Genomic DNA, 143,004 nt, shown 5'->3' with positions numbered 1-143,004 from the left:
GTCGCCCTGAATTTGATCACGCTGCACCAAATTTCACACACTCATCGACATCAGTACTTTAAATGTGCCTGATTTATTTAATCAAGATCCATTAATTATTTTTCAAGAAAGAGGGCAAATTATGAAAAACTCACACATCTCACAATGTTAAAAAAAATCTAAAAAGAAATCCTGGAGCCGCCCTTTGACCCGGATCCTAGCCAAAATGTTTTGGGTTTTCCTGACCCATGCCACGTCCTCCCCAAATCAATCCAGTAGTTTTTGCATAATCTTGGTTACTTTCAATTAGGAAGTTATTAAGAAAAACTGTGAAACAAAATGGGAGCAACAGAGAATGAATGATTTCTCCGAGAGTAGACAGAAGTACCAGCAGTAGAATTCAAATATTACAATATTGAGTAAATAAGAGCTATTATTTAAAATAGATAATAAAGTATAATAAATTCAACCTCATTTAAGGCCAAGTGAAAAAGGTTTGCTGGGGTATATGTAGATAAACATGCTCTCAGGCATTATATTGAGCAATGCTTAATGAGATGCAAACACACCATGGGCTACATTACGTGACGTTTATCAAAACCTGAACTCAGTAATCCTAATCTGCATGGTAACCACAACACGACTTCTGGGGTGCACTTAGACACCTCTGACACTAAACAAATAACAGAACAAGCGCTGAGACAATACAGAAGATCACCTCTTCATCTTTCTCTCGGCTGCACCCACCTTCAATATCGGAAACATCTTCCAACGCCCAAGCAGTGACTAATTCACAGTCATCTCTCCTGCACGCACTGCCAAGTGTCTGATGAGTCAAAGCATGGACAACGTCCAGGCAAATGCAGTGAGAGTGAGTCTGTGAGCCATTACAGGGTTTGATGCATCACCTAAAGAAAACAGAAAATGTGTTGTTGGGATAAAAAGAAGGGGGGGGGGGGGGGGCGGGGGGTAAATGTTTCATCAGAGAATAGACACCTTTCCTATTTGATTTCAACAATTGAAAGTAAATATTAAGAAATAAAACATAGACAGTCTATCTATCTATCTATCTATCCATCTATCTATCTATCTATCTATCTATCTATCTATCTATCTATCTATCTATCTATCTATCTATCTATCTATCTATCTATCTATCTGCCTGACTACCTACCTTCCGACCTACTTACCTACCTGCCTATCTTTAGGTTTCATAACCGTATGACATAGATGTATGTTGATAATATTGACAGCAAGTCCTCCTGGGAAAAAGAAAAGCAGATGATAAACCTGTTTGCTAGTCAAAGTGAGACGTGTGTCTTTGCTCTGATCTCGTCTGAAACATGCTCTTACAGCTCCCTTTACTTCTCCAACATCCACAGATCAGCTGACAGTGACACTGTCAAGACAAGTCAAATACAATCCGTGTCACAGCTTTATGGATGTGAGTGATCAATGGCTAATAATATCTCATGTTCTTCTCTCATACAGGGTGATGGGTTAACAGCTATGGCAAACATCCCACAGTAGGTGTCACTATATAACATGAAATAAATTCATATGAAACACCTGAACTTGTAATTAAAGGTTCAGTGTGTTGAGATTTCATGTTGCAGCTGAACACCTCTCACCTCACCCTCTCCTTCCAAATACGAAAAAGAACAGTTGTCATAAAACCTTGGTGTTTAGTTTGTCCAGTCTGGACTACTGTCAAAAACATGGCGAACTCCGCAGAGAGGACCTGCTCAATGTAAATATAAAGTATTTAAATATAAAAGAGCCTTTTCTGAGGTAAAGAAAACTACAATTCATACAAGTTAGATGAAACAAACTCGTGAAAACATCATGACGATTATTCTACATTAAATTTTCCAGTAGTTCCCTTTCACCTAAATCTTACACACTGGACCTTTAATACATTGTGAAAATGATCACAGTTTTAGTGCTTAGTGCATGACATTGAGTTTCATTGTTCACATCATTAGTAGCATCATTATTCATATTCCAGTTAAATAGGTTGATGATTTGCTTTATTATCAGTATTGTTTTCAGTTTTTATTCCCTCAGTCTCTTTGCAACTTCAGATCTCAGTCAGTCCATCTTTAATGAGGCCAAAAAACAAAATCAAAGTTTCACTGAAAGTTCGATGCTTTTATTTCATCAGCTCTGCTCTGGTTTGGATCTCCATGCCCACTCCCACACACATAAACCCATGCACGCAAACGCACACAGAATGAGAAAGAGAAAAAGATTAGCAGACATGGCAATTACTGTGTGGCCACTGGTGATGTGCAGCAGGGCAGAGCTGCACAGCCACAACTGAGGTTTTGCTGCGTCTTTATCCATATAAGCCTCTGTCTTTATGCCTCGCTGGTCACTGCAGCACCAGACTGTGTCGTCCTCTTCTCATGCACAAGCATGTGTTCACTTATGACAACAGAAACAAAGGATCACAAATGAAACAACAGATGTAAGAAAGATGGCAGAGCTGCCTTTCAAGTGTTTCTCTGATTCGCATTATCTCCCTCAACAATGACTCATTGAGGGCAATGATTTAAAAAGAATTCAACAGAGAAAACAGAGAAGTATGAAGTGAAAAAAAATTAATGGGCCATTTTCTGCTGTTTACAATCTAAAATCGATTTTCAATGATTAAAACTTTGATTGTTTGTCCTGGAAGGGTCGTCACAACATGTTGCTATGGATTGATTATTACTGATGATAGAAACAGCAACCGGCTGTGCAGGGAAAATGACAAGAAAAGTCCTGATCAGCTACTTTCACATGTCTTTGACTGTTGTTCATCGATTCTCAGAAACAAAAAACAATAATTCTTCATCACCAAAATGATGTATGATGTTAGAACAGGTCTGAGAAAATGAGTCTTCCATAACGATCCATAGGAGCGCAGTTGACTGTGAGAAAAATGATATTGCTTTACTGGCACCGCTGCATGCCTGACCTAAAAAATCACTTATAAAGATCTATACAGACTACAGCGTCAGGGTCTTCTTTAGATACAACAGAATAATGTGAGGAAACTCAGTAAATGTATTTATTGATGCTGAGTCTTTGCAAGTGAAGTGTACGACAACAAAATAAACATTGAATTTTTAAAATCTTCCATCTGTGTTTAAGCACCTGAAACTGAGAAACATTGTGTTTTCGTATGATTGAGGCCTTTATATCTACTTTGGGGACAGACCAAACTGTCCATCACATAGTATCCAGTTAAGTTATGGTCACTTTTATCCATTCGCCCTCTTTCAATTTTCTAATCTGTATATTTGTCTCTTTCTTTCTTTTCTCTGTTCAAATTAAACACTGAAAGACTATAAATAATTCTAATAGTCTCACACAAACAATAAAGCACATATTTTTTATTTAATTGCATGTTGTCAAATCAATATTAAAACTAAAATCAACACGTTGAACCCTCTCCCTCATGTGATTTTAATGCTCGTTCAGACTAATGGCAGAATTGTAAGATTCAGTCTGAGGAAGAGGTGATGCTACATTGATAGTTGTGTGGAATCCATCACATCCTTTAAATGTGGCAGTGGGCTGCTGCCTGGCTGCTGCCTCACACTGAGCCTTGATATCACCAGCACAGACAGTAATGAGCCTGCTCGTGCTCCGTAGCTCGTGATAAATGACGCGGGGCCGTAACGACTCTGCTCCCAGGCATGTGACTGACGAGTGCAGGACTCGGCCCAATGATGCTCTGAACACCAAAACACGAAACTAAATGGTGTTCTGATGCAAATGATACTGATTTCAACCCCCCAATCAGTACATGGTGTTATTTGTGCCCTGTCATTCATCTTTCCATTTAATTGAACATTTTCCCTCTGTAAGCAATTTAAGCTTTGATTTAAAGTTTGACAAAACCATTTGATATGTCCTTGAGTAAAATCCTGCTGCTCTGTAGCTCAGTCACCCTGAAGATGATCCGCTCTAATAAAAAGTGTCTGATGATGTGATTCCTGTGTAATTTGTGCTTGTTTTGTTTGTTAATCACAGGTTAGGTTTCAGTGTCTGGTGATCCAATGACCACCCACTGAAACCGCTCTCTTTATGGCATGTCATCGAGATTCAGAGACTAAAAGCTCGTGGTTTTGCATCTGAGCCTGTGTTCCTGACCTCAATGTGGAAGAAGGAGTGAGTCTCTTAAGATCGGGCACGAATATGAGCATCAAACCATGACAACGAATAATGGAGAAAAATCATTCCCAGTGTCTGTGAGGGTTGGACGGTGTGGACGGTGATTCATAGGCAGTAAATGTAGCATCAGCCGGGACTCTGAGTGGGGGGGACTATAGAAATGTACAGAGAAGTGGTGGAGGAGAAACTTTGAGGCCATCTGGTTTCCCAAAGAAGAGGCGACAAATCCAGCACTGATGCTCAATGAGTGACGCTCAGAATGACTACTCTGAGTATTTATCATCAGGGGGGCCCAATATTTTTGGCGTGTGTGAAAGCAACTAGAAAGACATCATGTTTTTTACTGCACAAATACAATACTAACAAAGTGACACAAATGCATCACTTCCATGTTCAACACTGTCACACAGTCACTAGTCACAAAGAGGAGATTTTTATATTATATATTTATTTTTTGCAAAATGTACGTACAAAAACATATATGTAAACCTGCAGTTAAATTTAAATAGAAAAACAGGTCGAGCACCAAATCATTGTAAATAAAAATGTATAATCTCAGTAAAGGTTTTTGTGTTATGTTACTTTGCTGTAATTAACATACAACAATAGATCTGTGTAACACACTGCTAACAACCAAATTATCACTAATACACTGGAACCGAGTGATTGTGTGTCCAAATTTATGAGATTTCTTTCTAATAAGGACACCCTTTATTGTTATTAATGTGTAATGTATTAAGTTGTAACTTAATACATCAGCCGAACAGCCAAATACTCAACGATTCATAAACAAATGCATTTTCACATCTACTATAAGATCTGTTGAGATTTATTGGTGATTATAACTGGTACCACTTTAGAATAAAGTACACTTAAAGTATTTTAACTGTTAATAAATCATTCAGTATTTCTTTATAGATCTGTTTAATTTGAATCCCATGAGAACTGGCGAGTATGAGCGTATGAGCGTGTACAGCTGCATTCATGACGATGAAAAATCCAAACAATAATCAAAAAGCTGTCAATATGAATAATGAGTGTATACAATCTGATTTACCATGAGTCACTTCTAACATGGCCTTTCAATTTACAATGCGAAAAAACAAAAAAGGGGAAAAAAAGCATGCTGTGCGTCTCACGCTCACATGTGGGAGCTCTGAACAGTCCAGTGGTGTTGTGTTGTATAATTACTCTGCCACTAATTAGCAGTTGGGCAGCAGATGCATTCAGCCCACAGATGATGGGAAAGATCCTGCTGCACCTACACGCTGTGGGCAACCCACACACACACTGAGACAGAGAGAGAGAGAGAGGGGGAGAGAGGGAGGGAGGGAGTAATCTTTGTGTGCGTGAGCTCATTTTCGTTACCTCTTAGGAATCTTTTTTAGCATCAACACTCACCCTGTCAGGACCACTGGACCTCATAGGGACCAAAGCCTGGTCCTAATGAGGCATAACTTCATTTCTGAGGTGCTGGTGAAGGTCATGGAGACATGATGACATGATGACTGTCTAAACAATCACATCATAGGGACTTGTCTTCCTTATGGGGACTTAAAGTCCTCCATAACATTAATCATTACATCTCTGGTGAAGACATGTTATAAGGTTAGGTTTAGGTTGAGGTTTAAGTTTAGATTTAGATTTAGAGTTTCAGGTCAAGGGTTAAGACCCCAAAAGAGATTCAGGTTAGGGTTAGGGTTGAAATTTCAGCACGTTTTGAGCAAGCAGCGCAGAGTTATTCACCCTAAGGTGAATATGGGTTAGGTTTGCAATTAGGGTTAGGGTTGCAATGAGGGTTAGGGTTAGGGTTGTGATTAGGGTTAGGGTTAGGGTTGTGATTAGGGTTAGGGTTAGGGTTGTGATTAGGGTTAGGGTTAGGGTTAGGGTTGTGATTAGGGTTAGGGATGACTACCCATTAGAGATCAAGATATTCTTCAATAACTTTTTTTCTGAAGGTCATAGAGACTTGGAAGTTGGTTCCATCTCCACTAATGTGCCTATGCCCGATCCATTGGGACCACCCCCGAGCTTCTACGACCTTTGGAAATGGGGAAACCACCAAATCTAAAAAAAAAAGTACAAGATATTTTTGAATAACTTTTTTTCTGAAAGTCATAGAGACTTGGGCATTTCAGGAATAATGAAGGGTAGCCTGCCATGCAACCACACCAAATTTCAGCACGTTTCGAGCAAGCAGCGCAGAGTTATTCACCCTAAGGTGAATATGGGTTAGGGTTGCAATTAGGGTTAGGGTTAGGGTTAGGGTTGTGATTAGGGTTAGGGTTAGGGTTGTGATTAGGGTTAGGGTTAGGGTTAGGGTTGTGATTAGGGTTAGGGATGACTACCCATTAGAGATCAAGATATTCTTCAATAACTTTTTTTCTGAAGGTCATAGAGACTTGGAAGTTGGTTCCATCTCCACTAATGTGCCTATGCCCGATCCATTGGGACCATCCCCGAGCTTCTACGACCTTTGGAAATGGGGAAACCACCAAATCTAAAAAAAAAAGTACAAGATATTTTTGAATAACTTTTTTTCTGAAAGTCATAGAGACTTGGGCATTTCAGGAATAATGAAGAGTAGCCTGCCACGCAACCACACCAAATTTCAGCACGTTTCGAGCAAGCAGCGCAGAGTTATTCACCCTAAGGTGAATATGGGTTAGGGTTGCAATTAGGGTTAGGGTTAGGGTTAGGGTTGTGATTAGGGTTAGGGTTAGGGTTAGGGTTGTGATTAGGGTTAGGGTTAGGGTTGTGATTAGGGTTAGGGTTAGGGTTAGGGTTGTGATTAGGGTTAGGGATGACTACCCATTAGAGATCAAGATATTCTTCAATAACTTTTTTTCTGAAGGTCATAGAGACTTGGAAGTTGGTTCCATCTCCACTAATGTGCCTATGCCCGATCCATTGGGACCATCCCCGAGCTTCTACGACCTTTGGAAATGGGGAAACCACCAAATCTAAAAAAAAAAGTACAAGATATTTTTGAATAACTTTTTTTCTGAAAGTCATAGAGACTTGGGCATTTCAGGAATAATGAAGGGTAGCCTGCCACGCAACCACACCAAATTTCAGCACGTTTCGAGCAAGCAGCGCAGAGTTATTCACCCTAAGGTGAATATGGGTTAGGGTTGCAATTAGGGTTAGGGTTAGGGTTAGGGTTGTGATTAGGGTTAGGGTTAGGGTTGTGATTAGGGTTAGGGTTAGGGTTGTGATTAGGGTTAGGGTTAGGGTTAGGGTTGTGATTAGGGTTAGGGATGACTACCCATTAGAGATCAAGATATTCTTCAATAACTTTTTTTCTGAAGGTCATAGAGACTTGGAAGTTGGTTCCATCTCCACTAATGTGCCTATGCCCGATCCATTGGGACCATCCCCGAGCTTCTACGACCTTTGGAAATGGGGAAACCACCAAATCTAAAAAAAAAGTACAAGATATTTTTGAATAACTTTTTTTCTGAAAGTCATAGAGACTTGGGCATTTCAGGAATAATGAAGGGTAGCCTGCCACGCAACCACACCAAATTTCAGCACGTTTCGAGCAAGCAGCGCAGAGTTATTCACCCTAAGGTGAATATGGGTTAGGGTTGCAATTAGGGTTAGGGTTAGGGTTAGGGTTGTGATTAGGGTTAGGGTTAGGGTTGTGATTAGGGTTAGGGTTAGGGTTAGGGTTGTGATTAGGGTTAGGGATGACTACCCATTAGAGATCAAGATATTCTTCAATAACTTTTTTTCTGAAGGTCATAGAGACTTGGAAGTTGGTTCCATCTCCACTAATGTGCCTATGCCCGATCCATTGGGACCATCCCCGAGCTTCTACGACCTTTGGAAATGGGGAAACCACCAAATCTAAAAAAAAAAGTACAAGATATTTTTGAATAACTTTTTTTCTGAAAGTCATAGAGACTTGGGCATTTCAGGAATAATGAAGAGTAGCCTGCCACGCAACCACACCAAATTTCAGCACGTTTCGAGCAAGCAGCGCAGAGTTATTCACCCTAAGGTGAATATGGGTTAGGGTTGCAATTAGGGTTAGGGTTGCAATGAGGGTTAGGGTTAGGGTTAGGGTTGTGATTAGGGTTAGGGTTAGGGTTGTGATTAGGGTTAGGGATGACTACCCATTAGAGATCAAGATATTCTTCAATAACTTTTTTTCTGAAGGTCATAGAGACTTGGAAGTTGGTTCCATCTCCACTAATGTGCCTATGCCCGATCCATTGGGAACATCCCCGAGCTTCTACGACCTTTGGAAATGGGGAAACCACCAAATCTAAAAAAAAAAGTACAAGATATTTTTGAATAACTTTTTTTCTGAAAGTCATAGAGACTTGGGCATTTCAGGAATAATGAAGGGTAGCCTGCCACGCAACCACACCAAATTTCAGCACGTTTCGAGCAAGCAGCGCAGAGTTATTCACCCTAAGGTGAATATGGGTTAGGGTTGCAATTAGGGTTAGGGTTAGGGTTAGGGTTGTGATTAGGGTTAGGGTTAGGGTTGTGATTAGGGTTAGGGTTAGGGTTGTGATTAGGGTTAGGGTTAGGGTTAGGGTTGTGATTAGGGTTAGGGATGACTACCCATTAGAGATCAAGATATTCTTCAATAACTTTTTTTCTGAAGGTCATAGAGACTTGGAAGTTGGTTCCATCTCCACTAATGTGCCTATGCCCGATCCATTGGGACCATCCCCGAGCTTCTACGACCTTTGGAAATGGGGAAACCACCAAATCTAAAAAAAAAGTACAAGATATTTTTGAATAACTTTTTTTCTGAAAGTCATAGAGACTTGGGCATTTCAGGAATAATGAAGGGTAGCCTGCCACGCAACCACACCAAATTTCAGCACGTTTCGAGCAAGCAGCGCAGAGTTATTCACCCTAAGGTGAATATGGGTTAGGGTTGCAATTAGGGTTAGGGTTAGGGTTAGGGTTGTGATTAGGGTTAGGGTTAGGGTTGTGATTAGGGTTAGGGTTGTGATTAGGGTTAGGGTTAGGGTTGTGATTAGGGTTAGGGATGACTACCCATTAGAGATCAAGATATTCTTCAATAACTTTTTTTCTGAAGGTCATAGAGACTTGGAAGTTGGTTCCATCTCCACTAATGTGCCTATGCCCGATCCATTGGGACCATCCCCGAGCTTCTACGACCTTTGGAAATGGGGAAACCACCAAATCTAAAAAAAAAAGTACAAGATATTTTTGAATAACTTTTTTTCTGAAAGTCATAGAGACTTGGGCATTTCAGGAATAATGAAGAGTAGCCTGCCACGCAACCACACCAAATTTCAGCACGTTTTGAGCAAGCAGCGCAGAGTTATTCACCCTAAGGTGAATATGGGTTAGGGTTGCAATTAGGGTTAGGGTTGCAATGAGGGTTAGGGTTAGGGTTAGGGTTGTGATTAGGGTTAGGGTTAGGGTTGTGATTAGGGTTAGGGTTAGGGTTGTGATTAGGGTTAGGGATGACTACCCATTAGAGATCAAGATATTCTTCAATAACTTTTTTTCTGAAGGTCATAGAGACTTGGAAGTTGGTTCCATCTCCACTAATGTGCCTATGCCCGATCCATTGGGACCATCCCCGAGCTTCTACGACCTTTGGAAATGGGGAAACCACCAAATCTAAAAAAAAAAGTACAAGATATTTTTGAATAACTTTTTTTCTGAAAGTCATAGAGACTTGGGCATTTCAGGAATAATGAAGAGTAGCCTGCCACGCAACCACACCAAATTTCAGCACGTTTCGAGCAAGCAGCGCAGAGTTATTCACCCTAAGGTGAATATGGGTTAGGGTTGCAATTAGGGTTAGGGTTAGGGTTAGGGTTGTGATTAGGGTTAGGGTTAGGGTTAGGGTTGTGATTAGGGTTAGGGTTGTGATTAGGGTTAGGGTTAGGGTTAGGGTTGTGATTAGGGTTAGGGATGACTACCCATTAGAGATCAAGATATTCTTCAATAACTTTTTTTCTGAAGGTCATAGAGACTTGGAAGTTGGTTCCATCTCCACTAATGTGCCTATGCCCGATCCATTGGGACCATCCCCGAGCTTCTACGACCTTTGGAAATGGGGAAACCACCAAATCTAAAAAAAAAAGTACAAGATATTTTTGAATAACTTTTTTTCTGAAAGTCATAGAGACTTGGGCATTTCAGGAATAATGAAGGGTAGCCTGCCACGCAACCACACCAAATTTCAGCACGTTTCGAGCAAGCAGCGCAGAGTTATTCACCCTAAGGTGAATATGGGTTAGGGTTGCAATTAGGGTTAGGGTTAGGGTTAGGGTTGTGATTAGGGTTAGGGTTAGGGTTGTGATTAGGGTTAGGGTTAGGGTTAGGGTTGTGATTAGGGTTAGGGATGACTACCCATTAGAGATCAAGATATTCTTCAATAACTTTTTTTCTGAAGGTCATAGAGACTTGGAAGTTGGTTCCATCTCTACTAATGTGCCTATGCCCGATCCATTGGGACCATCCCCGAGCTTCTACGACCTTTGGAAATGGGGAAACCACCAAATCTAAAAAAAAAAGTACAAGATATTTTTGAATAACTTTTTTTCTGAAAGTCATAGAGACTTGGGCATTTCAGGAATAATGAAGGGTAGCCTGCCACGCAACCACACCAAATTTCAGCACGTTTCGAGTAAGCAGCGCAGAGTTATTCACCCTATGGTGAATATGGGTTAGGGTTGCAATTAGGGTTAGGGTTGCAATGAGGGTTAGGGTTAGGGTTGTGATTAGGGTTAGGGGTTAAATTTAGGGTTAGGGTTAAGGTTAAGATTAAAGTCAGGGTTAGGGTTTGGGTAAGGGGTTAAGGTTAGGGTTAAATTTAGGGTTAGGGTTAGGGTTAAAGTTAAGGTAGGGTTAGGGTTAAGGTTAAGGTTAAGGTTAAGGTGAGAGTAAGTCTCCAGGAAATCAATGCAAGTCAGTGTAATGTCCCCTGAAGTCATGGAGACACTTCTGTGTCTGTCTGTGAGTGTGCGTGCGTGTGCGCGGGCGCGTGTGATCGTGTTGCAGACACACACACACACACACACACAGCAGAGCATCTCTTCTTCTCTCGCATCAGCAGCATCACGGGGTATCATCGCTCCTTCTCCATCACAGATGCGTGGGAGGCGTCTGTCAAACCTGTGGAGCGTCTGTCTGTCTGTGTTTCTGTCTGTGTGTGTGTGTCTCCCTCTGTCTGTGCAAGCGTGTGTTTAGAGGACATCACACACACACTCACTCTGTAGTAGTTAGGAGACAATAAACCGGTTGTGCAGCTCTTCAGGGTGAGAATCTCCGCTGTCATCCCGGCGCACTCTCAGTCAGTGGGCTCAGAGGAAGTTGAAGCAAACAGGTGCGTGGTTCATTCTCATTCTTTCCATTTCAAACCATTTCTTCTGTCTACATCTCTTCACTTCACAGGATCAGCTGCTGTCGGGTTTTATTTCCCTCGTCGTGATAGGTCCGCTTCTTTTTTAACCTGGATTTCATAGTAATTCCGTTCATTGACCGTGAGCTGTAAGCGCACGGTTCCTACAGGTGGATCATCAGAGCAGGGCTTTTACAAACATGTCAGGGCGGTGCCATCCTTATTTCTGCCACCGCTTCTGATATCCAGACGGCATTTTCTATTTCTACTCAGTGCCACCGTGTGTGTTTGTGTCCGTGTGTGTGTGTCGAGCAGCCATGGACGTATTCATGAAGGGGATATCCAAAGCCAAGGATGGGGTCGTGGCGGCGGCGGGGAAGACCAAGCAGGGAGTGACCGGAGCGGCTGAGATGACGAAAGACGGGGTCATGTTCGTCGGTGAGTGCTGGATGTTTATTTTGCATGATCATTTTTATTTGAAGATGATACAGAAAGCTTTAAATGTGTTTTTGTAATAATATAATATAAAGCTATCTATCTATCTATCCACCTATGTATTCATCCATCCCTCCACCTATACTGTACATCCATTTGTCCAGCATCCAATCTATCCATCTATCCACCTATGTATTTACCCATCTATCCATCATCCATCCACTGTATATGTCTATCTATCTATCTATCTATATATTCTATCCACCTATGTAATTATCCATCCGTCCACCTACACATCCATCTGTCCACCCACCTATCCGTCCATCCATCCATCCATACCGACTATTATCAATACTTAATATTGACTTTGAGTCTGAATGTCCCTGGGCCTTTTGAGCAGCTACTGTTGTTCTTTGTAGCCCATTTATATTTTTGACTAATGAGCTTCGTCTACATTTTCTTTCAGGTACCAAAACAAAGGATGGCGTCACAACAGGTATCACCATACACACATTAATGCACACCAAGTGAATCTGTAACACTGGTTCCATTGAAAACTAGAGGGACACTTCATTGATTTATTTGGATCAGCATCTCATTGCAGAAAAATGGCCAATTTGCAATTTTAAAGTACTAACAAGTACGACTAACATTTTAGGGCAAGTAGTTTTTGCATCATCCTGCTAACTATGAAATAAATAAACACAGAGGAAAACATGACCTGCTCGGGGGGTAAAAATCAATCATGTATTTCCATATACAAGCTCATCTTGTTACCATCGAAGAAATACTTTTACAGTCATATAGATAAAAAGAGTATAATCCATGGTCTAACCTCACTGGGTCCTCTGGTGTTCAGTAAGAGAGATGTATGTGGTAACTCTGCAGGTGAGTAAGTGTCATATTTCACCGCTCAACTCAACACGACTGGTCTAATTCCCTGTGGGCTAGGCAGGGCTGCCATTCTTCATAACATAACAAGCAGAGAAGCCAAGGGACACACGCCTGCTATCGGCATCCAGGGACGCTGCTGTATCCTGGTATCCTATTCATCACTGAAAATGCAGTCAGTGTTTTGGAAACTGGAGTTATGAGACAAACACAGGATGTCTTATTAAAACCTCCAAATAATGTAGTAATAATATTAAAGAAAACTATAACAATACATGAACAAAAAAATAATATAAAACACAAATGTTAGGAATTGGCTTGGAAGACATGTGAGAAGAGATGCGTAAAAAGCAGAAGCATGATCCGCATCCACACATCATCAACAGCTGTAGGATCATTTTTTCCATAACTGATTATTAGAACTCCTAACACTTTCGACAAAAGATTAAGTTATCGCACAGTATGAGAATTATATAATTACATCATACAGATGGCAAACATTATTGTACAAATAATATCTACCAGTCATGAGCAGTTCAACAGCAGTTATGTATCTTGAAATTTCAAAACTCCAGATATTTATATTTTATCCAGGATTTTTTTGGGCCCTGACTTCGTGGTTAGGAATCACTGGTGGACAAAACACCATCACAAGACATCCCACTACAGTAGCTTTTACCAGAGTGTGACCATAAATAAAGTACTTGTAAATCAGAGGAATGCTAGGAATGTCAATGTTGATTGAATTTAAGAATCTTATTTACAACACAAAGAGTTTACAGTTAAAAATTCACAGGAAACAAATGTAAAACCTGAAATGCAGCAGTGCATTGTTCATCAGATAATGAAAGGCGGGGTGAAACTGTAGGAGGGCTCTGAAAGTAAAACGCCTCCAGGCTGTTACTGAGGTTTTTCAGGTAACTCGATGACATTAGAGGCGATGATTCTGTTTATCGACTCAAACAGGCAACACAACGACAAACAGTTTGAAGGCTCTTTATTATATTTTTATATTTCAGATGTATTTTTAAGTGAGGAACACTGACGTAGAATGTAAAAGAAACACATAGTATTGATACTTATTTCTATTTCCTGGTAAAACACATCGCTGACAGCCTTAGACAAGTCACACAAAGGGCAGCACCACTCAAATTACATTTTCTTCATTGTGGAAACCTGCTAGTCCTCATGGGTATTGAGACTGAATTACTCTCGCTCTCTCTCCATCACCTCCTCTCTTCTTCTGTACGTTCAGTCGCAGGTAAAACTGTGTCCGGGGTGTCTCATATGGGTGGAGCTGTGGTTACGGGGGTTACGGCTGTGGCCCAGATAACTGTGGAGGGGGCAGGCAACATTGTCGCTGCCACAGGATTGATCAAGAAGGACCCGGCCAAACAGGTAAGAAAGATACCTTTGATTCAAAGTCAAATATTATTCAGCTTAAATACATATGAGATGTTTGTTGTTGAAATTGTTGGTATCAATTAGGCAATTGTTCTATTGTGACAGCACCCCCTAGTGTTCTGTTGACAATAAACATTTTGATTGGTGCAACATTCTTTGCGGACAGAAACTAAAAGTAGTTCATAACTGGCAGGTGTGACAGGTACATTTTTCTGGTAAGTTTGGTTTTGATTAGTTGTTCCTGCTATAAAAACGGGGTGAAATGTCATGATTGACAGCTGAGACTGACTCGTAATTGGTTGAGCATGTGTATCAGCGGGACCTCAATACCGCGGCGCCACACCACAATCACTACTGCACTCCAAGTGCCATCAAAAGTGCACCTATGTCTGGGATGTTCTAGCTTCATTTTTGTACCATGGGAGGGAGTGGAGCGGCGACGTGTTCCATTCAGTAGCATCAACTGACAACGCCAACCCTCAACTGTTGCCATGGTAATGACCACCCAGAGGCTTGATGGCTCTCACCACAAATACATGGTGATAAACCTCTTTCATTCACATTTAGAAAATAGATATATGTTGGCATGTACACAAAAGCTGCTGCATCATTATACTTGATATTAGTTTCTTCCCATAAAGTGTCAAGAATTCAAATTTCAGTTTGACAACATGCACACATTCAAACACGTCTTTATAAAGGGTAGTTTACAGCACAGCACATCAATCCATTTCATGCCGCTGGCTGCTGGCTGTAACTCTTCACTGTATCAAAATGGCCTCCTGACCTTGAGTCATTTGTCATCACTTCTCTTTTCTGATGTGTGTCTTTCTTCTCCAAAATGAAAGCCATTATATATTGTTAGCTTTTCCTGCATTGTTCATCAGTCAGTCTCGCCTTTGTTTGTCCAAGAGAGGAACACATTTCATCGCAGCAAACAATTTACTGATGCAACCTACACACACACACACACGCGCACACACGTGCTTCTATTTTCATCAGGGTCTATTCACAGTCAGGGCCTTCAGTTTTTACTTTTCTGGAAATGTGGCAGTTACAGTCTACAATTTAAAAGCATCACAGTATCACAATAAAATTAATGTTTTCAACAAAACCACATATAGTATTGCACATATTAATTACATGTGGAGTGGGTTTTCACATTAAAACAATCAGCACACATGGTTTTTCCACATTTAATATCACATGTGCAATAATATTGAACATGTTATCAATTCACATGATAAAAAATGATTGTAAAACATTTTTAAATATAAGTGTTTTTTAATATGAATTCACAAAGTTTGCAGTGGGTAAGGGTACATTTTTAAAACTACTAGTTCAACTTATCTGTAAATATTCTCGGTCATCCACTCTTCATCATTCAAACAAGAGAAAAACGATCACTGTTTTTCTTTTGTCGAACCACAGCATTTACGCTTCTCCAAACTTCCACTGTCATATTCCCGGATTAATAAAGTGTAATTTGATTTCATGGAATCACCGTCGCCTCTCATATCGTCCCTGTGAGTCACAGGAAATAAGTCAATCAAACATTTCCTTTCAGCAGCGTGAACCTCGTTGTCTAATGTTTGTTGTGGTGCTCGATCTCCTGTCCCTTAATTAGCGGTGAAACACGACGGATCCATACCAGCTAATTCAGACATCAACCAGCCACAGCAGCAGCAGTCAAAAACACACACCAACACACACACACAGATCTTTTAATTATCTGTGATCAGTGAAAAAAAAAGACACCAACAAAATGATATTTCCCACAAACACCGACTCTCTCAGTTGTATTGTTCTCGACCTCTAACTGAGTCCCCCTGAGAGATTAAGCAGCGACGGAGCTCCACCTGTGGATGTGATCAGCCTCATCATGAGGAATCCTGACAGGCCAAACTGGCAAACAGAACAAACAGATGGACAAACAGACTGAATGACTGATAGGAAGATGATGGGCTGACTGATTGAGGAATGAACGCAGATTAAAAAAAATCCTGGTGTTCCCAGCGAGAGATTGACGTGCAGACAGCAGCAGATTGACCTCATTTAACCGTCGTCTCCAGGCGGCTCAGTCATTAAACGTCATTAATATTGATTTCATTTGAAAAATTGATGCCAGGTTGAGAGAGAGCCCATCAAAGATCGTCTCCTACGTCTGACGCACATAAACTGTGGATGGTCGGACGCTGAGCCTTGATTAATCTCCTCATCTGGTTGTTTCACTAATTCATCAGCTGCTGGTGACTCATATCCGCAGACACAAAGGCCAGAAAGGTAGAAGAAAAACGAAAACACAAAGTGGTCTCATACGAGCATGTCTTATTGCTCAGGTCTTTTCAGCGACATGCAATAAAAGAGGTTGTGTAACTCCCGTCCCCAGGAGGTGATTTCTGCTTGAAAATTGCTCTGGAACAACATAGTGGTTGTAGGAAGAGGCTCAATTTGATTTTACTTTGAGAGATTGTGGTTTACACAGATTTGTCATGTTGGATTTGTCTTCTAAAATGTCCGAACAAATCTTAAACCTTTGGCCAAAGTTTAACCGGACCACGGTAAATAGAAATGGCGGCGTGTTTGCGTCTCTCTGGCTCTGCTGAGAGAACAGATGGTGGCGTCAAATGCAACAGCAGGAAGAGAAGGTACAACAACTGGTTTCAGGTTATATCAGTCGCCACATGCACACGTCAGTGCTCTGTGACCGCTCCCCATTAAGGGAAGGTCATTCCAATGGCATGGTGTAATCAAGGCATCCTCTGAGCTAAGCACGAGAGACGTCACCTCGCCACCGCCCTTCATTAGTGCCTCGTTTCTTCCTCAGCAGCCCACTCACTCAAAATAACCAACAATCATAACGACCGCAAAGAAAATGAGTGCGAGAGCCGAGTGGACCCTGTGCATTGTTTAGATACGTCTTTTTCTCTTGCTCCGACATATGTTGTCCTTCTAGGTGCTTTTCTGAAAGTTTTCTATCAAGTGTGACAAAGGAAAGCATCCAAACCAGTTCCACTTTAAAGATAGTGTGCACACTTTTTGTCTTTTTCCAGAGCGATGACCCCTCAGCAGCACAGAACGTGGCAGAGTCACCAGTTGATACCAACCCTGCTGTTGCTGCAGAGGTAAGATGGTGGTCTCAAGCTGCAGGAACAGTTGATAGACTGAGCCGATGGTGAAATAATTAACATCAATTAGTTGGTTATTTATCAGACCACCTTAAATCCCCTTTAGCTTCTGTATTGTGACATATTTTCACATCAATACATGTTAGCTGTGGTTTTGGGGGTGGATGAATTCATGCAAGGATTTTTCAAGCAATATTTTAAACACATCTTATCACATTTGTGAGGTTTTATGATATTACTTCAATTCCATCAGACTTAATTTTTTATTGCATTTATTGAGTAAATTCCAATTGTGTTAAAATAAATTAATAAAATTAATCACTTATCACCATTAATAATTAGTAAATAAAACAGAATTGAAAAAAATTGTATAAAATAATGATACTGAACACCTTAATTTAATTGATTAAATGTATCAAAATAAATCAAAATGTATTAAGATATTACATTACTCATTGAAATGTTATCATCAATAATAAATAGATAATAAGCCATTATTAGTACATAATTAAGAATTAAAAATTTCTCTTGTCACATACTCAGCATGTACAGTAAATGAACAAAGGGATACAGGATTGAAAGTAAAACATTTATTTTTCATTTCACTTTCAGTTCAAACTCACAATTTTTGATATTTTTATATACAGCAACACAATAAAACATAAATGGCTTCATACTCATACCTGAACACCCTGGTTTTGTTCTTGTTGAACCTATATAAACGTTAAGGATTAAGGGGAATGGAGGAACATTAATATTTCAATTACTTCAAAATGTTTAAACGTTTTTAAAAGTTTTTTATATTTAATGGTAGTTAGTGGAGGTTTTAATCTTAGATTAAACCTGTTTAATTATCTTCCAAATCTGAAAAACAAATCAACATGTCTTAGGAGGAACTGTGCTACAGACAAAAACCAACACCATTCAGAGCAGTAACATCTTAATGGTTGTTTTAACAGTATCTATACTGGTTTAAACCTCATTACACCATCTGGTTGAATTGACTCACATCACAGGACGATGAATTCACAGCCCACCTCTTGTCCCTCTTCTCTCTCAGGAGGACTCTGATGACTAAACTGACTGACAGATTCACAATCAAAGACCGATCAATACATTCCATGTCGCTCTGCCAAGTCCCGTCGTGCCTCGTTTTGGTCCTTTATGGAGTCTGTGCCCAATGGCTGTGTGTGTGTTTTGTTACATATGTCTGTACAGCACTAAATGTGTAATTGTTGTAGAGAAAGTGAGATGTTGTGTGAGTATGTGTGTGTGCGTGTTTTGTTACGTGTGTCTGTACAGCACTACATGTGTAATTGTTGTAGAGAAAGTTGTTGTGTGAGTATGTGCATGTGTGTGTGTGTGTGTGTGTGTGCGTGTGTGTGCCTTTTGCACATCAGTCCTGAGACGGAGCTTGGGTGTGTGTCGTCTGTGACCAGCTGTCATTAACAGTGAATCCCTCCCACTGAAAAGGCCACCTGGTCAGTATGTGTGTGTGTGTGTGTGTGTGTGTGTGTGTGTGTGTGTGTGTGTGTGTGTGTGTGTGTGCGTGTGCGTGCGTGTGTGTGTTCGGCGTGCGTGTGTGTGTGTTTCCGTCAACTGTGTGGTCAATAACTCAAACATGGAAATATACCACTTCAAGCACCTAAGTGTCTCTATATGAATCAATGACTTGCAGTGATGTGGTTGAGATGAAAGCATAATGATATCCTCTATTTTTGTCTGTCACTGTTTTTTGCGGTGGACTTTAAAGTGCTGAGCTATTTGTGCATTCATATGTTTTAAGTTATTGCTGCTTTAACAGATATATAGTATCTCATAATGAATGGACTTTTGAAAACCAAGAGCATGTAAACTATTATTCAGCTTCATTGCTGTGATATGAATTTATTTGGGTTTAAATGTGGAATAAAATATGTGGAAAGTTTTTCGTTTTTGTGTCATGCGTGTTTTTTAATCCATCGCTTTGAGCAGCAATGACGACAAAATAATGTAGACTCACTCACATGGAGATATGCAATCAGGCTCAATGTCACCAGAGGCAATGGAAAGTGTTCTCAACCATCAAACCCAATGCCAATGTCGTGTTATAAAATAATGACATGTTTCTGACGAGTCGAGTGAGGAAAGAAGTCGTGAAATGTTGGAGACATTCTTTCAAGAAGCAAAATTACACATGGCAAAAAGCCAGAAAAGATAAATGAGATGATTTAAAGTACAGGCATGTGCATGAATCTCTCAAGAGCCATAATTATTGATTTAAAGATATAAAGGCCCCTGAGGACAAACTAATGGTTTAAGCACAAACATTGAAACGTAATGACCTTTTCACAAATGCTGCAAACTGGGAACATGCTGTATATGTACAGTGATGTACAGTATATGTGGATAAGTGTAGTGTATCTGCAGCCATTTCCTGTTTCCCTTCCCATCATCTGTGTTTTAGTGTTTGTTGCATTTCCCCCTAAATTTTGAGTTTTTAATATGTCTTGTGTTTTACAGTTTGCAGTACTTTTGCCTTCGCCAAGGAAATGATATTTCCACTCCTGGTTGTTTGTATGATTGTAAGTAAGATGATGCAAAACCTAAAAATTATTGGACAGATTTCCACAAAGTTTGAGGATATGGGTCAGAAAAGAACCCAATACATTTTGGTGTGGATCCAGATCCCAGAATCTGTTTTTCTTGCTTGCTCAGTGATAGAGATGTGATATGATGCAAAATGATGATTCTAGTTTTTCCTTTATACATCCATATGGAAAAAGTTACTTTGATAATTGTAACACTGGAGACAATAACCTCATTATTGTGCATCTCAGAAACCCATTCGGTTTAATTTGTCCTTTTTAGGGTGGTGTGTGATTGTGGTTTCCTTATTTAAAGTCTGTTAATCAGTATCATGACACTGTATATAAATATACAAAGCACATTTACATAATCTTCTCAGAGTAGTCTATAGAAAAGCAGATTTTTTCAACACATTCAACTCTTTCAATCTCTTCACACGGGACATTCAAATCTTTTCATTCTCTCTTGATATTTATAGAGAACCTTAACTATGATTTCATGGTAATTAAAAGAGGATATTGATGTCACGGAATGAGCATGTGTTAATATGTGTTTTCATTTCCATACACTGTGTCAAACACGGCGAGCAATTCCCCCTAGAATCAACACAAGTAAATGAAGTTGGTGTAAACACTGCGACGCCTGAACTGAACATCTGATCCTCCTCGTTATTATCTCATGAGACGGTGGAACAACAGAACCGCCAGTCAATCCCCTGACAACAGCAGCAATAACGTGTGTGTAAGTGTGTGTGTGGGTGGGTCAGTTGTGAAACAATCCTCTGGGACACAACAGAAGTGTTTGTGAACCAATCACAAGCTGCTGTTTTCAGGATTTCATTATGTTACAATGTTTCATCAGAGGAAATGTTTTTAGTATTTGTTGTAAAGGGGAATAATAATCCTGTCTGTAGCCACTAAACCAACCAGCGTTATATCATAATAAAGCATGTTGGCCTTGGCTGAGCGCTGCACCCAGCTTGCAGGCTCTACAGTGTGGATAAGAAGAGACAGAGACAGACATGCAAGGTCTGTCCTCGCAGGCAGCTTCGATTCTTTTCCTCCAGGAGACAGTTCTGCTCCATTAACACCACAACCACCGAATACGTCTTCCTTTTCCTTTAGTCCCACAGCGTCTCAGCACCTGTTCTGTGGTTTACTGACGTCACACAGTTATGTTTTACCTCCAGCAAGAAGATTTATTTTTTCTGTCCATATGTTCGTTAGTTTTTCAGCTAGAAAACTACAAAAACAGATTCTCGCAAAATGTAGACGATGGATTGGACATGGGTAAAAACAACAATAAATCAACAAGGAGGATATTTTTTTTAACTTTCTTTATCATGGTGAGATTTGGGTTAGGGGATGTTTTACTTTTTCACCAATTTCAAAAGAATGTATTGATGGATCTGTTTAGAGGACAATTTGGGGGGGTAGGGGTATTATTATTATTATGAATATTAGGTTTGCAGGATGCACAAAGAAAGTGGAGGCTCTTCAAGAGATTAGTTTGAGAACCTGCAGGCATCTGAAGAGGAGGAGCTAAAATTAAAGGTTACCTTGAGGAGGAGATTGGTAGACAATAAAGCAGGCAAGGTCACCCACAGAAAACCACTGGAGGGGAGATGAAACATGTGATTTGACTCAAAATAAAAATAGGGATTACTACAAAATAATAATTAGTAGTCATTTCTAGTCACATCCCATCTCCCAGTTTAGATTAATAAATAGCACCCGTTCAATCTTGGTTGTTTGGATCCTGAGCATGAGTCACATAGATCGTTCACCACTGAGGACCAGACCAACCAAACTTTAACCAGCTCTTCCTGTCAGACAAGTCAGACCAGAGATGTGACTGTTGTGAACCAGTCCACCTTTGAGCTAATGCTTCCTGTTTAAATTCTTTGCGTCACGTGAACAGCGGGTGTCATCGCGTGTTTCACACTGACATCATCCAGAAGATGAACAGCTAAAGATTGTTTGAGTCATCATCCACTTTAAACACAAAACACTTTCAGTGACACTTAAAACATGTTGTTCATCCATTTATTCGGTGTCTCTTATTCCTGTGAAATGACAAACAATATTTTAGCTTCTTATCAGACATCTTACTTTATTTCCTTAATCTTAAGCAGGTACAGAGCTGAGTGCCTTCGGTGTCTTTCGTTTTCTATTCTAGAATATTTACACCTGATTGAGTATTGTTTACTGAAAACTATTCTGCTCACCTCTTTCAGGAAATGACCAATATAAGAAATATACAGTACTGATGATGCATTTTGAGTAGAAACAAATGTACTTGTGGTTGTGAGGCACAAACAAGAATAACTCAAGATAACCTGCGACTCACAGGTTTTTTCCTTTAGAAGGTTTTTCATAGATTTTCTTCACTAGTTGAGATTGAAGGATGTTGCAGATTGTTGTAGTTATTGTCCTATGAGGGGCAATGATTGTGATTTGTGAAATCACAGATACAATTTTAATTAGCTTGGAGTGAGAGTAACCCTTACCTTCCTTTACTCAGCTTGAAGAGAAACCAAACATAAGACACCATTAAAGACAAAGTGGATTTTATTTTTCCTGTGTAGCAAACTCTGGTGATGGATTCTGGTGGAAATAAAGAGAATAAAAACAAAATAACTACTGCTTTGTTGACTTTTAACAACATCCAACGTCACCTGAAATGTCTACTGTGTGCAATCCTGATTTCTCAAACAGTATAAATGTGTGTGACAATCAGTTGAATTTGTCCTTATAATAAAAAAAAAGGATCTAAACAGTTCCCAGTTCCTGAAACTCCAACCTTGCACACAGGTTATTATGAATAGGGGACGTCCATGATATAAACAGGAGCAGACGGTGTGGACTGAAATTCTACACTTCACTTCCTCTTCCTCCTCTTCAGGGCCTTCCACTCTCCCTCCTGAGTGGCCAGGCTGCCAAATAGTTCCTTCACCTTCCTCTTTCTCTCTGCGTCCCTGGAAAAAACAATGTTGAAAATGTTAGAGGCCTTTACAAGAAACATTTATAGTTCACTTGCTCATGGAGGTTTCACTTTTATCCACACCTGTTCATGACTTCGCTGAGCTTCTCTTTGGCCAGGAAGCGCGAGTCCTTCCTGATCTCCCTCAAAGCTCCTTTAAACTCCTTCTTGTATTTGTGTTTCAGTCGCTCCTTCTCCCGCTCCTCTTTGGTGCCGCCACGTTTCTTTCCATAATCCAACCTGACAAATGTTTTAAATGCAAGTGAGATATATAAATCAGATGCACTACCAGAACGTTTGTGTTTAATTATGCTGCATTTCTGCTTACACTTCAACAATCTTCGGTGTGAGCAGCTTCAGAGGAATCGGTTTCTTCTTCTCAAACACCAGTCGACTGTTGGTCACAGGGGCACTGCTGATGGCCTCCAGGATCATACTGTGGAGCTCCTGCAACAAAAACAAATATCACAAACATCAAATCAAACTAGAATTATCTCCCCGCAGTTGTTTGCTTCCGCAACCAGGGCAGATTCAGTCTACACACTTCCCTAGACTCATAATGAGGTCACCATGACCTTTAACCACTGAAACCTTATCAGTTCGTCTTTGAGTCCAAGTGAAGACTGGTCATAATTTGAAGGAATCCCATAAAGGCAGACTTGAGATTTCATATTAAAAAGGCCAAAATCTAATCAGTTAATCCATGAGTCTAAGTGAACACTTGTGCCAAATTTGAAAGAATTCTCTCGAAGGCTTTCCTAAGATAAGTCCAAGTTGACACTTAACCACCTAATTCTAATTAGTTCATCTTTGAGTTTGAGGTATCATAATATTCCACATGCAATGAGAGAAACTGTCACACCAACCTGTAAGGGCTCTGGTAACTTCTGGGTTGAGAGATGTTTGGAAAGCAGCGTTCTGATTGGCTGGAAGATGTGTGGAAATGACGCGAGGTCTTTGTAGAGGAGGCAGCAGCGCTTCACCAAGTCCAGGCAGGTGGACAAACACATCAACCTGTGGAGAGACGCACAAACATGAACTGCTACTCACTGTTACTGCATGACTCCAAATACATGTATTCATCTTTACACATTTAGACAGCACACACTCTGTCCTCTCCTCCCCCAGTCCTGCTGCATCACCCGGCAGTAATTAACCACAGCTACTACACTCTTCACACACAGCTGCTGCTGGTGTGTGTGTGTGTGTGTGTGTGTGTGTGTGTGTGTGTGTGTGTGTGTGTGTGCGTGCGTGCGTGCGTGCGTGCGTGCGTCAGCGAGCGGCCTGAAGGAAAGCACAGAATTAGAAAATGACTGGGCACCAGGTGTACGGAGCCACATGCAGAGCTGTGTACGAAACAGTGTGGAAGAGACTGGACCACTTAAAGAGGATTTACTGAACAATAACAGTAAATATCTGTTACTAAAAAGTTACAGTAAAACACAGTCTGAATGATTATGAATTAAAATACTGTGTAATAAGTGCGTCTGTCAAATGACTGAATGATAATTTGGGCTTTTTAGTCGATGATTAAAGACAAAAATGTAAAATAATTCAAAAATCTTTTGTGACTCCTAATTTATTCATTTTTATTTAGAAAAATAGCAAATAAATTAAAAGAAAGACCTTTTTCTAGCATGTTGTTTTGTGTTTTATGGCATGTTATGGTATTAATAGTAGTTGAATACAAATAAAATGTACATTCTTCCAAACTGTGTAGAGCCATGCTCCGCTGAAGCCTGTTGGGAAGCTGAGCTTTGTGCCCACACACCAGCTGCTGTGTGAAACCAGGCTTGTGACTCATCACAACCACACGAATGATACGTTATCAGCTCCGAGCCACACAATCTGTCCAGGTACAGGTTGTATGAGACGCGTGTATGCATGAGTATTAGTGTGCTCCAGGTTTGTATTTATAGAAAAAGAAATGAACTTGTTTTTCTTAGGTATGTAACTTAATAAATCTGACTTCTTCTCTTCCTACTTGTCTTGCGGTTTCGTTCTTCATGGTCACTGAACACAAGAGGAATGCGTGAAGACAAATAATTTTAATAAATTAAATAGCTCTCAAAAGGTGTTGGGTAAAACTCCGATCAAGTTTTATTTTTAGGAATACTTCTAAGTTTGAGACATATTCTACCAAGCATTAGTCAAGATCTGTGTCATATTTATGGAGGATAAATGAACAGTTTCAATATTGTGGTTAAATATGGCCCCTTGCGGTTTTACAGGGGTTTATGTGTGGGACATTTTTCCTGGATCAAACAAAGCTCACACTCCTACCTGTGTTGGTCTCTGTCCTGGTCAGTTGTGAGCTCCAGGTGTTGGGCAGCAGACAGCGGCAGGTTCTTCTTGCTCCAGTTCTTGCAGGCCTCAGAGTCCGACAACACGAGCAGATCACTGCTCTTCCCCGAGGGTCTAAAAGGCGGCACCACTGTGTAACCTGCAACACAACGTCAGAGTCTGTCAGCAGTGCTTTACGTTGTTTCATGCTGGCATCGAAACACACATGACACATACATGTGGAAATGTGAGTCTACCTAGAGAGCTCTTGTCCTGCACGGCCAGGTGTAGGGTTCCAGCCAGGAAGTTGATGAGCTCAGGGAGGAAGCGCTTTGAGAAAGAGACGTACTCCACTGCCAGACAGCACAGCACCAAACCTGACGTCACGTCCTGTAACGACCTGACTGGACACTGAGGACAGAGACACACAGAGTTATGATGACGGCAAAGTAAAATACTGAACATCAAAAACCCATTCACCAACATAACTTTGTGTTATGATTCACGTCACTACCATGAAAACAAAGTGTGTGTTTCAGCTTCGGCTTTCAGAATTCAGGAAGTTTAAAATGAATAATTAATACTAAATATCTGATGCGTATATATGAAAACAAAAAACAAAATAATATATTGGATAGGATGATAATAATAATAGGATGAGGGCTGGACTCTAACAGAAAAAGACATGGTGAAATCCCATAAGAAATAACAATCACACACAAATAGGCCTGAACAATCCAAACAGAACCAAAACAACACAGACAATAACAATCGCACTGAAGGGGCTGCATACCTTGGTGAGAGCCTGGCTAATGTAAAGCAGAGCTGGAGTCGTAACTGGGTGTCTGAAGTCCGAGGTAGGGAACAGCAGAGCCGTCACCTTCAGGTAGATCAGCTTCAGACAAATAAGAAAAGAATCAGCAATTTCCATTGGGGTGAGCAGCCTAATTTGTAACCCTAACCCATTTACAGTGGATTTTCTCAAAAAAATAAAACAGCTATTCTTTGTAATAAGGGAGCAAACATAGATCTATTTATAGTTAAATATATATATGTGTGTGTGTGTGTGCTAAAACCAAACCAATCACATGATGAATGCTTGTTAACTGACGCACAGATCTAAGATATGAAATAGTATTATTAATTATTAAGCCTACAAAACATTCAAAAGCAGTGAATGCATAAGAACTTCTGAACCCCAGAGATATGTTGTTCAATATCATGAATTATAGAAAATTCATGATGATTCTCATATTTGAGAAACTGAAAAAAACAAATACTTAGCATATTTGTTGCGGCTCCGATTCAAATCCTTTTATCATCTCAATACGCTTTGGTGAACACTTATAGAGTTGATTGTATTCACAGTATCCATACCATGTCTAGGGCTGGGAAGGCAGCTTGCCCTTTGACCTCAAGCACCTCCTCCATGCTGTGAGCAGAATCTCCGAGGACGCTCTGCATCGCCTTACAGGCAGCGTCCGGGAACATCTGACACAGAGCGTACAACTCTCTGCAGATAATAAAATAACAACAGGGAAAGAGGTGAAGAAAAACTGTGGAATGAAACATTTCTATTCAGATGTGAGAAAGAAAAGACACTTTGTGGACTCACGGTATGAGTTTATCTACGGTGGTGAGTTCAGGTGGACTCCGAGACGCCAGTTCTCCGATGTGCTCCAGCAGAAAGCCTAACAGTTTCTTAGACAAAAACACAGATAACAATTTTAAGGCGATCGGCAGCAGAGTTACCACAATCATTTACAAAAAGCTCCTTTCATGTTGTACCTGCAGCTTGAGCTTGTTGCCTACAGCCAAGCCAGGGTGGTTGCACTTCTGAGTTCTGGCCACAATGAGGCGCTGGTTGTCAGGGGTGTGGCCATGGAGCAAATCTTTCAGATCACTGTAGCTCTCTGGAGCTGATAGAAAACATAGACATACAATGCTTGGTACAGGGAGAATGGTCAGAATAAAACTAATCATGATATTTATCTTGCTACAGTCTCTATTTCAGATTAAAAATCAGAAGTAAACTCCATAACAAAAGACGTATTAAGAAACCGTCTGCATTGTTTAAAATCATGTGTGTATTTACCTGTAAATGTGTATGGGAGCTCTGCTTTAGCCGCCTCCTGCTGGCCCTTCATCTCCTCTTTGCTCAGACTCTTCTTCGGTTCAGCACTAGTCTCTTCATCATCCTGTTCTCTCCCCTCATCCTCACTTTCTTGCTCAGAGTCCAGGTCCGAGTGGCCATCTTCTTCTTCGCTGCTGCCCTCCTCCTCCTCTCCCTCCTCTCCCTCCTCATCTTCACCTTCATCTTCATCTCCATCATCCTCCTGCTCCTCATCCTCCAAATCATCCTCCTCAGCGCTCTCTCCCTCTTCTTCAGCTTCTTCCCCATCTTCCCCAGACTGCTCTCCAATGTTCCATTTTCCATCCTAGGGATACAAAAGATCAATGAAATGACATACACTCTGTATTCAATAAGTACTCCAGTGAAAAACCCACAAACCCCACATGTTTTGTTGTCTCGTACCTGATAAGCCAGGGTCTTCTTGTCGTCTTTATCAAGGATGAAGCCGTCGTTGAGGTCATCAGCAGACAAGTGGCTCCGACTCTGCACACTGTCAACGACTTCTTCTCCCATCATCCTCCTCAGACGGTCAGCCTGAAGGAAGCAGAGCAAAAGAACTGTAGTATCACACACAGGATTAAAACTACTTATGTTTTATGAAATCATGTCAAGAAGATAAAATTCTCTGTCAATGTACCTCTAGCTTCTGCAGCTTGTCCCTCTGCTCCCTGGCGAGCTCCTCCGGCGTTTTCATCTTCTCTGAGGGCTGAGCCTTCATCTCGAAGCCGAGCTCTCTGACCATCATGTCGTACGGGTCCAGCTGGAACCCACAGAGGAAGCAGGAGGAGAAAAGACATATTAGGCTCCGCCACTGATGAAAACACAGCAACATTCTGCTAATAGATTGGTGCGTCCCTACCTTGGGCTTCTCCTCCAGTTTGTCAGCTTGTTCTGCTTTGGGGGTATTTTTCACCATCAGTGCCTGGATGCTCTTCCAGTCCTGATCCAGCTTCTCGGTGAGCTCCTGCGCCTCCTCTCGCTGCACCTGCCGCTCCCGCTGAGAATGAACCCAAAAGTTAATCACCTGGACACATCACTACAATCACAGTTAGTGTGGACCAAAATCCAGGAGATAAAAAAGCCTCCATCAACAGAATTACGTTACCAGCTCACCTTCTCCTGCTTGGACTTTTGGATGAGCTCTTCAATGAGTTCTTGTCTGGATTTTGCCCTATGGCTTCCCTCCTCCTCATGCTGCTCCCCTGATGTTTTCTTTCGAAGAAGACCCCCTCCTCCAAAGTGAGCCGCTGTCAGCTCAGCTAGATGAGGAACAGAAATACTGTCACTATAATGCAACAGATCTATAATATGACTTAGAAAATCTAGCTCAATTTTGGGAATAATTGTACACTCAACCACAATGCCACCAGGTTTGCAAAAATTAAGGTAAAAATATTGATATCTTTAAACCATGATAAGTGAATAAATCCAAAAGACATGAAAACAGAGGGCTTTACAAATGGAAGAAACAATCTGGAGTGGCCTCATCAACACACATCAAATTAAACATCTACATGCAAAAATGGATAATGCGACATTTAGATTTGAACAATTCTCACCTGACAGAAGCCCTTTCTCTTCTGTTTCATCATCGCTATTCACCATGTCATTGAATTTCTCCATTTCAGCCAATGACTGACCATAATGAGTCAGCTCTTCTTCTTCGTTCAGGTTGTACATATCCTTCTTATCATGGACACGCTGAGAGACAATGCAAAGTTTATAATACAAGCTGAGAACTGATCAAATATTTTAGTGACGGATCAAAATTAACAACCTAATCAGCTATAAACATTCCTATATGTTTGCTCTTATTTCATAATTTTTACCAAAGTTTGAGTATCAAATGATTCAAGGCTGAAGCCATAAAGTGAAGTCAATGCAGGGATAAACAGTGAATATTAAATCTGCTTTCATGTCAGGACTTGATGTCTGTTATGCATCATCGCACCACTGACCTGTCTTTCCATCGCAAACCTCTGCAGGATTTTGTCCTCTGGTGCAATCTTGTTGTCATACTCTCCAAGTCGTCTGTCAATGAATTTGCTGGACTTGTTCTTCAGTTTGTATTCCTTCAGGAGGGTCTCTTTTCTCTACAGATCAAACATTAACCACACTGCTTGTGATGCCTGTACAACCCGCCTGTCACACAAACCCACACTCACACAAAGATCCAACATGATGCAAACACATTGATTAATTATCAGTTACAATTATATTGAGTGTAACAAGAATAACGTCAATGCAACTGAGCTGATCAATCAAGACCTCAACACATCCCATATCTACATACAGTACATACGCAGCCATAAAATCACACGTTGAATTATAGAGGTATTTAGTCGTGTGTGCAGATTCTTCCTGTCTCCTCACATGAACCTGGTCATGGTTCTCTCTGTCCTTACAAAGCTGAGAGAAATCTCTCTCACAGCATGATTCTGTGAGCATGAGACTTCACAGCACAGATAGTGTTAATGAAGTGGTGAGCTGAGACCCATGGCTGCCAGATATAGTGCAACAGTAGAAGAGCTAATCTCTTGTTTTATTTTTCTCATTTCATCAGACTGTATGATCTTTTTTATCTATGTATATGTCTATGGCGTCTGTAAGCAACTGCAGTTCCCTGAGTGTTTGGTCAAAACTGCCTGAGTTAGAAGAAATTCATTAAAATAAGGGCCACGTCAGCCATAAGTTGAGGACAAACAAAGCATCTATTTACTAAAAGTAATACACACTCAACAATTCAGCCTTTAAAAAATACAATTGTTTGGCAGTTTTGTTCAATAGGACGCAATCAGCTCATAAACTAAGTATTAAGTACTTTAAATTCAATCACCAACCGCAGTCAATAAAGCTGATTCTATGGTCTTCACCTATTTAACTGGTGCAAAGTGCATAATTACCACATCAAATGATGAAGACTTGTTATGATTTAGATGTGTGAAACACTTTTTGTATGAAAATCAAAATAAGGATTTAAATTCAGTTATTTGTGTAAGCCTTGATTTTTATGAAGAGCTTTAAACACATTAACAATGTTTTCCATTTTTAGATCTTGGAAAAGTTAACTGACGGAAATGCTCTGGCTGTGAGATTGTTTGCAGAGGAGAGGCTGCGTCAAGTGGTGGAGGTTGGGAAGTACCAAGTATGACCTTTTCTCTTACCTTAGTAATGGCTTTGGATCGAGACACACCAGGCAGACCCACATCGTGCTTGGTTTTTCTCCCCAGAACATCAAATTTCTTCCTGTTAATCTTCACTTCAAACGGGTTGTTTTTTATCTCGGTGGAGGTTTTTGTCTTTCGAACCTTGTCAGCAAGGCTCCTCTTCTTAGGGACCTTCCCCATCTGTGGCAGAGCAGCGGACTGATGAGCCAACGTCACTAACATAACAATGTCATGGTACAATGTATAGTTTGTTGTTATTATGCAATGGCACATCTGTGTCAGGAGAGGGGACTCCTCTTCAGACAGATTGCTCAAGTGGGCTTTCATTCATCACGTCATCGACATTTTGGATTCAACTGTTGATAACCCTTAAAGCACTGCTTGTATATAATGTTTCTAGTATATACACTCAGTTGGGAGTTGAATAAAAACATCTAGATCAAACTAATACGGTCTAATAGTCAGTGGAAGTAAATAATGTTCAGCTTGTGATGACATTTTTCAGAGCTGCAGATTTTAGAGCTGCGTTACATAGATAAATGTTATTTTGATCACTCCAGAAACAAATCTCTGTAAAATACACATAGACTGAATACAAAGATGCTTCTTATTGGCTGATATATGAAAAGTAGAAGACAGATGTGAAGAAGTGCAACTAACCTACAGCTAACTTCCTTCACCACACAGACAACAGATTGTAAACAAGCTAACATTAGCTCACAGGCTGTGTTTACCTTCAGCAGCGATCGGGAGTCGACTTATTCAATCCAGAAATCAAACATGAGACTCTGAGGCTCTGTCTGAATTAACTTATTAGATTTTATATCGTTCACCATCCACGTTGAGTCTCTGAGTTACATTTCCAGCGTGCACAGCCTGAGGTCAAAGTTGAAAACCAAAAAAATCAGTCAACAACGACTTCCGGTGTGACGTTGCCTGCAGCGCCTCTAGCGGTCATCTTCGAAGATTACGCAGAAAATGATTTTTGACTCGTACCATAAATAAGATAAGATAAAAAATGTGTTTTATTAGCTACGTGTTGGACTGAAGCGATACAATTATTATTGTATAATCACCATTATTATTATTGTCATTAATTTGGTCTGTGCTGTGTATAATATGTATTTGTGTAATTATTTGTGTTTATTTGAAAAAAGGATTGAAATGTATTTAAAAGAAAGTACTTACATGCTGATTATACACCCTGATGATTCAGTATATAAGATAGGATAAGATAATCCTTTATTAGTCCCACAATGTGGAAATTTGCAACATTACAGCAAATTAAACTGAATGCTACCAAGTATTTCTAATCAATCTTGTTTCACTAATTTTAGAACGAGACTCAGACCAGGAAGTGGTTAAAGGGAATATTTTATTTTATTTTTTTCCATGTGCAGATATTAAACACAAAATGAAAAACAAAGTGCTTTACAACCATAATCAAAGTACAAGAACACAAATGTAGATACAAAAATAACTTGTACAATCTTAGAGATAAAATTTGTATAAAACCACACCAAGAGTGACTGAGATTTATTGACTGTCATCCAAGATCAAAATGTTAAAAATTGGAGTAAAAAAAAAAAAAAACTGACGAAGAGTCAGTGGAGCGGAGCACAGCTGCAGATAGGCTATGAGGGGAGGAGGCTCAATCTCTGTATGACGTGTCCCGTGGATTTCGCCATGAAGGAGCAAAGCGGGGACGACGGCCTTTTCCTGGACAGAAGTCAAAGTCAGTCTTTGGTCGAGCTCTCCTCGGGCTCCTCTTCCTCTGTTTTCCCTGTAAACAAAAAAGAAACACTTCAAACATTTTATCTGATGTCAGCTGATAAAACCTCAGTGTTGCATCATGTAGCGTAACCACGTGAACATGGATGAGTTTCATGTGAGCAGTGAACTTACATAGTTGTCCCTTGCCGACCAGTCAGGGTAGAGCTGGTTGTGGATCTGCCTCAGCCTCGCAGACTCCTCATAATATTTCTCCTGCTCCTTTTTCGACAGCGCCCTCCACTGTGGACACACAACATGTCAGTTAACAGTGCACACAGCAACACAAAACTACATGTAACTGCACAAACACAACATGAACAGATCCAGAGGTTTTAGAAGTGTTGTCTTAGACGCTGCTCGATGAGGTGAAGCTTGTGTGACACTGAGAGTCTCAAAGACACCTACCATCTGTCCAATGATGGTGTTGACGGCAGCACAGTCAGAGTTTCTGAGCCCAGCCAGAACTTTCAGCCTCTGCTCATTCCTGTACACCATGAAGGCGTTGGGCGGCTTCTTCACGTATGGGCGGTCATTCCCCCGCTGGTTCACACGCTTTCTCTTTCTGTGGGGAAACAGAAGAAAACAGATAGAGAGCATGAATTACCACTGTGTAAAACTGTGAGGAAACAAACATGTTAACTAGGACCTCGGTGCACAAGTCAATATAAATATATGAAATATAAGAACCAGACTTACTGTGGACTGCAGGCGTTCACTGGAGGAGGAACTGTGTCTCCCGGAGCCGCGTAAATCATCTTTCCCTCACTAAAGAAACACAATCAGACACATTAGAGAACATAAAACAGTGAGGTTGAAGATTAAAACAGAGGCTCATTGGTGTGTGTGTGATACTTACAATAATCCAATAGGATACAGCCTCACCTCAAGGTGTTTAGTGACAGTCTGTGGCTGATTGACAACCTGGAGATGTGAAAACAGAAAATACAGGAGGTCAGACAAACTGCATCCTCTGTGTCATCAGTCAAAAACACAACTTGCACATATTTATACCAGGCCCTTGTATAACCACTGTCCTGGTCTTAACATTGTCAATGTGACTCAGTTAAAACATAAAGTGTTCCTTTTGGTTAGCGCTATTTATTTGCAGACACTCATGTTGTGAGAATTAAGTCAAAAATATACAGAAACACAAAGTGACTCAGGTAGAATCGGAGCATCCTCCTAGAGAATGAAATCAAACATTTACCAAGTACTAACTTAACTCCACGTGTGGCACATAGAACAAATTCAAGTTATTAAAGTTAAAGATAATCAGCTTCTAAACAATAATTCAAACATAAATAAGTTTTCACCTTGATAATGTGTAAAGCCCGCTAGCATATTAGACAATTAGCATATTAGCTCACTAAAACGTTAGCATATTAGCACATTAGCCCGCGAGCATTAGTCTTTATTTTTTTTCAATTTACATTGAACTAAATTTCTTAAATGAACTTTTAACCTGCAGAAGTGACTCTGATGGCTGCGACTTACTGCAACTTAATGAAAGATGAGGTCTGTGTGCCTGTGAGAGGATGTTGGCGGGGTCAGGGAGTTTTCTACCAAAGTAAATGGAGCTCCACTCACAGTAATGCGCTCTTTTAGCAGATGTAGCTGCAGCGAGCTGTAATCTCTGTGTTAAAGTATATTTCTGATCCAGTTGTTGTGAATCTGTCTCTAACCTGCAGTTAGGACCTTACCTGTGTCTGGCTGTGCACGGGGCCCGGCTGCAGGAAGCTCTGCTGCGCGTCCATCATGGGGGCGAGCAGGTCAGAGCGAAGTTCCTCCATGAGCTGCTCCAAGGTCAGACTTGTGCCCTCCAGGGTGGTGTATTCAACACTTCTCCTCTCCGGGGGGAAAGAACCGCCATCAAACGTGACGGCCTGAGGTGTAAGGTCGCTCCACACCCCACACAGCATCTCTGCAAACGCCCAGGTCGCGTCCAGCACATCGTCGGTCTCCATATTCTCCAGAACACTGTCAATCTGAGCGTTTGGATCCATGATATTCTGCAAAGTTGCTGAGATTGAAGTGAAGAAATGGAGATTTTCTCTGCAGAAGTTTCTCCGTGTTTCTCCTCGAGCTTCACAGGTGAAATGACCCAACCGTAGCTAAATGTCCCACTAGCGTTTGGATAGACTTTAGGTCTTTGTTCCTCTTATAATTTAAAACAAAACAAAACAGCAACCATCTATATTTTTTCAAACAGGATCACATATTATATTTGTATTATAACACCTATCAGGGCCCCCATCTCTTCTCTGGCCCCTGAAATACTCCTTATTCACTTAGTCACGAAATGTACTTTTAGGTTAATACTGTCATAAATAGTCATATGAAGGATGGAAGTATACATATATATATATATATATATATATATATATTCCTCATGTATTTATGAGTAAAATGCCTTAAAAAAAATACTACAAGATATACAACAAATAATTTAAATGAACACACCCACACATATATATATAAGATTGCATATTAACCCAATACTAATGTTTTTCCATTTTTTTCACTAGATAAATCTCACAAATTCAATACATAAACTCAATACAACCACAACACAGTGATGATAATGAAGTGTTTTTATTCATGGTTGTAAAAGAGACAGAAGCATGAGAAAAGAGAGGTGGAAGTTTTAAGTCTGCAGATGTTTAATGAGACATTTAAATTGGAAGTAGCTGAAACAGAACACAAATCAGCATATCTGAGGGGTAAAATAAAATAAACTTGTGGTTTACTCAGATGAAAACTATGAATACAAGGACTTGAGTATAATCATCAGCACACTAGAGCTACATTTAAATAGAAATCAACTAAAAGGGGTCATTAGTCAGGACAGTTCACGCTCTAAACACTCTACACATGCAGTCCTTCAGGAGCTCTCAGCTTATATGTAGCTCTGTAGGTAAAACACCTGCAGTGAACTAACACTGATGTTTATAATCATCTCAGAGTAGGTGAAGTTTCCTGTTAGTGTTGTCGTTCACTTCACCAAGAGTTAGACTGACTGAGGACTAATCATTGGCTACCACAGGATGAATAAACAGAGTTAGGAAGCAACGCATGGAGCTGGCCTTGGTATTAATGCCCTGTAACCTCAAGCACAACTCAACTGCAGTCACACTAATGATTACACATCTGTGAGAAAATAAAAAGGGGAACTGCTCCCCCAGTGCATGTTTACTGCAACTGGAAACAAACAGGTATTCAGTGGCTGTTTGTTCTGAGCCGAGCTGCACACAGGAAAGTCCAGTTCTGAAGTACGATTAATCATGCAGCTTGGTGACTTTGTCATTTATATGCTCCCCCACATCTGCATCTACCTCTACGATGGACTGGGACCATCTGTGCGATAGTGGTTTATGAACGAGCAGGTTCACGGTGCTCTCTCACAGCAAGTCATTATGGCTCATCTATTTTGTGAGGAAAAAGCGCAAGAGGTTTTAAAGAAAGAAAAACAAAGGATGTACTCGAGAACAAAATAACATGTATTCTCACACAATAAAAAGCATATCTGTCTTTTTCTGCCTTTCACAGAAACAGAGAAATCAGAGGGTACATTTAGAACAAAGTCAAGAACCATTAATTGCAATCAATCCAAAAAAGACAACCAAAACCCATGAACTGAGATTGTTTTTACACATTCCTCCATACTAAAGACTTACGAGCCAGTAGCAAATACATCATCAACCCCTGTGAATAATGGGCAAGCACAACACTCTCTTACACTTACAGGGATCATTCACACTGCAGATGTGTGTTTTTAATCAAACCACATCATATTCAGACCTATATAACATGCCTTAGTTCTGTGCTAACTCATTTGGGAAAAAAGATTTTTACATATTCAACAAAACCTCTGATGTTTCTCAGGCTGAATGCAGATAAAGTATTGGATTATGAAGACATTAATATGGATTCTGTGTGATTACATTTTCAATGGCTAAATGATCCGCTGAAAGTATCTTAACTGAGTTTCCTGTCGACACGTGATTAAAATGAATGCACAGCTTCAGAGGTTAAATCAGCACAATGCAATTTGTAGTTCTTTCCATCAGCGTTAACCTCCAGTTACATGTGAGGGTACAAGCTTCTCTTTCAGTGTATTTTAAAGACACTTAGACATTTTGATACAATCCCAATACATTCTAGTGGTTACAACAGTTTAGTAATTCTCTCCTTTTCTTTAAAAAAATGAGGGTGATAAAACCCTGAAACCTCACATCAAGTCTGTGGGCCTGTAGTTAGAGACATGCGTGAAAGGCCAGACTGAAGACTGAATGCATCTCTCACAACTAAAAGCCTCTAGTAATTACAAACCTTTATGCAATCATTTTTACACTGTATACAAAATTGGCACGCGCTAACGAGGAAAAATAGGTTAATAAGCCAACGACAAATGATATCAAAACAACAAAAAGCATAAATGTGTGTAACTGTGGCTTGTTCGAAGGGTGATACGATAGTGGACAAAAAGCAGAAATGAAAAGAGGCAGACGTCAGCCTTCAGGACTGCACCGACGTTCCCAATCTACGACTCTGTCTTTTTTTTGTTTTTCTTTAGGAAGGAAGGAGTGCGGAACTTCTTTTTCTTTTTGGAGGGTGATTTGCTGGGAGACTCGTCACCTTCATGGTCGCCTGTGTCAGCGGCATCAGCAGCGTCAGCGGCATCAGCGGCGTCAGCGGCATCAGCGGCATCAGCAGCATCAGCAGCATCAGCAGCATCAGCAGCATCAGCAGCATCAGCAGCATCAGCAGCTTCCTCGCCCTCGGCTGCATCCACGTCTGCGATGGCAGGGGCGGAGGCGGGTTCTTCAGCAGGAAGCGCTGGGGCGTCGGAGGGGTCGTCGGGCGTTAAATCGGGAAGGGTCTGTCTCAGGGTGGCTGCATCACTCTCGTCCTTAAAGGTTTGTTCAGGCAAGGACTCTGGTGGAGGGGAAGATGGAAAGATATTGATCTCAGAGGACAAACGGATGGAACTGTGCTGCTGAGCGTACACATCGGCAAGGATAATACAGACTAACCACCGGATCAGCTGGAACATCCACATGATTTTCTACTGAACAAGCCTCCACAACCATGCTGTCTTAGTTCAGAGCATCTATGAGACTGATACACAGAAATCATTTAAAGACATCGTCTCTGAGCTACACAAAAATATAATTAAGAGCTCTTCAGTTTAAAAGAGCCTTAGAGAACAAGAGATGAACGTTTCCAGAGGCAACCCTTCTACTAAAAGGACATTTCTAAAAACAAGCTCAACTAAATTAATCCACCTGACATCTCAAAAGCCAAACCAAGTTTCATTATTTCTATTAAAAAGCAAACACTGCTTATCTTATCTTTACTCATCACATTTGTAATGCACGACAAGAAACATTAAAAAATATCTTCATAATCAGGGTTTTATTCTTTCACTGCATTTTGGTTTTACCTTCATTTCACCAGGGAAATCTTAATGAGTGCAGTTCCCTTGCTCATGTGCACCCTGTGTACAAACAAACAAAAGTGAAAGTCTTCAAAACAATATTCAAATACTTGAATATTTGTTTTGGTTGTAATTAAAAAAAGCCACACAAGTGAGTTTACAGCTCAGAGAGGTGATAAAAGGTAAATGAAGTCAAAGCTGGCAAAGCTCTAAAGGAGCAATAACTTAAATTAGTTTGGACTTGTCAAAACCAATATTAGGGATTGGTAATGATATGATAAAGAAATATAATGGCTTGATATTACATTATTACACTGATACAGCTTAAATATAAAGTTAATAATTTAGGTCACTAGGGGTCTCTCAATCATAATAAAATGGATCATGGGATTTGTTGTCTTTACCACCATTGCCAATGAAAACCTATGATGTGACTCAGGCACAAATCACGTTCACGGATGAGGACATGTATTTAAGTTGAATTTATTCAATTTGAATAACCACCTATTAAAACTAAATATATACAACTAATAAATTAGCAATTTATTTATGTAAAGTGTAAACATGAATGCAAATCTTTTCTGCATTGTTTATTCTGTACCTAAAATAAAAACACATCTCGAAAAATACACAGGTGCTAGTATGTTTGTGAAAGACAAAATTGGTTGGGCTCTGTTAAACAAAATTGTTTTTGTATATTTGAGTCAGACTTCAGAAATCAGCTAACAAAGTACCAGCTTTGATTTAATGAGGCTTTTCTAGTCTCTATCTACATCAAGTTATTAAAGTAATTGTCTCATCCTTTAAATCAAACTTCCAGCGCAAAAGCAGAGAGTTAAAGAAGCAACAGGTGCTGATCCAGAAGGTCTGGATCAGTTGAGCTCCAGGGATCAGTTGCTCACACAACATTCAAACCACTGCCTAAGGCTCACACCGTGCTGTCAGGTTCAACACAACTACAGCTCTGATTCCGCTTACATGCTACGGAGACTAGCGCGACAAAACAACCTTTGACCTGAGACAATGCCACACACCAGTCTTCGTTTTACATCTCATGTCTGTCAGAGCAGAGATGAGGCCAAAGAATGTACACAGATAAAATGAAGGCTGAACCTCACACAGCCAAGCTTCAGGCTTCAACCATCTATGAAGCTGAACACCAACAGTGAGTCTGAGCAAAGCCAATGAAAAGCCACACCGACAGAAAGCACCGATGTACCTGGTAAAGGACTCCTCTGAAATACAAACATTCAAAACACATTTTACAAAACGTTACCTGTAATTTTCCACGAGACAGACATATACATACAGTCATAGAACATTGATAGAATGTGCATATGTGCTAAACAGGTTGGTTAATCTGACAGTGAATAGTTGGCAGGAAGAAAAGAGAGGTTATCTAACTTACAAAGTTGGGTTGTGAGGTTTACTTCAGAAACATCCTCCAATTTTAGTTTTAGGAAGGCTTTCCATCCATAAAGTGCATATAAAGATGGCGACATGGATGCTAAGACACAAATTAAGCCAGGGTGCCCCCCACTGTATCACTTATTCTTGCAATTAATTGCTATTATCATTCAATTTGGAGGTATGAGAGACAGAGGAGCTCTGAAATAACCCCCATCAACACGAGACAGATTCAGAGCAGGTCAGAGAACTGAGATAAGACCGACTGAACAGTCACAAATCCCGGCATATGGGTTAGTTGAGACCAGAGAACAGCTCTGCTACTGAAGCCATGCAAAGATAAAAAGAAGGGTAAATTTTCAAACACAGGTGTGAGGGGTGACAGGTAGTTAGGAGGGTGGCGAGGAGGTGGAACTGTACGTACTTACTATGGCAAAAGGTACTCTTTTGTATTTCCATCTCCTGATTGTAATCGCAGCCACAAAGAAGAAAAAGCACAAGTAGAAACAAATGTCTATGCAGATCAAACCACAGGCACTGTGTTAAAATTAAAAAAAGGAAACAAATGAAATAAAAAAAAGAATGGTTGGGAACCATTCTTAGTAGACCCCAAAAGATGGAGAATGGAAGTGAAGGGGTAAAAAAGATACTGTACACAGAGAGACAGGTTATATAAAAACATTTTCCATATTAGATTACACCTGCGTTCAAAGCCACCCATCCCTTTCCTCCCTTTGACGATAACTTTGCTGTTTGCAGACTTTAGCTCATATAAGAAAACGTGATGTGTGATGATGTCAATTATTCTTTTGAGGCTAGTCTGAGTATTATCATGGAAGATACTGCTGACATAGGTGTAATCCAATAGTAATAAAGACCAAGAGGAAAAAAACAAAAAGTAAAAGAACAAAAATAGAAATGTCTGCACTGGGGTCCATTAAAGTATCAGAATATACTTGTTTTTCATATGTATGTTTATATATATATTTATATATATAATCTTTTTTTTCAGTGTCACTTGTAGCTTTTCTTAAATATTTCCTGAAATTGAGGCTGTAGCTTTGTTATGATTATGTTCCCCTGAAGTGATCCATCTGTTATAGCATAAGTCTGATTAAATACCCCAAACCTCTTGGCCTGTTATTACAGAAAACACAGCACAGCATCTGTAGTAGTATTATTAAAGACCACCACAACAACAGACCCCAAGACAGACAGGCAGGTGTATAGGCAGGAGCCTCTGCATTCCCCGTGTCGACGCTAGAAAGAATCAAACCACCCAGCCATGCTGAACCACACAGGACCAGGTCGGGTAAGTTGAATACATCAGATCAACGTACCTTCCTCTGCTCTGACTGGGGTGCTGGGGGGTGTGGAGGTGATTTTTTGGCCTTTTGGCTCCTCCACAGGTTCTGCTAGTTGCTCTGGGTCTGCTTCTGGAAGGAAATCAGCAGAAATAAAATAGTAAGAATCAATAAGCTCAAATTAATAGGGAATATGAAATCAAGACACAACCTGATCTGGGTTTTTGCCTCCGCCAAGTCACGTTTTCATCTGTTTTTGTCGTTTGCTAGTTAGAAGGCCCAAGGAAGAATTCATACATTTTTGGTGTGAATCCAGACCAGGGGACAATGTTTTTCACTTCAACCAACACTGTGTGATAGGGCCTTTTTCGAGTCATTTTTAGGTGACTGATATTTATGTGGGCAATATAGTGTTGATCCAAATAAAAATCTGGATCTAGTGAATTTAAATGTGGTTTCGTAAGGGGACTGTTGGGCCTTGGCGGAGGTATGCACCCTTCTGAATGTGTACTCTGGTTTAAAATTAATTTATAGTTTATTTCGATACAGTTGAATTTTACTGAAACTGGCTAAATGTATGATTCGTTTTTGACAACAGACAAAGAAAAGGGAAGACAGCACACAGGACCAAACCAAGAAGAAGCAATAATCCAGAGGACACTGCAAACCTTTTCAAACAAACCCCAGTAAAATGAACCATCAAATATCCCAAAAGCAAAACTATCATTAATTTCAATGGAAAACAGTGAGAGGCACAAGAAGGGGAGTAGACAACAAGAGAGATATTGTCAGGACAGGTTAGCAGGAAAATAAGGACGACACCATTATTCAAGTCCACACTTAAGATGCTCTGATTGGATGATTGAGCTCAGACACAGCTTTGTTAAATGGTAGCACAACACTCCATGGCAAACATGATTTTTTTTTTTACTTGAGATTTGAGCATCCTGAAAGAGAGGAGATGGGTTTCACATCTCAAAAATGAGCACCTCCTCTCTCTTCAGCTACTCCTCCAATCAAACTGCAGAAAGGTATCTGATCTGCCAGAGCTCTGATACCTTTGGACAAGACATCAAAAAGAGGGATCAGGGAGAAAAATAACCAAGCAGAGGCTTTAAGAGATTGAACTGTGGGTAGGGAGGGCGTTTGCACATGTAAAAAAAAAAAAAAAAAAAATGGCAGCAAACTCCAAACCCCACGAAAAAGTAAAGGACACAGCAGGCGGGGGGATGCCCAGATTCCCAGTATAGCAGCATGTTGTGAGGTGGACCAGGACTGAGCAGGGGAGGAGGGAAGCGGAAGGCCAGAGTTTAGGCAGGACTCCGCTTCATCTGGTGTACCTGGAGCCTGGTCCGCCTTAGCTGCCTCTACCACTGACGGCTCCTTGTTGAGGGCTCGCAGCACAGCGCAGTGGAACTCTTTATGTGGCGAATCTGGAGCTGAAAAAACATCATCTGCTAGGGTCCCTGCAGATGAAGTGCCATCCCGGGTCGCCTCTGCCCCACTGGAGAGGCCCACGGAAAAAGTAGTCTGCTCAGAGGCCGGAGTAGCAGCTACGGCTGCTGTAGGCGGGACTTTCTCTAAGATGAGTGAGTCAGTTTCCAACTGTAGAGATGTGGAGACGGAAGCTTGACCTCTTGGGGGTGTCTCAGCTTCAGGACAGGATTCGGCTGATCCCTCCCTACTAGCGTCTTGTCCCTGCACTGTGAATCCATGAGCTTGTGTGTTTGGAGAGATAAATATCACAGTTTGGCCAATTTCAAGTTTAATAGAGTTTTGCATGATTTTCAAGGATCTTTTCCCCCTTTATATCAAATGATGGCCCCTCAAGATACAGTGAAATTATCACAGCTCAATGACCCTTGTATCAATGCTTGCAGTGTAGATTTAGCACAGTGATATTGTTTTTCTCTGTGTAATTTACCCTCATCTGCCCCAATATAAATTACAATCAGACCGATATATTGATCCTCAGTAATATCAGCTAATGCAAGTTTTTCACAAACAAATTGTTCACGCCATTTATGTTTGCCTACAAAAAACTCAGATCCATGTCGTTACAAAGAGGAGGTTTAGAAAGAATGTTCCGTATTGAGTTTCCTTCATCCTCTGTCATGTTTACCTTCAGGCCCTTTTTGTTTCTGTTCCACTTCCCTGCGGTACTCCTCTAGCTCCTTGTCAGTGAGTTTGGTGAAGGGGTTGGGACCCTGCTTGCTGACGATGACCTTTGGCTGGTACTCCTTTTCAATGATGGCCTTGGACGCAGTCACGAGCTCCCCCTTTAGGACACACAGAAGAAAGTTGGGAAAAGATGAGACATCGACTTGGGATGCATTACAGTTACTCTAGGTCGCACATGGAAGAATTAAATATTATTACAAGATAGCCACAGTGTGAAATGCTTTCTCTCACAGTTAAAGTGTGAAAAACCTGATTATATACTACACAGCATGAGCAGACGTACCAACATTAGCAAAAAATTAGAGCAAAAAGGCCATTTCAAAATTCAAGAAGCACATGCTATGATAACACTGGTTAATTCTTATTTTATTATGGAACAGTAGGGTTATTCCCTTTTTTCATTCCTTACAATAACACTCTTAAATGAAAGTCAACTAAAGACAAATTTAAATAAGGTTTATTGTAAATTACCAGAATATTAGTTAAGGCACAACTGCATTAAACTAACGAAAAGCAATAATTGTGCTTTTCAAACCAAAATCGTTTATAAAATGCAATAAATTCAATCAGGTCTTTTTTAATTGTGTTTGATTTATGCAGTAAACCCCTAATTTCCTGGATCTAGCACCTGATCACCTGAACTTGTAACAATACATTTTTTTTTAAATCGTGAAAATCAAATACAGGTCGCAATAGATTCATAGCTGCCACAAAAGCATCAATTTAACAACCCAATGTATAAACAGTTTAGGTCACAACTGTATTATAACAAGCATAATGAACTGCCTCATCCTAGAACTATCAGCACTTCATCTGCACAGGCTCAGATATCAAGTGTCTGCTGGCTCAGCGAGGAATGCCTGACTGCAGGATGGTGTGAAGTACGGGTGAATGGTATTTGTGACTGGAGCATTAAGTACCTTTCTAATTGATTTAGCAGGACTATAGGACCCCTCGGACACATCAAGGCCATCAATAGTATCTGTACAGTCAGACAGAGGGGCGTCCTGCAATAGTAAACCCAGTAAGGTGGGGGGGGAAGGGGCACAACCCAGCTCTTAATCACCAGCACAGTCACATTAGCAGTCTGTCAGGCAGGCTTGAGTGTGAGCAGAAGTTCACAAACATACCACAGCTCACACACTCACAAAGGTGGAAAGACATCGCTCAATAATGAGAACTATGGGCCTACCTAAGTGTTACTTACGCTGATATTAGTTAAATATGATCTATGTCACATAAACAGCAACCAGAGCCTGGATGATATAGATTATTTAAATAATTATTATTATATCTGATAGGATATATTGGCCGATACATCTATCAACATTTTTTTTTTTTTTTTTTCAACCTTTCTGACAAAGAAATGTAATTGAGGTTTGATCTTTCACAATTTGACAATAAACGTATCGGCTCATTTTTAATCAGCCAAATGATATATCAGTCAGGCTCTGATAGCTACTTAGAGAAACATCTCTAATTATTGCAGAGAGCCGATTTGTCATATCCCTTATGTAATAAGAATACGCACAAAAACAAAATCACTAAAATTTTAAGGTTGAGGGGCTAAATTTTAAGAGGTCTCCTTTCGGTAACAAAACACAAGGTGAGTATTGTATAATCCTGGTAAAAAAAAAAAAACTGTTGATCTGATTTGTCAACCTGACTTTTCAAAAGTAGCAGCATCCTTTAAAAATCAACATGAAAAATACAGAACTTATCTTAATAATGTCAAAAAGAAGACATACTACTTTCCACCTCTGCATACACACATAACACACAGGTTTATATGTACATAAACACCGGATGGTACATGCAAAGAGAGATGGTTCTGGAAAAGCGATGGGGCTGTAAAAAGCATAGCAGTCTTGGAACAAACAGCCAGGAGCATGCATCATAAAGAAACTATTCACAAGAGGTGAGAAGGCTGTGCGGCATGTGGCTCATATAGTCTGATCCTTAGTGAAATATCAGATCATCAAGGTCTCCTTCGGTTTTGGCACTGACAAGCCAGGGAAGTTTAAAACTAAAACTAGATTAACACAATTGCCCTTTAAACCTGCCTGTTTGGACTGGGCCATTCTCTTGTCCTGTGTTAATACTCCAGAGTTACTTTTCCTCGTCATTAGTGAGTCCTCAGTTCTAGTTGGTCTATGGTGCGGAGTGAAGTTAGAAAACTGAGTTCATCCTATCTCATTTATCTGCAATGATATTAAAGTCAATGTTTTTCATAAAATGAAACTATATTACTATTCACTTGTGCAGTTTAAATGCAAGTTTGAATAATTTATTTGGTGTTTTTTTTGTTAAGCAATAGACACAACCTTTAGAACCAAGTTCACAACTTTTCGATGTAAAAGCTCTATGACTCCGCTTGGTATAAAACATTACAGCAACGAAACGTTGTGTTTTGACTTTGTGTACAAATTGCCATGACAGACCTGTGCCGTGTGTCTGTGTTTCAGTCCAATACGGTGAAATAAAAATTATTATCAAATTTTGACTCATGGTTAGACCCACTTGTGCTGCTTTAGTTATCAGCTGATGTAGACAATGTTCAACCCAGTCTGCAGACTGACCGTTCAGGCACACTTAATTTGCCCGTGTTCCGCTTCTCATGGTGTTTGTGTCCATCTTGCCAATTAGAAAAAATGTACTTCCCCCTCCAAGGAAGAGTAAATCATGCAAACCAAACCAAACCCAAAACAATATTTTAAGCATTCATTCTGTGTTTTCCATTGTACCTCTCAAAAAAAGATAAAGGATGCATGCACAGGAAAAAAACAGTGACAGGGGTTTTCTTGAAGATTTCAAGATACCAAATGCTGAGGATAAGTAACAGCCTAATCTCTGAACAACTGAACAGAACAAAACCCTGATGTATGAAAATGGAGACAACCTGAAGCTGGCAGGTCTGGAGAGCAGAGTGAGGTTACCTCTCCCACATGTTACTCACCTGCCACATTGACAATCTCTGTGGTTAGAAAATAATGTCAGAGTTACAAAGTCACTCCATGCTCTGGTACACAACATGGAGGACATGTTCTTTTAGTATTCATAAAGGAAGATTCTCCTTGACAATACTGATGTCGGAGCAGATAAAATAATATTTTTAGTTGCAACCAATTTCTTTCTTTACAGCTCAGTGTAGAGGGCAACTTCATACAAAAAGAATGCAGATTGCAGCGTTTTAGTTCGAGGGTCGACTCCAGACCTGGAAAGAATCATTTGTAGTTTAGGGGTTTTTTTTGTAGCTCAACAGAGGAGACAAAATTTCAATTGTTTCATCTGCATGAGACAGATATTTCTCTCCAGGTCAGGATAGTTGTGGCGGTGGTTTTTAATGTGGTGCCTTCACAGACTGACCTGGGTAAAGGTGCGTTCCCCAACGGTGCTGGCACAGAGAACCTGAGACTGGGGTCCTGCTGTCTTAATGTCCTGCAGGTTCTGCTCCCGGATCTAAACAAAGTGACAACATTTCACGTTATGAAGGAACGAGAGGAACGAGCATTCATCATTACCATTATTCTAATGCGATGCCAATAACCAGAAAAGCATCAATGAGCAAACAGAAAATAGGTCTTGTTACCTTATTACGCATTTCCAGGACATCCTTTGGGTTGGTGTTCAACGGGATGAACTGATTGGCTACGGCAGCCTGGCGGAGGCCATCTTCCTTTGACCACTGTAAACACCAAATAACGTGTTTTAAAAAAACAACTAAAACCAAGTCTAGAGACTGACATGAAAACCCAAGTCCAAAAATAGATCCAGACAAAATATTTTGCAGGCTTCACAATACAAGAATCATGCTGAACTGAAATGAACAGAGTTGGATGACGGTAAAATAAAAAGCGCTTAAGGTAAAAAGGGAACCAATGATGATGAAGGAACACGGAAGAAAGCACGTTTCATTTAAACCTTAGTTTACTAAGCGGTGGGCAGTTCTACAGAATTTCCCACAAAACATATTCTCACTGATGCTAATTCATCAGCCCATGATTATTGTCCTGGTAATGTGGGATGATACAATCTAATAGAGGAGAGTGTTTTTGATATTTGAACACCAAATGAAATGGAGCCTATGTTATTTTTTAGGGTTGAAACAATACAAGATCTAATTTTAGGTGTTTTTACCAAACAATTGTCCCAGAGACAAATTAAAAAATGTGTCAGGGGCATGTAACAAAATACATTTAAATCTGATTTGAATTTATAGATGATGCTACTTATTATACAAAGTATAACTGTAAGTGGATCTTTTTATAAATATATATATATATATATATAATAAAGGAATCAAGGTGGAAACACTTGCACATTGTGAGACGAGAAATCAGTTGAGATTATGAAAGATAAAACAAGAGAAACAGGACTTGAAGGTCCTTAGTATGGAAGTCTTCTTTTTACACTAACTCACAAATGGAGAAGAACAGGCAGCTTTAGAAAGGTAACATTTAAGGGGGTAAAAGTATGGAACATTTAGGTTAAGAAAAAAAAAAGAGCCATTATGTTTTAACAATAATGCTGAAAAGACATTTTGCACGACAACAACCATTTGTCATCATCATTGATGTACTGTTACAGTTTCAAATAAAAAAAAAACAGAAGGAGACCAACATCACAGAATGACAAAAAAGGTGAAAGGGTGGGGGGGGGCAGGTGGTGAGAGGTGAGGGGGGGTGAGGGGTGGCTGGGTGACTTAGACGATGAGGCTGGCTTACGAAGCGAGAGTGGCAGTGAGGGGTGAGCTGGCATCACCAAAGTCATTTCCCAGGCTGATATACGACAACAAGGACGACAGAGATAGAGAGAGAAACACACCGGAGCACACTCGCCCATGTTGGGACAAAAATAATAACAGCTACTGTCACAAAGCTACAATGTAAGACATGAGTGTATCTGTCCTGCAGAGGACGAAACCTTTTGTTGTCTTGTTAAATATTCTCGTATTAAAATACCCCATCGACAACCTGGTAATGCTCAGCATGATTGAGGGGAAATAAAAACAAAATCTGCACCCATTTCTTGCACCAAACTGAATGAGCAGCAGCGTATGAGTATACAAACAAAATCTTCAGCTTCCATGCAAAACGTTTGACTTGACCTTTATAAACTAAGCATGTAATTTGCAGTGGAAAGCGTAAGCTCATGACTTCATTCTTGTGTTTACTATAAGCTTGGCTGGTTAGCTGCTGAAACCAGGGGGGCTGGATGAGGAAAGGTTTTCTTGATGGAAGTAGCTGGGTTGGGTTGGTTGGGAATGGGATGAACATGTAAAGATGATATACTCACTGAGAAAGAGTCTCACAACACAACCTTTCCTACTTTCCCAACAGGAGATAATTGATTCAAAAGTCAGGTCAAATTTCATGGCTTTTTGTTCGTCATTTTTTTTTCTCTTCAGACAAAATCCACTCATGCAGGCTTTGAAGTTGAACTTTTTTCAGAATCAAACTAAAACCAGAAATTAGAGGAAGCAAAAATAATAGAGAAAACGGAAACAACTGGAAGTTGCAGAAGTAAAGCTGGGCTCAGACTACAGGAGTTTTAAAAATCAGGCTGCAACACAAACGTTTTCTCAGATATGCGTTCGCAGAGTCTTTTACACACCCACACAACAATATTTAAAAAAGAATGGTGCATCACACACTATTATTACTATTATTGCTCTACTCATGAAAAAGAATATAGACAAATGGAGGGTGGCATACAGCGACAACTTGCTCTAATGTTAATAAACATAAGAAGAAGACGAAACGAGTCTAAATGAAAAAATTGTTGGAAAGACGCAGTCAACACTGGTTATCTATTCTTCAGGTTAAATTTTTACTGTCAGTTAGAATATATGTCAACAATAGCACCCTAACTGGCATTAACCTCTGAATGTTCCTCGTCGTTTTGGCAGCCCCATGATTCTACCTACAGTTCGGGAGGGTTAAGAACTCCTCTGTAATCCATCACACTGCAGGATAATCTTGAGCGGACAAGGTACATGAGAGTCCTGTAATCTGAGCTCAATTTTAGAAAAAATTTCATCACAAAAGCAGGATGCATTAATCTTTTGCAATTGAAGTTTTTGATTTGTTTTAATTATTGTTTTCTTATCAAAACAGGTCTATTATGCAGTTTTCTGGAAGTGAAACGCATGCCTCCTCCCTTCTTAATCCAGAGAATATTAATCTTATGAGATTTTTAATAAATACACTATGTGAGTGGCACAATAAGCAAACTCATACTTAGGTTTGATTGATTTTTCCCTCAAATCTCCCTGAACTTGCTCTTCTTGATCTCTTCTCTGACTCATTTTTAGCAACAACACTTTGCCAACATCAAGATGCATAGACAAAAAACTAAAGGAGTGGGTTTAACAGGGTGAGCAACGATGTGGTTTGCGGCAACACATCACAGCTTCTTTCCACATTCACCTGCCCACTCGAGGACTCATGCCACACCCCTGCTGCTCGCTCCTCTGGGGAAAAACATCAACACCAACAATGCATTTCACTACTACACATGCAGTGGGGCATGCTGTGGGGAGCTGGCCTGGCATCATGAAGCATTAGGAGACCAGGAGGGAGAACAGATTGAAGAGATTCATTAGATAATCTTAGCTGTGCTACACAGGAATTAAAAGAGCTGAGGTAACTGCATTAGAAAGGTGGGTTAATAGGATGTCTGAAATCAAAGTTTGAAAGTGCCTACAAGAAGTAACATTTTTAGACTGTGAGCACATGAAAAGGCTTAAGACAAAAATAAAGATTTTAGCTCTGTACTGTACTTTAGATCCTCCCTGTCCCCAGGACCTCAGGATGCCAACCAACTACCCGTTTCCACCAACAAGGTAGCTGTAAAATCTATACTATGAACAATAAGGTAGGCACAGACCAAGCAGTTGGTTATACAGCTTGGCACGCAGACACCGGACGAGAGAGACTGCAGCAAGGGTTTGACGTGATCGTGTGTTATGTTCGTCCACACCTTAGGCTTCGACTTGGGGCTGCTGGCGTCAGGCCCATCCTCGCAGGGCTCATCGGGCCGGCCACCGGCATTGAGCCAGCGGGTCTTGTCACGCTGGCCGCGCTGGAAGCTGTGTTTCAGCGGGGAGCGAGCGCCTGAGTCGCTGTCCTCCCCGTATGAGTAACCACCGTGGGTAGAGGGAGCGTTCTCCACATCACTGTACTTTTTACCTTTGTCCCGCAATGCCGGGCAGCGGTAAGGATAGCCCGTCCTGTAGCCCTGGACAACAGGAAGAAAGAAGAGAACAGCAGAGGTTTGGAAAATGGTTAATACACAACTGACTGGACATTTCAAAGCCTCTTAGTTCTAACCACGTAAAGGAGGGGAAGTAGCTGTAAATTAATCCAGAGGCAGGGGTTCCCGGACGTCTATGGATCAGTTACTTTGTTTCCAAATGTTTTTTTCAGTATGCCCCTTTTCCTCTTTTTTTGTACTTACCAAATTGTCGAGCATTCTCATAAATGCCTCAAACTCCTGCTCCCCGATTTGCCACTTGGGGTTTGTAGAGGACCCGTCGCCGACCAGCTCAGGGGCCTTTGAACGTGACTTATATTTCCCCGGGTCCAGCATCACCAGATTATCTGGTCCTCCAGCGCTGGCCAGTGTTCGCACCTGGAAAATATTATGGGGGGATACAGACAAAGAAACCACAGACAGATCCAGAAGGAAAAAAATGTAGACATACATAGACACACCCACATCCAACAAAACGCACACACACACATACAGACAGACATTAATGAAGAAAGTGAACATATATGAAGATGTGGAGAGACAGGAGACACAGACAGTTGTTGTGAAAAATACAAACAAACAAAGGTATCATGACACCACATGAAAATACATGGTGGTCTATGTTATACTATAATAGAAAATAGCACAGTAGAAACTGTCTGTTCAAAACATGAATCAGATATTGTTGCGAGCACCAAAAAAAGTAAATAAAGCACTTTGTAATTAAAAAAGATGATAACGGACGTTTATGGTGAGAGTTTCAGAATAAACACCACCAAATCAGTCCCAAAAGCTTTTCGCTAAAATAGGATTTACAGAGCTCAGTGTGTGTCGTACCTGGATTTCACAGGCAGTGACCAGGTTCTGGGTGTAAAAGAAAGCTTCCTCTATTGTTTCACCCAAAGTCACCAACCCATGGTTCCTCAGGATGAGCACCTGGGACACAGGAAACATTCAAACTTAGACAAGCACGCACAAAATATTACTGCTGGTCTGAAAGAAAAAGTTACAAAATGAGACCATTTCTTCAAGAATGAAAGAAATATTTGTTTTTTCTTATTTTCATTTTCACACACATATACACAGAGCTGTTACCTTGCTCTTAGGCCCTAGGTTTTTCTGTATAAGGGCACTCTCCTCGCTATCCACCAGTATACCGTGGTAGTCATGGTAGGCCACCTCGCCTAAAGACAGCGCCTCAGGTGAGATTGGCAACAGACCACATTTCATGGCAGACACCTGCAACCAAAGAAACAAACAACACCACACAACATAAGTTTATAATGTTCCTATGTCTGTTTACACTGCGTATTATTACTGTGTAGTCACTGTCCCTTACCGCAGAACCTGCAGCTGTGTGTAAATGTACGATACATTTGACATCGGGCCGTGAGGCATAGATGGAAGAGTGGAGAGTGAAGCCGGCCTGGTTGACTCCAAGGTTGGTGCTTCCCCGGTCGACTACCTCACCTTGAAAGTTTATCTTAATCTGGAAGGCAGGGGGTGTCACACAATAATGCATTAGCCGAATAACAGGTTTGAGTTTAGCTTTGAAACGTGCAACATATTTTTTGATTTCACACCATATTTTAGGTGAATTAATTTAAAGAGAAATACGTTTTTATTTTCTGAAGAAAGACAAAGAGTTCTGACAGATACTCACCAGACTGGAGGCAGTGACTTCACTGTACAGGAGCCCAAAAGGGACAATAAGGAACCGCTGCTCATCTGAATTCACCCTGACCTACAAGACAGGAAGAAAGTCGAGCTAGATTACAGTGTTACACGGATACTGGCTCAAATTAAGCTGAAGCAATCGATCAATTATTTAAGGATGTTTGCGACACTAAAACATTTACATGGAACCAAAAAAGAATGCATCAAGAATGCATCAAGAATATTATATATATATATTATAAAATTATATATTTGCCAAGATCCACATGGGTTAAAAAGGTTAATATACTATACTGACATTTGCTCAATGATACCATTGCAGTTTATTTCACAAACAAAGGCCACAGCACCTTTAGAGTATACAGGGATTCGATTATTAAAGAACAAAGTGAAATGTAGAAAACTAAATACAAAGCTGAGCTTTGGTTTCCCCCTGGTGATTAGTATTGGCTGATGATCCATCATTTCCTCACCTGACAGACCTAAACTTAGAACCTGTAAATTATAGAACTCAATAGTACAACTATTAATTGTATCAGCTGCAACAAGCCCATTCAAACTGGCTCCTCCAGACTCACTTCATGACATTTTTAGAAGCAGCCCATAAGATTCATGTTTTTTTGAGCCCGAGTTTATTAAAATCCTGTTGCCCGCTGGCATGTGTCAGTTGACATGGTATCTTGTGTTATCAAGAATCTCACTGTGATGTGGTTGAAGATGAGCTGCGCCCAGCCAAACAAGTCAATGAGCCGATAAAAGGCGGCCAGCTTGCAGCGAAGTAGCTTCTCTCCTTTTTCATAGGAGATAGAGTCTGAGCCTCGCAGATCGTTCACGGGAGTCACCATACCCAAACCTGAGAGGAGGAGATGAACCAGACAGGAAGACTGTGTTCAATTACATGAAAGAGACTGAGAAACCAAAATAATGCTGAGACGAGACACTACGATTGCAAAAATAATAGATATATATAGCTCTCTGTATATATCAAAATAAGAAACATTATTGATTACTGGACAGCAGGACAGAAAGAAATCCTGCTCACAAGACTCCAACTGGACTCTTTGTCCAGATACCAACTCTGTCACATGCTGCATTACTAACTGTGAGCACAGACATAGTGTGGCTGAGGTCAAAAAGACACACAACACACACACACACACACATTCTCTTCTACGCTTACTCATGTTGAGCGCTGCCATGCCTCCTTGTGGTGCAGCGGGATACATGGAAGGCATGCTGGTGGTCATGAAGTCTGCGATCTGCTGCAGAGCCAAAAGGCTTGTGGGCGTCTTCCCCTTCTTCAGCTGATCCTGGATCATTGTCTCCAGCTCCTCGCAGAAGGCCTGTCGGTCATAAACACAGATACACAAACAGAAACAGAAAAAATATGTAAGGGCAAAAAGCAAACAGAAGAGGGCGCAGTGACCCCAAAAACAACAGAAAGAAGACTTTTGCACCATTTAGGGCCCATTTCCAGGACTTTTCACGAACACAATAGGCCTTTACACAGCGCAGCTCTCTGTCCTAAATATTCTAGGAAACTGCTATTGGAGAACACACTGGATCCATCATGTGATGTTGAGAGTGCTGCTGTCTTTACACTAAAAAGAAGCCTATTCACATTTAAAATGCTGTTTATTGCAGTGGGCATTTATCAACGGACCATAGTTATAAGTTATAGTTATAAATTCACCAAATGTAGGAATGTGTCGTGTGTTAACAGCCTGATCCATGATACAGAAACTACTGAATCGGAATATTAATATGTATAAACACATAGATTTAATATTTCTGTTCCACTGACCGGGCTCTGAAGTATCATGGAGACCCGCTTCCTCTGCTCCATCATGTTAAAGTCCTGCCGCAGGTCAGGCGCCATGTTCCTCTCCCTCTGGTACTCCGGACTACTCTCATCCACACGGTCAAAGTACCGTTCCTTGTGGGGGGCAGTGGTGGGAGGGGGGGCCGTCACCACTCCGGCACTTGAATCGCCGTTCATCCTGGCCTCCTGCAGAGGGAAAAGGAATTTCTTTTACCTATGATCACTTTATAACAAGTATACCCGTACATCTATTTCCCTAAATCTGCATGATGTGACGTTTTTCTAATGATGGCACAAACACATGTTCCTTAAAACTAAAGTAGTCAGTATTCAAATAGTAGAAGCTGCAACCAAACAATTCCTTTAAATGTAGCATTGGGAGAAAAAGTACATTGAATTTCATAGCATTGTATTCATTTATTTGCAGAGATGTCAATAAATATCAGGTAGGAGATATCCAGATTTCGATAGAGGAAATAAATAAGAAAGTTCTTCTTGGTAAATGAGGAAATGGCAAGATGATCATTAGCCCAGAGAGCCAATCACTGGCTCCGGTGCTTGATGTCATGGTCATGTGACTGCACTACCCAGCCCAGAGAGGTTTTATTGATCTACACTTTGCTTCCTGGAACCACAACACCACATGACTGTCAAGGCTGAGCACAGGAAAGGAAAAAGATCTTTTTACCATTCAGCCTTAAAACACCGGAACCAAGAAGTGTTTGTTATCACCATCTGATTTATAAGGTGTGTTGTCTGCTACTGTAATCCAGGGCTGTAACAAACATAGCATCTTTATATTGATTAGAGTCAAATATAGATTTTTGGGGGCCTATGCCAATACCTAATGGGGGGGGGGGGTATTCTATTGATGCATTGGATAATGTTTTAAATTTATTAAATTTAATTTGAGTTTCAATTACAGCCTTGTTCATACATTACCACACTTTCCATTCAACTGTTGCCCTACAGGAGTTAACTAACAACAGGGGGTGATTTGGAGCCATAAAGAAAAGTGAGTGAGAGATTTCTAAAAGATCTGTGTCCATCCAACTGGCTGGGTGCATGTGAGGATTAATAGCCTCCACCCGTCAGTCACAGCACAGACGACTCAAGTTTTTGACTCTGGAGTACACGGCAGACTTCTGAGCATAGGGAAATGTTAGTGAGTGCAAGCATGCATGGGTAATGGAGGGGTGCTCTGGCTGAAACCGATGCAGCCCATTAGTGCGCATCAATACAAATGTTCAGCCAAAACCACCATGACAACTGCAGACCAAACCCAAAGCATCCAGTATCACACTGAGACCTCATAAACTCTGTCCCTGCCCACTTTCACTGGTGGTCTGAGACACAAAAATCAGACCCACTAGTTTTCACTGATCTCAGGACACCTTTCCACATTTCTGTCTGTCTGTGTTGATTCATTAATAGTAGGTGGATAATGTTTTTGGTAGATTTCCCCCTTAGAAATACTTAACTTAAAGACAGCAATAGTATGGAGGACAGGAACTACATAAACTCTATTTAATTTAAAGTGAGGATGACTGGTTAAACTCAGATTAAAGGATGTATGGTACTCATCTTTTGTCATTATGGGCTGTTCTGCTATAAACGTTGACATGGCACAAAAATAAGACCTAAATATTGTTCTATTTTTCATCACATAATAAAATTCTAAACAACAAATAACATATTATTTATTTGACCAGATCTTAAAACAAAAGATTAGGAAAATCCAAATCCTGTCCACAGAGGAAGTAGTTGAGGTTGGACTTTTAAAAAAGCAAACACATTCTTCACCATGGCATCTCCTCTCCGTTCACTTTTCCTTATAATAACAATTGCAATTAAGAAAGATGATATGAGAAACACAGGCTGCATACTCTCAGCTATCACTGCAGAAAGAAAGCTCTGTTTTTCTGTTTCTCTCATTAGTGATTAGGTGTCCGTTATTGACAGAACAATAGGAACATTACCGATTAGCTCTGTTGCCAAATTCACTCATTAGGGGCAAGACAAAGTCACATTTTCCTGTTTATACAACTTGCTTCCTACATTGAAATCACTAAATGGATGTTTCCTTTATGTTCTGCATTAACGCTGCAGTTTTTGAGTGACTGGCCCTTGTCAGCCTGGTTTACAAGAGAAGAGTCTTAATGCTTCAAGGCTGACTGTCGGGTCTCATTCCCTTAGGTTTGACTCACTTATGCTTTGTCTGCTGCCTGTTGTTGGTGTTTAACTGTAATGGCGACGAGGGGAAACAAACAAAAATATTCTGCAGTTCCACTCTGATGCCAGGAAAGGTTAATGGTTAAAAAAATACTGGCTCTATGAAATTAATTTGTTTGAGTAAACTAATTGCCTGCTGCGCTCTTCCTCACTATGGATCTAAAAACAAATCACTCCAGCTGTGCAATACTAGAAACCACCTTAGCACCGACAGCCCAAGTGCATCTTCTCCAGAACGGTTCATTTCTTCTGGACAATGTAACAATAACAATAGCCGCAGATGCACATAGCTTTCTCCGTCAGTGCAGAAGACAGTACCCCTACTTCTCTCCTCAGAAATGTAGGTGCAGGGGGCTTGGCTAGCCTCCACTCCTGTTATGGAGTGCGATCGCTATGGAAACCAAACACATTGCCATGGCAACTCTGGGAAAACCTTTAAAAGATTAGTGTTATATAAGAACAGCTGTGTGCTAGAAGCCAGTCAGTGTCACAAGGCGCAGAATGGTGTGTTACTCATTTTACTTTCGAGTCAAAATATCTCAGTGTCTTATTCAGTGCTTTCAAGACATTCAACGTACTCTGTATTAAAAAAATCAAACATCTAATTATTAAAATAAAATACTGCAGAGTTCCCACGGTTATAAACAATCTCATTCAAATTACATGACCTGGTTATAATCACAACACATGGACTGTCACTGAAATGCAGGAAAATCAAGACGTCCTACTGTTTTATAAATGCACTTGATCTGATTCAAACTGAAAACTCAAGTCCAGAAATGTCAGTGTATACAGAGGCAAGTGTCATTTTGCATCAGTGAGTTGGTGACAACCAGCAAGTGCTCAGGTTCTCAACTTGAACCCTCTTCAAATGTTGTACATTACAGGCAAAACCTCTCAGACTTTAACTTTTTGTTAACATGTTAAAATGTTTTCTGGGATCTGGTCCTAGGTCTGTTCTGACCAGAACCTGGTGCCCTGTAGGTTTGAAAAGCATTTAATCGTCTCCAAACATGAAAAGGAACGAAAAATGTTTTGAAGAATTTTTTCTTTAAATCACCTATTTAATTAAAGCCAGTTGTCGGAGTAGCAGACGAAAGTAACAACAAATTCACCCTGTTTGAGATTCTTTCTATAGCAGCTTTGTAATGCTTTGAAGACCTAATGCAGAGTTAACACTGTGAGGACTGTCTGTGTACTGGGGGTGACATAATATGTAACAGCATGTGCACATTTAAAGCTGCTATTTCTGCCACCGTTTTCACTGCGAATGTAGGAAACCCTTTTTTCCCTTTGTCTCTAAGCAACAGGAAAACATTGTGATGATGGATAAAGGAAGGGATCCATGAATTACAGTATAAACCACCTGAGAAATCAGAGAGGACACTTTGATTTGTCATTAAAAGCTTGTGTTTTTGCAATTCATGCTTTAAACGTATCAAAAGGGAAACTGCAGCCAAATGATGAAAACATTTCAGTTGGTTACACCATCTCCCACAGGACCCTGAATGTGCTCGTTGTACTGCCTGTTATAAACTTTGTGGCGGACGACAGCAATTTAAATTGCTTTACTTAGACTAAAGGTTGCATTCACAGGAAACTAATGGCTTCACCGAAAGAGCCAGGAGCCAAACCCAAGAGGATGTCTCAACATGGAGAACATCATATATCTCACTGTCAGGAAACTGATATATATATATATACTGTATACCTCAGAACCCTGTCCTGAGCCCAGTGATTTCCCCCCGATTGTAGCTGGGCAGCATTATTTTAAAAAGTGTCTGTATCCACCCTGTTAGCTTGGGTAGGGTATCTGCACTTGCAACCCTGACTCAAGTGGGTTTTATTTTTGCAGATTGTATTAACAGATGATGTCTCATTAAATGCTTTCTGAGATATTTAGCATTTCTGCAGTGGAACTACTGACCCAACACTTACTTGCATGTGTGAATTGAATACCTGACCAATCAGGGGTCCTGTTCACACCTGACATTAGCATGTGTCTTGAGTAATCACAAGTGTACAGCTCTGAGTATTTCAGTTCACACCCAGTGTTAGAATGTGTTTTCACATGTATCTTGAGAGACTACATGTTAACAGGTCTTAATTCCCCTAAATATGCAAATAAGCACATACAGCATTACCATTTGTAAAGACCAACTGTGTTGTTTTTAGTTGAAAGTAACAATACACTCCCAGTGTCTAGTGTAATAGTTAAAAGAAGAAATCCACACAATACAGACTGGGTATATTTGTTGGTGTGTTCCAGGCCAATCAAACCACACATTATTAAAACATAACCATAGCCCCACAGCCATTTCAAAATGTTCAGACATCTTGGACAAAGCCAGCTTACGTGATTTGGGAACCAACTGATTATGAATGAGTACACAATTCAGATGTGGCCTAGAACACCATTGGAGTGTGGTCAGAGCAATAGTTCCTCAATGCACTTTGGATGCACTCACATCTGTATAATTGGATGACCCAAGATGCATTAACAGGGCGACGGCCTACAAGGATGATGAACATCTACAAATCCAAAGAGGAAAATGAACAGGACACTGTTGCATTGAACAAGGGGAGGATTTCCTCCACATGACTGACTCAGACTTGTGTGTTGACCTTTAAATGACACCACTCAATACAGATGTTTCCATTCTCTGTGGAGGCAGAAATGAGGTAATGAGAAAGAGAGAATACAAATAAGAGATGCTATGTAGAGGGGAGCACCAGACTCCCTGCTCAACCATTGCATAGCTTTTAGTAAACTTTACACTGCTCTGCATACTTTGTGAATGCTCCAATTTTATCACAATTATCTTTTGAAAGACGGAAGCTTGCATTAAAACATCTTTTCAGCATGACTAAGCTCTATAATAAAGACCCCTTCAGTTCTTTCCAATAATATGCCAATCAAACAATCGCTAATGAAAAGATCATTGTGTGTGAAAAAAGATGGCCTCAAAGTCTGCATTGGTCTCTGTGTAAGTGTGTGTGTGTGTGTGTGTGTGTGTGTGTGTGTGTGTGTGTGTGTGTGTGTGTGTGTGTGTGTGTGTGTGTGTGTGTGTGTGTGTGTGTGTGTGTGTGTGTGCGAACAGCTGGTGTTTCAAGCATTTAGCAGACATTAAAGACAAGCACTCAGGCAGGGCTCTTTATATCTCTGAGCTGGATGCCTGTCATTACTCGGGATGAAGAATCCACGAGCAACTGCACTTTAGTGTGTGTGTCAGACTACCATGACTGGTAGGAATGGTTTAGGTGTCATTTTAGCACTGCCCCGTGTATGGCCCTGCACACTAGACAGTAATTTGTGCTGTTATTTACAACTTGACCAATCGATGTGTATGTTACCGACTTCACGTTTCAAACCACACTGCTTTAAGAAGACATGGAGATTTTGTCCTGTAGCAACATTACTTATAATGCTCTGCATCGATTTTTGTGCCATTATATTTCCACAGTAGGTAAATCACACCATACTGCATAAAAACTGCATTTTGGTGCATTGTTAATTGGAGAATAAATGACAATTAGCCATTTAATGTAATTCTCCAGCTAGAGGTTGCACCAACCGATCATTTTCCCATTGACTCATATGACGACCATTTTCTTAAGCTTTGTTTGCTCTGAAGTCAGATGAACTGGCCCAAACCTTTAATGAAGGAGTCACATTAGCATTAACTCACCTACCCACTAAGTTACATTTACTCTTATTCCATCCAGGCATCCAGCAAAGAGGAACTTGACTGAGAGTTTAGAGAAATCTTAGTTCAAATCAGATCCCCAACTAGTTTGTAAAGTAATATGACAACTTCCAGGTTGATTTCAATATGGCAGCTCTGGAAAAATCCTCTTAGCCGTAAAGTAAGTAAGCTTCACCTCTGATGACAGTCAGAATGGAAAATGTATTATCTCTCACTGCCTGCCAGGGCTAGGCTAGATGCTGTGTTGTGTTAGCAGGCGAGTACAGTGGCCTGAGGTTTATCTGGCTGTCGCATGTCATATGGGACATAGTGGAGGGAGATGGCTCTCTGAAACAACACACCCCTCCCTGTACAGTTTCCCTCATCTCATCCTCTGGCCTGCACTATCATTTGCACATCTGTGAAGCCGTCTGCTGGATAAATATTTGACCCAAACACAGAAACATATACCAGCATGATATTTACTGACCCCTTCAGTGTGAATGCAAGCTTGAGAATGATTGTTTTACATTTTCTGACAGAAAAAAACCTTCCTGAAACACTGCTAAGTGATCACACATGGAGAGGGAGGAAGGAAAGAGTGATATAGTGAGAGGACTTAAAATGAGGAACACATTTTCAGCTGCACTGCAGTCAAGGGTGTGGGCGTGGGGAGTGGGAGTAAAGCAAACATAGAGCTCTGTATCTGGAGTGTGTATGTGTGTAGTAGTGTACAAGTGTATCGAGGGTGGCAACATGGAGCCAGACTGACAGAGCCAGGCTGTCTCCTTTGGTAGTTTCACTCATTCTAAGAGAATTACCAAATGCAGGGAGTTACTATCCATCTAACTCACACACGTACTCACACTTTATCTTGGCTGTTTGGTTCGTTAATCCTTATACTGGTATGAATTGGAAATGACTTCACTGTGCACTTTCGAAAGAAGCTAGACACGGGAAGAGCTTAGCATTATCTTCTTCAGTTTGAGCCTAATAACAAACAGCTGAATGTCAGTCAGCAGGACACATTAATCCATTAACAACAGATTAACTAACAGCCAGGTTAAATACCAGCTTTCACTTTAAAGATCTTTAAGTGCAGGGGTTCTCAAAGTGGGGTACAAAGACCACCAAAGGATCCTTGAGGGGGAATCATTTATTTTCAATATAATCTCATCCATAAGTGGTGGAATGTATGACAAGTATGTATGTCTTGGTGCTAAATTACATACAAGTCTTGTACTAAAACATATAAAACCTTGTCAGATGGGGGTCCATGGTCTCGTTTTAATGTCTAAGAACCATCACAAGTTCCCAGAGCCCGTGAAAACTGCATGATCAATCCAAATCATGAAGATATCATGAAGATGGTAAACATAGATTAGGCAATGTCCCAAGGGGCTTACTAATGCACCCTACTCTATCTAATGCAGTGTTGCTATTTCCTTTGTGCTGATTTGCAAAACCATCTTCCACTTAAAACCCGATGTCCACGCGTGTCAGTCTGCAGGACATAGTGTCTGTTGTCTGACCTCACACAGGAAACTGCTCCATCACCACACAACCGAGCACAAACCAGATCCCCCTGCTCCAACAACATCAACATCAACAACAACACACAGAGTTCAGAAACATGTGTGTGTTACTGCACCGACCTGAGCAGCACAACAATCCAATGACTCCGATGTAAAACAACGCAAACACGGGCCCTGCTCTGCAGCTTGCTAACAACACCAGGAGCGAGTGAAGACACACCCGCGTACACCACCGACCGTGCCGTGGCCCTGGGCTGATTTTCTCCTCCACAAGAAACCGTCAACAACTCTACAAAGAACAGGGATGATCGTCTGCACGGTTTAAAACCAGCTGGAGCAAATCTCCACGGAGCAAACACAACACGTTAGCATCACAGTGCGCGCTCGTCACTTTGAACCGACATGGCACGAACATTGAAACACACAGATGGGCCATGTTGTTTCCGACAACGAGCGGCTGTTTCCGGGCTTACCCTCTCTGTGAAGACGCGGGGGAATAGAAACGAGGCTCGGTAGAAGATGGACGGTGGTGTTCTCCGTCTCGGGGTGTTTTGTTGATCCGCTGCCCGGTGGCTTCAGAGCGGGTTTATCTCTGCGCTGCTCGGCTCTGCGTCGTGGCTCCGCCCATCCGCCATCAAACCTGCTTGGGTGCGGCCAAACGGGGGAAACTGCGGCTCGCCATTGGCCAACACTGAGGCACGTGATAGCGCCGTTGCCGTGATCGGAGAGAAGCGATTGGTGGATGAGTTGGGAACCCGCCCACCACCCGCAGCATTAGGTTTAATGCTGAAAGCTAATTAGCTTAGCACAGGAGCTGCAGCATGGTGCAGATATAAAGTAGATAGCAATACTTTTTATTATATTATGTATCATATTTATATTATACTGTCGTATACCTGTCTTATTAATACTACACCTGTTTTATATAGTAGTTTTATTGAACATTTTCAAATGTGTATGGCACAAATCAATAAATAAAGTATTATCTAAATAAAATGATAAGCAATAGACAAAACAGTAAAGAAACAATAACATTGTTTATGAATAATAATAATGAAGAAACAATTACATTAACAATTATATTTATATATGTATACTGTAGATCAAGTCCATTGTATTGAGTTTAAAGGCTTGGGTGTAAGAGGGATATTCCTTAAGAAACACTGAAAGTGCCAAGTAACCACCAACAACTATTGTCTTCATTTCTAATCTTATTTTAAATATCTTCATTCACTATTTATTTAATTAGAGGAAGGGGTTTAACACATCATGAGGTCATTTCATCAACTAGCTTGTTAAACATGTATGTAAAATTGTTTTATAAGAATAGGAACATCAAAAAAGGGAAACAATGACACCTGAAGTGATAAGAAACCTACACTTTCTCCTGCCCTCTCTCAAAAGCAAAAACAATGTGTGGTTTTGTGAAGTTTATGTTTTCATAGTTCAATACCAGTGTAGCAGAGGGGCTCATGTTGGCTCTATGGTGCATGTCAAGTGGGCTATTTTTAAAACCTTCCTGATTGCACTCGAGGTCAAAGACATCACACAGTTCCTGCTGAACACGAACACTGAACAGTAGATCTAAATTGTGCACAACCTTAAAAAAAAAATTTCAACCACCCACCAGGGGGCGCAGTTAATTTTTATTTTGGGAAGCGATAGGATATTTTGAGAACAAATCTCCACCCACATGCTCACTGTGTCTTACAAGTGTAATACCTTCATGGTCTGGTGTAGAAGCACCGATTTATTATTTACTACAACACAAACTGCGCAGATGGGCAAATTGTAGGATTTCAATACTAATATGTTATCCATAAGGCACTTACATAATAAACATTAAGGTGACGTGTTTGAGTCTTGCCACTAGATGGTGCTGCATTGACACAGAACTCGCACAATACTGACGTTACTTCCTGAAGTCGATGAGAGAAATAGAATAACCAAACTGACCAGTTCATACACTCAGTCACCAAATTATTAGGTACACCTATAGCTGAAATATCATTACACATGATTGTGTTTTATATAATATCTCATCCAGTCTAATGCTCAGTATGTGTTGAAACAGTTTTAGAGAGGGAATCATTTGTTTTAATTGAGGAGATATGCAGTTTTTAATATATTGCATTGCACTGTGTTTCCATTAATTAGTTCATCCCATTTATATCGATTGGGATTGGATCAATAACAGAAACACCTCTATGTATAATACAATAGAAGTAAACAGTTTCAACATAAACTAAACTGTGAGCTTCATTCAGGGTGGATTAAATGCAGGGCTGTTATATTATGTATCATTAGCTTTAGTGAACCTAGTAATGGGCAAGTGGGTGTTTATTATGTTATTATAAGAAATCGCAGTGTGATGTGTCATGTATTTTTACTCAACAAGGAAAGTGGAAAAGTAAGCTTCAGAAGGCACAGGCCATGGGTTACTGCTTAAATGAGAAGCACACAAAACTGTCTTTGTCCACTTTGGTGCATATGCGTGACTGTGTCTGGATTGAAGTAGGAAGGACGGCCTGCTTCCTCAGAAACTATTTCTATCCAATGGGATTCAAACCACCTGCTCAACAACAATCTTAGCAGGTGTGTGTAAAAAAAGAAATCATATGAAAGTTGCAGTTAAAGCATCACACAGCACAAGCAGAATCTTAATGTTCAATTCTTTAATATAAGGTTAACATGGTGGACCTTGTGGTGTAAATCTTGTCCCTTACCAGTTGACACACACATGCACTCTCCACTTTGACTGATCTCAGACCAGTGCTGGCCCTTCCAGTGTTGTGAATAATTGTGGCCTGCCTTGTAGCATGGATACACCAGCTAGGGACTCTAAATATATCACACTGGTGTGTCTGAAGGGCTCGGGCATGAAGATCATATACTTACACTTGAAATCTACACCTTGCTCGTCCATTGTGTGTGTGTGACTCTGTCCATGTCACATTTACATGCTGGGCGTCTATCTGATGAAGTTATCGGGAGTGGCATTAAAATAGGGTTCACTGTGAGGTGGATTTGTGTCTCTGTGTTTGCATGTCCCTCTTTTTTTAACATCTGCACTTTGAGCATTAAAATTTCATTTATACGCAGAGCAACAGTAAGGTAAAAGCCAACAAGTAACTCTAAGAAAGAGCAAACTGACCAGACAAGAAGGGTCTACAAAAACAGAGATATTTCTAGAAAACAGATACGTAAATAAAATATGTCTTCGGGAATACATATCGGCCTAAGTGGCAACAAATCATTTTAGCTCCAGTATTATGTTTGGGTTTCAGCACACATTCCTCGGTCACCTGTTTTCTCTTAGCAGCACATGTCAGAGAGCGGGTGAAGATAAACCCAGCTGCTTTTCGTATTCATTTCAGGCAGCACTTACCGTCCCCTTTTAACTGCAGCCAGCCTTCACCTCTAAGCTCTCAAATCACCAGGGGCTGATATGAATATAAACAATTTGTAGTTTAGCCCATGATGCCTTGGAGGGTTAACATATTTAAGGATGTGGCTTCATTCTACTTTTAAAAAAGGACATAATAGACTTATTCAAGCTCAACTGGGCAGGTAAATTTCCCTACATTTGTTATTCAGCGAGCCCACAAAGCAGCCACAGAGGTACGTAGCGACGCTGTTCTGTCTTATGCCAGCAGCAATCTGTCTTTGACTCAAAGATGGTATTGTATTTGGCCCGCAGTGCCATGGAAAGCCCCACTCCCTCCTCCCCTGCCCCCTGCACAATAAGACAAGGGTCAGCCTGTCTTCCCTTCCACTGTGTTTTTGATTCACTTCTCCTTTAGGAAAATGTTGTGTAACCTTTGACCTCCAGCGATGACTTTTTAAACCCCCTGGCTCCACCCACAGAGTCTCCTTCAGCCAGCGCTTCAAGGTAGCCGATTCCTTACCATGACTGAGGACTCAGTGTCCTTGGATGTCTGGAAATCTGGGAATTTCAATGACATGCTGATCTGGTGTGGGTTGATTTTGATAGTACTCAGACACTCAGAAACATTACTCTTCAGTGTGATTACCACACAAATGTATAGCAAAGGATTTGAACAACATTTAGTCAATAATGAGAGACAAAAATATAAATTAAATTTGTGAATAATATATACAAATACCAAGAAAAAGAGACTTTCAACCATTGCTCAGATATTTGGAGTTCTGCAAGATGGAATTTGGGCGTTGACAGGGCGCGCTGGCTACGACCTTGTTCTTCGTGTGAAATACAAAGAAAGGTCACTGAAAAAATATAGCCTACGTGCACCATCTTGCTAACAGGAAGTGTGAATTGTCATCAGCCTTTTGCAGCTGTCTATTATGGTTGCAATGGTGTTGGAGGAAAGATCCAGGTCCTGTTTAAGGAAGAGTCACAGCGCAACAATGTGAAACCACCCGACTACAAGTTCAAGTTCTACATTTACAATGTAAGAGAATAAAAGGTTTTAAGAGCCTGTTAACCTGACGCAAAAATGAAAAAACAAATTTCTCCCGGTTAAAAAGCAGCATCATTTATGCAGAAGACTCTGATGAAGATGTCAAGAGTCTCACATATAAGAATACAAATCCGTCACTTCCTGCCTCTGTCTGCTGCACCCGGCTTCTCCACCTCTCATCTGAACAATGTGGAGGATTTGTTGCTGATGTGAATGTGTCTGTGCAGAAAACCCCTCCGCTGTGTTTTGCACGTGTGAAAGGCAGACGCTGGATAACTTTTACCCGGAGGTCATATCTGAAAACGACAGTAGACTGTCAATAAAGGTGGATGACAGCTCCTCAAAAGTGAAGCCAAAGCATCTTGATCGCCCCTTGGTGACTGGCTGCAGTACAGGTCATAATTTCTGCCTCCTCCATGTTAGTGGATGTACTTAGAACAGTCTACATATAAATATATGGATACATCTATTTCGATATCTTCTTATACTAATTTACAATTTACAAATTGCTTTTGAATCGCTTCTTATTTTTTGCTTTTTAACTGTTTCCTATTGTTTGCATACAATTTTTTAACTTGTAACCTTGTAATTGTGTTGTGAAAGGTGCAATATAAATAAAGTTATTATTATTAGTAGTAGCAGCAGTAGTTCTATGGTTATATTTTGTGCAAATAATCCAACCTGCAAAGTTCTGCAAAGTAACTCAATTTGTCATGTAGATGTAATGGAGAAGAAGAATACGCCTCCAGGTTGAATGTGTTGAACTTTGTGGAGGGTACCTTCCTGTGCACCACCGCCTCCACCCTGAGCCCTCCCCCCTGTCTGTTGATATCACAGCCCGGAGAGGTTTGAATCCGCTCCCTGGCCCCAGTCGCCGCCATGCTGAGCTGAGGGAGAGCGAACCCACCAGACCTCTGTCACGCTGCTGCTGCCGCAACACTCATCTCCACAAACACCGGGACGGAGACCGGAGCTAACCCCGCGGTGAGTACCACACCGGCGGCTTCAGTACTCACATTTTAATTTACGCTTCGAGGAAAAGTAGCGACGACGCGATTGTGCGTGGAGTTATTTCATCCTGCTCCTCCTGCTCGTACTCATGCGTACTGTCGCGGAGTCCAGCTGCACTTGTTGCACTGTGCCCCCACCCACCGACACTCAAACCAACAAACACACGCACATTTTATCACTTTCTTTCCTAACTTTTTCACTTTTATGCGTTGAAACACGTTGCTAAACCTTCCACGCGACGTTTCCAAAGCGCAATTGCGTAAAAATAAAACCCAACAGAAACTTCACCGTTGCGCCAAAGAGTCCGCACTGCCGCTGCCCTTGAAGCGTAAAATAACTCGTGAATATAACATTACGTTGCCACGCAAAATCCTTTTAAGGATCAAATTCGCTCTCCCCCTCCCCCCCTGGCACTTTTTCTTTCTGGCACCCGAGGGTCACTCAGGGGTTTCCACCCTTGGCATGCATAAATCAAGGGTGCTTCTTTTGAGTGCAACAACAAAAGAGCTTCACTGACAGCGCTGCAGCAACATAACCTGGTTTATACGAGCCCTGCTCGGAGCATCGAGGGGAATAAATACCTGCACCATGCACGGTTGTGTCTCCAGTGCTGCTGGGGCCCATCATTGCCTGCTCATAAACCTCTCACCTGCATGCATGTCCAGTCTGGAGCTGTGCGGACCTGCAGCGAGCAGTAAGAGGCTGCTTTTCTGTCTCACTGTTTAACCTCTGGCCTATGGAGTCCTGTGTCTGTGTGTTTATGTGACCTCTCTTGGCTCTGTGCTGTGTAATTTAAAAGTACACCATCATCAACCTTGGATTTGAACACTTCTGAGACTCAAACCGAGGCCGATGTCTTCCCAGGGTCAAGGTCTTCTGTGTAAGCATGACTGAATGGATCATATGAGTAGCTGATCCACAGAAAATGGATTGATTAAGCACTGTATCTAGCTTTATCATTCATGTGCTGATCTTTTATGGTCTCCTGAAAAGTGCACGTAGCATGGTTCAGTGCAAAGTGATTGGAGACGTTCCAACACCATTTTTCCTTCCTGATATCGATTCCAATACCTGGACTGCATATAGGCCGATACAGAATACCAGTGCATTTAAAAAATATAGCAACTCTTTCAACAAATTTTAACAGTTTTATGTCGCTAACCCTGTATGGAAGAGTTAAAATCATTGATCCCAGTGTGAAATGTTGCAATATTCAGTTCTTCTTCACTGCTCTAAAAACAGTACTTGCCCGTGGCAGTACAGCGCAGGTGAAACTAAAGATTTGATATCGGATCTGTACATAGATTTGCGTACTGGCTGATGTGGCATCTTCAGCGGTCATCAGAGGATTTTCTGATGCTGGTATCGAACATCTCTAGACATACAAATTGCTTATTTTGTCCAAACACCTATAGATCTTCAATTTACTATCAAAGAAGTCTAAGAAAACCAGAAAGTATTCACTATAGATGTTGAAGCCAGTGAAAAGATCTTTAATTAACTTGTTTTTAGCTCTTGTATAGAGGAAACATTCAAATAGTCTTTCCAAATTCCAAAATTGGTTTATGATTATTCTCTGTTACTTGTTTTGTCTTTGAAATAGGTCTGGATGATGAAACAGTTGCAATACACTAAAAGCTCATTATATATATCTTTATTGATTCAATGCTTCTGTCGAGCACCCATATTTGTTTTAAAGTTCCACCTTAGATTTGCAAAACATTTTGACGTTCAACATTTTCTGCCCTTGAAGCATAGTTTGGAGTTGACTGCAGTTATAACCACCTTGGGTCTTTCTTTCACTCTGGAACAGAAAACTTGAAGGAAATAATTATTTGTTACCGATTGATATGAAAGTTTTTATTGTGATAACATTTTTTTCCTCAATAGTGATTACATTACTTCAAGGTGATGGTTTGAGGTGCCTTGTTTTGTTCTCCCAACATTTCCAGGAAACTGTAATAAACATTTTTCATTATATTTGTTTATTCTATGGGTGAATTGATTTATTGATTAATCAAGAAAATACTTCAAAGTTTTAGCCCTACTTCTTATACTTGTGAAACAACACCGTTTGCCTTCCCTCATGCCCTTTAGCATTATAGGAGTTGGATGAAAGAGAGAACTTTCTTCATTTAAGAGCAAAGGAACGCCCCTCACATTACACACCGGCTTAGTTTACATTGCATAAGCACTGTGGAATTCTGGAGCATTCTAGCTATTTAGTTTGTCACTAAATACAGCTCTTGTGTTTCCCACAGCTTCGTTAGTGACATTAACTGACCCCGCCTGTCCCTCCCCTCCACTCAGCGTTTTCAGCGACGTGCATGGGATATGACATCTCGTCCCCTGTGGCCTCAATAACTAATTCTTCTGCCTCATCGAGTCTGATTCCACAGGTCCTTTGCCGGGGTTACTCAGGCCATGGGGGCAGCCACCCGGATCTTGTCAATATGATGGGGTTGGCTGGCTGATGCTCTGGTGGCACCGGGGCGAGCCAGAATCATGTCAGTCAGACCCTCAAGGGGGGGCCCGGCAGAGAACTAGCCAGAACAGGATATTGCTGTGTGATCATTCACCAACAGCAGACAAATCATTAAACCGCTGCGTGCTGCTGAGCCGCTCAGGCATTTCTGTCTGACTTTCCCTCAGGTTAGAGGTTGTGTTTGTGTTGCAAGGTTGTTGATGCTGCAGGTTTTTTGGAATTGCCATCGGAACGAAGGATCAATCTGATGGATTAAGGATTTCTCGTGAAAATAGACATTAGGAGCCCAACATAATAATTTGCTAAGCTGTTTTTCCTTCTAACTAAAGCTTTGATTTGTTTTGCAGATTTCTGTCATGTTTGTGCAGCTTTACTTCCCCTTACCTGTGCTTTATGCAAGGAAATCACACAAAGCTTTCCTGGGACTTTCCATTTTAGGAATGTGAATTATCCTATTTTTAACATGTGAGACTGTATGTATAGTTGGAATTCTATTTATAGAGAAACTGATACTGTCTGTAAGTTGTTCTTTGTCTTGTTTTTCCCCCTCTCCGTCATTGGAAGCACAGGATTCACATGTGCTAAATTAAATTACACAGAATGCTCTTGCTTGTTAACTACGCCTAAGCACGCAAACCCTTCTTGAGAGTCCTTTCTTTTTTTTAAATCAATAATCAATTTAAAATGAGTGGGAAAACTGGGAATCCAGTCGGGAACTGCTGGGCTGAATGGGAGCTTTGTTTTGAACATGAACTTTGTGCAGAAATGGCACTTGTTTTGGACGTCAGGCGTTATTTACTTGGATGCCTTTTTTGCATCTCAGCCCAAGCTCTGGCCATTTGTCAGATTTCTCTCTTGTAAAAAAAAAAAGGTGAGAGCATTGAAATTGGTGAGAGCATTGAAATTGGTTCTTACTGGAGCATGTCCAGTGTTGCATATAGGTCGATCGCATTAAGCACACATACCGCATCTGTGTGCTTTCCCCCTCTGATCCAAATGCACTTATTTGACCCCCTCCAAAGGAAACCCCCTATTTAAGAAACGTCACATTACTTCACATGCCCACAGTTAGCGACTGTCAGGTAATTGAATAAACTCTAAATGGATCTGAGGGTGACCATTCATGAGCCTTCAGTAGCTTTCCTATCGTCTCTTCTGCCGAGTTCGGTCGTCAGCCAGTTCCTCGCCTACAATGGGCTGGAATACCTGCAAACGGCGTGGATAAGCAGCATTTGGCGTCCCGTTGTGAAGGTCACTGTAAAAGGTGTCGTGTCTTTGACGCAGACACACACACACACACACACACACACACACACACACACACACACACAACCCCTCACTGTTCCCTTCTGCTCATTAGCAATTTAATCATCTGGATTCTCCTGGCTGACGGGTGAGCAAACCATGCTCTTTCTTTAATTTAAAATAGTGCACTCCATAAGAAGATGCGACATGGAACAAGCAACAGTGACCTATTGGATGTCATGCGTTTCGGAAATAAGGTGGGCGAGTTTGATGTATGGCTTGCAGCGATCAACCTCATTGTTGTGGTCCTGCTGGTTAAAAGGGGTAGGGGTCAGGGGCCAATCTGTGCTGCTCTGATGTTGAGGTGTGCTGCACTGGTTTTATAAAACAGACATCTGGGTGCAACCCCCCACCTCCTTTTTGAAATGCACAACCCCCCAGCTGCCACACCCTAGTACCCCCCGACACCCTCCGGCTGGAATAATTTCCTATCGGCAAAAAGAGAGCAGCATCTGGCTCTGTGTTGGCTGCAGACAGCGGCATGTGTAGGCACTTTGTGTGTCTGGCTGTGCGTTACCGGCCATGCATAATGCATCGCCGCATTCCATAGATGTCTCAGCAAAATTGTCTCATGATCGAAGGGTGTTTTCAGATCAGCTGATGTGAGGATAAACACTGGATGCTATGGTCTGATTCCTGTTCTTCTTCATTTTGTTTAAAGGTGAAAACCGGTCCACAACCTGGGAGGCTTAGTCACCTTAACTGGTTTCAGGGATTAAAAGTAGAGATGTTCCAACACCAACATCAGAAGTAGCTCTGATACTGCAGAAGAAATGGCCATTGGGAAAAGATGAGATTTGCAGTCATCTTTTCCCAGAAATCCCCTCTTCCTGTTTGCTGCTCCAAACAAGCAACTACAGTACCACTGTGGAGTATAGTAGCAGCAAAGAGGGGATTTCCAATAGTGTAGCACGTTAGCCAGAGCTTGCTAAGATGTCAACAATATTTCACACTGGAAAGATACAGACAAAAGTGTTTTTTTATAAACTGTGGTTGCACTTTAAAAGCTATTTAGAGGAAGTATTTGTTTCCCATCTCGTGATAAAAGAAGCTCTATGTCCTCTGATTTTCAAAGGGTTTAACCTGGGCCAGGCCTTATAACAGTGGTAACAGTCATCAATTTCAAGCAGATTTATTTATGTTTAAATACATTGTACAGGTTGTTTTATTGTTAAATACACTGGTGTTAGATTGATACCAGGTATCAGCTGATACACAAAGTCCAGGTATTGGTTTCGGGAAGGGAAAAAAGATATGGGAACATCTCTAATTAAAATTATTTGCATCATTATCCATGACACAGCAGATCCTAAACTGTGCATGAACTCTGAAGTTTCCCAAGATGCTGCTCCCACAGCTTTAAGTGAGTGTGGGAAGGTTACTGATGCGGGCTATTGACAACTCGCTTGATGTTTTGAAAAGGTTCCCAGCGTTGTGTCTCTGAGAGCAGGGAGCTGGAAGGGAATGGGAGTGTGGAGCACCGGACTACATACAGTACATTCTGTGACCGTGGAGGATATCACTGTCCCACACAGCTGAGCGGAGAAGGTGTCCTCTGTCCTTGTGCGACTATCATCTGTTTATGAAGTGGTTTGGCAGTTGCAAACCCAGTAACATTTGTTTATAGATGATGGAAGCTGTTCCATGACAGGGGCTCGTTTTGTCAGTAGATTTTTATCAGTTCTGCCTTGTATCGGATTGTTGTTGCTCACTGTTTGATTTGTTTGATGTTTCTGCATCAACGATCCTTCGCCCGAGGACTCAAACTGCCTTTGCAGCTAACATCTATGTGTGTGTGTGTTTGCAGTTTTCATCGCCCAGGGCTCAATACAGTGCTGAGAGAGAGAGAGGGAGCAGCAGCTGGACCTGCACTCCCCATTCATTCCTTAAAGGAGGGAGAGAGGAAAAAAAAATGTCCTCACAACAATAGACACACTCCCACAGACGCACATACGCACTACCCTAACCTCTGCCCCCCAACCCCCTACTCACCCCCCATCCCCAAAAGGCCCCCATCCCCCCCTCCTTGGCAATTGTGTGCATTGACGCTTTCCAGAGGAGCGATCCTGTGCGCCGTCGCTCTCCACTGGCGAACGCTGCTTGACTGTTGTGACAGGCGGGGGGAGAGAGAGAGAGAAAGAGAGCAAGGGAGAGGTGTTTTTTTGTTACGCTCTCAGATGGAGATGGAGTCTGCCGCTGACATGCATTTACAGTGAAACAGCCCTTTAATGCAAGAGCTGTCTCTCCACCCTTGGCAGCCTCTTGGAGCATTTTCTTTTCCACTGTATATATCGTGCAAGAAAGAGAGCGAGGCAGAGCGAAGGAGAGAGGAGCAGGAGGAGGAAGGGAGGAGGTGACAGACTGCTGGATGATCCTATTCTATTTTCTTTTTTGTGTGTGTGTCATCTGTCATGCAAACCACTGGTAACTTTCCCAGTAATGACAGTGTGACTGTGCTGGCTTGGAGGAGCCTCTCCGACAGCGTTCCTCTTCTCTCTAACCCTCTGCAGGATCTTCCCACTCAGATTATGGTAAGGCTCCCGTCGCAAACAGCTTGTGTGGACGCACGGGAGTGTGTTGACTGCTGGAATCTCACAGTGTCAACACCTTCTTCTTTTTGTTCTAGACGTAGCAATCAGATATGTGTTTTTTTTAAAGCTCACTCTTTGCAGTGGAGAGAGTCTTCAGTACGACGCATGCTATTTATACCCAAATCTCATCTGGGATGTAAATAATTCAGTCTGCTGGATGGCAGGTTGTCATGATGCAGTGAGTGAGGCTCTGCCATGCCTCATTTTGAGGAAATACCCCCAGGTCACTTCGATTAGCTGCTTTTTGCTTCTGCTGGGCTGCATGAGTTAGGATTTGAAATGTTTACAGAGGAGAAAAGGGAAGTATTTCTCTTTTCCACTAACGTCTAGTATATTTGTTTACATCAAGATGGAGGAAAGAGTATATATATCCCACGAGGCGGATGTCTGGAGTTCATAAATCTCCCTTCAAAGGGGAAGGAGTGGCTCTACCCTCCCAGCCTGGACATTTCAGATTTTCCTTCACTGCACCACAAGTTGCTCTTCTCAACTGGGCATTGAATAACTCAGTGACAGATGTTTGGTGTGATTAGTTTGCGATTGCTCGGTTCAGGTACATGAAAGCTATCGCATCACTTCAAACGACACTGGTCTTCTGGCTCCAAGTAGTTTCATATCTCTGCCGTGCACCAATAGAAACCACACTATCTGTCACTTGTGACCTTTTCTTTAAAACTTCAGCTGCAGCACAGTTTGAGTGTTCTCTTATGTGCTTTCACTTTGTTGGTTGTCAATCCTGCACATAGACACTGGATTAAAGCAGCTTTCAGACGTGCACTTAAGTCCAGACATTTGCTTGACCTTTTCCAAAGGGGCTTTATGTGAGAACGCAAATGTCAGAGTTGGTTGCTGCAGACAGTTTCCAGAACTTTTCCTGCCAGCGCCCAAGTAGACTGTCCGGAAAACTGTCAGAATGAGTCGATGTGTCTCCAGCTGGAAAATTCACAGCGAGCAAGTGGGTGTGGCGATGACCTTTCCAATACGTGACTGAAGGGAAACCAGGAAGAATAGAAATGACGAAGATGTCAATGAGATTCAAGAGCTTTTGACTATAAAGGCAGATGCTGGTGTCGATGTGACGTAAACAAAATGTATGATTTCTGCACTGGAGTTTACACGTCATGTCGTGCCTCCAGCATCTAACATGTTCAGAGTTCATGTCTGAAAAGGGCATAAGATATTAAATACACCTTCACCCCATTAATTCAATTTGTCACTCAAATTCACAATCATACCCCCTCCATCACCACCGCCTATTTTCCAGTGATCTCCAGTGATCTCCCATACACTTACGCTGAGCAACCAGAGGAAATGGAGCTAAATTGATTACTGGAGATTACTTGGGTGTATGCAACTACTGCCTGCTCCTGCACTGAGGACACACACGTAAACAAAAGTTCAACTCGCCATTATTAGGCAGGTAATTGAAAAGAAACAGATGCGCTGGTGGGCAAATGCACTTTAACATCAGCAAGGGGTTGAGGAATCAGGACAATTGGGCTGAGGAGAAAGGTGAAAGGAAAGAAGGCACATGTACCCTTTTAGCCATGGTCCCCACACAGACAGACTGCCGCTGGCTGGCCGACTGTCTCCGAGCCTGGTGGCTGTCTGTCTGGGTTTGGGGCTGAAAGGATTGGGTGGGGTTGAGACCTTACCCCCACTCCTCAGTCTCTCTCCTCTTGTAGCCCTAGCAACTGAAGCGGTAAAACCAGTAAGTCTCATTTGGTCTTATTATTATTATTATTATTAACCAAAATAGACTTACATATAATATTACAAGCTTTAATTTTCTGCCTCAGCTCTATTGTATGTATCAGACTGTGATCTGCCAGAGAGAGAATTAGGTTCACTAAGCAGATAAAAGGTTAGAAACAAATTCACAGACAATCTGTGTCATGCCAGCGTGCTGACACATCACAGGGTATAATCTATAATTCTAATGTGCTGCTGCCGTCGTAATCTTCGATTTGGTTGATAAGCTGTAGAGCTAATGCCATGCTGGGTTTTGGAGATTTCCTATCAGCCCACAGGACACAGGATGTGTCTCGTCTCCGTCGGCTCATTAAATTTTCAGAGTGCTGTCAGTAAACATCTGCTGATTTATGTGCAATCACAAATACATTGGCATGTGTGTTTTATGGATTATAGTTTGATAATTTGTATTTTTTAATGATGTTCTAATTAGTGTTGATGGATGTATTATTCATAGTTTAATGCTGGATGTTAATGAGCTGCACTGAATCCATAATTGCTCCTTAATAACACAATGCATTCTTCATCTGTGTTCGGGTTCACATTGTCTTCTCGCTAGCTGGCTGGTTGGCTGCGTTGGTAACCATGGTAACAGTATCCCTCAGAAAGTTAAAGAGACCAGAGCTTGCCAGATGAGTTGTGAGCGAGTGAAACATGTCTGCAAAGTTATATACGTTGTCCCATGCTGGATGATTAGGGACAGTACAGTGGATCATTTCTCTCCATGTTTGAAAGTATTTTACTCATCGCAATGCAGATAAAGTAATTTACACTAAGTTGTACATACTATCTATCTACCCACTGTACATGGGACTTAATGGAACGTTACTCAACTTTTATCTTTTTCAAATAAATCATTTTGATGGTACACTGACTTATACCAGGGAGAATGGATCCTGTTCCCTGAATGCCTGTTCTTACACTATTCAACTTTCATGTGTGCTAATGATCTCCTGTGAGAAGTGCATTATGTTAAAATGCTTTAAACCAGCCCAACAACTTTAAGAGTAATGCAGAACTGTAATTCAATAGAAGTCACCCAAACCCAACGCTCATCTCTGATATTCATCGGGGCAGCTTGGCACGTTTGTTACAACAACAGCACTTTGGTTTCATGAAGCTGGGGTCATGAGGGATATCCATCGTTCTGCTTTTTGCTCACTGAGTGGGATGACGCAGACGAAGCTTCAGATAAATAGTTGAATGGTATTGTTTTCTGCACACAAAACCCAACTGAATGAATCTCTACCAGTGGCTACAGAGGCTGCTGTTCCTTGGGAAAAAGTTGCATAGTCTTGCTGTAATGAATTATTACTTGTGGTATCATTCATTTATTATCATTCTAAACCGATACTGATTTTTCTTTCTCTCATAGATCACTGTGGTGACTTCAGCCCTGGGCCTCTCGTTCGACCGTTTCCCACTGTGTGAAGAAAAGTGAAAAGAAGTTTTAATGTATCAGTATTCGCTCGCCGACGCCATGACGGACAAGTAAGTGGTTCATCTTCCTCTAGAGTGGGTTTGTGTGAAGAGCCCACTCGGGACACTGGCCATTTGTTTCAATGTGAAGTAAGAACATGACGTTGTCTCTTGTGATTACACTTCTCTCGCTCGGCACAAGATTGTCTGCTGGAAGTGTTTTTGAGTTACTACAGAAGCGGAGGAGAAAGGGGAGGGGTCGATGGTACAGAGGGAAGTGTGTTGTGGTGGGGGGGTCGGTATAAAGACAGTCTGTTTTGCCCCTGAAGACCTATTACATTTGCATCTGGGCTAATTTGCATTCTTGTTCACTGTGCTGGTATGTTGCTGCTGTTGTTCGTAGGTCGTTATTTCCCTGACAAAACAGTCGTTTATAGGGTTTTTGCACCTTCGCCATACCACCTCTCCTTTGCTCCTTCTCTCTGTTCTGCTTATTCTTCCCCCTTCCCCCATTTCATTTCGGACCAGTCCTCTGCCTACGCTCCCTATCTCTTTTCTCTCTTTTTTCTCGTCTCCATTGTCAACTTCGGCTTTGTCTCTCAGTCCGGTGTTTGTTGGATTTCATCTATAGACGATGGAGAATTTGGGTGCAGTAAGCAAAATAATCTGCTGTCAGTGTTCATAATAAGCGGAATAAGTGGCGCAGGGCAGTCAGCTGGAAGGGATAGGAGTGAAAACGCGGTGGAAGGTCAAACAAGGCCAGGACTATTATGTACTTGAATTACAGAAAATGAAAGGAAGTTTTGAAGAGGAAAAAATAAAACAAATAAAGTTTGGCCCACGACAGATCCATTGAAGCAGGTTGTTGCAGGACGCTTAGTGAATGTAGTGGATGGTTGTGCAGTGAAGAGATGAAGGAGATTTATGTGCAGAGGGACGTTTCCATCATAATGGTGGTCGATGGAATGAGGTTGATGTGATCCACTGTTTGCGTGCACTCTCCACTTATTACTTATGCACCTGTTGGTCCTTTCAGAGCGAGAGAAAGAAAAGGGGAGAGGTCCGGTGAGTCAGACTTTCTATGAAACAGGCTTCGGGGTAGTTTCTCTGGCTAACACCAGAACACTGAATAATGTCAGCAAAGGATATTATGTTGGTTAGTAGAGCCGGATAATGCTATATTTGCCCCAAGGGGGAATTTCTCTTGCAAATTAGAAGGCTCCACCACTTAAGGATGCATTGCAAATTCTGCAGTGCCAGACGTTCAGGCTCGGATGTTATTTTACTGTTTTGGATGCAAAATAAAAGACTAAACATGAAAAAGACGTTCGTGGAAACTTTACTGGCTCTGCTGGACCAAAAATCAAAGTGGAGGGAAGGTTGGGAGTTTTTCTAAGTAAGTGATGATGTTGTTGACAAGCTGTCCCATTGGATGAAAGGTATCCAGGCAACCAGAGCGGGGCGAAAAGGGGGTGGGAGTGGGGCGTAATTGTGTGCTCGATGCTAGTCCATGTTGCAGGATGATTGTTTGTCTGAGAAGAATGATAAATGTTATGCCAAAAGGAAGTGAGGGGAGAAGTTGGAGGACGTGCCCCCCGACAGTGATGGCGAACAAAGCCCCCCTCAACATGGAACTACTTAAGATTCATACAAAGGCAGAAGAAGAAGGCTACTTTTTCTCTTTCTCTCTCCACACACACATGCCTCTTGTTTCTCTCTTGCAAACTCATGAGCAAACATTTACACATAGCAGGATATCAGTGGACATTCCTCCATGTGCATTCCTCTAATAGCATTTCCAGATACAAGCTGGCCTGCAGCATTTGGCATTCACAGGTTTCTGGCATTTTTCAGCAAAGTACATGAAGACCCTGGAGTGCACACCATCCACATTTGTTTGGTCAAAGAGGGAGTCATAGAGCCTGTGTTTTCCATTCAGATAGATGCAGGAGCTGATCCTTCCATCTGCAAATGTGCTCTAACATCCTCAAAAATGAACGCTTCAATTGCAGGGTTGGAAGTTCAGCCCTCGATTGTAGCAGGAGGCTCTGGGATGAGGAGAGTTTTTAAAGCCAGATTTACTCAGTAGTGTTTGTAGATGGGGACTCTACTGTTCAAATACAAGCCTGAATTAATCCTCTTCATCGCACTGATGTGTGTATGTGCACCCATATTTGTGAGTAAAGCCCCTTTTCTAATGGTCAAAAAACCCACTAACATCAGGCTTTGGTTTGCATTATGAACAGATACAATGAGCATTCACTTTCAGGTCAATTACTGCAGTACAATCTGTTTTTTATCGGCTCCAGCTGCGATTGATAGTGATGGAAACATGACAAGGTTATGAGGAGCATTGAACTCCCAGTCGTTTGGTGCATAAACAGCCATGAACTTTTGTGCACTTATTTTTTTTGGTAACAACAGCAGTTTATCTTATTTCTTTATTCTTATACTCATTGTGCAAAATGCATGTCGCTTCTGACGCATTCGTTTGTTGTGTGTTTGAACATGAATTGCCGGCACAACCAAACAGAAGAAACAAACTCCTCTACTGGCAATGGGACAAGAGTCAACCCTTTTAGTTGGTCAAAAAACCTGTACACCCACTGAATGTTGTATAAAAAAAGGTGTAACAGCAGCACAGGGTCCAATTCAACTACTTGTTCTGTTATTCTTTCAAATACATTTGCACCCGGGTGGACTGTATTGCATCATATAGGAGAGTAGGTCAGACAGACGATGCCCCAAATCCAGAGAGATTGCAGTTTTTATTTTTTTTTACTTAATTAAAAACACACAATCTGTAAAACTCTCTTAGTTGTGAGTTTCCCCTCAAATTGGTTGCCTCCATTCTTTCAGGAAATGCACAAACCAAGATGGAAAAATATGGCGTTCCTTTTGCCCTCAAAGCATACTATCATATTTCTTTTATGCACTGGTTTCATTCTTGTTTTCCATAAGGAGAATCCTCCGCCTACTCTCTCCTCCTTCGCTTTGTTCTCTCTCTTCCCTCTCTACAACCTCCGCATGAATTTGCTGGCTTGAATGTCCTCCCTCATCCTAAAGCCTGTTTTCTCTCTCTCTCCCTCGGTCCCTCTCATTTTCATTTCCTCCCCCCACCTGTGGTGGTGCACGCTGACGGCCCCGTCAGAGACTTGGGTTGTTTACGGATGAACAGTAAGGATGGCTGCACAGATGAGAATGTGGGGGGTGGGGAGGGGCGTTTGGCTGTTACTGGAATGACCACACTGTCATAGAGACGAGTGGCCTTTCCCAGTCTACTGTGTATCTGGAACAGTCAAGGTCTCGCGTGTGTGTATTCATGTCATTCTCATGGGAGCGAGCATCTAAAACCACCATCAGAAGCTGGATAAGTGCTCTCTGTCACTTGCTGCTGAACACTCAGGCGTTTAGACCCTTTGTATTGATAATTGCATTTATAAAATATCAAGATTGCTTTTAACTGCATCGCCAAAAACAAATGAATGATGTTGATTATTCAGGATTTTTCTAGAAATGACTAGTGACTTTTTCAATAACATCACGACGAGGTTGGCATTTGTGGTTTTGACAACAGATGGATGGTATGGAAGGAAATACAGATGTCTTTGGTGGTCAGATTGTGATTCTCATTGTCACTGATGATCCTCTAAAATCTGATAGTACCAGCAGGAGGTCAATATTTAAATTTATCCTGTAAATGATTTATCATCTGCCAAATGGATTCTGGTTTTTGAATGATACGTCTCTTAGTTTCAAGTAATAATGCGAAACCTGCCAATACATCCTTAATAAATCCTACACACTGCATTTTAACTGAATCAGGGACACCGCACTTCATAGTCTGCATCATACAGTTTCATTCATGAGGGTTTCCCACAAGACTACTCTTTTAGGAAAATAAAAACCAAGTGCCGACAAAATAATTGACTGGAACAATTTGTGCGGAAAGTAAATGGTCCCTTTGGTTTGTCAACTTAAGCTTAAGCTGGACTTTTCTGTTATGCATCAAAAGGGGAAAATAAAAATGTCCTCTCAAAGTTTGTGTTGCGATTGTCGACTCAGGCTATTTATGGGAACACGTTAAGAAGTTAGTTGCAAAGACTTGAATTAAATGCAGCACTATTGTGTCCAGAGCGGTGTAGCTGAGGTCATGGGATACTGACTAAAGCTCAAGCTAAGTCCTTTTTATCAGCTTGAGGGGGAAAATCAGGTGTCACAGTGAACTGAGCTCAATAGCCCATCCTGTCAGTATGTTTACCATAGGCTGCGATTCTGAAGTAGGGTCATTAATAAATTTTTTCTGGCCTAAAGAGTCTTCAAAAAGCCCTTTCCTGCTCCTCATTCAAGTCCACTCATCAATTAAAAAAAACCCAAAGCCGTGACATCTGCACTTCCTCTCTGTGCCCTCTCCAGACCGCTGTGTCACCAAGGGTGTGGTTTGGGCACCGCTGGGCTTGCACCCAGACCCGACACCCACTCAGGACATAATGAATTGAGACATGTGAAGGCGTGGTGTCACTGGTGTCATTGGGATTCGTGGGTGCATAGTGAAATCTCTGTATCAGCTGTCACAGGGTTTTGTGGGAGCCGAGGGAAGCCAAGTCAAAGTGCTTCCTAAGGATGTCGAGGGGGATGCACCCTTTGGCCCTCAGCTCATCAATCTTGCGCAACTGTCATCTTCTCCCAGTGCTCTATTGATGCTGTCGGACGAGGACGAGAGGCAGGGACTCGTTGCCTCTTGTGTTTGTGCTTGTTTGCACACATGTTTTCTACTTTTGTGTTTGCGTCCCTGTGAGAAAACGTGACTGGAGGATGGGGAAGGTCTGGAGGAAGATCAAAAAAATGGAGGATGATGCGATGGACATACATTGCTCTGTCTATAAGTGGCTACACATCAAGTGTGGCTCTTGACCTTGATCTATGAGAGAATAAAGAAACTGATCTGAATATTAATGCTCAGCTGAAATCTGTACTTGATGACAGAAATGTGACGAGTAATCTTAATATGGATAAATATTCCCCACCACAACCAACTCATTACGGGACACTGTGGTCACCAGTTTGATCAATAGGAAACCTGAGACAGTTGTATCAGTCATGCACGGGCCCATTTCTGAAAACCGCATCTCAAGCGCCGACCTGTTATCTGCCATTATCTCCAAGTAAAATCCAGACCCCTTCTATTCCATTAGCAAATGACCCACGACCCGATGTCACCTGTGATTGAACACACATGCTACCTGGACAGTTACTCACATCAAATGGGTTATGGTCTCCTCGTCCTCTTGTTTTTGTGCTTGATATGTGTTCATGGAATTTTATTCTATCCATTTTGGCAGCACCTTTGTTCCTGCAGCTGTCAATGTGTTTCCTCAGTGACGTCGTGCCTTGCTTGCAGCTATCATTACTTTTTGGTACTTTTTACCAGCAGCAAACCCTCTGAGAACATATTTACCACTGGTTATGGTTGTCTTCAATATGATTCATTTTGATGCAATAACTAATTCATATTAGTGACAATTATCTGAATGGAAGTAAAGAGGTCAAAGTTGGTGTCATGGGCTTTATACTTTATAGCTGTCAACAGTTACCCGTCAAGTAACTGTGACCCGGTTTGTTTACTGTTAATGTTCATGTACATCCAAAGCTTTTTTTAAATGTGATCATTATAAGTGAGCTGCCAATCTTTGCGGTCTGGTTTGCATCATCTCTACTTAACATAATCTGATTACTCTTTTATACAGTTGAGCAGGGGGGCCTGCGTGATGGTGGCTTTCCCCGCCAAGCCAATGCTAATGAATCTGCATATTTGGGTGACCTGAATTCACTTGTCTGGAAGATTTGTCTCCTCAATTGTTCTGGCACTTTATTTGTTGCATTGCCAGCAGCGACATTCAGTTCTGTTATTTTAAGGATTTAATGACTCATTTAATTGTTTACAGATGAATTAGGTATTTTTAGGAACTTTTGGAAATGAGGCATCGATTCTACCAGTCCCTGAGTCCTTGTCAAGGCAAAGTAAATACGTGAGGCCATGTTTTTCGCTCCGAGTTGGATTCTAGTGGACTGTGGGAAGAAGCTTTTGCACGTCTGCAGGGAGAATGTATTCAGCTCGGTAAGGGTTTTCATTTTGCTCAGGGAAGCGGTCTAAGGGAACAGACTGGAAAGTTTAGTGAATAGAGGCCCAACCATCTGTCACAATGGCAATAAGAAGATTTCTACTTTCCCTCCCTTTGATTTAAAAAAAATAATAAAAAAATCTGGTTTTCATGCACTTAAAAGAAAAGCAAAAATATTTTTTTCTGCTGACTCTTCTGTTCCTGCTCTGATGCTGATTATTCCCTAATGTTTTTGTTCTCTTATTCTTTGTTTCACCACTGATGCACAATTTTTAAAGGGCCAGAAAACAAATTCTCTTGATTTTATGATCAATGTGGTTCAACATGAAACCAACCATATTCTTTTCTCAAGTAAGTTAACCCTGTGTGTGCAGTTTTTGCCTTTTTGCTTTTGTCTTTGGTGGATGTTACATTCTTTTATTAGGACAAATAAAGATTGAGCAAAGTTTGGATGAAAATAATCTGGTGACAGGGTGGTGGGTTGTTTGCTCAAGTTACAGGCACTATCGAATGTTTTCTAAACATTGGGTTTAGAAAATAGAAATAGAAAAATTCCTGTCAGGTTGGGGTCGGCTCGGTCAATTTCCTCTCAGGCTCAGACAGGTTTTGACAGAAAACTGTGGCCTGACACTCTCTCCACTCTTGTAGGCACGGAGCTAGAGGAAATCAATAGTCCTCACCATAGGTTCCTCTGAGGATAATGTCCATCATTCGTTTGTCTCTTTTCTCTGTGATAAATGTCAGGACAACATGCTGTCATGACATATGATATATGGATATAATCGTTTTCTCCTTCCTAATGCTTATCCATCATGTTTGTTTGTGTATTAGATGTTTAATATCAGTTTTATTGTGCAATATGTGTTTGCATCATCATCATGTGTCTTACCATGGTCTAGACTCTAGACGACTAACCACACATACACACTCAGCAAACACACACACTGCTTCCTCCTTCTAGTACACACACACACACACACACACACACACACACACACACACACACACACACCATGTAACTGTCTTGTCTGATCTGTCTGTCTTCTTCCCCCCCTCCCTAGCTTGAGGATTTTATAATTCTCTCCGGAGGAAGAGCGTCGCATCTTGTAAGGAGCCACAGGTCAGAAACTCTACTCCTCTCCCTCCCCTTTGTTTTACGGTGTAGACCTTCACAGGTCTGCATGCTTCAGCACGAATGCCACATGCTTCTCCAACACTCCCTGTAACCCCCACCCCCCAGGGCTTTGCTCCCTTTTTTTTTTAATTTACCCCTTGCATGACCACACCTCGGCAACTCAACTGATTTGTTCCCGCTTGACTTGTGGAGTGTTTTGCATTGAAAATGTCCTCTTTCACCAATCATTCTTTTTTTGCCCTTGTGATTTGCTTTTCCTTTCTTCTGTAAGTTGTGATCTGCTTGTTTTTATCAGCTAGGAAGCCAAACTGAGGCTCTGTGTTCTCTCAGTGATGTTTTAGGGACAAACCTTGTGTATGCACACTCCCCTCTTTTACCCCTTTTGACTGAGGTCAATCAGGTGCAAAGGGCTGGTTCGGATTTGATGTGAACTTTTTTAGAACCAGTTTGTTCTGCACATAAGATGATGAGCACAGAACAAGGAGACAGTTTATCTCATCCGTGACCCCAAAACTATAAGGTATAACTAATAATATTATTGGTAATAATTACCATCTATTGTTTATGTATATATCTATATTCCAGAACCAGGGTAAACCAGTTCTACACCACATTATAGAGCAATGTGTTGTTGTATTTCTTCAACATTTATTTATTTATTTTTTGGCCTGAGACATTCAAAGTTGTACGATCAAATAAGTACCCATTAAATGCCTGGAGTCAGCTGCTTTTTTCAGTCTATTGAAAACTATTTAAACTATAGTTTATTGTTTCAAAAGTTACATTTGCAACATTTAGTTAACACACATGCACACATACTTTCTCAAATGTAATTAAATGAAAGCAACAGTCATCAGCTGGGAATAAGAAGCCTGCTGTTGTTTGTGAAATCAAGGACCCATTGTCTCAGAAATGTCCTATTTTGAGAGTTAAAGTGGCCTCTGTTATTATAAACTGCATATATACAATGCTAGAAATGAGAACTTTACATGCATGGTGGGTTTAACTGAGGGAGGCCGCACTTAGCAAAGGGTCAATTCATGCAAACACCTGTGATTAGTACTTTAAAAAATCCGGCACATGTGTTTTTCTTCCTTTTCTTATTCAGCTGCTTGAATTTAAAGTGACCTACTTCTTCCAAATGCCTACAATTATCTTCATCAACACAGGGATTGAAGTATGTCCAGGATCTGTCGTCCAGATCACAGAGAAATCTGCGCAATTCCTGTTTAAATGTTTCAGTCTCAGGCTTGTGTGTGAGGGAAACGGTGAAATTGTTGCTTTATCTGCTGGCACACCAAGTTCAGAAGGACACACTGTTAGTGTTGTGGCAGCCTGTGGGTGATGGGGTGAGTTTTCACACAACTCTCCAAAGGAGGTTTTTGTCTCCGCCAGGCCAAAATTACCAGCATGAAATCAGTGCCTGCTGAAGACTGTGCTGGGAGAAAAGCACGAGAGAAAAGAGTCCTCCTTAAAGACAGAAAGGAGAGGGGAAAATACAGCAGGGTTTTTAGTGAGGTTTACAGCCCATTCGTATGTCCCCTGACTGGTGGGAACGCTCTATTGGAAAGATGGCTGCCTCCACCAACGAGGTTATGTTTTCATCTGCGTTTGTTTGTGTAGGGCAGTTTCTATGTTTTCCTGGATTTCTCAAAGAATAATTCATCATCTTGATGGAAAAATCAGGCATGTTTAAGGGGCTGATAATTATGAGGCATGGTGGTTTTATTTATAGAGCACATTTCCTACACAGAAGTAGATTCAAGGTACTGTACAGGGACATTAAAAACAACACAGATGAAATTAAAAAATCTATTTGAAAGCAGGGTTAAAAACAATTATTAAGGAAAAATAAATAGATAACAAAACAGTTTAATAAAAGAGGGAAATAAAATAAAAGCGGTTCAATAAATAATATAATAATAAACAGTAATAATAGAAATACAGTAGGTAGAAATGTGTAAAATAAAAATAGTTCCTTCACAACAGGGAACTTGCAATGTTGCAGTAACAATAAGACATCAGAATTTGGTTTAATATGGGGACTCTGGGACCTTGGCGGAGCTATGCATTCTACTGAGCACCTTTCCAGCTGTTTTTTTCTTCCTTCATCCACTGCTTGGAAAAAACATCAGTAAATCACGAAATAAGGGAAATGCCTTTAAGATATTTTTATTCCACGTCAGTTGAGTCGAAACCTTGAGATTTTATCCGAGACCAAGAGATTTATTCTAAGCAGCTAAAGTCACCTGCTCTTCTAGCTGCTCCTGTTTAAACAACCACCACCAATGTGACTGGACCACTCACCAGCTTGGGACCGCAAGACCTTCAGCTGGGGCTCTTGCAGCTTCCCAAAAATAGTCCCACGTTAAACGCCCGAGGTCTGGCTGGCATCACAGTCACCTCAAGGAAACTACATCAAGTGAAAGGTTTATGACTTAACTGTCAGCGGTGGTTTCCACGTGACCAAAGACGATTTAAATTACTGTAGTCACCCCAGGATGAATAACAAAAATTAGGTTTTTCCCCCTTAAACTGCCATATTTGAAGAAAATTACATATCAGTGTGTTATTGTTAATATTGACTTTTTGAAAGTAGACCCCATTCTTATAGAAACAGAGGGAAATGGCTGTTAGTGCAGGAGTTATGTCATAAGTGGCTACAAGAAACGGTTTATTTTGCATCTGTATGGTGACATAAAAAGACATTTTCAGACGTGTAAATGCCCAAAAAACACCTCCTGTTTCTTTTTAGGTGATCCTTGAATTTGAATCCCCTTTATTGTAATTTTGTGCCGCTGCAGATGTCAATAGTAAAACTCCTCTGCATTTTTTTTCCTCCTCTAATTAAAAGAAACCACGCATGGTGATTATGTTTTCATGTTGGACTACAGAGGCACATTCGGTCCTCGCATGGGGAACACCACACAGCCGTGCTTGTTCCTGTAGTTATCCTTCCACTTCACTTTGCCCGTATGTTTATAGGGAAGTTTTTCAAATCTTCCACAACCATGTGACTCAGGGAAAGGGTGTGTTGTTTTTAAAAAGCTTGCCATCAACAGACTAAATATACCCTTTACTGGACCTGACCCCTCATTTGCCTTTGCTGTGGCCACTTTAGGTCGACATGCTAGCTCAGCAGGGGCCCTACAACCGGTAATTACATAGGAGAGTTCCCGTTTTACCTCCTCCGTACAGTGTCGCCTTCACACTAGCTCTTTTCCTCAATTTAGCTGGTTATTGATGGTTTACCTACATTTAATTCTGCTGCCTTCTTCTCAATATAACCAGAAAAACTGTAGTTTCTGTTTGCAGCCTGTAATGCATCAGAAATGTGCTCATTCAACCTTGAATGTAGATGTGAATTAATGTCATGAATCAAGTAGAATAAGACCTTAATCCTTGATCTGGCTTTTTAAAAGTTGAACTCTTCCTCCCATCTGTCATCCGGAGAGCCCACCGCGGATATCGAGATTATGGCTGCGTCATCTGTTGCAGTTTTTAGATGATTTTCTAGGTATGACCAGCAGTCAGCTGCGCGGTGGAGGTCATGCAACTGTTTCCCCGGGCCTCAGATGGCTATGACACGGTGGCTTTGCACTTCACAACTGAAGGCTTGTGTCTATCTCCAGTGAATTCCAGATGGTGCAGACCAGAATTGTGGATTTGGTGTGTGTTACTTTATCCAGACAACAAGAAAATCAAAGAAAGTAAAAGAGAAAAAAATTATTTTTCACATCAAAGTCAATTTACAAGATATTCTGTGGCTTCATGGGGAAAATAAATTGCCTCAAGTGATAGTGAGTGAGTGACTGAGTTTAGGCTGAAGAGTAAGGGCAGTTTAACACCTACCTTGTTTGGTCCAGACTTTTCCATTTAGTCCAAACCAAAAATAACAGGTGTGAAAGGTGCCTCAGACCAGAACCTGGACCAACATTTTGTCCAACCAAAAGATGTGGTGTTGGTCCAGACCAAACAAACCTTGGTTCAGATTGTTTGCAGTGTAAAAATATTTTGGACAAATTGTCCCACAGGCAATTTAGAATTAACTAATTAACCTAACCTGCATGTGTTTAAACTGTGGGGCGGAGCCGGAGAACCCACAGAAAAGAGACTGTAGCTTTAATCATCAGATCAGATAGAAGTGCAGTAGTCAGCTGGAGTTGTACTGCCAGTAGCTGAGTCAATACTGAGAGAATATAAAGCCTTGGCTGCCTATACTCCAAATGTCAAAAACAGTTCATCAGCGTGTGGCGAAACACAACCCAGATCTGGGATGCAGCTGGTAGTATTTTGAGATGGGCTCCAGGTCCCTCTCTAGTCTCATAAGAGGGATTTGATGCCCACAGTTGGCATTACCGTGTACACATGTGAGCGGGCAAGAGTCTCAGCCCACATCTATAGCCAAACTCTATTAAAATGTAAAATGACATTGGAGCAGACATCTGTCCCCATCAGTGTGGTCTCTGTATGGTCTCTTTAGTTTCAAGCGAACACTCTCTCGCAAGCTCACTTTCTCCAACAGGCCTGGCTCCGACTAACTCGTAATACCCTTTGGAGATTATGAGAGCAACGACTTCAAGTAGTCAAGAACACTTAAGCACTCCTTTTTTTCCATATAAACCAAACATATGAATATTTTCATTGTGTAGCCTATCCAGACAAACACCATAGTCTAATGTCCAATTTCTACACATGTAAATATAGATTATATTTCAATATGTTGTTTGAGATCCTGGTTTGTTTGCTCAATCAGACAAGAGGGAAAGTAGCAACTGAAATGTTTTGGTTGATTAAACATATATATTTTTATGTCAAATTTATTACCACATAACTCTAAGAAAACCAGTACATAGTGACATTTAAGAGGCGAGAATCATATGGGGACATGGGGTCAAAGTGTCCCATGAGTGGGATGGTGCAAACTCCTGTCGCAGCAAAAATTAATTTCATTTTTTACTCTGGTTTCCCATGTCATCATCATCATCCAGCCCCCCGATTAAATTATGACGGGACTATAAGGGAAGCGTCAGTAAAGCAGGCTGATTATTATAAGCTGCTGGTGCTGCTGCATAATCACTCTTCCCACAGCTGGGTGGGTACCGTACAGATGGTCCTAATGATAAAGCATCAGCAGCCATACAACAGCCAGAAATGGTGACTTGACAACAGCAGAAGTTGGTTTCCCTCAGAAGTAACAACTTGGAGCAGACTTTAAGTGCAGCACAGTATTGAAATAAAATACTGAACTGCCAAAAGACAGATTCTTTCCACAAAATAAACTAATCACATTTCCCATTGCACAGTTTGTTTGTGCGTGGTCAGGCCCATTGGTATTGTAGCAACAGACGGAGACGGAGAAAAATCTCCCTCTTGGCGTCCTGCGGCAAAAGGAAGAAGAGCATCGCTTGGCATTGATGCCGATGATGAGTGAGTACATGGAAAAGAGAGCCAGCGAGGCCAGAGAAGTGTGGGGTTGGGGACGTTAGCAGGCAGTTAGTGTCCAAGTCCCTCACATCACCCTGCACCACACTCTGTATCCTCACAGTGCTCTGTGCTCGCAGGATGTGGAGCTTCTTGTCTGAATGCTCTAAACTGGAAATGATGCAACAAGTTGTGAAGCTGGTCCTACGTGACAAGTTGTCCTAAGATATTATTTTGGAATGAGACTCTGAATTGTCTAAATTATGATTTCTGTAGGGTTGTCTACAGAAAACCTCAGCAAAATGTCTGGACTTCAGTGCATGCAGCTTTATCAGTCCACTAAATATGCTTATGTTTTTGTCATCACGATCCACTAAAACATACAACACAAACTCCCTGGTGGAGATATACCCTGTGCTCACTGCTTATTCAGGGATCAATTATGATCAGTTCCATCAAAATGAAATGGTTGGAACTCTGCTAATGATTTGTTTGTCTTCCACAAAGACCTTAAATAACTTCCCAGATAAAGTTGATTGATTTTTCTCTCTTTCACGTGTTCAAACTTCTTGTGCACAGATAGGCTGAGTTCCAGTTTCCCCTCCCCTCTGTCTGGCCCTGTCCTCAGTGGGCAGCCTGCCAGCATCTCTGCCCAGTTAGCAGTGCAGTGCTGGGAACCCCAAGGCCCCAAGCAGGTGTCAACCTCCCTGACTAGCCAAAGGAGCTGAGAGGGGAACACAAAGGGCTCAAAGAGTCCTGCCAGCATGGTTACCGTCTTAAATATCCCCAGCCCAGTGTGGCTACTGCTCTAAATCTCTCAGTAGCATAGGGTAGATGCCAGTTTTCTCTTTCTGCTACTGTAACGCTGACTCTGGAAGGGGTTTGAAGCTTTTTTCCAAAGCCCTAAATGGGGAACAGAGTGGTGAGATTGACAGAGGGCATCGGGAGTGCACAGACGGAGGGCAGAAGTCTCTTTCGAAGCTTTTATTTATGCAGCGTGCCACCAGAGGGTTTTTTTTCAAAGGACACAAACAGAGAAATGTAGTCCTTCTGGGGTTTTTGTCATGGTTTAACTTTTGTTATCTCATCCATTCATGCTACGCCTGCGTAACGCCCGTCCTTTCTCTCTGCTTCTCTTAAACAATCACAGCTAATGCCACCGTCATTAGACACTTCACGGATCATCTTTACGGGATGCGTCCACATCCCGAGCTCATGGGCCTGTGTGATCTTTGAAAACACCGGCTCGGCTCAGCGCTTTCCTCCCGGCTAAGCTGTCCTGGCATTTAGATTGGCAAGAGCGTAAAAGAACTGGATAAGAGGGAGACGTGATGTTGTTCTCTCTCTGTCCCCTCTTTCTCTCTCTGTTCATTGTTGAGTACTCTGCGGCGATGATGTGGATGTGATGGGGGAGGAGTGGAGTGGAGGCTACCCTCATCTTCAGTAAACAATAGGTCCTTGTGTATTTGACCCCCTCTATAGCCGAGCAGAGTCCATGACTAAGACTGAAGCTGGGATGGAATTCCATCTTTGCCTGATTCAGTTGGAGAAAACCTTTGCCAAAAAAATCTAAAACCCTAGTATTAGGAGGGTTAAAGTTCTGTAGCTATTTGTTTTAATTTACAAACAGATCAATAATCAATTCTCTTTCTGCCCCGTTTTCTCTAACCAATGTCACCCTAGATAATGATCTATGGCCCTTGGCTGGGTAACTGATTACTAACCTATATTTGAGTGGAATTAGCCACAATGGTGCTACTAGGTCATTAATTCGTGGTTGACAATGATTTATCTGTTTTTTATGATTGTATCGTTTGCTCTGTTGTTACTGGTTAAAAAAATCTAAACAGAGCACAAACGACCCAGAAAAGGAGTTTGAGAATTTAACCTTTTGGTTGTAAGATCTTGGAGGTTTTTATTTGCTCCACCAAGAAGGTTGTGATTTTGTGTCTGTCCATTTGTTTGTCTGAATTATGCAAAAGCTTCTAAGCAGATTTACACAAAACTTAGTGGAAGGATGGGACAAGAGGGACATTGGCGCAGATGGAGGAATATTTTTTTACCGCTTTCTTTAGCATTGCAACCTAGAAGGTGTTAGAGCCATTTTTATGTTTATTGCAAATCATAATTTCATAAACTTGATTGCTGTTGTAAATTCGCCTAACTGGTGATTTGAAGGAAGTTATTCTGGTTTGATTATTTGATCTATTATCTATTGGCATTAATCAGATGATGATGAGCTGCGATGGAGCAATCATGTAGGAAACGTGTTGCAGATCGGCACAGTCTTTGACCGCACATCACACTTTGTTGTTTTATTTTGTTTGAATTTTACATTTTTTAAGGCAACAGAATCAGTGTCAAGAAGCAGAGCCTCGTTAATGCGGCGCAGTTTGAAAGAAAATAACAGAACGGGCCAGGACAGGGTTTTGTTTTCACAATATCACAGATATTCCAGAATATAATGTATGAAACTTGAAGATTTTATATTTAGAGGACTGTGTGTAATGTAGTGCAGCTTGAGCTCCGATAACCTCTTACCCCCATCCCGGCCCACCCATTTTGCGGAGGTGTGCTGCTGCGGGTACTTTAGTTCCTCCTGGAAACCAGAATAACCTGTTTAGTGACAGATCATTTTACTCTTGGGAAAAGTGAAGTGAGTCCACTGAGCGTTTAGACCTACCTTCCTTCTGCTTGTTTCTTTTTCATGCCTAATCATTATAAAGACCAAATTCATTGATGTTAAACACAAGTAAAGACAGGTGACAAGGCTTTCTCTCATTAGAAGAGGAGAAAGGAAGAACACGAGCCTGACGATTGAATAATGTGAGTTAACCACTTTGAGTTAAAACCACATCAATGTTAATGATATTTGCACAGCGCTCCGTCCGTGTCCGAGCGAATTTAGCCGACAGTCATGAAAATTGACCTCAAGGTTATTGTGCATGTGGCCTTCGCTTCAGTAAATTTACCAAACATGGCATGTATTACAAGCAGGATTGAGAACAGATTTAGAGATTTATTTTAATATTTTACTTTAAGCTTTAAATCTCGTGCTTTACCCCCAGCTTTTCTGTTGACCCAGAACTGTAGACTTTAAACACGGTGTGTTCAACTATTAAGATACTATCTATTTCAAATAAAAAACTAGTCTTTCTAAAATGACTGAGAGCATCCAAATGTCATTAGTGATAACGACCAAAACCTCCTTAACTGAGACATCAGAAAATCAACAAGTGTCCTAAAAAACAAACAGAGCTTGGTTTTATTTTCTGCTTTATAACATGTCATGATTGTTTGAGGCTATTTATTATATCACTTCCGCAGTAAATGGGTGCATATAAAGTCATTTACAGATATGAGCTGTGAAATATGAGGAAAAAGGAGTTCTGGTGTTATCCTTTCACATATGAAGAACAAGATTGTTGGTGTTCACAACAGGAAAATGTAGGGAAAAGTGAGTTTCACTTTAATGTCTAGAGAAAAGAAAAACGATCAGCTTTAAAACATGACATGTAAAGGTGTAATTGAATTTGACATTATTTGCGTCCTGGGGTGGGTCTGGATAAGTTAACACCCACAAATGGCACAGGGCAGCCTAATGGATTCCTTATCATCCACATCCTGCAGCAAACGCAGGAGGAACGATGACCTGTTAAAAGGCTGAAAGATCACGATGCTCCACAAATTGGCAAATGGAAAACAACACTTGCACCTGATAAGAGCTGATACTGTAGCTACCAGGAATGCTGTCGCCGTCATCCTCATCATTGTTACTGTATGAGGCGAGGCCAACGTATACACCGATTACTGTGTCTAAACAATGCTGCCGTGCAGAGTAACAAGTAAAAAGGGGATTTTCTTAAGCCCGAGGTGTTAGGTCGGTGCATAACTGCTAACAGATATTAAACACAGTTATGTCAGAGAGTGACACCAGCTGCACGTGGGTCTCTGCAAACTAGAGATGGGTCATGTAAGTTCAGGATGTCGTCATGTGCTGCATCCCTCGCTCTTCCGGCCGCCTCCTCTGGCTCCTGGAGTATCCGGACGCAACCGATTAAGAGGCGACTATCGTAAATGGCTTTGTTGTCTCTCTACACTGGTGAGAGCTTACGTCCTGTTTTCTGGTGTATCAGATTAAATAATGGCTGATTTATGAACATGATGGAGAAAAAACGCCACCTGTTTGATTACAGCTGACTATTGTCTTCACTGTTCCCCTAAAAACGACACAAAGAACTGAATTTAATACAAATTTGAATCAAAAATCCCATGATATACACGCACATGTTTTTTAGACATTTGTGCAATGTAGCACAACTAATTTAAATGTATAGGGCTGCAACAAAGTGTTTTGTCATGAGCAATCAACTTGCAGGTTACTTTGTTGAGTAACTGATTAAAGATTCAGTTTATACATTATCTATATCTAAATTGTCATACATACATTTTCATGTAAGAAAAACAATCTCTAAATATTTGAGGTAAGAATCAGTCAATTTTGGCCTGAAATATTACTGAAGCCATGAATTGATGAATCGACTATGCAGCTCGAATGTCATAAATGTGAAAACGTGGCATATGTTTCTGATATTTTAAGAGAAGTGATTTTTTTTTGCTGTCTCACTCCAAAAGATCATCTCTCATGCATGTGACTGACGTGCTCCACTGACCCTCTGAGCGTCACAAAAGAGGATGAATCAGTTCTGCCAGTTCTCAGTATGAGGGAAGTGGATTTGATGCCTGTCCCCTTTTTTTAGTGTCTGTGCTGCACGATAAGGCTGTGAGGAACTCGCTTATTTCTTCATCCTCGTAAAATGCTTTTTCCAGTGCATCAGGTGTGTTGCTTTACTTTTGTCCATCCATGTGTGTGTCTTTGCAGAGGAAACTTCACCGTTCCGAAGTTATCAGAGTCTAATATGGGTTTTGGCGTGCTAGGAGTGTTTCTGGGTCTGCTCCTGGAGGTCTCCACCCACGGACCCCACGCTGTGCCTAGAACGTCCTGGAGACACCAAGGTGAGGCGTACTGTACAGAACATTGTCTAAATGAAGTATGTTGATGAGATGAAGCAGCAATTTGAGGGACAAATACATTGTTAATCATTTTGATTACTAAAATTGATGATAAAAATACCACAACATTTTCCATGATGTGAAAATGTAACAAAAAAAGACATTTAAAGACTTTTGTTGACTTTTTGTCTTCTTCTACATGATTTATAAATGAGTTAATCGATCAAATACTTCTAAACCATTTCTGGTAAATGTTACTCAGAAGCTCAGATGCTGATTTAAATTGAAACTTTAAGTTTCAGTACAGTTTTTGAACTATATCTTTTAACTTGCTTGGTTACATCAGTTTACTTTTCTATTGATCTCCTCTGACTCAGACTCTCCTCCATTTCACCTCAGGCTCTTCAGTTGTTGAGCTTTAACCGTCAGACGGACGTTGTGTTTGCTTACCGCTGTTCACATAAATAGCTGCAGTAACTCAGTCGCTGTGTTAGACCCAGCGCAGCTCAACCTTTAACAAAGTGTCTCCAGTAGCTGCGGCACAGTCACTGTTGCAGTCAGTCAGTCACTGAGAGTATTTGCTTTCATCATTGTGGTGTTTATGTCCAGGCACCTGCAACCTGACCCACTTGCACCTGGCACAACCAAAAGCCGTGCAAACACAAACTCTCCCCTAGATTTGCCCTCCATCGCATCTGACAGCACAACGAGACATATGCTCGACAGAATCGTGTCTAGTACATACGTTCAGTTTCTGCAGCACTCAAAGCTGCATGTTTTGGTGGCCTTGTCCTCCATGTTACATCTAGAGCCTTGTGTTGACATTGTTAGAGTTCATCAGGGGTACGCCAGTAAATACTAAGTGCAACTTAACCCGGCTGCAACAGGAAACGACCTTGATGAGGACAGTGAAAGTGAAGCCAAACCTATAAAACTAGTCCTGCACCATAAAACAAACACAATGAGCTGAAAGACGTTAAAACAGGAGATTAGGGTTAATAATTATCTCTTGAGTTGTCACTACAGTAGACTTCTCTCACATTAATCAAGCTAGTTTAGCTGATTTTAATACAAAACCATGGATCATATCAGATATTTCTCGAATGTAAAATTAGCATTTATGGTCGTTGTGGTTGCTTAACTAACGTGATCTGATCCTGTTGAGCACAGATTTAGATCTGCTGGAGTTTTCTGAGTCCGGGATCTACAACTACTCTACGTTGCTGCTGAGCGAGAAAAAGGATGCGCTGTATGTCGGAGCCAGGGAGGCCATCTTCGAGCTCAGCAAGAAGAACGTGACAGTCAGGAACAACAAGGTATCAACGAGCAAATGAGATTTCTGACAAATGGAGATTTAAAGAAACATCCCCTGCATTTTCAAAACTCTTTTTAACCATTAAGGCTCAGTGGACCGTGGCAGAAAACCCCTTGTTGATGTGCACGCTTAAAGGAAAATCAAAAGAGGTTTGTTCATCTTGATTGTTTCAGAATAATTATCTCTGTGTTATCAGTGAATAACGAAACATGAGGGTAATTAAATGTATTTATGATTCTTGGTTTCCAGAGGGATTGTCTAAACTACATTCGGGTTCTCCAAGTGGTAGACGACGAGCGGTTGTACGTCTGTGGCACACACGCCTTTCAACCTCGGTGTGATTACTTGGTAGGTTTCTGCTCACTCCCTCCGTCTGCGTCCTTCACAAATAAATGTGTCCGAACTCGCCGATCAGTGCAGCAACCTGTTAACTTTTTAACTGACACTGAATCCCCTCCACTCTCAGAACCTCGCTGACTTCTCATTGGACGGTCGAGCTGAAGATGGCCGGGGACAATGCTCCTTTGACCCGTCGCAGAGCTTCACCACTGTCATGGTTGGTGAGTAGCAGAGTCCGGTTTTATCTCATTTCACTAAGAGCTCATTTGGTCATCCGCCCTGCAGTAAAAAGCATAATAATCTTCAATAATCTCTTTTTCTCTCTGGGTTGGGGAAAGCATGATGGATTCACTGGACAACAAATTTCTCTTTTTCATTTTCTGCTTCTCTATCAGACGGAGAGCTGTACTCTGGCACGGCTTTTAACTTCTTAGGCAGCGAACCGATTATTTCCAGATACTCTCCATACCAGTCCCTGCTCCGGACGGAGTACTCCACGTCGTGGCTCAATGGTGAGTTGGAACAGAACGTGACAAGTGAACATCTTGAATTCATTTTAGGAGTGTTTGGTTTGGAGGAGATGATTTTCCAAAGCGTCAAAGATTTGGTTTCGGATAAAGATGTAGCGCCAGTCCTATGTGGAGGCATTTTAATGGATCTGTATCGGCGAACACAAAGCCTCCAACTCCTCTCCTGTCCTTTGAAAGACTAAATATATAAAATATAAAAATTATTTTGTTTCTATGTGCAAGTGGAAATGCAAAAAGCTTGGCCAGCTGTTGCTCAGGGAGTATAACGGGTTGACCACTAACCCGAAGGTCGGTGGTTTGATCTACGGCTGCTCTAGTCCACATGCCAAAGTGTCCTTGGGCAAGATAACCCCAAATTGCTGCTGTTGAGAGAGAGTGGTAGAAAAATAATGCTGTGGGAATGTGTGAATGTGACTGTAAAGCACTTTGAGTGGTTGATCCGACTGGAAAAGCACGATATAAACAGGCATTTTATTTTTTGGCGAGTGTTCTGACACTGAGATTTGCAAAATGCTCAGATAATCAGATACAGTGTACAAAATATCCATTGACTGTTGGCATGGCATTGATAGTGTTCACTCTCTGTGTAACATTTCATTTTGGCAACAGGCTAATTTAATTCAGTTGTCATTCATATCATATCAGTATTTTAAGTGTTAAATAAATAAACATTCATTACAAATTCATGTTATAGTATTATAATTGTCGATCTGTGCTGGGATCTCTCAGGACGGACGTTAATACCAGGTCTGAACAGGGCCTAAGTCTTGGATTGGATTTGGTATCAGCAGAGACCGACGATTATAGGACTTGGATCGGGTTTCATGGTCAAAGAAAACTTGAGTGGGACATCCCTAGTGTCTAGTTGTTAGGGTTGAAAAGAGGTTTCTGCTAAATTATGTGTAATAGCACCCTTAGGAACAGGAACACAATGAGGCTTTCATGATAACAGATCAATTATCCTGGTCTTCCTCCATTTTCACCATCTACTTTCTCTTTCTTTCTCTCCGCTCTCCTCGCAGAGCCCAGTTTTGTTTACGCAGACGTGATCAGAGAAGGGAGGAACCAAGCATATGGCGAGGACGACAAAATCTACTACTTTTTCACCGAGGTGTCGGTGGAGTACGAATTCTTTGGCAAGCTGCTCATCCCCAGGGTGGCCCGCGTCTGTAAGGTCAGTGCACGTCATGTACCATCTGTACATACCAGCAGCACCTGCCTCTATAGCCCTGACCTTTCTGCTGACTGTGAGCGCATGTCATATTCTGTGTAGAGTCATCCTCTTCTTCTTTTGTCTTGTATCTCTTACCGGAGCTCATATCATAGCATACATTTTGTTTTTTAGTGTGTCATGTAAATTCAGGAGCAGAGTCCAGATCAGGCCGGGAAAAAAAAGCTTTCTACGAATCCCTTTCTAAAATATAGCATGTACGTGAATGTAATAGCACTCACTCTCTGAGTTTCAGGAAATTTCAGGAGGCAATATGACCACATTTCCTCATACATTAAAATCAGCTTGTGTTTAGCGTCATAGTTACGACCCTCCGTATAATTTCAGGAGAATATCTGGAGTTCATTGTTTTTCTGAAAGCAGATTATGACTGATTTTGAATCCAACAGCTGTGATAAACTGTGATCCTATGTGTACACTTCCCAAAAAGCTCCTCTGTTTTCCTCATCCTCTTCCTCTCCCCACATTTCTTAATGTCTTCATAATCTCACCACAGGGTGACCTCGGGGGGCAGCGCACTCTGCAGAAGAAGTGGACGTCCTTTCTCAAGGCTAAGCTGGTGTGCTCCATGCCCGAGCTCAACTTCGTCTTCAACGTAGTGCACGACGTCTTCATCCTGAAGGAGTCCGACTGGAGGGACACGGTCATCTACGGTGTCTTCACCTCCCAGTGGTGAGTGATTTGGAGATCTTGAGCGGGGGATGAGGAAAAGGAAAACAAAATGGGGTATTGCAATATAGTGCAGGTTTTTAAATTCACTTCTCCCTCATTTCTCTCGACACCATCATCCTCGTGCCTCAGGGGTAACGTGGGCCTGTCAGCTGTGTGCGCTTATAACATGACGGCTGTGGAGGACGTCTTCTCCAAGGGCAAGTACATGCAGAAGGCCACAGTGGAGCAGAGTCACACCAAGTGGGTGCGCTACAATGGCATCACTCCTTCTCCACGTCCTGGAGCAGTAAGTCCTTTGAACGCAACTTTGAACTATGAAGACTGAGCTCAGACTGAGCTGCTTAACTAAGTTACTAAAAAGGGCCCAGAAACAACCATGGATGTGAGTTACCATATAATCTTTATTTTGTCCACCAGTGCATCAACAACTTAATGCGACAGCAGAACATCAGCAGCTCCCTCCACCTCCCAGACAAGACCCTTCAGTTTGTTAAGGACCACCCCCTGCTGGAGGACCCTGTCCTGCCCATCGGCAACGGTCCTCGCCTCATCACCAAAGACGTCAACTACACCCAGATCGTCGTGGAGAGGGTCCGGGCGCTCGACGGGAACATTTACGACGTCATCTTTACTGCAACAGGTCACAAGAGTTTATCAGTTTACACTCATTTAAATTTCAAAATTTTGATAGATTAGGATCTACTTATAACAGCCATTCAGTGTGCATGTGCTGGCACAGAGTCTCATACCAAATATTTATTTTGTTTTATTGCATTCACTGAAGTGTATTAAACTAAAGTCAGTTTACACAAGGGAATATGCTTGTCATTAAATAGCTCAGCAGCAAGTAAGCAAGAAAGTGATATCCTGTATCACAACTTTCCTTCATTGGTATTTTTTTAACCAAACAACAAAGTGGACACATTTTTATAAGTAGAACACTGAGCTTATTACAGTATAGGTTGTTGAGTTGAGTTTGTCATATTGTCTGCTGATGTAGTTCTTTTTATACTTTCAAGTAATTGCAGACATTTCAACTATTGTACATTTTTTAAAGCCATTTCAATGTTAAAACAATAGATAAAAGATGGAGATTAATATGCTAAAGTCAGTCTTGCCAGTCTTAAATCTTTTCATTAAATATGCTCATCTCTTTGAATCAAAATATGTTTTTCTCTTGTCTCTCTCTGTCTTTCCGGTCTTTAGTTTGTTTGACTTTATTACATCCTCCATTTGATTATGGGGAAGGAACACGCACACATACACATTTCTACACAACAAAGGCCCTCTCTCACACACGAATCTCATACAGTTGATTTCCTTCTATCTTTTTTGTTTTACCTATTGCTGCTGCGCTGTACACTAATCCAATGTTTGCCCCTTTATGTTAATTTTGCCTGGTTACCCATTGTGGTCAGGTCTGTCTCTTCATGGTTCACCCGTTATGTCGCATTTCACAACATATGTGTAATTTCTGGCTTCTGCCTCGGCCGGCTGACTTAGATTTGACCTTGTTCTTCTTTAGATAAGGGCGTCTTGCATAAGTCGGTGGTGTACGAAGGAGACGTTCACATGGTGGAGGAGATCCAGCTTCTAAAGAACCCAGAGCCCATCAAGAACTTACTGCTGTCATCTGAGGTCAGTGACTTTCACACAAAGACACAACTGCATTTGAGATGAGCGTGTGTGCGTGTGTGCGTGTGTGCGTGCGTGCGTGTGTGTGTGTGAGATGTGTGAGATGTGTGAGATGTGTGTGTGTGAGATGTGTGAGATGTGTGTGTGTGAGATGTGTGTGTGTGAGATGTGTGAGATGTGTGAGATGTGTGTGGTTATTCTGTTTTGAGGAAAGGAAGTTACGAAGAAGATGAGTGCAGTTCCTCTAAATGGAAGCTGCCTGCACGTTATTATTCTGATAGCGTGTGTTTGTGGTTGTCTCGCATTTAGGTTTCAACTTTTGCAGAAAATTGTGATGATTTCCCTTTTCAAAGTATATGCGGAATTGTCTTCTGTGTCTTTAAGTGTTCATCCTTTTGAGGCCTTTCCAGACTTCTTTGTTAATTGTATTTTTACCAATTTGTGTTCTTCAGTATGTTATAGTGAACGATCTTCTGTGTCCACAGACACGATCCCTGTACGCGGGTTCGGACTCTGGCGTGGTCCAGTCCCCCACAGCGTTCTGTGGCAGGTATCCGTCCTGTGATGTCTGTATCCTGGCACGAGACCCATACTGCGCCTGGGACCGTCACACCGCCGCCTGTGTCAACATCTTAGATGCTCCTAGCCTACAGCAAGGGTAACTCACCATTAAGCTTCAAGATTTGTTCTCCACTCATGCATTGTTACATTGGTTAACTGAAGCAAAACCAGTATCGAGTGCCAACTTTGCTTATGCTCCATCCAGTCTGAGCTGCGTTACAGCCTCACATGAGATATTTATTCGTTTCAGGTTGGGTGCATAGTTTAAAGCTCATGAAAATAATAACGTTTATTGTTCTTTCAGGAAGCTGATCCAGAGCCTGAATGGTGACGCAGACAAGTGTCCTTCAGGTAGGCTGCAACATGCTCATATACTACACAATAAAAAAGTTTTATTACATGGGATGACATCCAATCAAGAACCCACCATGTAAATCATTCATCAGTCTGATGCACTAAATGTTTTAAAGTTAAGAATGTTTTTATTCCTAAAGCTGCATTAGTGGAGTTTAGTGACAACAATGAATTTCTCCGCAGGTCACTTTTACAGTTTCAGAAAGAACTGCAACCAGCATAATCACAGGCTGATCAAACAGCCCATTCCAAATAGGCAGGTTAAGAACAGGCAGAAATCAATCAATGTAAAAGCATGTTGTCTGATTGTTTTCTCATCATCATCGTCTGTTTTTAACAGAAGACAAAACCTCATACTTCATTAGACTTTATGCAAAACTCATTATTCTCTCTCTTGTTTTGTTTTGTAGTGTCAGGTCTGTCTCTGAAGGACTACCAGCAAGTGAAGGTCAAACCGGGGAGCTCAGTCGAGCTGCCCTGCCTGGTACAATCCAACCTGGCCCATGTGATGTGGAAATCCAACAGCTCAGTTCTCACCGAAGCCTCTCGCTTTCACCTCATAGGTGAAAATGGTCTCCTCATTTACAGCGTGGCACCAGAGGATCAAGGTCATTATGAGTGTTGGTCCGTGGAATGGGCCGCCGCTGCTGGGAAGAACTTCAGCCGCCTCGTGGCTGGATACATCCTTACTCTGGATCTCCCGACAAGAGCCCCACACCAGGCGGGCCACCGCACCACCACCCTTGCCAGCAAGGAGACACCTAGCACGCACGCCGCTGAAGGTAATGATGAGACAGACAGAGCCCCACTAACTTCAGCCCTTGCCCCCCCAACCTTCCCAGCTTCGGCCCTCTTCACATCCCCGCCCCAAACTGACTCATCACTAACCCCGCCGCCTAGCAGCACAATCAAACTCCAGCCGAAGCTGGAAGCTCTTCCCTCAAGCTCCAACGGCCCCCGCCCGGACAACCGGGACCCGGCGGCCGAGTATCTCCAGCACAACAACAGCATCGCCCTCCTCTTCCTCTTCCTCCTGTTTTTCCTCCTCTTCCTGGCTGCGCTGGCCTACAACTGCTACATGCAGTACCTTCCTGCTCCCTGCCTGCGTATGCGAGCTGCTCTGCTGGGCAGCAAAAAGAGCGCCAGTCAGCCCGAGTACCGGGCCTGTGAAGCAGGTCTGATGGAAGCATCCGCGACGGACAAAATTAACATGACGGAGCAGCCGACGCAGAACGGCAGCCAAACCACACATCTGCGGGCACTCCGCGACACAGGGTATGAGACCGAGCCAGAGTGCGGCAACGGTCGGATCCCCTCCCACAGCTACGGAGGCGACAGCCCGTCGCAGGAGAAACCCTTTGATGTGGACTGTGAATCTCAGCCCATCCAGTTTGCAGACGCAGATGAACCTTACTGCTAACCAGACGCCTGCTTTAGTTTCTCTTGGCATCAAGATGATTAACAGGGTGTTACGTTCTTGCTTCATCTTCCCACTCCCCACAAGTCTTAAGTGTTGTCCTCTGTGTGGAAGTATGTTCAGTCAGTGTACGGCATTAGATGACGTTTATCATTACGAGGCTTAAGGCGGGCGCCCCACTTGTGCAGATTTACCTCCTGCTGTCTGACTTAGAGCTTTTTCTGATAAAGTACAACCGTGCGCATGGAAGCTGCACCCTCTCAGCTTAGTCCAGCAAGTGAAGCTATTTCTTAAATTCCAAACTGGAAACATTCTTTACCAAATTGGTAAGTTACTGTGATGTTTTCCAAATTGGAATAGTGTTTTATTTTGTACAGCCTGGGTGAGAAAAAAACTCATAAAGCTTTTGCATCTTTTTTTTTCTTCAAAGCAAAGCGTTCAACTTAGGTAAATGCATCACCAACAGGGAAGATTTTCTCGGTTCTTCGCAGCCCCGCTTTGTCGTACAGTCTCGCCGTCTGCAGCAAGCCTTAGTCTCACCAGTCAAGGCGGCGAAGTCGGGTTCGAAACATCAGAAAAAGAGAAAAACATGGATTAAATCAAACCACTGTCTTGTTTGGACTCATCCTGCGTAACAATCCCAAGTCTCTGTATTTAAATTCTTTGCCCTCCCTGTAAAAAGTAGACATTCCTACGTGGATACAACTCCTGACAGTCCTGTGTATTAACCTCTACTAGTCATCTGCCCTTATGTGGTCTGTCAATAACGTAAATATGATTTATGATGATATCAACCGTCAGTTGTTTTTTCCTCCTAAAAAAAAAAAAAAAAGCCCTGGAAATGATCTGAAGTAATTTTTTTATTCTTATTTTTAATTAAAACCTTTACTTAAGTTTTAGAACATTTTCAGAGAATTATTATTTAAGACGTCAAATCTGTGGTACTGTCATTTTGTCCCTTTGTGCAAGATTTTCTCCTTTTTTGTTTTATTTTATTTATTGCAGCAGATTTTTAAAATCCTATTCCTCATTCTTTAGTCGCTCCCCTCTGCCTGTTTTGCATGTCCTCCCTTCTTTAGATTTCCTGTTTTCCTCAACACTCTTCTCTCCATCACTCCCTCCCTCACAGCCTCCTCTCCTGTCGACACTTCATTCTCCCTGTCTGGAAGTAGCACTCCCTCTGTCCTCCCTTCTTCCTCCTCTTCCTCCTCTTCCAAGCCCCACAGTGTGGAGGCTCGGGAGGCAGAGGTGAGACTCTTGCCTCCCCTGCTGAAGGACCAGGCCTGGGGGGTTCATGCCCACGAGGCCTTCCTGCTCTTCTGCCTCGCCCTGGGTGAGTGGTGCCTCTGACAGCGACTTGGCTCACACCCCTAAAAAAAACTCCTGTTTGAAAATCCTCCTGTTTTTAACCCTCCCTCTCCTCTACGCCATTTTTCCCCCTACTCATAATTTCGCATGCCACCGTTTCCCAACAAATAAACTAACTGGGAGTGTGTGTGTGTATGTTTCTGGTTTCTGCCTAAAACATGCCTGCCCTTTTTTTTTTATTTTTTAAGATTTTTAGAAGTCACAGACGAAACCTGCATCATGAGTGAATGTGTAAAAAAGAAATCTGGGTTTCAAAATCAAACTGTCCTCTGTGATCTGGTTTTGTCACAGTTCTCGATTGTATGTCAATGAAAGGTTAGATTTTATGTACATTATTGTGTAACAGTGGTCGGACGTGAAACATGTTTTACAGAGGAGCAAATCTTTCTCATCCAGGATGTTGAGAATCTCTCCTTGGAGCAAATAAATTTAGGATTAGTTCATCTCAAACGTTAAATTTTTGTGCCTGTAAACAAGTGTAAATACAGTATATTTGTATATATGGAGAAACACTTTGAAGCTGTACATAAATCTAGGGGACATTTTTTGGGGCTGTGGCTCTTGGTAGGTTAAATAAATCTTGTCAAAATGTTTTCAACTCTGGCTTGTTCTTCACTTCAGTTGTTTTTTTTCTCTTGTGTGGATAAGTGCAACAGAACACTGCATGTGGCTGAGAGGCTGTGATCCTTGTGCATGTCCTGTAAATTAAATGAGAACGTTTTGGGAAATAAGTGGATTAACCTTAAAATGAATTGACGTCAGTATAAAGTTCAGAATGTGCAGCTCATGTCCAAACACTTGACTATCTTATAATGTGAAAGAAAGCAAAAGAAAATTTGTGTCGAGATCCGTGCCAAATGTAACCAGGTTTTTTTTTTTGGCCCATGTCAAGTTTCATGTAAATCTGTTGGGTAGTCTTGTGTAACCCTGCTGACAAACTAACATATAAACCATCAGACTGGTGTAAACATTACTTCTTTAGCAGAGGTCAAAAATATGGTGCTGAATTTACTCAACACCACAAAAGGGCCCGTCAAAGACAAGCGTTCCCATTTCCTGTACGTTGCGTCTACGTGGACTATCCGTGTCTCCACCGTCAAGGGTCAACATCAAGTCCGATTCTGTCCTCCAGGTCCCAGTGATGTCCACATTCACTGGCTAATAAACGGACACAGTCTGGACACCCCTATAATGGAGTACCGCCAGCCGCTGGGTCAGAGAGAGGTGCTCGTGAGCAGCTGGCTCAGAGAGGGGCCGCTGATCAAGGACGCCCGTTACCAATGTGTCGCTGAGGCCCACACAGGGAATGACATGTCTGAGGTGGACGTCCGCCTCACTATTGGAGGTATCTGGTGTTAAGTGGTTGTCATGATGTCCGGTGTGCAGAGTTTTATGGTTTTTTGAGTATTAGAACCAGGTCATTGAATAAAATGTAATCACTTAAGGCATGAAGAGTGATAATGGAACAATGTGCCAAGACTAGGCCCTTGGAGTGGTTGTATAGCTGTCCTCAGATGGACTTGTTTAATGGTTTACATCAATAAAAGATGTCGTTGTTCGACAGATGAGGAGAGCATTCCATCCAGGGATTTGAACCAGTGGAGAGGAGCACTCACAGAGCATGAGCAGCTGCTAAAAAGATGGGAAAAGGCCTGGGTACGTCTTTGTTCTCGCATGTTGAGTGAGTGCGTTTTCTCCCAGTCGCAGAAACAGTATTTTGCAGTTGGCCAGGTCGACTTGCATCACACCCGCCGGTTTTAACCCGCTTTGCATGTTTGGCTCCAGCTAAGTGGTTTGAACTCTTGTCTTTGAACTCTCACTCTAGAGAAGTGCAAAGTCCAGATTTACTGGGCCAGTGGAGAATAACTCGGAGCACAAAGCTACAGGCAGCCAGTGCATTCATTTCCACAATATGAGGAGTTTTACTGTTAAGTGATTTTTATCCTGTACAGTGTTTTCCACTGTGTGAATAAAGGGGTTTGAACTCACTCAGCTAATTCAATTACCAGCTGTTTTTGCAGCTTTTTTTAACCATTTAACCTAAATGCATTGAACTGACAACATCTCTGTCCCACATGACCTATTAATCACATTCAGCTCATCATATTGTATACACATTATCTTATTTTATCATATTTCATATCGGTAGCAGACTGTTCCTCCTATTAATATAAAGATAATTTTTAATTTCTAGATCATATTTCTCTCTTTGGGTTCAGAGTGTTTACTTTGAATACATTTGTACCACTTGCATGTTTTAAGTTAGTTCAACCAGTAAAAAAAATGAAATTCCCTCATTGCTTAACATTTTGGTTTGGTGAATTAGTTTAGCTTTAGTCTGATAACGAGGCTGCATCAGTCTGTATTCCTTTAATATTTACCTCCTGATCTCCTTGTACAGTACAGCTCTGCTCCTCCCTCCACAGGAAAGCTGTGACGGCCACTGAGCTCTGTGAAGACGCAGTGAGCTTCACTCCTGTTGGCTGAATCTAGGTGTGAACATGGTCCTCAGCCCAGGTGGAGCATGCTTCTGACACTGACACCATCATAAACAGCTACAATACACAAAGATTGTCCCAGTGTCACTTCTTGTATAGGAGTTTGATGGACCATGAAGCAAAGAATTTACACCTGCCTCCTGCAGGGGCTCACCTGCTCGTGATGCTGGACGGCTGCTGGGACTCCTACCCAAACCTGGTGAGGAGATGGAGCTCATTGGTGGACTTGATCTGAGGACGTGTGGGCTGCCTTCCTACCAAAGATGCATCTATTTTTATTTTTATTAATGAAATGAACGTCCTGAAAGAAGCACTTGTATAGAACAGTAAAACAGATGGTATATAAGGGACGCTAATAAATAAATGTACATGATGTAGCACCTGTGGCAGATCAGGCCTGTTCATAGTGTGTTATTTATGATGTTTGTACCTTCCAACGCCTGTTTGATCCTTCACAGCTACAGTCTGAATCTGTCCCTTGAGATGATAGTGTCTTTAACCTTTATTGGACATATTGGATAGTCAAAGCCCTGGCTTATTCAAAGTATTAAATCCCAGGAATGGAGCAGGTTACTGTGAAAGGCACATTATAGCTCTTGTGTTTGAGGATATCACCCGATGTGGAATTCAGATAAAACCACAGCATCCAAAAGGAATTAAATCCAACGCTTTCTGTCTGTAGTCAGTGTTTCTTCAATTAAAACTGTGAGTTTTTGAAACAGAATTAAATGGGGAGAGTCTTATTGATGCTTACATTGATTTGAACGCCATTATGGCTCATTTTTGTCAGAACATGTTTCATTTTTGAATTCTGTTGGTTCAACAATTTAAATTTAAGACTTTTAAATACCATTATAAGACCAAGAGGAAGAAAGACCTACATCAAGTGCGTCAGATATGAAGTCCCAGAATTACTCACACCTCCCCAGAGTGGAAGATAAGGAGAAGTAGCCTGGCAGAGAATAACACTTGAAACACATGCATGCCGGTAAAACATTTCTCTTGCAAAAACAAATTTGAAAGCATAATGAGAAGTAGTGTTACATAAACACTCATGTGACAATGACCTGGCTAAAAGTATTAAAATATTCTAATGTATTTTAAAGAATTTCAAGGTCTAAGATTCAGATGGTGAAAACTTTAAGACCCATGCAGCGCAAACTCTGTATTAATCCTGCAGACCGGAGTGCAGAGGCAGAGTGATACATCAGCTTTTTTCCACAGGAACACTCTGAACCATCTGAATTATTAACCAAACACTTCTATTTTAAAGCCATTTGTGCCATTTACAGAGGTTACCGCAGATTATTTCACTGTAGAGATACAGATTTGACTAAATGGACCAAAACGAAGAATGATTAAATAAAACAGCTCAACCTTAAATTTGAAAAATATATGCAAACTATGAAACTGAAAAAAAATATGGTTCTCCAAATCTCAGCGATACAGGGTTCCATCTACAAGTGGAACCACAGCACCCTCTTGTGGCCAAAGAAAGGATCACAATAGATAAAAAGGAGAAACATGGTGTGGATGGATCATTGTTTATCAAATAGGACTTGAGTGTTACAGCAGCAAAGATATCAAAAATATTTCTATGTAAATCAAGTCATTTTCAGTAAACGTGGTCTGAGAGTGGTTTGACAATCTCCATTCAGTAACATTAATACAAGTCAAGCAAGATATCCCGTTATTAAATTCTGAAGAGAAAAAGCAGCATTATTATGAGTATTTTCCATTTGCATCATCGACACATGTCGTGGTGCTAGCACAAAGTCACAAGACAGTTCTCTTCTTGCTGATTCCATGAAATCAATGAGGTCGACAGAGACGAATGCAAACTCCTCACCATGCACAGATCAGAAACAGACATATCATGCAGATTGCAGTTGAGATGGCAAATCAGACATTAGAGTGCAGTGTTGTTTGACTGAGTAACAGTTGATGTCCATGACTTCGTACAAACTGTGCTCTTTAGCTGCGAATATACAACTTATGCACAGATGACAATAATTAGCATGAGTGGGATGATGTCAGTGCTTTGGTAGAGGCCTTCTGAAGAGGAGGATGTGTGGCTCTGAAAGTAAAATGACACAATCAAATCACTGCATTGCTTACCAAGACACATCACTATTCTGGAAATGTAGTTTTCATCTGTCAACACAATATTGTAGCTTCAAATGGGAGGAAAATATGAACTACACAGTGGATTTGCTATCATGAGGACTAATGATTATCTGAATTTATTTTTTAATTCTGGTGAAAGTAACTTCTTTAGAGCAAACGATAAGTGCATTTGCATTTCAAAGGGGAGCCAACACCATGGAGCACGAGGGAGGAATGACATACAGTACCTGGTTTATGAATCATGTAGTGGACCCATCCTTGGGACTGCTGCACTCCCAGTTGTCTCCACTCGTCCTCGGACATCAGGTGCGATCTTGGAACATATTGAGCCATTTTCCGAGGCAGGACAACATGTCTGGTGAATTAGAAAGGTAAAGTAGTGGTGACAGACTCAGGGTCAATGTGCTGCAAGGTTTGACACACACTCAATACAATGCAGCCATGTCTATATCATATGCACAAATCTTGACAGGTTGGTTGATTGTCTGCCTTAAAACATGCATATATAAATATCTGCTTTAAATTCCTACAAACATGCACATTTAAATGTCCTTGCACCTTATCTTGAAAATCACAGCAAACCAAGTTTGTAATAGTAACAAACATGACTGACATAGTCTGTAATTCCCACTTTTTGTTTGTCTGGAGTTTGCAATGTTTTTGTGACATTTGAATCGTGTTCAGGTTTTGTTATTTAAAAGGTTGACAGTAACAGAAAGCTGCTGACCACAAACATATACAGGTTATAGTTAAACCAAAGTCTTGTCTCTGGAATGAATCGCATTATTTACAAAATTCTAGATTAAAATAAAACATTCAATTTCTAGAAAATGTATTTTCTAACACGGAGTCTTCTTCTCCTCCCAAACCGATGTGGGCTCATTACTGCCCCCTGAGGCCGGAATGTAGAAAACACTCGGAGAACATCCGTTTCAGCGCTCAGTGGTTGTCTTTCCACCCATGGCCACAAGGGGCAACAAACCCAATCCGTGCAGTCGCTTCATCATCGACACAAAGTAAAGGTGAGATTAAAACTTTTTACTGAACTTTTAATCCCAGTGTCCGTGTTGACGAAGGTTAAGAAGAAAGAAAAGGCGAAGACTCACTCGTCTAGTTTAACGCACAGAAGTTCAACAGGTAGCTAGCGTGTAGCTTAGCAGTAGGAATCATGAGTGATGATGTTGCTCACCTGTACTCATAATGTTCGTCACTGTATCTGTCCGAATAACATATTTCGTTGCGAGACATAATTTCAGTTAAAGTCTAATGAGCCGGAAATCATTAATACGCAAACAAAGCTGGCGACTGGACCCACATGTAGCGTGTTCGCGTGCTAACTAATAAAGTGTTGATTGGACTATTTAGGTCATGTGACCTCGAAACTTGCTCCAGGTAATTTTATTTACAAAAGGATTATAGTAGCATCAACATGTGCTGGGTATTAAAGACACTGACACAACATATCAAAACGTTTCATATATCAATAATATATCAGTGATGTCACATCACAATGTCTTTCTGTTTTCAACTCTTCTTTATGAATGACAAACAAAACATTTTATAGATCTGAGGCAGATGAATGATGTGTTATACCTCCTCATGCTGCTTGCACATAAACAATACATCAATAAATTGAATCTTTAATTGCTATTCATGAAAATTAAATATATAATATAACTGCCCAGCCCAAGTTTCTCCAGGTATCAGAAAGAGATTGTGAAAGGGAACCGCAACATAATCATCATCTTTTTCTTATCAATACATTAAACAGAGGAAGTCCTTTTAATAATAAAAAATGAGAGAAATCAAATAAATAAATAGTTTCCTGTATCTGAGCCTGTCAGCGCTGCTGGAATATTAATTATAATTTGTTGAATTACTTTTCTAGAGCTGCTCTTTGTTTAGTTTGTTTTCTGAAGTGGCTTGGACAGCAGAGAGGGTCTACAGACACAAACACATTCATGCATATGTGATCCTCTTGTGCCTCTGCCGCTTCTTCAATGAACCATTCACAGAAAGCTCAGATGATGACCGCCTTTGACAAGATGATGAAAATGAGCTCTTGAGGCTTATGTGTTAGTGTCCCTATAAAAAAAAAGCATACGTTGTGGGTCATAAATAATCATGTTTTGTTTAGTGAATGAAACCAAAGAGAAAGGTTTAAATTAGTTTTAATAGCACTGTGTCTGCATTTGTATCATTTCAATATCTCTAGATTGAAAAACTAGAGTATTTGGGCCAGAAATAAGAAGACAATGAGTAGTTTAAGACTTTCCCCACATTTTTCTAGAATAAAACTGAAACCCAAAGAAAAAAGTTCAAATCTTGAGAATAAAATCAGACTAAACCATTTTTTCTTAACCCTATTGAATCCAGTCAAAAGAGTTTGTTCCATCTTTCCAAGCTTTTGTGATTTCTTCCTATGAACTAACAGTTTTCAAAGCAACCTCCTCAAAGAACTAATACCACTCTGTGCTAATGTGAAAAACAGAAATCATTTCCTTGTGACTAAAAGTAATTCTGAAGTACAATTTCATCAATCTCATCTCTACAGGTTTTTCTGTAGAGAAAGCAACATGTGCTAACATTAGTAATTATGTTGAAATTAAATATATTCTCAAATCACAAGATTGGAACAAATCTCTGATTTTTTTGTTCTAGACCATTTGACAAATTTCTTCACATTTCAACTTTATTCTCGAAGTATAGATGGAAAATAAATATTCCCCCTCTCATTTTTTTCTTATGCTTGGTCCTTATCCTTAAACTATTCCTTATCAACACCTAATAACACCAGGAGATTTTATTTATATTTATTAGACTTAAACTTGCAATAGAAGTTTTTGGTCACTGGGGGGCAGCAGAAATCATTAACAAATAACCTTTTTCATTTTAAAATTAGAATCTTGTTACTAAACTGTTGCTCTCGTTATGCTCCCAGTGGATTGAGAGCCAAATGATTTATTAGGAGTTGTATTTCTGTCACCAGTCAATTGTAAGACCAGTATTCACTCTCTGATTTCAGTGAAATCTAACATTTGTTCAGGCTCCAGAGAATAAATTTCATATGGCCTCAAAGAAAACAGCCTTTTCAAAATATGTCTGGTATGAAATTGTGATTATGAGACAACTAACCAAGTGTATTCATCCTTGTACATCATCTCCATGTTTTATTGTGAACATCAAAATTCTCATTAAATATTACAAACTTAAATCATGAGCCAAATCTCTGCAGCTAGTTGTGTAATGCTTAAAAAAAAAAAAAAAAACTACAAAAAGGTTCACATTTTACCTGTTGTCGGTGTCTGCCCTTTCTGTCACATTGGTTATTTTTCTTCTTGCTCTTCTTAAAATAACTCTTTGCTTTTTTGAATGTTTTTGGTAACCTGGCAACTGTAGTCAAGTGGAGATGTGTCTGCTAAGTTCCTCGCCAACGGATGCTCTTTTCCTCTGTCTCTTTCTCATTTGCACTCAATGTATGTCTATAAGTGAGAAAGAACACTTTGGATGTTTATCTGAATGACTTATATTTATCTTTTGTGTGTCCTTTCTTTGTTAATTCACATTTTATGAAGTGGTGGAAGCAGCGTTTCCCCACACAGTTCGTTCAATCTATGGCAACAGCGAGGGTTGCACGTGCACAAACGTCACCCTTGCGTGCATCAAATTCACTAATGTGACACGCACACACAAGAGTCAAAGACAACGTATCACATGAGAGGACTGCACTGCATGCAAAACTGCAGCTGAAGTTGTGAGGTCTAATTGTCTGCATGCATGGACAGTAACAACTTTACGGACGATAGCATGAGCGAGCATGTGACATATAGGGCTGCACACAACTACGCAATGGAGCAAAACACAAGTTAGACGTTTTCTGTTATTATAAGAAGTGTAAAAAGTTTGGGTTTATTCTGAAATTGTGACGGAAGAAATCAAAATATGGTGAAATTAATGGGAAATACCTGTGGCAGAAACATTCATGTTTGTTTAAATTTGAAAGCATTGCAAAACATGTCAATCACCTGCTACTTGTTCACCGGTTTAATTTATTTGGAGAAGAGGAGTCCAGGATAATTGGACTCCTTTAATTCTTTATCACGAGCAGGCAGGTCAGATCCCTTATTTATTGTTTATTTTTTGCTTGATGGTTTGTGACGTGTCCACAAATGGACCCTACCATCACACAATAATCCTCCAATGTGCAGCCTTTGGAATCTTCCATTTCAGATATTCCATATTTTACCACCCTTTTCCATTCAGCTCGGCCTCCTTGTGTTTCTTTCAGCAGTGGTGGGGGAATGTCGGGTGGGCCTCCTGTGTCTCGGGATCTTGGCCTCATCTTGGACACCTGCTTACTGAGCACCAGGACGTGTGAGCAGAACATTTTCCGTTTCCTCTGTCGCAATGGCTACACGGTACTCCGAAGATAGTTTACACAACCCAACTCATCCTTCCTTCCTCCCGCAGACCTTTCTCACTTCCACATTCACACGGCAGAGCGAAGGCATAGGGAAGTATTACAATACATTTTGCATTACATCACATTAAGCATTTGACATGTTATACCCTCTGAAATGCTGTGTGTAATATATAAAAAGAGGAAAAGAAAGATCCTCTACAGAAGACAGAATAAGAAAGAAAAATATATAAAAGGAAAATATAACAAACTGATTGTTAGGTCCATTTAAAAAATGCTGTATAGAAAATATCAAACAGTAACAAAAACATAAAAGAGGGTTGTTTCCTTATTGAAGTGATATTTATTTGCTCCGATGGCAAGTTAATAATATAATATAATGAAGTTGACAAATACTTTCCAATTATTGTCTGCTGATAAATGAACCGTTGTCTTAGGTAAAGAATGATTACTCTCGTAGACATGAGTCTAGGAGGGTTATATGTTTTAATTAGGCAATAATTACAACTTTTATATGTTTCAAGCTTCAAATACACATTTAAAATCATAAAATGTTGCAATAATTGTGGTTAGATACTAATTCTGCGTTTTTTTATACACAAATATTGTTCTGAAAAGCAAAATACATGTATTGTCCTTGTGTGTTTGTACTATTTGTCCTTATACACATAACAGTAAATTGTTAATTAAATGTGTGGGTGGTTAACTGTTTACATGAATGTGATTATAAAAAAAAAAAGAAAAGAAAAAAAGAAACTGATAATGGTAACGGTAACGGTCAAAATCATCGGGGGTGGCATTTCTATTTTTCTATTTTCCATCCCGGATAATTTTTCACATTTATTATCCTTTAAACCGCATGTGATCATTTTCAAATGGCGCAAACATCTCAAATCTGACGATGTGCGCAGCATTTTAAAGGGTATTTAGGAGAAAACAGAACGTACACCTGCATTAGAAATGGTCTCTTCCACTATTCTGCAAGCCTCCCCTGAATGAGTCATCCAGCCGGCTCCTCATTGGACAAGACCATGCCATCCCTAGGGATTGCCTTGCAGAGGTAGAAAGGCCTTGCTTCCATTCACAGAAACATTGGTATGCCAGCCTGCTATTTCATTCACATAAAAGACTAAATATTGCATGATTGTTTTTCCTCGTCTTCTGCCCTTTTTCTGCTTTGTCTTTTGCCTCCTCTTTTGATTTGCGAGGGCCTGCCCTTTTTTCCTCCCTTGCTTTTGTGTTTGCCTTTGTTTCTGAGGAGAGAAGGCAGACGTGCTGTCTTTTTTTCTTTTTTTTTTTCTATATTTGCCAGGCAGGAAAGAGAGATGTTGGGAGGGACTGCAGTGCGAAATCTGCAGCAGAGAGCGGAAGCTGCTTATGAATGAGTGTCAGTCTTTCAGCTTGGCTATATGCTCCTGAGGACATTTTTACATGAATGGTGTCTGGCTGTCTGCTTTCTGCTACCACGGAGACAAAGATGCTTCGTTGCTGCTGCTGCTGCTGCTGCTGCTGCTGGGCTTTATCTGTTATCCTTTCGCTTGTTTCATTGACTCATCTGCCTGAGAAACATGTCGCTCGTACTGTGTCGTTTTAGATGGTTTCATTCATGTTGTTCAACCAGGACCGACTACTGGATATTTTAGACAAGGTGTGAATCCGTTTCTCCTCCCTCTTAGTGGAGCTGAATTTTTCATTCCTTTGTTGCTGGTAGAGATTTAGTGTCCATGTTTGATAAATGGTGTCATAACAGTTTTATGTCTAAAGAAATATTTATTCTTCTTGCATTATTGGATGCATGTAAATATGTTGTGCAGGAACAGCTGTTATTAGAGCATTTTTTGAAACCTAAGAACTAGGAGTGATGTATACCTACATTCTGCAGCTGTTATAAAATTAACAACGACATTATATTAATGATGTTACAAATTTCCATTCATTCTAAGATTTTACTTTATTGCATCTTACAATGATTTATAGAGGTTTCTTTAACACCCTCTTGAGAAAATGACATCATTATGATAAACTGAAATGATGTTTAATCAAAGTTTTCATATTTTTTGTTAGACTGTTTTTTCTGTCACTGTGATTATAGCTGTCACTTACATATTTCACCTTATTTATTATCAATTCTTTGATTAATTTATTATTTTGTCTTTTTCAACCTCCGATCATAACTTTTATTAGTTCGCCCATCCATTTAATTAAGATATAAATTGTCGGACGTACATTAAATAATGCAAATTATTATATGTTTATTTTACTATATTAAATCATCAAGGTACCGCTCAGTCTTTGTTTCCCTCTCTCGGTAAAACAAATATGAGCGAAAGAATTTCATTAAATTAATATCAGACAGGGGAATTTAAAAATTGATTGGTTCTAGTGTGCTGTAAGTGGGAGGTTTTTTTTCCTCTCCCTCCAACAGGAAGTGATTTGCAGTGTTCAGCAAGCCTTTTGTTGAGAAGGTTTTCTCAGATCAGTGACTCATGCTTTAGCTCTGAGCCGGCAAGCAGGCAGGCAGCAGCAGCAGCAGCAGCAGTCAGTAGAGAGTATTTTTCTCCTCCCTCGCAGCATCCGTGATCAGCAACAACATCTTTCTCTGTTCTCTCACTTTTTGGATTTTTTTTTTTTGAGGCTAGAGATCGGCAGCGGCAGCAGCAGCAGCATCCCCACTGGAAACCAAACAAGCTGCACCACAACACTGGAAGAAACCGTTTTTTCTCCTCTCCATCCTTTCTTCCTCTGCCTCACTGTTGTGTTTTCATGGATTGTGTCTGTATATTTCCTTTTTACGGATCAGATTGCAGCTCTGGATTTTACTGACAGCAGATTGGACTGTGGTGACAGCAGCAGCAACAGCAGCAGCAGCAAAAGCAACAACAGCAGCAGCAGCAGCAGAGGCACGGTCCAACACAACCGCCACTGTAACCTCAGCAGAGAAAATTACAGTCAGGTGGCCTGTGATTGCTAAAAGGCGTTTGCTGCCTGTGCCGCTGCTGCTATGTTACAGGAGAGGGTAATCAGCGCGGCTCAGCCACGTCTGCCAGCACACTTGTGAGAGAGGCAGGCTGTGCGTGTCGGTTGGTGGAGAGAGGGGAGAGAGCAAGAGAGAGAAGGGTATGCTTCACCGTACCAAATACAACCGCTTCAGGAATGAGTCAGTAACATCTGTCGATGAGCTTCTCCACGGCCTGTCCATGAATCCCAAGGTCTCGGCTACTCCCCAGTCTGCAGCCGAGACGTCTTACACACCCCCGACTGAGGTCCAGCCCTCCACCACCACCACCACCACCACTGCTTCCAGCACCACCACCGGCCACGGGTCTGACCACCTGGAAGATGGAGGCACCCTGTGCACCCTCATCAACAAGGTGTCCAACCTGAAATTCAGCAACTCAGGTAGCCTGCTGGGCATCAAGGGTCTGCCCTCGGCTGTCAAGGACCTGGCTGTGTCTAAGCTGCAGGGGGGTGGGGGATCGGGCCCAGGCAGCTCCGGTGGCCAGAGCCCCAGTGCGGCATCAACAGCAGCGGCGGCAGTCTCTGGCGTGGGCGGCTCTCTGTGCAGCTTGGCCTCCCATTCGACCCCCTGCTCGCAGCCGGAGACAGCTGTCAGCATGAGCAAGAAGAGCAGGCTGGATGAGCTCCAGCCGGGTGGAGAGGACTGGAATCCAGGTGGAGGTGGTGGACTAGTGAGCAAACCCTCCAGAGGGTGGCTACACTCGAGCGAGAAGATCTCTGGTCCAGGGGTGACATACATTGTGAAGGTTGGTGGTCTCTAATCACCCTGTCATTTGTGTTTTTCTCCTCTTCCTCCTCTTTTCTTACCACGTCTCTCCTTTGTTTAAAAGACGCATGTATAGCTACCTGCATGTTGATTTAAAGAAGAGATAATGTTGATCATCACAACATGCCCTTGAGTGGGTGTATGCAGGCAGGCTGAGCAAAGGAGGAGCAACAGAAAACAGACATTGAATAATTTAGAAAACAGAGAAGGTCACCATTGGAGAAAAGTGAAGGAAAAACTCAAGACGTCAAAATAACAACAGCGATCATCAGCCTCGTTTTTTTGGAGCATGCTGTAAACATTTCCATTTATGTCTGTTTTGTGTACGTGGAGCCACAGCGTTATGCTTTTTTAACCACAGTGACGTGTTATTTCTGTACATCTGCATGAGCTCTATGGCTGTTTCAGCTCAGCGATAGTGAAAACGATGGAAGTCGTACAGAGCATGTTTGTCTCATCACCCCCTACCTCACGTCGATGCCGTTCAGCCATCATACATCATTTAAAGGAGCACAAGTTGGCGCATAACTACGAGAGCTGTGAATGTCATCATGCCGGCAATGAGTCAGTAGCATGAGGAGTGATGATGCTGAGCCCTGGCTCCTCAAGGTGTGAAGTGAATCAAAAAAACGGAGCAAACCATTTTCAAATTGAACATTTACCAATGTTATCTCATCGTCTTCTTTTTTATTGAAGCAGCACTTAAAAAAAAACAGAATTAAGATTTTGGTGCGGAATGAGTGCAGTAAACAGAGATGCCAGGTTTTGTACTTTCCAAATCGAGTTAGCCAGTGGGATTGGCATCACATGACACTTACTACAACTTCCCTGAACAAAGCACCACAGTATCTGTGACCAGTGTGACATTCCATTAACCGCATTAAGGCAGAGAAGCGCTTATTTGTCCAGTCAATGCTGCTGAAAGCGTCCACACTGCGAGAGGGGAAATGGGTCCAGTCCGTTCTCCCCCGCCTCCCCCCGTGGTTTGAGTCCTGTGTGTATTGAGTTCAAAATGGTGTTCTGCTCACAGCACTTTCAATTAGCGTCATGTGGTCACTCCTCGCACATCATGTGCCATTACTGTAACGGGACATTGATCGGCAGTGACATTGTTTACACTCACTTTCAGCTCATGGTAACTATTTGCTTGTGATGAAAACTTCTAATTCACAAAAGATGTTGAAGTACATTTGTCGTATATGATTATCTTAATGTTATTTCATAGCATCATTACTTTATTTGGATCTGAACATATTTGATAGGGTTGTCTCTTTGTTATAATGTTATTAGTCGGATGTTGCAAGCCACTTTTTGGGATACCAAAATATACACAGATGAGCATGTATGTTAAAATGCATGGTATTAAATGAAGTGTTCAATAATGTGAATAAATCAAAATATGTTATATGCATTGAATCTTTCACTAGTTGATTGCTGCACAACAAGCTGTGAACACATTGATGTTATACCATTGTGTGCAGATGCTATAGCGAACTTGTTATCAAATAGTAGCCTGTTATTTACATCCAGCTGACAGAGAGCAACATTAGCATTTATTTGGAGACAAGTATATGGACAGCTGCTGTATGTAAGTGAAATATTAAATCCCATTGTCGCTCTGCTTTGGTCTCCACTGTATCCTGAGGGAAATATCTGGTTCCTCAGCTAACTTTTTTAGGCTGAAAACAATTGCCTGTTGTTTATATTCAGCAGATACAATATAATATTGTGTTTTTGGACACCTGCTGATTGTTTGAGCAATATTCACTCTCATTTTAGCTCTGCTTTGCTGTCAGCATGTCCTTTTATTGCTGAACGAGTTGCGTATTGCAAATTAAACTTCCACCCATATACATTATACATTTGGTCAAAAAAATATTAAAAAACTGAACTATCTTGTTAATATTTGTATTGTTTAGTATGTTTTTGTTACTTACAGCACGTTAAAATCAATGTTCATCATTTGTAATGGTGCAGTTTTTCCACATTTTGTATTACTCATTTCATCAACCCATTTCATTCCATATATTTAGTATGTACTTTGTAGACTGTGCAGAACTGTACAGAGACATATAAAGTGCCTAACACGTCATGTCATAGTGACATGTTTTGTTTTAAATGTGACTAGAGTGAAACTGAATGATATGGAAGCCATTTTTCACATTTGTTTATGGACCTTATATGCACTTGAGCCATGAACGTAATGTTGTTCTTCGGAGCTGCAGCCTCCCATTAATTTTGACTATTATTATTATTACTACTATATATGAAGTTTACTTTTTCTTTGTGAATCATGTTTCTCTTTGTCAGTGTGTTGTACAGTGGGAGAGAAGTGTCTCTGTTATGATCAGAATATTGTCTCTAACAGTTCTAACACTGTTGTTGACCCTGCTGAATTGTGCACTTCATGCTCACTGTTCTAAGAATAGAGAACATTAAAAATGTCACATTGACAAAATGCTATTTGTTTGCTGGTACTTGCAAAGCGCTCACTGGTGAGCAGAGGCCTCCTTAAGTGAAAGTTATGACTTTAATAAGTTTTCTTTCCTGAAATGGAAACGTTTGTGTGTCTGGACGTCTGTTTTGTTTACAGCAAGATTATGAATGCGATGTTCGTAACGATAAAAACTCATCAGCACAAAATGTTCCCAGTCTGTGCAATATTAATTAGTAGAGGCGTTGTAATGTGAGTAGGTGGTCTGCGCGGAAGATGGTTTTATGGGATTGGAGGACGACAGTCATCTCATGTTGCCCAGTAACACACTGTTGCAGTTTACAAATCATATTATGACGTACAAGCATTGACTTTTTTTCCTCCCAACTTTGCATCCACTTTATGTCAGACCTTGGCTCCGTGAACTCCCACAGGATGTTTCTATTTTTAATTAGAAACTACAAAAAGATGACAACGGCAGGTTTATGAAAACACATTTGCTGTTTTATACAGGTTTAAGTCTTTTTACTTTTAATTTAACATTTAATATTCAGTTTCATAACTTACATATGCATTTATAAGATCATTGTTTTAAAAAAGAATTCTCAATATGTTTGGTGTGATTATATTTAATTCAGTGATAAAATATCAAAATGTATATTTTGATATTTGCATGGTGCATAAGCCAGAAACATTTTCTAGCAGCTGTTTTAATTCAATGAGATTCAGTTGAAAAATTAATCTAATCTGCTGTGGGTTTTTTTTCTGTACATCATGATATTCTAGACAAGAAAATGTTAATATTAACATTGGAATCCTCTTGAATATTTATTTCATTCATATTTCCTCTTGTTTTCCAGTACCTGGGCTGTATAGAAGTTCTTCGGTCAATGAGATCATTGGATTTCACCACAAGGTCACAAATAACAAGGTACGTTCACACCGAATGTAGTTTTCTAACTTTTCACAGTTTAATAGATTTAATTTAAGACAAACTCTACTTTTGTTTGGCAGTTTCTAAATCCCTTTACTGAACAAATAGGAACATTGAGAACATACATTTTCTTGTTACTGTAATAATGTTTAAAGTAATAAAATACTTCTTATAGTGTAACTGTAAGTAGTTGACTGTCGCACAACTTAAGCCTCCAGGAATACAATAATGTAATAATTCTAATCTGTCAATGGGATATTTAATGAAGAGGTTAAGTTTAATTCCTTCACTCTCTACTGACAAAAACAGTCTATATGTTTGGTTAAGGTCATTGTTTTAGTTTGTTGCATTGCTTTGAATTGTGCTTTGTAAAACTTTGTATAGGCTATTTTTACTTTAAATCCTGTATATTCAACCAAATTTAAAACATCATAGGATTTATTTATATGTCCTGTATTAATCAATTTATAGGTTTCCTCTTATCACAATTTGTTTGCATGGAAACATCTGTGGGTCCGTGTGTCTCTTTAAAGTCATTGACCAATGTGCAGTGAGGCAAAGGCTGATAGTGAATCAGTTTGTGTCATGTCTACTTTTCTGCTTGACACACAGTGACCCAATCTCTCTCTCTCTCTCTCTCTCTCTCTCTCTCTCTCTCTCTCATTCCTCACACTGTTTGTGTTTGTGTGTCTCTAATAAAGAGAGACAGAGTGAAAGACAGAGAGGGTGAAAGAGAGACAAACTAACAGACAAACCTATGTCTCATTCACTTGCTATTATTAGATTTATGTGTTTCTCAAAGAACCCACTGGTCTGCATGATTTATCCAGAAGATACACAAATTAACATTTTTGTTTCTGTTATGAAACTAACATTCACATCATCTCAGAGGGAAATCTGACTTCTTGTGTCAAATCAACTGAATCTTTAAGCCACTGTTTGATCCTCATGTTTTTGTCTTTCATATAAAAAAGACAGGATGTTTATAGCGACAGCAGAATAAAATGGATCACTTATCTAGAGACAGTTTTGGATTTCACTATCTGATGTGCGACACTATAGCAGACACAGTTAGCTGGTTTCTAGAGGTCCATTGTATTTTACTAGTCCTCATGGTGTCAGATATACTCTCATATTCTAAATAGTGTCTCAGGCCCCCTGTGGCCATCTTATGTAACAGCCTATAGACTTCAGGCAAACCATAAATAATAATATTTTTTTGTCTATTTGTCTATTTAAAATATTAATTAATCTAATTATAAGAAAGGCATATTCAAATCTGTCTTTTAATAGGACAGATTGCAGCATTAGCAAATTGATCAATACATTCACAAATCATTTTCCTGACAGTTTGCTTTCCTGACACCATCCCCCTCCAAAATTCAGAAATTAGGGGGCCGAAAATAAAATAACCTTAAATGGTGAACATGATAAACATTATACCGGTTAAATATTAGTGTTTAACATTGTCACTGTGAGCGTGCTGAGGTCAACATTTACAGCCTCTTAGAGCCACAAGCATGACTCTACACTCTTGAGTGTTGCTCCTGCTAAGACAACAAAATGCACTTCTTGTCAAAGTGCGTCACACGGTCTAATTTAACGCCAACATAGCTGTGGCGCTTTGGCTGTGTGTGGTCACCATCTTGGCTTCATCGACCTCTCTCTCTCCCTCCAGGGAAGCCATCAGCCTGGTGTGTGAGGCTGTTCCAGGGACCAAAGGAGCTCTGCGGAAGAGAAAGGTACATGGATGGAGGCATAGAAAGATGCAATGAGAGTGAGGAGTCAATGAATGTTAGTGAAATGTAAAGTAGATAGAAAAAGAGGAAGCAGCATTAGAAAGTCATTTATCCTTCTGTGTTCTATATATAGCAGTGTCTATGTAAGTTATTTTTCTCTCATCCTTCCTCCCTGTTAAATAAGAGGGAGACAGATAGAGAGGGGAAGAAAGGATGAGAGAGAGAGAGAGAAGTGGAGGAGAAAGAGAGAGATGAAGAGGTATGGGACTGTATGTGCGTGGGCGTAGCTCCAGCCCACGATGTATTGCACACGGTGCACAGCTCTTAGTGACTCATGTAGTGCACAATATCTGTGATCAGAAGGCTGAGCTACTGTGTGTGTGTGCATGTGCATGGTGTGTGTCCACAGCGTGTGAGGAGACTGTGTCTTAATGTGGGGTGTGAAATGAAGCATTACTCTGCTCTCTAGAGCTTGTTCAAATGTCAGGGAAGAGTATATTACACAGAATCAGCGCCGACTAGTTTCTCCCTCAGAATAGATGTGAGATGTAAGATAATGTTATTGTGGCAAACACACTTCAGCTTGACGCTGAGAATCCTGAATGGGTTTGGCAAATTGTTTTGCCTCTCCTCTTTATTAAAAACACTATTTATAGTATTTTAAGTATCCAGACTTTAACAATCTCCTTTACAGTATTAGATTGGACCAATCTATCATCAATATAACTTAAACAACTAGAATGGCACTTAGTTGAACGCATACCTTTGCTAAGAGACAAAATTCCATTATGAAACCATATTTAAATCCACTACATTCAGTTTTTTATTTGGATCTGCACTGTCTGAATCGTATCTTGAACGACCCTCAATTATTCCCTGGGAAGTTTTTGAAAATGGAAAAAAACACCTTGCAATGTTTAAAAAAGTGGAAAAAATACCTGCACGATCCCTTTAGTCCAGATCCACACTGAACTATAAAGATCTTTTCTTGATCCATGTCCCTGGTCCATGTCCTTCAACCAAGTTTTGCAGTACAGTTTTTTCTAACAATAAGACTGCAGAGATGTGGTTTTTAGCTTAGCTGGCTATGTACTAAAGTAACTCAGTACCGCAACTTTTTTATTTTTAATATATGAAATAAATGAGATGCAACATTACTGAGCTTGGAACATGGATTTTATTGGCGTACTAAATAGCCATGTTAGCTGTTTCCCTCTGTTATATCGGTATGCTAAGATAAATTACCTAGCTGCTGGCTGTGGCTTCAGTTGTGTCTGTCTATGTCCTCGTCAGCCACCATCCAAAGCTCTGTCAAGTATCCTGGGCAAGAGCAACCTGCAGTTCGCTGGCATGTCCATCAACCTGAACATTTCCACCAGTAGCCTCAACCTGATGACCCCCGACTGCAAACAGGTCAGTTTGCAAACAAAAACTATGTACACATGTGATACATGTTCATGATACCACTATGACAGTATGAGAAAATGGTAACATTGTGTTAGATGGTCTTTTGAAAACATCACCCCAAATACTTTTAATGTCCACTGCTGCTGTACACAAGTAACACTGAATCAGGGAAAATGGAGATATTTATAAAAGCTTCACTGAAGATGATCACAGAATATTCTCAACAGCGTACCATGGATTGTGTCAATGGTAAAATAAAAAGCTGAAAAAGTGACCAGAAGACTTGTTTCTAAAATTAGAGTCACAATGGAGGACGTCTTATTTTTAGCTTCTGCAAAGGTGATGAGATTTTTTCTAAAAAGAAAGATGTCTTATGTAACGAAAGAGCAGAGGAAAAAAAAGAGTAAGACAACCAGGAGGACATGCCCTCTACGGATGTTACTGGAAAAGCCAGGGGAAGTTGGCAGCTTGATGGTCTAAGCAGATATACCATCCGGATATTTAAAATAGAATTGTTTTTCTTTCTGGTCAGTGATTGACTCGTTATTCTTTTCCCCCACTGTCAGTCTTGATACTCACAGCAAACGATGTCAGATTAACCAAATCATCCAGAAATGTTGGTTAATTCACATGTACGGTTACGATTTTACTCCTGACACAGATCATAGCCAACCATCACATGCAGTCCATCTCCTTTGCATCAGGAGGAGACCCTGTAAGTGACTCAATGACCTGCTTCAATTTAACTGGCATCTGTGTTTTGTGATAGATTTGTTATTTATTACAACAGTTGTAAAATATTTAATTTGTTTTACTTTCAGGACACAACAGATTACGTTGCCTATGTAGCAAAGGACCCAGTTAACAGAAGAGGTACGTGTTAATTCCTTCAATCCCCTGTACTGTCTCATATCTCACATGCAACATGTTCATTAAAATTTGTTGCTCCGACTCTCTGTAGCGTGTCACATCCTGGAGTGCTCTGACGGACTGGCCCAGGACGTCATCAGCACCATCGGCCAGGCCTTCGACCTTCGCTTTCAGCAGTATCTGCAGTGTCCCTCAAGCAAGCTGTCCTCCACACACGACAGGTACAGTGTTCACAATGCACTCAGACAACACGCAAAAGGATCTCACTTTGACTGTAGTGTTGAGTTTTCATACCATGTTTTTTTTATTTTCCCAGGGTATTAAACGTGGAGGATCTACCATGGACAGAAGAAGAGGAGGAGTCAGCAGAACATCCGTACTATAACAACATCCCTGGAAAGATGCCACCACCTGGAGGCTTCATCGATACCCGGCTGACCAGTCAGAATGCAGCAGCTGATGGATGCCAGGTAAGATAGATGGACTTAAGGTACCTGGTCTGGATCAGGAAAAACACAAAGACACAGTTTAATTTTAGTTCTGGTCCACTTTGTGTTCACTGGCTTTTTTTCTACAAACTAAGAAGAGTAAACATGAAGTTATACAGATTGATTTCATCCATCATCATCAGAACAAATCCAAAACAAACTATCCGCAGTCCACTTGGAAACACTTACTTAGTTCAGAACTATTCACTGTGTGTTTGTATGTCATCAGATGGGCCCAGGGTCGGTAGATCAGACATATTACCAGGGGCGGCACTGTGGAGAAAACTGGGGAGATGAAAGAAAACCCATATTCATACAACAGGGTAAGAAAAGCCACATCAGCTACATACACATTTGATTTAGCAGAATTTCACCAGTGACTGTGGTTGTTTCTCTGAACGTCCAGGATCATTTGACATAAGCAGTCTGCCGGAGAGTAAAGGTCAGGCACCGAAAACAGCAGAGATGCCCATGTACGTGAACACGCAGCAGATTGATGCCCAGGTACTCGCAGCCCTCCAGGCAGAGGCAGAAAATGTGACCAAGGGCATGGCAGCTGCAGCCAAAGAGAGCCCACAGAAGGACCTGTTTGACATGAGTAAGTCTTGTTTTTTTCAGAATTCAGTGTATTTTTATTGTTTCCCTGTGTAGATGCAATGGATTTCTGGCAAAGCGTTTTTTAAACTCACCTTTTGAAGCAAAGTATCTGTGCCTTGACTTCAGAAGAACTTTGTAAGGCAATTAATTAAAGAGGATTCCTAGCTTTTGTTTTCCCAGCGATGTCGATGTGGCATTATAATAACATCATGTCACAGTGAATACAATAGGACAATAGGAGGCCATTGTCGATGGCGCACCACTTTATTCTTCCCTCCTCCAAACTTCCACCTGAGCTTTGCTATTATTATCATACATGAAAGATAAGTTACATGAAGATACTGCATGTATGAAGAACGCATGACACAAATTACATGTGAGAAGTCAACTGTACTATTCATAGAATGAACTGTTATATGAAATTTAAATTATTCAATATTTCCCTCCAGAAACACTTTGTTCCTCTCCTAACAAACACCAGCACCAGAAAATAAGTTCAATCAAATTTGAAGCAGTTTCATGCGGAACACAGTTCAGAAAAAAGTCTTTAACTGATTCTTAAAGTTATTCAATAAGCCATTCATTGAATCACCATATAATAGATTATATATAGTGCTGTTAAATAAAATGTACCTTTTATGATTAGTCACAGACCCAAGCATTTTCTCTACTATCATTTGCACTAACTGTTAAACAGGTTTAGTGGTTTTGTCTTCTTGGCTTCACACTCAGCTCTTGTTTGATTCTGTGTCTTTGCCTCATGTGCATTAGTTTCCTCTCAAGACAAGCACGAGATATTGTGATGACTTTGTTTGTGGTGCCTCTGTAATGGGCTAACAACTGTTTAGCATGTGCAGCACTGTGTCATCAGTTTATAATTAATGACATATATGGTAAATATGGAAGTGTATTTACTTACGTATTTGTATAAATATTGAGTGCATACATGGAGTAAAAGTTTGAGAATATATATTCTTTAAAGTTCTACAAATTCACTTTTAGGCACTCCACTGATAAAGTATACTGCAGTTTAATTCCATACATAACATCCTCATCAGTATGAGCAATATTTCTGGGTTTACAGATCAGTTGTACTGGACTTTGTAACAACAGTCTCTGATTGTTGTAATGTCATATCAGGGTATTTGCAGTGAGGGATTGTTTTAAACTGTAAACCAAAGGGTAATCACCACAAGACACAGAGCCAGTTTCATTATGGAGGCGAGGTTGAGAGGTAGGTTTGTTTTGGGATTTGTTTGCACTGAGTTGTGAAACATGAGATCACCAGATTCCCTAATTGCCTGGAAGTGACCCAGGAGCTTTCTTGTGATTTTAAAAAAAATTTTTTGTTCACATTCAGTTTAACTCTTAAACACTGTCTATATTCTTGAATGTGTGAAATGCATTTCATCATAATGATGTCTCATTCAAAACATTACGCCATTGCAATACTTGGTGTAACAATTCTGCAGGGGACCATTACAATAATTATCCAATTACAATCTTTTCAAAATCATGAAGAAATAACAACCCTGTGATTACCTTGAACTTCCAAGAGATGAGTTACGGCTCACCATACTTTATAAATCCTGACTTCTGTACAATGTCAAGTTAAAAACTATGCTGGATATTTCCTCCCTTGCTTAATGAATTTTTCGGCCCTGCCCCCACCTATAACAGAGCCCTTTGAGGACGCCATTCAGTCTCAGTCCCATCCCCCGTGCCAGGCACAGGCCCAGTCCCAGGTGTCTGGTCTTCAGAAGGCAGCATCCATGGATAACTCGAGCCCTCTTCTAGTGCGTTCACTGGCCTTCCGGGCGCAGGAGGAGCTGGAGGGCCAGACATGGTATCACGGCAAAATGAGCCGCCGTGACGCTGAAAAGCTGCTGAGAGAAGACGGGGACTTCCTGGTCCGCAAGAGCACGACCAACCCTGGGTCTTATGTACTGACGGGCATGCACAATGGACTTGCCAAACACTTACTACTGGTGGACCCTGAGGGCACGGTAAGACAGAGTTCAAAGACATGTAGCGGTGTTTGAAAGGATATAGAAATGAGTGATTGGTTAAGTTATCAGTGAGTACAAATTTATTTTTTCATCATGCAAGTAAAAGACTCATAACATGTCTTTCTCTTCCCAAAGGTACGGACAAAAGATCACATATTTGACAGCATTAGCCACCTTATTGGCCATCACCGTGACAACAATCTGCCTATTGTGTCAGCCGGGAGTGAACTGTGTCTCCTACAGCCTGTTGGAAGGAAACAGTGATGCTTGTGATGCCTGACGGTAAACAGGAAGCTCGGAACTGTCTCTCCTACATCCTGAAACTTGAAGATGACACATGAACAGAAGATGCTTAAAGGCTCTACGCAGTGGCGGTGTTTATGGGAAAAGTTGGCCTGCGGTTATTTTACAGGAGGCACTGGAAGATGCAAGATTTGTTTAAGATGAAAAAAATATTTATAGAACTGTTATTTTGTTGTGATGACTGAAATGCTATATTTTTGAGAAGACATAGGTGCATTTGGACAAACTATCTTGATTTGGTGTTTTAAAAGATAATTAAAAAAAAGACAGTTCTTGTAGTTTAGATGAAGCAAATCAAACCTCAAAGAGGTGTTAACAAGCGTATTTTAGAATAAAAACCTGAAATTTTAGTTTTGTCTGTCAAGCACAACCACATTTCTACAGGATCCGTTGGCTAAGATGTCGGAAACAAAAACAGTTTGGACAACAATTGCAGTTTATAATGAATTTAGGAGAAAAATGTCCTTTAGCCTCACCAATAGCGTGACAGCTCACTCAATTAGTCACTATATGAAATCTGCTTTTATTGGGAATTAGAAATGAATGTGTTTTGCTTTGCAGTAGTGACACAGTTTTGGGGTGTGAACAGACATCCTTCATATAGTGCTGTCAATGGCTTTAAAGATAATCTTTTTTATGAAGTATTTTCTTGTGTCACAGTCGCATGACTTCAAATCAACTGTTATTGTGGACATTGTTCGTAGACCTTGATGCCCCTTTATTTGGAAGAGGTGCTTGTGTATGCTGACACTGTAAAATATTTATGCTTTTCAACTAGGGATTATTTCGGAATCGGTTTCCTCTGGATTCTTCTTTTAGGTGTGTAGTCAATGATTTGTTTTAATTCACGTTTTCTTGCTTTTTGTGAACATTTAAAGGTATTTAATGTAACATTCTCAAAAATGTTTTTTGTAATGACCCTGAAGGCCATCAGTCAGCATCCTGTTGAAGAGTTGTGTGTGTGTGGTTGCACACTATTGGTTGGCACGAGTGAGGATGCCCGCCATCTGCCAAAATATTGACGTGACAGACGAGAGAATAATTGTGATAGTTTGGCGTCATGTTGCAAGATGACGTAGCTTAAGTTAGAATTTCACCATAAACTCTATTCGAGATGATAGACCATATTAGACTGTCAATATTAGCTTGCTTGCTAGCACAAAGTAGGCCCGTGACATTTAACCAAACTATTCTTATTGGATAATACATCGACTGAAATGTAATACCTTGCTGTTCGCTAGCCAGCCCACTTTATCAATCACTATTTTTGTAGCTTCCACCAAGAGGCTCTGCAAAGTCATCAAAGCTCAATATGCTAATCGTTATATCACAACTCTTATTTCTCTCAATTGACGTGCTAATGTTTGTTGTCCAGAGTTCTTTACATGGAGCATCAGTACACAGGCTGTTAGAAGCAACCAAGATAACAATTAATACAAATTATTGCTTCATATTCTCACATACAGTATTTTTAAAAGATTCTTCTTATTATTATTATTATTATTGTTTGAATGATCACAAATGAATAGCACAATCAGTCAGTTAGGTCAGTTAGATCATCTGTGTCAGTAGTACCAAACAAATGATCCATGTGTTGAGATGTAATTTACACTTTATACTAATGAGGCTTAATTACACAAATGCTCAATATTAATGATGATAGACATTTATGTCAATATCTTATGGTAATGTTGCCTTATTGCCACTAGATGTCATCACATAAACACTTGTCAACCCCAGTCTGTCACACTCACTCCAGGTCCCATTTTTTATCAGTTAGTAGCAGAGGAGGCCATCATGTATTGATTGGTAAAATCAGACTCCACCTTTATTGAGGACAGCTCACAGTTAACTTGCATTTTGAAGTCCACTATACACAATCGTATAGAAAAAAAGGCTAGAAATCGTACACAGCAGTTTTAAAATGCTCACATCCTTATAATATTATCAGTACTCTGATGGATACCAAATGAATGGGGCATTGTGTTTGATATGTACTGGACCACTTCAGTTGAACCAAAATCAGCATGTGTTCAATGGGTTTGACAAGACAGATGCAATGTAACATAACGTGCCTGTATTTTGCTGCAAGAGGGACTGTACAGTAAATGCATCTCACGACAAACAGATATTAAGCAAAGAGCTTTGGGATTGTATTGGGATCATTGGAAAAAAAATCACCACTTTTGGTTAAAGCCCATTAAGACTTTTAGATTCCTTGTGTCCTGTGAGAAAAATAACATATTTTCTGAGGGAGAGGAATGCAAAGAATCACTGAGTATTTCTTTTTTTGACAGTTATCTCCCATCAACCTTTAATTTGTCTGGATCTCTGTGACATAATGTCATCAAATCTTATATCTCTGGAGATGGAATCACGTGCAAAATTGTTTTTTGTTTTTTTAATGCACTATTCTAATGTAATGCATTCATTCGAGATCTGTGTCTGAAAAGCGAATTTGTTGAATCACTCTGCAAAATGTGTGATGTACGACAGCAGGAACAACTTCCATACTTGAATCCTTCAATTAGTGTAAAGAAATTATGGAACCAAACCGACACGCTGGGACATAAATAAGAACATGGCTTCTTTCCGGATTTCTGTTAATGAAAATGTGCCTTTTATTTGTACAAATGTTGTTTTTATTTTCTCTTTCTCTCTCTTCAAAGTGCAATAGCTGATCTTCAATGGGGCATGCCTGTTCACTAGAGGTCGTGTTTTGCCCTGCTGAGTGTTGCTGCTTGAGACTACTGTTTCCTTTCTCTCTCTCTATCTCTCTGTCTCTTTATCTCCCTCCCTCTCTATTATATATTATAAATGTATCATTTCCAGATTCTGAGTAAATCTTTGTCAGAGGGAATCACACAAGAAATTCACTATTTTGGAGCAGGTACAGTTAAAAAAAAGAAGAAAAAACTCAAATAAAAACAAAGAGAAACGAGTCCAAATGATGTTTACAGATTTAATCTTTTGGTTGTATGGGTTTATCATTATTCTGTATGACTGTTGGCAATAAAACCGTGAATGTGTAGAATCTCTGTGGTATGTTTTGTACGAATCCATTCGACTTTTAATGGTAGAAGCAGTTTTTAGTCACAGTCATAACAAATCCTTCTAAAATCTCTTCTAAAATGGCATTACATGAAACAACGAATTTTCTCAGGTAGTTCCATTGTATCTAGCCATGCACATTGTTTTAATTTAATTTATTTTAACGTGTCCTGATTGATGTCTATAGCAGAACAGACATAAATAGAAATATGACGATGACAACAAGAGTTGCTGTTATTCTAGATAATCTACACTTTTCTTTTGTTTGAAAAGGTTACAAAGAAAAATACACACAGTATCAAATTTGAATTATTCCAAATGACGGGGAGGCTGTTCCTGGAAAGAGATGCTGCTGTTGAGTATTTGTATTATAGAGGCTGCTGATTGGACATAAAAAAACTAAATGCATGGGAAGATACCATTAAAAGTAAGTGAAAAGTTTATTTGTAGTATGATAAATCAGTTTAGATAAATAAGTTGATCAATTGCATGCATGTGCTCAAACATGGTAGAACTGCGCCCTCTACTGGCCACATGAGGTGATCAAGGTGAATTATCCTGACAGTATATTTAGTTTTCTTTCTTTACCATGTTAAAGTCATATTTACTGCACCATAAAAACCGTTGCATCTAATTCTATAATCCACATGCAGCATTCACATGCTTCCCGAACACTTCTTGTTTTCTGCTTCATGCTTTTATCGTTGATATCAAACATTTCCATCTCTGGAATAAGATGAAATGACACAAAGACAATCGAAGCGGTTAAAGCTTTGTTACTAAAATGAGGATTGAAGATATCCAACACTGAGCATGCAGCTTATTGAGCGCTGAGGACTACTATCACTAACCAGGAGATGGCGCTCTGCGATCTCTAAAAACCACTGCTGTTTAATGAGCTGCATCAGTTCTCTGCACAGCTAATGCAGGTCATTTAAACACGATGCCACTGATATAATAATAATGATAAAAGATATTCAACATGTGTTTTTAACTCATATACTATTTACGATGCAGCTTTGATTACAGCAACTGCACAGTAGTATTACTGAGTAAATGACTGCATAGAATAATAAATACTGCTTATCACTACACTGTAATACTGTCTACAATCATTCTTCATAACATTGTTTTTGCAGGACTATAATACTACTATATTGCACTTTCATTTGAATAACTGCAGTTGTCTTATGGTCACACGTGTAACCACAGAGGCAAATGTGTTTATTAGAGCACCATTAATTTGCCCTGTGAAAAAAACATATCACAACACTGTCAACTTTGCATGAACTCAGAAAAGAACTTTTATCTTTGTGACGATGCAAGTTTGAAAAAATTAAATGTGTGATTTGTCTGTTGCGTAAATAACTACCATACACAAGTCCCATGCAATAGTGATGAAATATGACCTGTGCTTGACACAGTGTTGGCTTCACAGATCAATCTAACATTTCAATGAGTTTTCAGATAATGGATGATGCAGATATATCAATGTTAAGCACAAAGGAGGAGCTGCTGCCCTGCAGCGACGCCTCAAGTCCTTCCTTCCTTCAAGAAATCCTTTATTCCAGATCAGTCAGAACACTTTTCCATTTTCATCATCACTTCTGTCCACTGTGACCACTGCTCAGGCCCACCAGCCTGTGTCAGGACCACCCTTACCCTCTACTGGCTCCCTTCTTTTAGTTTTTCCCCATCATGCACAGCCTGGGTGGCCCCTCCTGCCACCACTGAGACCTCGCCGTGGGCCCTGTCCGTCTCCTGCTCCTTCTCCACCTCCGATTGTCGGGAGCCCTGCTGGTTCTGGTTGGGGTTGTTCTGGCTGCTCCATGACTTGCTCCTGCTGTGGCTGGGCTCCAGCGACTGCCTGTTCCCGCTGCCATTCGTAGACGCCTCCCTCCTGTAGCACACGCCACACACCAGACCCAGGAAGGCCCGTCTCATCTCTCGGCTAGCCAGAGTGTAAATCACCGGGTTCATGGCCGAGTTGATCACAGCCACCGCGATGAACCAGTCAGCATGGTAGAGGATGGGGCAGCGCTGCTCGCACGCCACATCCACCAGGAGCAGGACGAAGATGGGCGTCCAGCAGGCGATGAAGACCCCAACCACGATAATGACAGTGCGCAGCAGGGACATGGCATGCTCTGAGTTGCTGTGCTTGCTTACCTTTCGGCTACTGGACTTCACCAGGATGTAGATTCGGGCGTAAAGCACTGACATGGCCAAGAGCAACACCATGAAGACGGTGATGCAGAAAGCGACATATTTCTTGGTGTAGAGAGGGAGGACTGTGGAGCAGTCAGGGAGGTTATCCAGACAGTTCCAGCCCAGAATAGGCAACGCTCCCAGAGATATGGCAATCAGCCAGCAGGTCCCGATGAGCAGAAACACTCTGTAGTTCTTGTTGGCGTCATATGGCCTCATTTTAATCATAGTCAGGTGTCTCTCTATAGCGATGGCCAGGAGGCTGAAGATGGATGCACCCAGTGCCACGAACATGCTGCCCTCTCTGACAAACCAGAGGGCGGGCGAGAGCTGCAGGGTCTTCTCTCCAGACAGCAGCAGGTTCACCAGGTAGGCGACGCCAGCCAGCAGGTCGCACAGGGCCAAGTTGCCGATGAAGTAGTACATGCGGTTGTGGAACCTGTGATTCCTCCATATGGCCACCAGCACGGTGAGGTTCTCCAGGACGATGAAGCTGCATACGACCAAGAACGCGATGGTTTTGGCGTCCATGGTGCCCGGGCTGTTGCCGATGCTGGGCCGGTTGGCCAGCTTCCCCGTGTAGTTGTAGTGGAGGTATATCTGATGGTTGATCATCTTCACAGTGGAGGCAGAGGCTGACACTTGGTGGAGGTGAGCAGGGAATCCAGCGTCAGCAGATCCACGTGTTCAGCTGCGGTTGGAGACCTGAGGAACATGAGTGTAGAAAGCAGCTTTATTTATGTTTCCATACTGTTGTTATTTAATCAGTAATACAGCAATGATATGATCAGATGGATTTAGATAATACAGTATCATCTGATGCCCCAGCCCAAGAATTGTAGGCTTTGGCAGCTGTGGCTCAGGAGGTAGAGCGGGTTGTCCACTAACCAGAAGGTCAGCAGATTGGTTCCACTCTCCCTCATCCCGTGTGCCAAAGTGTCCTTGGGCAAGATTCTGAATTACCAAATTACATCTGCACCAGCTGGATTACAGCTGAACCAGTGAAGTATGAGTGTATGATCGAGAAAGTGCTGCACATAGATGCACTGTATGATTGTGTGTGAACGGGTGTATTGCAAAATTGTAACTGAACTAAAAAAAGTGTTTTATAACATGCAGACCATTGAATTTGAATAATCTAGTTCAGTGGGTCCCAGGCCCTGCGGACCCCTGGGGGCACTCTCACCGCCAGGGGGTTCAATATCATGGCTGTTAGTGTCTTCTAATCTGATTCTAACATCAGATTTTATTTTTCATTGATATGTTGTAATGGTTTCTTGTTCAGAAAGGAAATTACACAAAAAATATAAATAGATAGATAGATAGAGGAAGTCAGAGAATACTTTTTTATCTCTTAGGGGAAATTTGAGAACTTCTAATCTGCTTTCCTGTTTCCTTAGAAAACGAAATATTATATTTTAATAAGTCAGCTGCAGGAAATAACTTAATTCAATTAAAACAAATGACGATGCTGTTTGTTTGTTTGTTTGTTTGTTTGTTTGTTTACATATTAATCTTGAAGAAGCGGCTCGTTCACACCTTCCACTTTTAGCTAAAGTTGAATTTGAAATCACATACACATACACGATGAAATGATTTTTATAACTCAATCAATTCTTTGACGACGCCTCTTTCCCCAAATGTGAACCCAAACTACAACTTACCCCGCAAAGCTTCAGATTCACCTCGAAGTTAAACTCACACATTTCATCGTCGTGGAGTTGATCCTGCGTTTGTCCAACATTTGGTTTTCCTTCAGGGTTTTGAAATGACTCCTCGTTGCTGGTTCGGTGCAGCAGCGCAGCTCCTCATCTTTTTCTCTGATGTCCAAACTGAGAGTTGAGACTGGACCGTCGTCTGGAAGTCACACCCCTCCCTCCCTGCTGCTGCAGCCCGGACAGGAGGAGCGCAGAGAGGCTGCAGGGGCTGAAGCTGCAGGAGCTGCTGGAGGTCGATGCACGAAAACACAGGAGCCACATGTGGAAATGTGTATTTGTCACAGATAGATTACTTTTAAAAAAAAAGTGTTTTTAGTTGATGGCGTTATGTAGGATAATGAACTTAAAAACATTAAACAGTCATAAATGTATCATTTATATTTTAATTCAATCCACCTTCTTACTTGAATGTTTTTGCAAGATTTTATTGAAACTGGAAAAAAGTAAACTACCATTTACACCAAAAGATGGATGAAGTGACTGCTCCCCAAAAGGGAAACCAAATCCCCTCCATTGGCTGGCTGCAGTATAGGTCCCAAATCCGCCTCCTCCATGTTAGTGGATGGGGCCGAACAAAGAAGTCAAAGTAAATAATGCACATAGTTTTGAAAGAAAAAAATGTGTTTAAGTTTAAATTGCTTAAAATGTTTACATGTGTGTAACTAAATGTAAACCCACAAATAAAAGCAACAGCTAGAATAAATTATGATAACAGAGCTGAACTAAAACTCAGACCAAAACTCTAATACCTCCTAGTGCACAGTGACATTCTATCCAAAGTTCAAGCAAATGTCACAGCGTGACAAAGCCTCGTCTCTGCAGATACAGATCACATATAGCAAATGCTAACACAGCTCTAACGTCTGATTTTCCCTGCTGTGTGCTGGCATGACACAGGGACAAAGAGAGGGAGAGAGAGCGAGGGAGCATACATTATGTTATAAGAGGTTAAGATGATGACTGCAGCCCATCCTTTGTTCTGGTCCTCCTGTCATGACCTCATATCCAGGAAGGATGGGCAGGGCTGGCAGCGAGAAGAAGGACTCTGATCGTCTGAGAGAGTCAGAGAGACCGATGATGACGCCTCTTTCAAACAGATGTGACCAAGTTCAGTCTAAACTGACTCCATCGGACTTCAGACTTCATCCCAAGTGAGCACAATGTGACTAAAATAAAACATTTCAAACTCAAAACCCAGGTCCAGAATAACTGAGTCATGAGCGTTGTGCTCTTCACGGCCCCAACGTGCACAAGAACATGACTCAAACATCAAGAATCTCATTTGCTTCACTTTTTACTGTGCCACACATTTAGCTGCTCGCGATTTTCCTCCAACGAAGCACATATTGTACTGTGCTGCTGACCAAACCATTAAATAGCAGATCTCCTCCAGTGTCTGTGGTTATTAACCCACATGAATGTTCTGTGTGGTCGAATAAACAGCCACGGCCTGGCGTCGCTCCATTTGCATTGTTAAAGTCACAATTCTCAGTCATTTCCTGCAGGTCACCCTGTGCCAGCAGCAATGGGAAAATCGCCAAGTTGCTGTGGGCCCACAGTGAATCTGGGACCAATCACACAGCGGGTCCACGTAAAGGCAGCTGGATTAACAGAGTGGGAGCATGGTCGGAAAAACCTTGGGCTTTTCACGGAGCTACAGTGATGTGGGGCTCGCATCTGCATTTACATAAACTTTGGGGCCAAATATGAAACCATCAGCAAGTACAAACCCATAATATGTGGTCAGAGTAAGTCTCTGTCTGTGTGTATTCATAGACTACTGAAGAGGAGCATGGAGGGTTTTCACTTTCTGCAGGACCACCCTCTTTGGTCCCCCTGCCGTCTTTGTCAGCAGGACGATGATTACAGATCTCCGTAGGTGCCATTTTCACAGCATCAAAAGTTACACATCTCCCCCTCAAACCATTGATGCACCGTCATGTGTGACTTCCTGCTATTATGATGCTGTCATTTAAGTATAATCCTACAAACTGCAACCCCTCATTTGAAAGTACTGTACAATCTAACCTTCCTTCCTTCAGAGGAGCCGGGCCTCACAGCTGCTAAAACCATCCCGCAGGGAAAGTTTTCCATTGCTCGACTGCAGCCCCTGGAACCTTTACAGTATACAGTTTATGTGTGACACTATTAGTGGTTGGAGGAGGAATTCACATCCTTCATTGAAGTAAAAGTAACCAATGCCACAATGTCCAACTCTTACAAGTTAACGTCCTGCAATACAATTCAGAAAAGTACAATCAGCAAGAAGTACGTAAGAATTAAAAGGACTAATCATGCAGAAGAATGTTCACAGTCAATGGTGCATTATTGTTTATTTACCTCCAACATGGAGGTTATGTTTTCATCTGCATTTGTTTGTTGGTCAGCAGGTTTTGCAAACACTACAGAACAGATTATCACAAAACTTCTTGAGGGCTGAGGACAGATCAGGAATTTCCTTTTTTCAACATTATGAGATATTTCAACATTTCCGTTGATTTCGCTGAATTCATGGATCTTTGTTGCACATCCAAATTAACATCTGGATCCAGTGAATTTAAATTTGGCTTCATCAGGCAGCTGTTGGAACATGCAGCTAAAATTTCCTGGACAACTGCCCGTTTGTCCTCTTAAATCCTATTATTATCATGGTTTTATAAATATGAGTAGCCCAATAGTTACTCGATGTTTGACCAAATTTAATCGCAAAACAATGCAGTGATAAAACGTTTTTTAGAATATGCAAAGCAATGCCCCTTTTCACATGACACAGTCCAAACTAATGTTTACATTGTGACAGGGAATCTGAATTTTCAGAATTCACACAATAAATTTTTGCTTTACATGATGAACACAATGTCATTAAGTGTTTATTTTCAAAATCATATCGCTGCTAAAACTAGTTTACAGGGAACTATAGCCTATCTGCTCTAATGTGTTAACTTACACTATGTGGGGTGGGGGGCCCCTCAAAATGTCTGTGCACATCCCTGCTGTGTGCCATTAGAATTCTTTAAATAACAAACCGTATTAAGTAGTAAAGCTGGAGCTCTTTAGGATATTTTAATCTTTAATTAAGCAATTATAATTTTATTGACTCAAAGGGTAATCAATATTTACAAATATTTGCAGCTAAAGTAAATATAGAGAAGCAAAATGCACGAGAAAATAATCCATCATAGTTTTAAGCTAAGTGCTTAATTAAATCTACTCTTCTGCTTTCGACCACTGTCTGATGCTGATAGTGAAAATAAAAAATAATGTTGTGAAAAAGATTAAAGATACAAGGTTTGAGGCTTTTTATCTGATTTAAATAAATTTAACCTGTATGGGATCTGCTCATCATCTGTAGATATAGATCACTTAACTAACAACCCTTGACTCAGGGCATAAAAATAATCAAAATATTAATTATTAATCATAATGCAATATAAAAGCAGAACACACTTACAAATTGCTGCGTGTATCTTCCAAGGACATTCATAATTTACTATAATGCAGTTTATTTGTCTGGTAACTTTATAGCCTTTCATTCAAAGCAGAGAACTAATGGTTAAATGAGAATGGCCGGATAGAATAAAAGATAAGAGCCCTACGCTTTAGTCCTATATAAGCACATTACAAAATCTATTTGGCCAGCATTGGTGAAGCCATTACTTTGCCGGGGGTTCGCCTTGTTCGAGCTCTCAACCCTTCATTAGAGTGCCAGAGCTGGGGTCAGAGCCGTGGGCAGTGGGCACATCCATGTGCAATTACACAAAAGCTCCTGCCTTTAATTTCACCCTCGCCATTTTAAGGCAAAAACACACCCCGTGTGTCAGTGCCATAAATCTGAGGCGGAGTGTCCCCTCCTGCCCTGTGGCTTTGTGGCGGCAGTATTTCGAGACATAGCGGTCTCTTTCTCTCTCTCACATTCAGCTCAACAGAACAAGGCCTAGAAGAAGTTTCTGAGACATAATTTCAGTTTAGTCTAGATCTGCCAACTTCACAAGGCCACACAGACAGAAATAGGCCCAAAGTTCTGTCATTTCCTCGCACTGCTGGGATATCTAGTGCTCTTACCTTTCTTTCAGCGTTAAGTGCGGCACTTTTAATTTTCCATTTCATTTGTTTCCAGCTGAGAGATTAATCGGATGGTTTTATTGAGGTGCTGCCAATGGGTCTGACTTCAATAATGGTGCAGTGGCTCTTCAACAGACTATCCAATGTCAAACTGCCTGACATTAGCGTACAAGCATAAATTTAATGGACTGAAATCACTTAACACTGAACAAGGAAAAAAAAAAAGCCCAGAAACCACATTTTTTCTGTAGTAGACTCATTTTGAGGGCTTCCGTGATAATTGCATGGCTCCCAGTCAAGGTTACTGCCTGGTCTGCTGCGTGTGTATGAGTACTTCTAATACTTTCCACACCTCCACATACATGCACACTGTTCAATAGAATAACGTCCAAGGTACCATTCAAACAATGAACTGAGACCAACATTAGAAACCATCAAGTGTGGAGGACAACAGTCATCTTCAGAATGCATATTGAAATCCCCTGGATCCTGTATATATCTATATAATCTATACATGTATTGGTATATGAGGGGATTATAAGGGAAAAAGAAATGGAAATAGGAAGTGAAGTGAAACTATTCGATCACATTCTCAGCAAAAGGAAACACCATCTGATATCAGTTCCCTTAAAATCTAGATCCATGAATTCTGAGAAACTGTTAAAAATCTAATTGATGGGTCATGTCCCATCCCTCCACCAAGGTTCATGAAGAGCATTTCAGTGCATAATCCTGCTTACAAGTAAGCAAACAAATAAACAAACTTAATTTTCAATATTAAATATTTAAAATTTTGCAGGTCACAATTTGAGAATATTTCTCAGACGGGTCTAACTAGCCAGAAATATATTTCAGATTCAAGTGTATGGACATTAAGAACTTTTTAAAATACTTTTTAATTTGTTATTTCTTTATGGATATATATTATGATTGGACATATTTTGGTTTTGTTGCATCACTGCTTTTCTTCTTTTGACCTTCCTTCTGTATCTCTGTTAAGTTATTTTGTGTTATTCCCTCATTTCCTGTTTCATTTTGATGTTTACTTCCTGTCTCACCTGTGTCTCATCATTGGTGACTTAACTTCCTCTTGATCGTTTCCTCCTGTGTCTCCTTCACCAGTGTGTCCTCTCAGCTTCCTGTCGTCTTCCAGTCAGAGTGTTTTCTTTTATTCCCTGAGTTATTCTTGGAGTTTTGTATTTTTCACCTTTGTTTCTGTGTTTTTTGGATTCCTTCACCTGATTCAACTGCAAACCTGTTTACCTTCGCGTAAGTCTCTGTAAAACACTTTGTTGGATCAGTGCACAGAGGTGGCACACAGTACACACGTCATTTACTTAACTCGAAGTACAGTTACTTGTTTTTAAAGAAAAAAGCATAAGTACTGATTCTCCCCTTTTACTTGTAAGTAAAGTTATAAAAATACATATGCATTTGGGTCCTCATCGGTTTTTTCTAGTTGTAAAATTGATTGATTTACTTATTTACATTACTAAAGCCATTACTTACGACATATAAACCCAGAGTAAAGAAAATGATCCTCAAATCTTGATATTATTTTCTTGAGTTAGTGAAACATTTAAGGGAAATTGTCATACTCAGTAAGACATCTAAGATTCCTCAGAAATAATTAAGCAATAGCTTTAGAGGAATTCAACGGTTGCATCTTACGGTTGGGCTCTAATAAGCTGTCTGTTAGGCTGCTCTGCCCCACCTGCATTAAGTAGCAGCCACTTCACTTCTCTTTTTTCTTGCTGAGTGCAATTGCATTGGCCTTGCAGACAGTTAATGTGAGTGTGCAGCATTAGTGCATTTACAGTATCACAGGGTTTGAGCTCTGCTGTTCTCTCTTGGGCCCATTACGACCTCAGCACTCAGAGCTTGTTGTATTGAAGTTCCAGCAGTCACTGGTCATTCCAGAACAAATGGAGGATTGTTATGTTGTCGTTAACCAAAGAGGAGTGTGCATGGAGTCTGTGGAGCACAGGATGAAATCATAGAGAAAATCCTCATCGCATGTTGGGTTCTTTATTTCACTCAAGTGTGCTTATCCATTTTATCACTAAACCTCATTGAATTCAATGTAATGAATAGATAGAATACATGTTTAAAAAGATTATTCAACTTCTGTTAAGTATTTTTTAAATGCATTCTTATTTATTGGCAACACTGCACCTGCAGCTTCAATGAACTCATCTGTACTTTGTTCTGATTTAGAGAAACTCTGTTTCTGCATGTCTTAAAAAACTGCACTGAAGTTAATATACAGTTAAACTGAAAACAACAAGGCGGAACTTTAAAGCATTACCCGTTTTGTATAAAAAAGCTTTTAAATCATTAACCCTCCTTTAAAACACCAAAAAACAATATATATTTTTAGTTCCGCTCTCGTGTTGCAGGTGAGGAAACGCGGAACGCTGTTTGAAATTGTCCACTCAGCTGAAAAAGCATTTCAAATCAATGTTTCTGTCATCAGCATCACTCATTTTCATCAAGTTCTTGAAACCTAAGTGCATGCACCATAAGAATGCATTTAGAATCTGTCTATGTCTAACAGTGAAAGCCTGAGTTAACATGTTAATAGTGCTTATTTGCACATCAGACAGCATTAGTTTCATATGATAATATATATAGAGTGAAATTAGATTATCTATGAGGATGTTCTGTTGGATCAATGTGCTGTATCTCATTTATGTCTGTGCAAGGTGTTTTATCCAACATACAACATTTTAACTTTCAGGATTGAAAGTCTGTGAGCACATCTTATTGTGCCGCAGTTAAACTCAGAGTATCATTTTTCATTTGAGATTAAACATATGATAATTTAGCCGACACTTCTAATGAAAGATGCAGAATCTTTTCTATCTCTTTGCTTTCTGTTGGTGGAATCAATAAAACGGCTCTTTAGCAAGCATAGGGACTCACCAAGATGCATAGTAAGTGTACAGGAAACCATTACAGAGCATCTGATTAAATGTTGGTAGATATTATACCAAAAACTCCTGCATGACTGCCGGTGTAGCTGTGTACAAATCAGCTGTGCGCATACAGCAGCTTTAAAGCAGAAGTTGAGCCATTTAGTCGTCCCACTCTCAGCCCAATGGCGGCAGCCGGATCTATCATCATCTTCATGGTTGCAGTTATAGACGTGTGGTCTTTTGGATTTGAATGGGTTTAGAAAAGATAATCCGGTGGTTTGAATACTCTTGCAACACTTGCTGTATGCTAACAAAGATGTTTCTTTAAAATAACAAGAAACAAGGATATTAATGACAAAACATTGGCCACGTTATGGTCATTTGTTTATAAGTGATGATGTCAGCAACTCTGGGGTCTTCAAGTGTGTCTGTGTGTGTGTCTGTGTGTGTCTGTGTATGTCTTTGTGTGTGTGTGTGTGTGTGTGTGTGTGTGTGTGTGTGTGTGTGTGTGTGTGTGTGTGTGTGTGTGTGAATTAGGTGAATACATGTTTTTAAGGTAAAAACAGGAACTTGACCTGACTGATAACAACAGTGACTGCGCTCTGTGTAGTAAAACCTAGTATTCCTGTATACATATTTCATTAGAGGCCGTATGACTGGTGCCTTCCTGACCCCCCCCCCCCCCTCAGACCACACTTTAGCTCAGTCTGCCATTGACATCTACAGATGAGTTGGAGTCTGAGTGATTGTGTGGTGCCACTGAACGAGGGAGGGAGAGGGCAGCCAATAAAATGTGTGCAGCTGAGTTAGACGCTCCAACTACGAGCAAACTTATCTGGCATATGGTGCAACAGTGCATCTGTCATGACAAGTAACAATACGTTTAAATGTGCTTCTCTATTGATAAGGACAGAAAGAGACAACTTGTCTACTCATTTATAAAGTGTATAGGTTTCATGCTAAACGTGTACATGAACTGTGACCTGCCACTCAGAGTATTTTGTGCATTAGAGCGACATTCGTGTATATGTACCCCCCGCTAAAATTATTATAATATACTGTGGCTGCCATTATTATTATATACTGTTATTATTATTATATACTGTTATTATACTGGTATTATGTATATATATTATAATATATATATTATTATGTATTATATTATATACTATATATACTGTTCTATTATTATATACTGTTTAGTAACAATAACATTACCATCATATCATCAGTACTATTACCATCATCTTGCCACTGCACCTCATCTACATATTTATCTTGTGTTTTTTAAGTGTCCTTGTTCTATTCTGTGTTTTTATTTTTGTTTTTATTTTTTCTACCTCAGTATCTTATTCTATTGTATTTTTATTGTATCCCAATACCGGACTGCTATGACGACCTAATTTCCCTTTGGGGAAAAATAAAGTAATCTATCTATCTATCTATCTATCTATCTATCTATCTATCTATCTATCTATCTATCTATCTATCTATCTATCTATCTATCTATCTATCTAAAGCCACAAATTGAATTGCAAAATCATACTAAGTAACAAACAAACAAACACAAAGAAAACATGACCTGCTCGGCCAAGGTAACAATCCTGTGCTTAAGTCTTCCATCAACATGCCTTGTATGTCAGACTTTTCTCTCTAATTATGTCAAACATATTGTCCATGTGTTTGAGCTCTTGTCACAGAAGAACTGCTGCTTTTTCAAGGCCCTTTGTTTAGAAGGTGTTTCCTCGTTGGCCCCTCACAAACCCCACAGAGAACACCAGACTGTTACCTTCTACAGTCCCTGTGGTCTGACTTGTATTTGCATTGTGTAGCTGCATTGTCGCAACTTCCTCAAAGGATGTTTCATTCGAAATACTTTGTGTGAGCACCACACACACCCACACACACACACACACACACACACACACACACACACACACACACACACACACACACACACACACACACACACACACACACACACACACACACACACACACAACCAGAGACACTGAGGGTCGCTGTGTACACAGACAATGTGCCTTGGCTGTTTAGTGAGAGGAGCCTGTAGAGGACAACGGGTTAATGGGTCAGGAAGTAACACCTCTGGAGAGCACACACACATTTTACATTTTGTCTCGTGGGTGTAAATTTGCAACTGCTAAATGTCTGTGGTTGACTCACATGCGGCCAAGATTTGGCCCTTCATTTTTCCTATCACACAGTAGAAGAAAGAAAATATGTGTACTGAGATTTAACAATAGGCCTCCACCTCTTTCATGGATAACATCGTGACGTGTCATTGTAGGAAAGCTATTGTTATTTTGTATAAACAAATAGAAAGGAAAAATAATAATACAATTAATTATGGCTAAACCTTAATTTAACTGGCTCATAACCACTATTGATTTCATATTTCATGTGCTTTTCTTATATAACCAAGTCAAATATCTGCTTTGAAAGAGGCCTCATGTTTAAAATCCACTTTAGAATATCTGGGATTCAATTCTTAAACTAAATTATTA

At 40.9% G+C, this 143,004-nt stretch overlaps 8 protein-coding genes and 1 long non-coding RNA gene across 46 annotated transcripts in view; 4 read left to right on the top strand and 5 right to left on the bottom strand.

Moving 5' to 3' along the window:
• Positions 1–11,209: 11,209 nt before the first annotated feature.
• Positions 11,210–19,276, top strand: LOC109626065 (alpha-synuclein-like). The gene is made up of 6 exons (XM_069514037.1): positions 11,210–11,476; positions 11,807–11,929; positions 12,393–12,422; positions 14,073–14,215; positions 17,275–17,346; positions 18,410–19,276. Exons 2-6 carry the CDS (start codon positions 11,809–11,811, stop codon positions 18,425–18,427), a joined length of 384 nt encoding a protein of 127 aa, XP_069370138.1. The 5' UTR covers positions 11,210–11,476; positions 11,807–11,808; the 3' UTR covers positions 18,428–19,276.
• Positions 19,277–22,469: 3,193 nt separating this feature from the next.
• On the bottom strand, positions 22,470–31,421 carry nop14 (NOP14 nucleolar protein homolog (yeast)). Its single transcript, XM_020082421.2, has 19 exons — positions 31,218–31,421; positions 30,481–30,663; positions 29,275–29,409; positions 28,876–29,017; positions 28,430–28,575; positions 28,176–28,313; positions 27,954–28,076; positions 27,719–27,850; positions 27,278–27,620; positions 26,971–27,101; positions 26,798–26,883; positions 26,560–26,695; positions 25,976–26,077; positions 25,440–25,593; positions 25,183–25,342; positions 23,766–23,913; positions 23,228–23,346; positions 22,984–23,139; positions 22,470–22,894 (listed from the first exon to the last, which is right to left on the bottom strand). Exons 2-19 carry the CDS (start codon positions 30,661–30,663, stop codon positions 22,798–22,800), a joined length of 2,631 nt encoding a protein of 876 aa, XP_019937980.2. The 5' UTR covers positions 31,218–31,421; the 3' UTR covers positions 22,470–22,797.
• Positions 31,422–31,841: 420 nt separating this feature from the next.
• Positions 31,842–34,524, bottom strand: LOC109626192 (protein pop-1-like). The gene is made up of 6 exons (XM_020081905.2): positions 33,957–34,524; positions 33,113–33,177; positions 32,953–33,021; positions 32,662–32,818; positions 32,389–32,496; positions 31,842–32,266 (listed from the first exon to the last, which is right to left on the bottom strand). The coding sequence occupies exons 1-6, from the start codon at positions 34,257–34,259 to the stop codon at positions 32,135–32,137; spliced, it is 834 nt and encodes a 277-aa protein (XP_019937464.2). The 5' UTR covers positions 34,260–34,524; the 3' UTR covers positions 31,842–32,134.
• A 308-nt stretch (positions 34,525–34,832) lies between these two features.
• add1 (adducin 1 (alpha)) lies at positions 34,833–61,439 on the bottom strand. 27 transcript variants are annotated; one of them, XR_011239078.1, is made up of 21 exons: positions 61,265–61,431; positions 53,321–53,524; positions 52,697–52,859; positions 52,218–52,369; positions 51,503–51,583; positions 51,179–51,328; positions 50,935–51,078; positions 50,677–50,775; positions 50,044–50,217; positions 49,474–49,824; positions 46,175–46,270; positions 45,952–46,044; positions 45,542–45,559; positions 43,506–43,592; positions 42,527–42,683; positions 41,745–42,122; positions 40,441–40,536; positions 39,529–39,562; positions 38,913–38,928; positions 37,700–37,753; positions 35,733–37,191 (listed from the first exon to the last, which is right to left on the bottom strand). XR_011239078.1 is itself a non-coding variant. In XM_069513234.1 (20 exons), exons 2-19 carry the CDS (start codon positions 53,513–53,515, stop codon positions 37,702–37,704), a joined length of 2,502 nt encoding a protein of 833 aa, XP_069369335.1. In that variant the 5' UTR covers positions 53,516–53,524; positions 61,265–61,431; the 3' UTR covers positions 34,833–37,191; positions 37,700–37,701. The 27 variants fall into 27 exon arrangements, 18 of the variants coding, with proteins under 18 accessions (XP_069369335.1, XP_069369329.1, XP_069369331.1 ...); XR_011239077.1 differs by lacking the exon at positions 38,913–38,928 and having other exon boundaries at positions 34,833–37,191; positions 39,525–39,562; XR_011239076.1 differs by lacking the exon at positions 38,913–38,928 and having other exon boundaries at positions 34,833–37,191.
• Positions 61,440–66,039: 4,600 nt separating this feature from the next.
• On the top strand, positions 66,040–106,139 carry sema4d (sema domain, immunoglobulin domain (Ig), transmembrane domain (TM) and short cytoplasmic domain, (semaphorin) 4D). Of its 10 annotated transcripts, none has more exons than XR_011239121.1 (21): positions 66,040–66,217; positions 75,753–75,868; positions 93,360–93,493; positions 94,661–94,806; positions 94,892–94,954; positions 95,055–95,153; positions 95,272–95,365; positions 95,540–95,656; positions 96,697–96,848; positions 97,402–97,577; positions 97,707–97,863; positions 97,995–98,217; positions 99,103–99,215; positions 99,698–99,870; positions 100,078–100,124; positions 100,538–100,909; positions 102,674–102,877; positions 104,045–104,257; positions 104,477–104,568; positions 105,339–105,429; positions 105,557–106,139. XR_011239121.1 is itself a non-coding variant. In XM_069513619.1 (21 exons), the coding sequence occupies exons 4-21, from the start codon at positions 93,397–93,399 to the stop codon at positions 105,357–105,359; spliced, it is 2,559 nt and encodes an 852-aa protein (XP_069369720.1). In that variant the 5' UTR covers positions 66,040–66,217; positions 75,753–75,868; positions 82,980–83,038; positions 93,360–93,396; the 3' UTR covers positions 105,360–106,139. The 10 variants fall into 10 exon arrangements, 9 of the variants coding, with proteins under 9 accessions (XP_069369720.1, XP_069369719.1, XP_069369721.1 ...); XM_069513619.1 differs by adding an exon at positions 82,980–83,038 and having other exon boundaries at positions 105,339–106,139; XM_069513618.1 differs by having other exon boundaries at positions 105,339–106,139.
• Positions 106,140–107,298: 1,159 nt separating this feature from the next.
• Positions 107,299–108,905, bottom strand: LOC109642614 (cyclin-dependent kinases regulatory subunit 2). Its single transcript, XM_020107464.2, has 3 exons — positions 108,727–108,905; positions 107,765–107,892; positions 107,299–107,487 (listed from the first exon to the last, which is right to left on the bottom strand). The coding sequence occupies exons 1-3, from the start codon at positions 108,783–108,785 to the stop codon at positions 107,444–107,446; spliced, it is 231 nt and encodes a 76-aa protein (XP_019963023.1). The 5' UTR covers positions 108,786–108,905; the 3' UTR covers positions 107,299–107,443.
• Positions 108,906–112,942: 4,037 nt separating this feature from the next.
• shc3 (SHC (Src homology 2 domain containing) transforming protein 3) lies at positions 112,943–129,556 on the top strand. 2 transcript variants are annotated; one of them, XM_020107457.2, is made up of 13 exons: positions 112,943–113,052; positions 114,758–115,721; positions 119,036–119,106; positions 120,788–120,851; positions 122,142–122,261; positions 122,917–122,970; positions 123,077–123,128; positions 123,217–123,346; positions 123,442–123,595; positions 123,843–123,936; positions 124,020–124,211; positions 125,891–126,216; positions 126,355–129,556. In XM_020107457.2, exons 2-13 carry the CDS (start codon positions 115,077–115,079, stop codon positions 126,481–126,483), a joined length of 2,031 nt encoding a protein of 676 aa, XP_019963016.2. In that variant the 5' UTR covers positions 112,943–113,052; positions 114,758–115,076; the 3' UTR covers positions 126,484–129,556. The 2 variants fall into 2 exon arrangements, with proteins under 2 accessions (XP_019963016.2, XP_069369964.1); XM_069513863.1 differs by lacking the exon at positions 112,943–113,052 and having other exon boundaries at positions 113,067–115,721.
• Positions 129,471–133,732, bottom strand: LOC109642613 (sphingosine 1-phosphate receptor 3). 2 transcript variants are annotated; one of them, XM_020107463.2, is made up of 2 exons: positions 133,446–133,732; positions 129,471–132,486 (listed from the first exon to the last, which is right to left on the bottom strand). In XM_020107463.2, the coding sequence occupies exon 2, from the start codon at positions 132,394–132,396 to the stop codon at positions 131,239–131,241; it is 1,158 nt and encodes a 385-aa protein (XP_019963022.1). In that variant the 5' UTR covers positions 132,397–132,486; positions 133,446–133,732; the 3' UTR covers positions 129,471–131,238. The 2 variants fall into 2 exon arrangements, with proteins under 2 accessions (XP_019963022.1, XP_069369965.1); XM_069513864.1 differs by having other exon boundaries at positions 133,484–133,718.
• Positions 133,733–138,658: 4,926 nt separating this feature from the next.
• Positions 138,659–143,004, top strand: part of LOC138405442 (uncharacterized) — a 46,627-nt gene continuing 42,281 nt past the window's right edge. Inside the window, exon 1 of the long non-coding RNA XR_011239181.1 lies at positions 138,659–138,830. This is a non-coding gene — a long non-coding RNA (uncharacterized lncRNA). The remainder of the gene's footprint in view (positions 138,831–143,004) is intronic.

This window comes from Paralichthys olivaceus, chromosome 18 (assembly GCF_024713975.1).
Source record: "Paralichthys olivaceus isolate ysfri-2021 chromosome 18, ASM2471397v2, whole genome shotgun sequence".
Lineage (NCBI taxonomy): Eukaryota > Metazoa > Chordata > Actinopteri > Pleuronectiformes > Paralichthyidae > Paralichthys > Paralichthys olivaceus.
The sequence above is the reverse complement of the archived record's forward strand: the minus strand, read 5'-3'. Positions and strand labels throughout refer to the sequence as shown.

Coding starts and splice junctions, on each gene's coding strand:
- LOC109626065 (XM_069514037.1), top strand. CDS start 11,809: ATGGACGTATTCATGAAGGGGATATCCAAAGCCAAGGATGGGGTCGTG. Junction 11,930..12,392: donor AGACGGGGTCATGTTCGTCG/GTGAGTGCTGGA, acceptor ATTTTCTTTCAG/GTACCAAAACAAAGGATGGC. Junction 12,423..14,072: donor AAAGGATGGCGTCACAACAG/GTATCACCATAC, acceptor CTGTACGTTCAG/TCGCAGGTAAAACTGTGTCC.
- nop14 (XM_020082421.2), bottom strand. CDS start 30,663: ATGGGGAAGGTCCCTAAGAAGAGGAGCCTTGCTGACAAGGTTCGAAAG. Junction 28,077..28,175: donor AACTGGAGGAGAAGCCCAAG/GTAGGGACGCAC, acceptor TGTGGGTTCCAG/CTGGACCCGTACGACATGAT. Junction 22,895..22,983: donor CTCAGCGAAGTCATGAACAG/GTGTGGATAAAA, acceptor TGTTTTTTCCAG/GGACGCAGAGAGAAAGAGGA.
- LOC109626192 (XM_020081905.2), bottom strand. CDS start 34,259: ATGGATCCAAACGCTCAGATTGACAGTGTTCTGGAGAATATGGAGACC. Junction 33,022..33,112: donor CTGTATCCTATTGGATTATT/GTAAGTATCACA, acceptor GTGTTTCTTTAG/TGAGGGAAAGATGATTTACG. Junction 32,819..32,952: donor GTGAACGCCTGCAGTCCACA/GTAAGTCTGGTT, acceptor GTTTCCCCACAG/AAAGAGAAAGCGTGTGAACC.
- add1 (XM_069513228.1), bottom strand. CDS start 53,515: ATGAACGGCGATTCAAGTGCCGGAGTGGTGACGGCCCCCCCTCCCACC. Junction 51,329..51,502: donor AAGTCACTGCCTCCAGTCTG/GTGAGTATCTGT, acceptor CCTGCCTTCCAG/ATTAAGATAAACTTTCAAGG. Junction 46,045..46,174: donor TCCTGGAAATGCGTAATAAG/GTAACAAGACCT, acceptor CACTTTGTTTAG/ATCCGGGAGCAGAACCTGCA.
- sema4d (XM_069513613.1), top strand. CDS start 75,831: ATGTATCAGTATTCGCTCGCCGACGCCATGACGGACAA. Junction 97,578..97,706: donor GGTGTCTTCACCTCCCAGTG/GTGAGTGATTTG, acceptor CTCGTGCCTCAG/GGGTAACGTGGGCCTGTCAG. Junction 99,871..100,077: donor GCTCCTAGCCTACAGCAAGG/GTAACTCACCAT, acceptor TTGTTCTTTCAG/GAAGCTGATCCAGAGCCTGA.
- LOC109642614 (XM_020107464.2), bottom strand. CDS start 108,785: ATGTCTCGCAACGAAATATGTTATTCGGACAGATACAGTGACGAACAT. Junction 107,893..108,726: donor GACGAACATTATGAGTACAG/GTGAGCAACATC, acceptor CTAATTCACCAG/ACATGTTGTCCTGCCTCGGA. Junction 107,488..107,764: donor CTACATGATTCATAAACCAG/GTACTGTATGTC, acceptor TTTTACTTTCAG/AGCCACACATCCTCCTCTTC.
- shc3 (XM_020107457.2), top strand. CDS start 115,077: ATGCTTCACCGTACCAAATACAACCGCTTCAGGAATGAGTCAGTAACA. Junction 119,107..120,787: donor ACAAGGTCACAAATAACAAG/GTACGTTCACAC, acceptor CTCTCCCTCCAG/GGAAGCCATCAGCCTGGTGT. Junction 123,347..123,441: donor CTGTCCTCCACACACGACAG/GTACAGTGTTCA, acceptor TTATTTTCCCAG/GGTATTAAACGTGGAGGATC.
- LOC109642613 (XM_020107463.2), bottom strand. CDS start 132,396: ATGATCAACCATCAGATATACCTCCACTACAACTACACGGGGAAGCTG.